General features: G+C 46.8%; 6 protein-coding genes and 1 long non-coding RNA gene across 7 annotated transcripts; 6 read left to right on the forward strand and 1 right to left on the reverse strand.

The window, feature by feature from the left end:
• Nucleotides 1-34,278: 34,278 nt before the first annotated feature.
• LOC119404653 (uncharacterized) lies at nt 34,279-42,203 on the forward strand. The gene is made up of 4 exons (XM_037671242.2): nt 34,279-34,503; nt 35,960-36,067; nt 39,528-39,703; nt 41,804-42,203. Exons 1-4 carry the CDS (start codon nt 34,416-34,418, stop codon nt 41,882-41,884), a joined length of 453 nt encoding a protein of 150 aa, XP_037527170.1. The 5' UTR covers nt 34,279-34,415; the 3' UTR covers nt 41,885-42,203.
• Nucleotides 42,204-44,873: 2,670 nt separating this feature from the next.
• On the forward strand, nt 44,874-48,881 carry LOC119404084 (uncharacterized). Its single transcript, XM_037670690.2, has 4 exons — nt 44,874-45,046; nt 46,334-46,444; nt 48,184-48,362; nt 48,781-48,881. The coding sequence occupies exons 1-4, from the start codon at nt 44,956-44,958 to the stop codon at nt 48,859-48,861; spliced, it is 462 nt and encodes a 153-aa protein (XP_037526618.1). The 5' UTR covers nt 44,874-44,955; the 3' UTR covers nt 48,862-48,881.
• Nucleotides 48,882-50,602: 1,721 nt separating this feature from the next.
• Nucleotides 50,603-56,813, reverse strand: LOC125759742 (uncharacterized). The gene is made up of 3 exons (XR_007417378.1): nt 56,449-56,813; nt 55,012-55,048; nt 50,603-50,663 (listed from the first exon to the last, which is right to left on the reverse strand). It is a non-coding gene; the product is annotated as an uncharacterized LOC125759742 (long non-coding RNA).
• A 2,904-nt stretch (nt 56,814-59,717) lies between these two features.
• LOC119405369 (mucin-7-like) lies at nt 59,718-60,967 on the forward strand. Its single transcript, XM_037672207.1, has 2 exons — nt 59,718-59,722; nt 60,379-60,967. Exons 1-2 carry the CDS (start codon nt 59,718-59,720, stop codon nt 60,965-60,967), a joined length of 594 nt encoding a protein of 197 aa, XP_037528135.1.
• A 9,340-nt stretch (nt 60,968-70,307) lies between these two features.
• On the forward strand, nt 70,308-105,950 carry LOC119405370 (gastric triacylglycerol lipase-like). The gene is made up of 9 exons (XM_049419366.1): nt 70,308-70,344; nt 84,334-84,380; nt 85,260-85,494; nt 86,747-86,864; nt 94,504-94,654; nt 95,876-95,971; nt 100,063-100,173; nt 103,577-103,645; nt 105,611-105,950. The coding sequence occupies exons 1-9, from the start codon at nt 70,308-70,310 to the stop codon at nt 105,914-105,916; spliced, it is 1,170 nt and encodes a 389-aa protein (XP_049275323.1). The 3' UTR covers nt 105,917-105,950.
• A 15,360-nt stretch (nt 105,951-121,310) lies between these two features.
• LOC119404087 (nucleoredoxin-like protein 2) lies at nt 121,311-124,653 on the forward strand. The gene is made up of 3 exons (XM_037670691.2): nt 121,311-121,525; nt 122,759-122,862; nt 124,448-124,653. Exons 1-3 carry the CDS (start codon nt 121,337-121,339, stop codon nt 124,590-124,592), a joined length of 438 nt encoding a protein of 145 aa, XP_037526619.1. The 5' UTR covers nt 121,311-121,336; the 3' UTR covers nt 124,593-124,653.
• Nucleotides 124,654-128,240: 3,587 nt separating this feature from the next.
• On the forward strand, nt 128,241-132,190 carry LOC119405371 (nucleoredoxin-like protein 2). Its single transcript, XM_037672209.2, has 3 exons — nt 128,241-128,439; nt 131,130-131,233; nt 132,029-132,190. The coding sequence occupies exons 1-3, from the start codon at nt 128,251-128,253 to the stop codon at nt 132,171-132,173; spliced, it is 438 nt and encodes a 145-aa protein (XP_037528137.1). The 5' UTR covers nt 128,241-128,250; the 3' UTR covers nt 132,174-132,190.
• The last annotated feature ends 11,989 nt before the right edge of the window (nt 132,191-144,179 follow it).

Here is a 144,179-nt window from a genome sequence, read left to right on the forward strand (position 1 = left end):
GAATTTGTCATTGTGCAAATCGGTATCGATGTCTTCCTCGAAACCTACGTCAAATCCCCTGCGGATATGACCCATATATGAGATATGGGAAGGCATTATTTCAAAAGGCGACGTTAGGTGATATTTTGTCCCATTCCCCCTAGCCCCCCACTCTAACTTACTTCACTGTCCCGGCCCTCGTTGGACTAAATTACGGGACAGCGGCCCTCTAGCCGCGATGAGTTCGAGACCCCTGGTGTAGACGGTAGCAGAGAAGCAGTTGAGGTGCTGGAAGTAATGCTTCGTAGGCTGAAAGATTCCAGAATCGCTCGAGCACATTGTCGAATTCACGGACATGCTTTTACAAAGGTAGGTTGGGCCTTCCATAATTACTGGCAGTTACCGATCAGGGGCGCCGCCAGCGGAGGGGCAGCTACCCCCCTAATTATTACTGCCTGCCCCCCTTTGCAAACCCCCCCCCCCCCCCAATGCAAACATAAGGAACTCGGTAGCGGGTACCCTCCGATAAAAAAAGTCCTCGCACCGCCTATTACCGTAAGTGTTTCCTTCTCATAAACGAAAAAAACTTTTGAAGTAACGCTGAGATATTGCATTTCCCTGATTATTGAGAATTTCGGACGCATTTTTTGAAACACCCGTATGCGTACCGGCTGTTTTCAATACATGTGTACAAAAGCCTCAAAAGTCAGGGAAAGTGCAATATTTGTATAGATAGATGATAGATATATAGATAGATAGTGATAGATAGATAGATAGATAGATAGATAGATAGATAGATAGATAGATAGATAGATAGATAGATAGATAGATAGATAGATAGATAGATAGATAGATAGATAATAGATAGATAGATAGATAGATAGATAGATAGATAGATAGATAGATAGATAGATAGAATTAGATAGATAGATAGATAGATAGATAGATAGATAGATAGATAGATAGAATAGATAATAGATAGATAGATAGATAGATGATAGATAGATAGATAGATAGATAGATAGATAGATAGACGAGAAACCATACTGAACGCGGGAATCTTTTCGGAGTCTAAATGTAGTAACATTTGTTTAGGCCATTTCTGTCACCTTAGGGACAAAAATAAAAGAAAACTGCGTAAAGCATTTAAAATTTCCGCCACTGCACCCAAATGCAACACCCTACAAGAGGTTGCTTCTCAACAACACAGACCGTGGGAAAATCTTTTTTGTCCCTTTATTCTGTCATCTTCGGACGAAAAATAAAAGAAAACCGCGTAAAAACACCCTTGCAGCGACGGAGTTATACCCGTATTTTTGCTCCTGCAAGTGTCAGAAACGACCAAAAATTTTTTCCCACGGTCTCTGTTGTTGGGAAGCCAATCTCTTGTAGTGTGTTGCATTGTGGTTAGAGTGGCGGGAAATTTAAAATGCCTTACACGGTTTTCTTTTATTTTTCGTCCGAAGGTGAGAGAAATGGGCTAAAAAGTTTGCCACGGTGTGTGCTGTTAGTAAGACACCATTGAAGACACCAAGAAGTGGGCGAAATGCTTGAGCATCAGCTTCGAAGGCCGAGTGTACCGGGTTCGAATCCCAGCGCCTTGGGAAATCTCGCTTTTTGTTTGTCACTTTCGTTGCCTTTTGACGAAACTGATCTGTCCATCATATATGAGCAGAATATTCACCGCAGCGGTTGCGAAATACTTGAGCGCCTGCTTCCAATGCGGTAGGTCCCGGGTTCGATTCCCAGGGCCGGCCGAACCCACCGGTCCTTTCTAAAGGGTAGAGAAGTACCCCACCTGGCGTTCGGTGATATGGCGTACGACCTCGAGATGTGGCCCGATGAGGTTGTCGGAAGTCCTCTGGCCGTTTCTTACCCCACCACAGGCATGGTTTATAAGTGGAGCATCCGCTGTGTCTGTGGGAGGCAGAGCAATCTGCCGCCGGGCACCTACCGGTAAAATAGGTACAAGCGCGGCTTCAGCCTGGTGCTCGGCAGTTCGAAGCTTTAGTCGCTTGGGGAGGACGACCAAATTGGTTGGCATGGGACCCGCCTAGGCCTTGTCCCATGCCACCGAAACGGAAGTCCTCTTTTGCTAAAAAAAATCTCCTTTTTTTTTCAAAATAAGCATAACTGTAATATGTCAAGGCCGTCGGTCCCATCACGACTGCCTACCTACCTTGTTGTGTGGCGGCGATAATTATCTGCCTCTGACACCTGCGGACAATGTCGCGTTTCCCCTATGCGGTTGTAAGTAGACGTGCGGCCAGACGCCTTCCCAGTAATTCATTGGGCGACCATTCAACATGACCAGCCACGAACAACCAACCGCAAGTTCTTTGCATTCGCCAGCACCTCAGAAAACCCGAAGTGTAACCAATCGGCACTGGGATTCGAACCCGGCACCTCCAGTACTCGAAGCTGATGCTCAAGCACTTCGCCACAGCTGCTGTTATGTTTTCGCTGACTAATTTTTAGAGCGTACTTCCCCGAAGTGCTATGTCTATAGCTTTTGAAAACACATTTCGTGCTACTTTTTGGCCAAGATGGTGAGCCTTTAGCCTTTGGAAATCTTGTATTTTCGATATTTTTAATTCGCCAGATTTCCTAAAAACTCATCTCGTGCGAATTTTTGGCCAAAATGGTGAGCCTATAGCCTTTGGAAGTCTTGTATTTTTCGATATTTTATTAATTCGTCAGAATTCCTTAAAATTCATTTCGTGCGAATTTCTGGCCAAAATGTATATTTTGGAAATCTTGTACTTTCAAACCAACAACCCCACCACTGCAAGAGGTTGGCTTGATTACGACGAAGACCGTGGGAAACCTTTCTTGGACATTTCTGGCCCTTTCAAGCGAAAAAAAAAAGAAAACTGCGAAATGCATTTTAATTTCCCGCCGCACTAACCACAATGCAACACACTACAAGAGGTTGGCTTCCCAACAACACTGACCGTGGGAAAATTTTTTCGGTCGTTTCTGACACTTGGAGGACCAAAAATACGGGTATAGCTCCGTCGCTGCAAGGTGTGACGTCAGAAAAAAGTTTGGCCTTATCGCGGCTGATAAGGGCCTTAACTTTTTCGAGTGCTTTTTGATGGCTATTGCTGTGAAGCAAACGCATCAGGGAACTTTCAACTTGGAAGCTCGCTGTTTGTGGTGATATGGTGCATCCGTTTAGGTCTCACCAAGTCAAAACACCAAGAACGGAGGCATGTAGAGGTTCGCTTGATTAAAAGAACTGTGCTCATTATTACATATATTCATTACGCCGACGACTTCCTTGTACGTCTTTCCATTTAATGCGTAGTAGGGCCGTCTAAGCATGAAAACCGGCACCACTTGGAGGTCGTTTTAGTTGGGGTATATTGCCGATAGCAATATATGGGCTTTTTTTACGCTGACCAAAAACGTGTCGTTTTAATGGTCAGCGTAAAAAAAGCCCATATATACTTGCTATCGGCTATATATACCCCAACCAAAACGACCTCCAAGTGGTGCCGGTTTCTCATGCTTAGACGGCCGTACTACGCATTAAATGGAAACGACGTACAAGGAAATCCTCGGCGTAATGAATATATGCAATAATGAGCACAGTTCTTTTAATCAAGCGAACCTCTACATGCCTCCTTTGTTGGTGTTTTTGGCTTTTTGAGACCTAAACGGATGCACCATATCCCACAAACAGTGAGCTTCCGAGCTGAAAGTTCCCCTGATGCGTTGGCTTCACAGCAATAGGCATCGAAAAGCACTCGAAAAAGTTGAGGCCCTTATCAGCGCCGATAAGACCAAACTTTTTTTTCTGACGTCACACCTTGCAGCGACGGAGCTATACCCGTATTTTTGCTCTTGCAAGTGTCAGAAACGACCAAAATTTTTTTCCCACGGTCTGTGTTCTTGGGAAGCCAACCACTTGTAGTGTGTTGCATTGTTGTGGTGGCGGGAAATTTAAAATGCATTTCGCAGTATTCTTTTTTTTTCGCTTCAAAGGGCCAGAAATGTCCAAAAAAGTTTCCCGCGGTCTTCGCCGTAATCAAGCCAACCTCTTGCAGTGGTGGGGTTTGGTTTGAAATACAAGATTTCCAAAAGATAAATTTTGGCCAGAAATTCGCACGAAATGAATTTTATGGAATCTGACGAATTAATAAAATATCGAAAAACACAAGATTTTCAAAGGCTATAGGCTCACCATTTTGGCCAAAAAGTAGCACGAAATGGATTTTCAAAAGCTATAGACATAGCACTTCGGGAAGTACGCTCTAAAATTAGTCAGCGAAAGCCTTACAGTCGCTGTGGCGAAGTGCTTGAGCGTCAGCTTCGAGTACTGGAGGTGCCGGGTTCGAATCCAGTGCCGATTGGTTACACTTCGGGTTTTTCTGAGGTGCTGGCGAATGCAAAGAACTTGCGGTTGGTTGTTCGTGGCTGGTCATGTTGAATGGTCGCCCAATGAATTACTGGGAAGGCGTCTGGCCGCACGTTTACAACCGCATAGGGGAAACGCGACATTGTCCGCAGGTGTCAGGCAGATAATTATCGCCGCCACACACAAGGTAGGTAGGCAGTCGTGATGGGACCGACGGCCTTGACATATATACAGTTATGCTTTTATTTTGAAAAAAAAAGGAGATTTTTTTTTAGCAAAAGAGGACTTCCGTTTCGGTGGCATGGGACAAGGCCTAGGCGGGTCCCATGCCAACCAATTTGGTCGTCCTCCCCAAGCGACTAAAGCTTCGAACTGCCGAGCACCAGGCTGAAGCCGCGCTTGTACCTATTTTACCGGTAGGTGCCCGGCGGCAGATTGCTCTGCCTCCCACAGACACAGCGGATGCTCCACTTATAAACCATGCCTGTGGTGGGTAAGAAACGGCCAGAGGACTTCCGACAACCTCATCGGGCCACATCTCGAGGTCGTACGCCCATATCACCGAACGCCAGGTGGGGTACTTCTCTACCCTTTAGAAAGGACCGTGGGTTTCCGGCCGGCCCTGGGAATCGAACCCGGGACCTACCGCATTGGAAGCAGGCGCTCAAGTATTTCGCAACCGCTGCGGTGAATATTCTGCTCATATAGATCAGCAGATCATTTCGTCAAAAGGTAACGAAAGTAAAAAACAAAAAAGCGAGATCTCACAAGGCGCTGGGATTCGAACCCAGTACCCTCTGCATTCGAAGCTGGTGGTCAAGCATTTCGCCACTTCTTGGTGTCTTCAATGGTGTCTTACTAACAGCACAGACCGTGGCAAACTTTTTAGCCCATTTCTCTGGCCTTCGGACGAAAAATAAAAAAAAACGTGTAAAGGCTTTTAAATTTCCCGCCACTCTAACCACAATGCAACACACTACAAGAGGTTGGCTTCCCAACAACACAGACCGTGGGAAAAATTTTTCGGTCGTTTCTGACACTTGCGGGACCAAAATACGGGTATAGCTCCGTCGCTGCAAGGTGTGACGTCAGAAAAAAAGTTTGGTCTTATCGGCGCTGATACGGCCTCAACTTTTTCGAGTGCTTTTCGATGCCTATTGCTGTGAAGCCAACGCATCAGGGGAACTTTCAGCTCGGAATCCCACTGTTTGTGGTGATATGGTGCATCCGTTTAGGTCTCGAAAAGCCAAAAACACCAAGAACGGAGGCATGTAGAGGTTCGCTTGAATAAAGAACTGTGCTCATTATTGCATATATTCATTACGCGCGAGGACTTCCTTGTACGTCGTTTCCATTTAATGCGTAGTAGGGCCGTCTAAGCATGAGAAACCGGCACGACTTGGAGGTCGTTTTGGTTGGGGTATATATAGCCGATAGCAAGTATATATGGGCTTTTTTTACGCTGACCAAAAAACGTGTCGTTTTAATGGTCAGCGTAAAAAAAGCCCATATATACTTGCTATCGGCTATATATCCCCAACCAAACGACCTCCAAGTGGTGCCGGTTTCTCATGCTTAGACGGCCCTACTACGCATTAAATGGAAACGACGTACAAGAAAGTCCTCGCGTAATATATGCAATAATGAGCACAGTTCTTTTATTCAAGCGAACCTCTACATGCCTCTTTTGTTGGTGTTTTTGGCTTTTCGAGACCTAAACGGATGCACCATATCACCACAAACAGCGAGCTTCCGAGCTGAAAGTTCCCCTGATGCGTTGGCTTCACAGCAATAGGCATCGAGAAGCACTGGAAAAAGTTGAGGCCCTTATCAGCGCCGATAAGACCCAACTTTTTTCTGACGTCACACCTTGCAGCGACGGAGTTATACCCGTATTTTTGCTCCTGCAAGTGTCAGAAACGACCAAAAATTTTTTCCCACGGTCTCTGTTGTTGGGAAGCCAATCTCTTGTAGTGTGTTGCATTGTGGTTAGAGTGGCGGGAAATTTAAAATGCCTTACACGGTTTTCTTTTATTTTTCGTCCGAAGGTGAGAGAAATGGGCTAAAAAGTTTGCCACGGTGTGTGCTGTTAGTAAGACACCATTGAAGACACCAAGAAGTGGCGAAATGCTTGAGCATCAGCTTCGAAGGCCGAGTGTACCGGGTTCGAATCCCAGCGCCTTGGGAAATCTCGCTTTTTGTTTGTCACTTTCGTTGCCTTTTGACGAAACTGATCTGTCCATCATATATGAGCAGGGTATTCACCGCAGCGGTTGCGTAATAATTGAGCGTCTGCTTCCAATGCGGTAGGTCCCGGGTTCGATTCCCAGGGCCGACCGGAAACCCACCGGTCCTTTCCAAAGGGTAGAGAAGTACCCCACCTGGCGTTCGGTGATATGGGCGTACGATCTCGAAATGTGGCCCGATGAGGTTGTCGGAAGTCCTCTGGCCGTTTCTTATCCCACCACAGGCATGGTTTATAAGTGGAGCATCCGCTGTGTCTGTGGGAGGCAGAGCAATCTGCCGCCGGGCACCTACCGGTAAAATAGGCACAAGCGCGGCTTCAGCCTGGTGCTCGGCAGTTCGAAGCTTTAGTCGCTTGGGGGGACGACCAAATTGGTTGGCATGGACCCACCTAGGCCTTGTCCCATGCCACCGAAACGGAAGTCCTCTTTTGCTAAAAAAATCTCCTTTTTTTTTCAAAATAAAAGCGTAACTATATATGTCAAGGCCGTCGGTCCCATCACGACTGCCTACCTACCTTGTGAGTGGCGGCGATAATTATCTGCCTCTGACACCTGCGGACAATGTCGCGTTTCCCCTATGCGGTTGTAAGTAGACGTGCGGCCAGACGCCTTCCCAGTAATTCATTGGGGACCATTCAACATGATCAGCCACGAACAACCAACCGCAAGTTCTTTGCATTCGCCAGCACCTCAGAAAAACCCGAAGTGTAACCAATCGGCACTGGGATTCGAACCCGGCACCTCCAGTACTCGAAGCTGATGCTCAGCACTTCGCCACAGCTGCTGTTATGTTTTCGCTGACTAATTTTTAGAGCGTACTTCCCCGAATGCTATGTATATAGCTTTTGAAAACACATTTCGTGCTACTTTTTGGCCAAGATGGTGAGCCTTTAGCCTTTGGAAATCTTGTATTTTTCGATATTTTATTAATTCGCCAGATTTCCTAAACTCATCTCGTGCGAATTTTTGGCCAAATGGTGAGCCTATAGCCTTTGGAAGTCTTGTATTTTCGATATTTTATTAATTCGTCAGAATTCCTTAAAATTCATTTCGTGCGAATTTCTGGCCAAAATGTATATTTTGGAAATCTTGTACTTTCAAACCAACAACCCCACCACTGCAAGAGGTTGGCTTGATTACGACGAAGACCGTGGGAAACCTTTCTTGGACATTTCTGGCCCTTTCAAGCGAAAAAAAAAGAAAACTGCGAAATGCATTTTAAATTTCCCGCCGCACTAACCACAATGCACACACTACAAGAGGTTGGCTTCCCAACAACACTGACCGTGGGAAAATTTTTTCGGTCGTTTCTGACACTTGGAGGACCAAAAACGGGTATAGCTCCGTCGCTGCAAGGTGACGTCAGAAAAAGTTTGGCCTTATCGCGGCTGATAAGGCCTTAACTTTTTCGAGTGCTTTTTGATGGCTATTGCTGTGAAGCAAACGCATCAGGGAACTTTCAACTTGGAAGCTCGCTGTTTGTGGTGATATGGTGCATCCGTTTAGGTCTCACCAAGTCAAAAACACCAAGAACGGAGGCATGTAGAGGTTCGCTTGATTAAAAGAACTGTGCTCATTATTACATATATTCATTACGCCGACGACTTCCTTGTACGTCTTTCCATTTAATGCTAGTAGGGCCGTCTAAGCATGAGAAACCGGCACCACTTGGAGGTCGTTTTAGTTGGGGTATATTGCCGATAGCAAGTATTATGGGCTTTTTTTACGCTGACCAAAAAACGTGTCGTTTTAATTGGTCAGCGTAAAAAAGCCCATATATACTTGCTATCGGCTATATATACCCCAACCAAAACGACCTCCAAGTGGTGCCGGTTTCTCATGCTTAGACGGCCGTACTACGCATTAATGGAAACGACGTACAAGGAATCCTCGGCGTAATGAATATATGCATAATGAGCACAGTTCTTTTAATCAAGCGAACCTCTACATGCCTCCTTTGTTGGTGTTTTTGGCTTTTTGAGACCTAAACGGATGCACCATATCACCACAAACAGTGAGTTCCGAGCTGAAAGTTCCCCTGATGCGTTGGCTTCACAGCATATAGGCATCGAAAGCACTCGAAAAAGTTGAGGCCCTTATCAGCGCCGATAAGACCAAACTTTTTTTTCTGACGTCACACCTTGCAGCGACGGAGCTATACCCGTATTTTTGCTCTTGCAAGTGTCAAAACGACCAAAATTTTTTTCCCACGGTCTGTGTTCTTGGGAAGCCAACCACTTGTAGTGTTGCATTGTGGGTGTGGTGGCGGGAAATTTAAAATGCATTTCGCAGTATTCTTTTTTTTTTTCGCTTCAAAGGGCCAGAAATGTCCAAAAAAGTTTTCCCGCGGTCTTCGCCGTAATCAAGCCAACCTCTTGCAGTGGTGGGGTTGATGGTTTGAAAACAAGATTTCCAAAAGATAAATTTTGGCCAGAAATTCGCACGAAATGAATTTTATGGAAATCTGACGAATTAATAAAATATCGAAAAACCAAGATTTTCAAAGGCTATAGGCTCACCATTTTGGCCAAAAAGTAGCACGAAATGGATTTTCAAAAGCTATAGACATAGCACTTCGGGAAGTACGCTCTAAAATTAGTCAGCGAAAGCCTTACAGTCGCTGTGGCGAAGTGCTTGAGCGTCAGCTTCGAGTACTGGAGGTGCCGGTTCGAATCCCAGTGCCGATTGGTTACACTTCGGGTTTTTCTGAGGTGCTGGCGAATGCAAAGAACTTGCGGTTGGTTGTTCGTGGCTGTCATGTTGAATGGTCGCCCAATGAATTACTGGGAAGGCGTCTGGCCGCACGTTTACAACCGCATAGGGGAAACGCGACATTGTCCGCAGGTGTCAGAGGCAGATAATTATCGCCGCCACACACAAGGTAGGTAGGCAGTCGTGATGGGACCGACGGCCTTGACATATACAGTTATGCTTTTATTTTGAAAAAAAAGGAGATTTTTTTTAGCAAAAGAGGACTTCCGTTTCGGTGGCATGGACAGGCCTAGGCGGGTCCCATGCCAACCAATTTGGTCGTCCTCCCCAAGCGACTAAAGCTTCGAACTGCCGGCACCAGGCTGAAGCCGCGCTTGTACCTATTTTACCGTAGGTGCCCGGCGGCAGATTGCTCTGCCTCCCACAGACACAGCGGATGCTCCACTTATAAACCATGCCTGTGGTGGGGTAAGAAACGGCCAGAGGACTTCCGACAACCTCATCGGGCCACATCTCGAGGTCGTACGCCCATATCACCGAACGCCAGGTGGGGTACTTCTCTACCCTTTAGAAAGGACCGGTGGGTTTCCGGCCGGCCCTGGGAATCGAACCCGGGACCTACCGCATTGGAAGCAGGCGCTCAAGTATTTCGCAACCGCTGCGGTGAATATTCTGCTCATATATGATCAGATCAGTTTCGTCAAAAGGTAACGAAAGTAAAAAACAAAAAAGCGAGATCTCACAAGGCGCTGGGATTCGAACCCAGTACCCTCTGCATTCGAAGCTGGTGGTCAAGCATTTCGCCACTTCTTGGTGTCTTCAATGGTGTCTTACTAACAGCACAGACCGTGGCAAACTTTTTAGCCCATTTCTCTGGCCTTCGGACGAAAATAAAAAAAAAGTGTAAAGGCTTTTAAATTTCCCGCCACTCTAACCACAATGCAACACACTACAAGAGGTTGGCTTCCCAACAACACAGACCGTGGGAAAATTTTTCGGTCGTTTCTGACACTTGCGGGACCAAAAATACGGGTATAGCTCCGTCGCTGCAAGGTGACGTTAGAAAAAAAGTTTGGTCTTATCGGCGCTGATACGGGCCTCAACTTTTTCGAGTGCTTTTCGATGCCTATTGCTGTGAAGCCAACGCATCAGGGGAACTTCAGCTCGGAATCCCACTGTTTGTGGTGATGTGGTGCATCCGTTTAGGTCTCAAAAGCCAAAAACACCAAGAACGGAGGCATGTAGAGGTTCGCTTGATTAAAAGAACTGTGCTCATTATTGCATAATTCATTACGCCGAGGACTTCCTTGTACGTCGTTTCCATTTAATGCGTAGTACGGCCGTCTAAGCATGAGAAACCGGCACCACTTGGAGGTCGTTTTGGTTGGGGTATATATTGCCGATAGCAAGTATATATGGGCTTTTTTTACGCTGACCATTAAAACGACACGTTTTTTGGTCAGCGTAAAAAAAGCCCATATATACTTGCTATCGGCAATATATACCCCAACCAAAACGACCTCCAGTGGTGCCGGTTTCTCATGCTTAGACGGCCCTACTACGCATTAAATGGAACGACGTACAAGAAAGTCCTCGGGCGTAATGAAATAGCAATAATGAGCACAGTTCTTTTATTCAAGCGAACCTCTACATGTCTCCTTTGTTGGTGTTTTTGGCTTTTCGAGACCTAAACGAATGCACCATATCACCACAAACATGAGCTTCCGAGCTGAAAGTTCCCCTGATGCGTTGGCTTCACAGCAATAGGCATCGAAAAGCACTCGAAAAAGTTGAGGCCCTTATCAGCCCCGATAAGACCAACTTTTTTCTGACGTCACATCTTGCAGCGACGGAGCTATACCCGTATTTTTGCTCCTCCAAGTGTCAGAAACGACCAAAATTTTTTCCCTACGGTCTGTGTTGTTGGGAAGCCAACCTCTTGTAGTGTGTTGCATTGTGGTTAGTGTGGCGGGAAATTTAAAATGCCTTACGCGGTTTTCTTTTATTTTTCGTCCGAAGTTGCCACGGTCTGTGCTGTTTGTAGACACCATTGAAGACACCAAGTGGCGAAATGCTTGACCCAGCTTCGAAGGCATAGGGTACTGGTTCGAATCCAGCGCCTTGGGATCTCGCTTTTTTTGTTTTTCACTTTCGTTGCCTTTTGACGAAACTGATCTGTCCATCTTAGATGAGCAGGGTATTCACCGCAGCGTTTGCGTAATATTGAGCGTTCGGCTTCCATGCGTAGTCCGGGTTCGATACCCAGGGCCGGCCGGAAACCCACCGGTCTTTTCCAAAGGCAGAGAAGTACCCCACCTGGCGTTCGTGATATGGTCGTACATCTCGAAATGTGCCCGATGAGGTTGTCGTAAGTCCTCTGGCCGTTTCTTATCCCACACACATGGTTTATAGTAGCATCCGCTGTGTCTGTGGGAGGCAGAGCAATCTGCCGCCGGCACTTACCGGTAAAATAGGCACAAGCGGCGGCTTCAGCCTGGTGCTCGGCATTCGAAGCTTTAGTCGCTTGGGGAGACCCAATTGGTTGGGCATGGACCCCCATAGGCCTGTCCCATGCCACCGAAACGGAAGTCCTCTTTTGCAAAAAAACTCCTTTTTTTTTCAAAAAAAAGCATAACTAATATATATGTCAAGACCTACCTTGTGGCTGGCGGCGATAATTACCTGCCTCCGACACCAGCTTAGTATGTCGCGTTTTCACCTACGCTGTTGTCGCCAGACGCTTGCCAGTAACTCACTATGCGACCATTCGTCCGGCTGTCAACAACAACCAACCGAAGTTCTTTGCATTCGCCGGCACCTCAGAAAAACCCGTAGTGTCACCATTCGGCACTGGGGTTCGAACCCGTACCTTCCATACTCAAAGCTGATGCTCAAGCACTTCGCCACTGCTGCTGTTACGATTCCCTGACTAATTCTAGAGCTTACTTTCCTGAGTAATATGTCTATAGCTTTCGGATACCCTGAGCTTCTCTATTTTTTAGCTTTGCTTCATATTTGGTCAAGTTGAAGTCATGATCATTTCAATAGCCTGTGGGGCCCAGAATTTGTGATTTCCTAAAAATTATTTCGTGCGAATTTCCGGCCAAAATGGTGAGCCCATAGCCTTTGAAATCTTGTATTTTCCGATATTTATTAATTCGTCAGATTTCCTAAAAACTTATTTCGTGCAAATTTCTAGCCAAAATGGTAAGCCTACAGCCTTTGGCAATCTTGTATTTTCGATATTTATTAATTGGTCAGATTTCTGCAAAAGTAATTTCGTGCGAATTTCTGGCCAAAATGGTAAGCCTTTGGAAATCTTGTATTTTTCGATATTCATTAATTCATCAGATTTCCTAAAAATTGTTTCGTGCGAACTTCTGGCCAAAATGGAAGCCTACATATAGCCTTGGAAATATATTTTTCGATATTTTATTAATTGGTCGGAATTCTACAAAATTAATTTCGTGCGAATTTTTGGCCATAATGTAAGCCTTTCCAAAAGCTCCTGAGCTAAACGTTCCCCTTGTGCGTTGGCCTCGCGGCAATAGACTTCGAAAAGCAGTGAAAAAGTTGAGGCTCTTATCAGCACCGATAAGACGGAACTTTGTCTGACGTCACACCTTGCAGCGATGGAGCTATGTGCGTCCCTTTAGTGTCAGAAACGGGCTTCCGAGCTAAACGTTCTCCTTGTGCGTTGGCTTCACGGCAATAGACGTTGAAAAGCAGTGAAAAAAGTTGAGGCTCTTATCAGCACCGATAAGACGAAACTTTTGTCTGACGTCACACCTTGCAGCGATGGAGCTATGTGCGTAGTGTTCGTCCCTCAAGTGTCAGATACGACCCCAAAAAATGCCGGCCTAAGTTGTTGGCAAGCCAACCTCATGCTGTGTTGACTCCAAGTTGGTATGCGGAGCGGATGTTGTGGCGGCAAATTTGAAAAGCATTACGCTATTTCTTCTTCAAGTCCAGAAGGAGCATAGCTCGGCGAGAGGAAAAGGCGCTATTTCTGCATCCCTGAATGGGATTGTGTCTCAGCGTCTGCAGGGGAACGGGGAGAGGGAAATAAAGATGGAGAGAGGAGAGAAGAAGAAGAAGGAGAGTGGCGTCCAAGGCTGAGGACATGGCGGGCGGCTTCTACAGCCGGTTGTCCAGTCCAGTGTCCCCAAGCGAAGAACCGTAATGAAGACCTGGGTGTGTCGGTTTGCAAGGAACAGAAGGTCCCTCTGCGTAGCTGCGGTCAGGAGGCGGAGAGCGGCGATCGAGGGGGCTCGTTGAGCTGGAAACGCGAGGAATAGTCACACGAGGTGCTCGTCGCCCCGCATGCAATTGCAGGCAGGTTGTGAGGCTCTGCTGAGGCGATGACGCCAAGCCGCATGCCAGGAGCAGCCGACCTGTAGACGCGGGAGGAAGGACTGCACCCTCTTCGAGAGACCCTGGTCAGGCAGCCGGGTCGGTGGTTCCTGTCTGGCTACACGCTCGTCTGGGTGGCAACTTAGCAGTAGCCGCCTCAAGGTGACCCTCGAATAGTCAGAAGCAACTACAGCATGACAGACAGCTGCGGGTGCGCTTTTTTTTGCCAGTACGTCTGCCTGCTCATTCCCTAGACTCCGACGTGAGGTGGGACAGATGCAGGAACACACGGACGTCACTGGCAATGAGGGCACGCAGCTTGGTGGCGAAGAGTTGGCTCCGATAGCTGCCCGTGCCGGTTTCACACGGCCAGCAGCGCGGCTCCGACCTGTGTAGTTGGTGGTGGTCCAAAAAAACCCTCATCACGCACAGCTAGCGCGCGTACACCAAAGAAATAATAAATAAAACAAATAAATTTTTTTACGGGGCTTGGGTTTGAGTACGGGTCTCCGCGGTCCGAAGGCGAGTGCCTTCAACACAAAGTCACGCGCCTATGCATGCCCAATGTGAACTGAACTGAAGCACGCGAATGCGTTCTACTGACGATGCAAAGACAAACGGGAAGCAGGCACCTGATGTGGCCGCTTCATTGCAATATTCGTGTTGGCGGACTAAAAGCGATCTGCTGCGCAACGCTTAAGGCCGATATCAGGAATTGCCCACTTCAGGAAAATTCCGACTTTGAGAAAACTGAAACTGTTTCCATGCTCGCGTGACGGTCCTTTCGTTGGGCCGTTCAACAGGCTGACGAACGCTGGAAGAACATAAAAGACGCCACGCAAGCAGCGTTGTGCGGACGGCCGCTAACTGTAAAGAAAAAGAAAGAAAGAAAGAAGGAAAGAAAGAAAGAAAGAAAAGAAGAAAGAAAGAAAAAAGAAGAAAGAAAGAAAGAAAGAAAGAAAGAAAGAAAGAAAGAAAGAAAGAAGAAAGAAAGAAAGAAATCAGTACGTCAGACACGCCCACGCCATTGCCCCGATTGAGGAGGGTTCCTGATGTGTTTTTTGTAGCGTTAGCTACACTTGCCTAGCCGGAGCCGATTTCGCGTGGAGGGTCATGAGCGGTGCTGCGCATGCGCGAGGATCAGTGATGTCACACAGCTGGGTCACCGGAGCTGGCATCTAATGCGCTCTCCGACACCGCCGCGCGCGGCTCGCTGCTGCTGGTCTGCGCGTTCGGGAGGAGTGGCGTCGTAGGTGCGGCAGACCGCTGGCGCTTGCGCGCGCGCAGACTCTGCCATCGCCGCGCGCGGCTCGCCGCTGTTGGTCTGCGCCGCATTTGAGAGTAGTGGCGTCGTAGCCATAGACACGTGGCGCCGGCTCGCCCGCAGCTATTTGCCTTCGCTGGCAGTCCCCGTCTGACACTGCGCTGGGGCTGCTTGATAGCGCCTCTAACTGGCGTTTGCAAGTGGTAACGCCATGGAGAAGGAGAGCGCAAATGCTGCTCGACGGCGCAGAAGAGCCAGAAGCTTATCTCATCGGATCCCGAAGTAGTTGCCTGGAAATTAGCGGTTCAGCGTACGAAGAATGAACAGAAGAAGGCTAATAATCCTAGACAATCTGGAAAGCTAAGAATAATCAGCTGAACCTTTGCTTACACTACGTATATCCTGGCATAGCCGAGCTAAGCCACAAAATTTTTTTTCTTGTTTTCGCTTTCTTTTTTTTGCACGAAGATGCCAGAAACGGGCCAAAAGATTTCCCACGGCCTGTGTTGTTGGGAGCCAACCTCTTACGTCGTTAAGTGTCGACTCGCGATAGTCGCACATCATAAAGTAGATAGTTCTAGGTGTTACGTCAGATAAATGTTAGGCCTTATCGTGGGTGATAAGGACCTGAACTTTTTCGAGTGCTTTTCATGTTTTATTGGAGTGAAGCCAACTTATCAGGGTACTTTAAGCTGCCAGGTAAAGCTGTTTCCCTCCTTCAGGTGGGGGGAGGGACGCAGCTGCACCTGGCCTCTTGCTTCCTTGACACATACTGTGCTAAGATAAATTCTCTTTTAGCAAGCCTGCGACGGTGAAATCGTATGCGCTGCTCTCGGGACGTGTTACTTGAAATCTCGCCCGCAGATAAGGTCTATGTCGGTTTCATCTGCTGGAATTGCTCTATTTAAAGAAAAACAAAATTCAACTCGGTTGCTATGAAAGCAAGAAAAAAGGTTATATAAAGTGACTCGAATCAGTTGAACCTGCATGCGTATTAGAGATATTGAGTTACTTTTTTAGGCGAACAAAAATTAAGTTTCGAATGATGTCACGAGTTCTACAAAAATCATCATTTGCGAGGATGGTGTCCGTTAAATGGACCAACATAATTTGAGTAAGAACTCCACCTTTGAATGTGTTCCTCCTTGTTTTTGTGGTGGGCCAGCTTTTACACTTACCTTTAAATGAATGGCCAACTTCAGCGATGAAGAAAACAGAGCTAGGGGACATGTCCTTTATTGTTAACAGTTAACTATACTTACGTATTCGTGGATAACGAAGTACTTACTGTGCACTGCTCCCGATTGTTTACTAACGAACAGGAGACTAAGAGCCATCGTCAGAAGAGTCGTCTAAGTAGCGTCATCACAAACCACGGGCGTAGCCAGAAATCTTTTTTGGGGGGCACCTCCTTGATCTGAAGTGGGTGTCGGGCAGACAGATGTGATGGAGTGTAATTTGAGCTCTGTATGCCATAGCAAAAAAAAATTTCGGCGGGGGTGGGGGGGGGGGGGGGGGGGGCCCGGGCCCGGTGTGCCCCCCCACCGCCCTGGCTACGCCGCTGTCACAACCAACCAGGCTGTTCTTTCTCAAGACGGTGGCTGTGAAAGTCGGGGTGCCTTTTCTTCTCTCTTGTTCACCTTTCCTGACGAGGCCCTCCTGCCGTGGTATTGAAGCTCTCTATTCAAGCTTCAGCTCTGAGACATTACTGCCTTGCATCGTAAGAAAGTGTTTTGGGGAGATCGAGTTCGGTGCTTGCAGCAAACAGCGGTTAGTGCAGGGCTCGTCGGTTTCAGGCTTATCCTTCCGTCACAAGCTGCAAAGACTGGAAGTGAATTTCTGAATACTTTCCCACTCTTGTGAACACACATAATTTTAGAGAAGATGGAGAGGTCACCGTCTCGACATAGTCGGAGTACCTCTGTCCCCATATGAAGAACAGCACGGACACTCTACCACTTCACGACCACTGCAGTTAGCACAAAAGCAGGGAGCTGGGGCTTCAATTTGTATATTTGTATGTGTGCGTTTTTTTTGTTCAAACACACATACACGTACATACAAATCCAAGAAGTCGGAACACCATATGAGACCCTGCTAAACCCCTGCTATTCATCTCGAGAGCTGTTTTCTCACTGCTCTTTACCTTCCCTTCGCACTCCTCACCACGATGCTACGCCATTCCTCCTTATATGGGCTGCAGAAATTAGTGTGTGACCGGGCTAGTTGGTTTGCTTCTTTCCTCATCTCACGCCGCTGCCTTCTCTGATGCAAAAATAGTTCTTAAATACCGCACGAATGATTTACTCTAGTTGTAGCCTGACCGCTTATACGTTTTCAAAAGGCCCTTTGAGGGACGCTTTAACTACCTAGATCTTGGTAAATGATACAGTGCAGAAAATAGTATGAGGGATATAAAGTGGCGCGAACAGACAAGGATATACGTCGCCTACTAGCTGCACCATCGTGTATCATGAAACGCATTGCCATTCTCTTCAAATTAGGTTTCGTATACATGACAGTTCAAACATTCTAGACCAACTATACTTGCCGACAAAGATGCTCCCAATATGTGTTTCATAGCGAACCCAGCCCTTTTTCAACGAGTGTCTCGGGCTACACTGTCCTCGAATAATTTTTGTGCAATGCCACCGGAACTCAGTAAAGTAGCAAGTCCCAGATACAGTTTTCCCATATGTGCGAATCAGATCAGCAGTAAGTGAATTTGATAACGTATTTCCTAACAATGCTACACTAATGCCGGTTGTTATCTAAACAAATTGTTCGAAGACCACCTCACAGTCTACAGCAGTGGTTCTCAGCCATGGATGTTTCAGGACCCTTTTGCACTGGTGGAAGTGATGAGGAACCCCTTGCAGTGTAGAGAGAGAGAAAGAAAAAAAGGGGGGGGGGGTCATAAATTAACACAACATGCATCGTGAAATAGGTGCCTTTCGTTTCTCCCTGGTTAAGAATCGTCAAACTACAGTGCCACGCCAATTCGATCGCAACAGCTTGTCAATAAGTTATGCGGTCTGCAGCCATTCAACCCGTTTCTAGCCATGTTTGCTCTTCAAATGTGCACGCCTGCAAAAAGCATGCTCGAGTAATATGTCGTACAAATATGCAACAAAAGCTTTACAGCCATCTATCGAAAGGGGAAACATAAATCACCTCCACCACAATGCAAATTGTTAAGCGGCGAAGCATACAAAAAGTCAGAAGGAACCGTTTTTAAATGCGAAGCATTTCTTGGCGAACCTTTGGCAGTTGAGCGTTACTATCTATCTATCTATCTATCTATCTATCTATCTATCTATCTATCTATCTATCTATCTATCTATCTATCTATCTATCTACTATCTATCTATCTATCTATCTATCTATCTATCTATCTATCTATCTATCTATCTATCTATCTATCTATCTATCTATCTATCTATCTATCTATCTATCTATCTATCTATCTATCTATCTATCTATCTATCTATCTATCTATCCGCCTACGTCTGGGTGCTCTCATGATCGCCTCTTTAACTTGGTGTAGACCAAAATTGGCATGGGGCATGGGAGGATCTGAAGAATATGGCTGTCGGGTCACGACATAAATAACTTGAAATTCCTGTCGTCTACGTCGTTAAACCCTTTCCTCCAGACACGTGTGGCACATGCCCGTTTACCACGGGCCGCGGTGTACGGGTATGCGCCACATGTGATTGACAGTTTATATCCACCCAGGAACCGCGAGAACGGACATTGGTAATTTAAATGCGAGAGCGTTAAGAAAAGGTGACATCAGCCGCGTTGACCCGACGTATGGAAAGAATAAAAATTAGGATCCCAGCTGCAATCGAACCCAAGCATTCTGCGTGGCAATCAGGTATTGTACCACAGAGTCACGCCAGGTCTATAAACTGGTTTGGAAAAACAGCCTCTACAGGCGTAATGTCGGTGCAACGTCAATTGTGGTTGTGGTGCTGGCTGTCTAATTTTACAAGAACGCAATAAACACTAGATATGTACTCCTGCGATACAGGCGTCATATCAGGTTGATATCTGTGGTTCCAGTGTTGGCTCCGCTTTTACAGCAGTCTAAAAACATTACATTTGTATTCCTATGATTCAGCAAGCTATATTGAAGCATTGCTCGGCCATGGAGGAATACTTTAACGAAAGTTACGTGTGATATTCACACGACTGCACCATAAAGTGCACTTAGTTTCGATAATACTGACGTATGTACTCTAACGTGACGGTTGACATTACGTCACACCAAAAGTTACCCTTAAACGCCAGTGTTGTCGACATGCCTGGTAAGCCCACGAAGTGTACACAGCTACTAAACTTAGAAAAACACGTCGATCCATCGTAATTCTTGGCTCAAAGACATAAAATACAGCATAGAAGTAACTCGTTGACTGCTTCAGCATGAAACCGATTCCCATAACGCTTGGGATCTCGTGGGTCCGAGGAGGGGTTTTTCGGACCGCAAAATGGCTTCGCGGAGCCCTGGCGTCCGCGGACTCCCATTTGAGAACCAACTGGTCTACAGATAGATTCCCATCCAATGTACGGATGCTTCCATTATTATGGAGTGGGCATTTATACGACAACCTTAAGCTGCTGGATTCACTTCGACTGCCTGAATTCACACCAACGTTCTAGGTAGAAGTAATTAGACTAATTCTATCATTGTGAACTCCTTACGTAAATTTCTTCAGTGGTTATATTGAGTGATTGTCTGTGCTGCTTTGACAGTACCAAAGTCCGTTTGGTTTGAGTGCCAGGCCACAGCGGATTAATGCTAAACGAGGCGGCATCTTCAGGCCCAGGCCCGGAAGTTCTAAGACCCGATTACAAAAATTTTGTATTCAAGAAGAACATGCCGTATCCTCCGTTCTAAACGGTACAGATATCTCTTCAGCGTCCTAGGTTCCTTTGGCACAGCACATTGTGTTGCACAAGAAATATTGACGTTTCATTAACTGCGCAACAGAACACCATCACTGTAGATTTTTATTCGCATCGGTCTGGTTTTGATCTTTCCTCTGAACGTTGCCATTGTAATCAACCGGAAACCGCAGAACACTCCTTTATAGAATGTCGCCAGTATGAAAACCAAAAGAAAATACTCGTACAAACTCCTTCTTCGAAAACTGGGGCTTCACTTTACCGCGGATCGGTGCTACTCTCCCTGGGGCCGTCAGCGGCACTGAATCACTACAACATTAACATATCTGACGCCATATTTAACTTTATGGCGAATCAAAGAGGCTGCCGTGCTAACATTATAAGATCCCTTTTTTATTTCCTTTTCATTTTAAAGAAAAATTTAACAGTTCCTACTTCTAATATAATATGCAGAATTCGTAAAATACTAGTTACAAGAAATCGGAGTCATTTTTATTAACATGCCACCAAAAAAAAAAAAAGAACACCCACACTCAAATGTTTCAGTTTGTTTATCGCTTGTTTGCGAACTATTTTTTCTAGCATTCTTTTCTTCGCAACTTCTATTGACGCACGACTGATGCCCAATACATGTAGCGGCTTGAGTCATTCGGCCAGGACAATTTGGACCCCTTCACAAAAGCAAAGTTTGAAAAATGAGAGAGAATACAGAAAAAGGCCCTAAGATTCACTTACAACTTATATGGTCGCAGCTATATCAGCGAATTATTTAGAAAATGCAATTTCCCACCAGTGACTAAAAGAAACCGCGTGACTAAAATTGTGAATACAGGGAACTAACGGCTTTTATATTAACTGTCAAAAACGGCCGTTCCAAGTTCTAAAACTCTTCTAAAAGTATTCGATATTCGACTCGATTTCCTTCCGGTACTATTTGATTCGAATTTGATCCCAAAAATCTTTATTCCCTGATTGTGCTTTGTAGTAAAGTTCAGATTTGAAGACAGCGCTAGTCTTCGTGGCGCTTGTCCTTTGCTTATCCTGCGCTTGTCCTGTGTGTATTTATGCTTCGTCCCCGTGTCTTTCGCGCTTTATAAGCATGAACAGATTACAACCAGGCCAGATAGCGTCTATGACACTGTCTATGAACGACGGTGCTTCTTCGTCGGCACAGGCAGCAGCAAGCCCACCAGGTCGATCAAGGCGTGAAGTGTTAGTAACCGATAAGTCGAGTGTTCTTGCAGCTGTCTACCACTTTCCTTTATTGGCGCACTAAAAATCAACTCTAAAGATTATCCATAAGTTTCGCACATTCACTCCATCATTTCACACACTCGCTCACGGCACGTAAGTGTGTCAGCAGCAGACATCGTACAATCCTTCTTCACAGATACCTTGACCCCGACGATGTCAACGACTAGGTCAAGGACAGGTGCGAGTGGCCAGAAATATGGCAACTGAACATTGTTTATATCTCGTTGAGGCGAATGCGTGGGGTCTTCGCCAGGCGTGCAACTACGAGGCACTGGAACCGCACACCCAGCCAGACGTGCACTCTGGCTGGGTGGGTCAGTTGCTGGCGCACGACGTGACCAAAGAAGTCGTGCTGGTGAAGGGGCATGTGACACCGTCACAAGCCGTGAACAGTAGGCCCCAGTGCGCGCGGGTTTCCGCATGGTGAAGTACTGCACATGCGTAGCCGGACACGGCAGAGTTTGCAGCCGTGTCGGCGCTGTGGTATGAAAGATATAAAGTACGAATCCGCAACATTAATTCTCATGAGTTACTAAGTGGGTCATCATCGGCTTGCGTACCTTTCTTTCGTATCCAGGATGCAACATGGGTGTTTTCTTGCCGCCAACGAAATGCTGGGAACGGAGGGGCGTGACGATGGCGACACATGGAAGTTCTTCTTATTTACTGAAGCCACCCACTGCTGCTGCAGTTCAGGCGATGAAGGAAAACGATGCAGCGCGAACATGCCACCTTGCACTCACTGCGTGGCGCACACGATTGCATTTATCTTCAGCTGCTTGTTCGTTCACCCGTACACGACATAGTGAGGGCCAGATGACTTGCTATGCGAATGCAGAAAATTTCCTGCGTAACGGAGACAGGCGCGTATCACACTCACACAACAACGTACCGAAGCAACACAAACACAACAATGCCACAGCCCAAAGCACGATGGCAACACTGAGAGCATACTCTTGACCCCTTCAGCTCACTGGTTCGAGGGTTCTCCTGTCCAGGATTTTCATCGCTTTTGTAGAGGGCGCTACACGCCACGCTTTTTATATATTGTGTAGTTGAGTAACGGTGCACGCGCTATTCGTTTGGTTAGCACTGCTCTGAGTCAGGTGCGTATGCGCGGCAAGCAGCCGTCAGCACTCAGTAGTGTGATCAAGGAACGCGTACGGCACCCGAAACGTCTCTGCGTTTTCACCTTGACTTGGTCAGTGACCGTATCTTGATCCTCAGCACCCTTCCTCTTACATGGGTCTCAACAATTGGGTCTGAAAGAGCGGGGACGCTCCCTGTAATGGCGGAAAAGCCTGACGCCGCGTTTTCTGGAGTACCTGGAGTGCCGTCACCAGCGACCTTCGCTCACCCAAGCGCAGGTTCGCACAGAGCTAGGGTTGAAGCTCGGGTACGGACCCTTCTTTATTGCGTGGGCGCTAAAGCTGGACCCATGCTAGCGTCTTTGAACTTGTCGGCCGAGGAAGTTCAGTCGTATACAGCGCTGAAACAAGAAAGTTGATCTAGTATTTCGTGCACCCATAAAAGAAGATCACGAGAGTTTTCACAAGCGGACGCATGGTAAAACATGGTAAAAGAATGCAATACGGCGCAGCGTCCATCGAGGACAGGCTGGTTCGAGACCGATTGATCATTGGTTTGTAGGACAGTGTGTGTGTGTGTTTAAGCAGCGCGGAGAGTTGGGCTAGTTGGTACGAGTTCATTCTGGTCGAACTGCGCAAAGGACGGGACACGAAGAAAAGCAAGACAAACGAGCGCAGACTAACAACTGAGTTTATTGAACGATGAAACCAGCCTTTTTAACAGCCTCAGACCATATGACGCGTCCCCCTAGGGGCTAACACAGGAACCGCTAAAAGCCATGAAAATAGCAGGTTAAGGAATTATCAATGAAACAGCTGAAAAGCTATCATTAATAAACTCAGTTGTTAGTCTGCGCTCGTTTGTCTTGCTTTTCTTCGTGTCCCGTCCTTTGCGCAGTTCGACCAGAATGTGTGTGTGTGTGTGTCTATATATCGCGGCGCGCGCGCGTGCCGCGATACATAGAGACTTTTGCTCCAGACAACGTCATATTTCAGCGACTGAGCAAACAAGCGTACGCAGCTCGAGCTAGTTTGTCACCAACCATGAACTAATATAGACGGAACATGACTAGCCGAAAGATGACAAAGATAAAACACACTCGGGGTGTGTATAACGAATGACAAATTATTATCTTGGCGACACCGGAACAGCCCCAGACGCGTCAATAACATTTGACTTTGCCGGCGAGAGGCCATGGACGCAGGTCCAGCTAGAATACACCGTCTGTTGCATCGCCATTCGCGCAGTGTCAACCATTGTTCCTTGCACGCTGTTGTGTTTACATGGTCAACCCGCTTCACGCTTTGTCGACCGAGGGGTTAGGAAAACTGTAGCTGCCTTATGTCTAGTGCACTTAGATACCGGGTGAAAGGCTTTCTTTAGATCATCCCATTGTTTTCCCAGCGCACATCTTATCTCTCGCATGCGGTTCTGACCCAGAACGCCATTTGTGCTAGATTGATGTGTACCAAAACAAAGCAGATTTGCAAATTCAATGGCTGTTTTCTAAGTTTTTCTCTTACCTATGCAGTAGTGAAGCCCGAAGACCATGGGTGCATACTTTTTTTTTTCTTTACAAGTACGGAGTTTGGAATGAAGTTGTATATCTCACATATACCTGTACATTTGACCGCGGGTGCACTAGATAAAGAGCAATTTTATTGATATCCCCGGAGATTTTAGCCTGGTTTATCGCATGGCTTGCAACTCCAGGTGTCGGGTGATGAGTATGATATATACAATAAACACATATACACACAAATAATATGTGCAGTCACAAACACACATATATATACACAAAATAGTCATTCATAAAGTTTCGTTAAGGCGAGTACTTAAAAACACCAACGGCGCTTTTTGTGTTGCGCATCGCACAGGCGCTGCTTCGTCTCGGGCCGAGAAGGTGCCGCAGCGCCAAGCTCAAGCCACGTTGCAAGTGAAGTGCTGCCTTGATTTCGCGCCGAAATCTCCGCGCATGACGTCACGGATTTAAAAGCGTATTTTTCGTATTTTGGAGACATTCGCTCAACGAAATTTCCTGAAACTTGGTATGTTAAGTCTATGGCCACCTTAGAGGACAATGCACTTCATATTTACTGATCGGGAACCACGCACGAACAAGCAGACGCCGTCAAAACCTATGACGTCTCGGTGTTTGGCGGGGGAATATAGAGGTGGCGTCGCCACCTACATTTGTTTTTGGTTTTTTTTTTTTTGCGTGTTTTCTCTCTTACCGAGAGTCTTCTCGCGGAAAACGTGGTGTTTTTGGTATCGTAAATGAGTCATTTACTAATACGAGAAAAATCGTTTTTCTCTTTAATGTCCCTTTAAGTCTTCCCGAGTCTTACATGTGGTGCACGTAGGAGAGTCCGACTGGTTAATCTTGTGCTTAAAGTAGTTCGCATAGGCAACGTCGAGTCTCAGCCGGTCGATGCATGTTTCTTCTTACCTGCTTAGTCCTTGTGGCATATAAAAGCGACTCGACGGGTCTAATCTGTTGTCAATCGACCCTTTGTAAAATTTGTAGTGAACGCTAGCGTGGTGAACGATAACGTGGTTTTCAATCAAGTGGTTAGAAAACAACGAGCGGTTCCCGGCAGTGCAGTGGCTAACCGAAAACTGAAGGTCACGCCTTTGCTCCAGACTCTCAGTATGAACTTGCAGTTTGGCACAGCCCTCAGATTGCTGCAGCTAGGCGACTCTTGACGACCACAATCGAGGAATACCACCCATTGCTTTTTTTTTTTTGTATACGCGATGGACAATGAAATGTCCACAGAACAGTATATTAAAAGGACTGTCTACCGCTCGGAAATTTTTTTTCTGATTGTGGTGAAAATGAGGAGATCGTTCGTCACATCGGCGGCAACGAGCATGCTTTTGCCCCATAAAAAAGGAATTATATTTTTAATTTGTTGTTGAAAATCATGAAAGAATGACCTCTAGCGTCACTCAACAGCGATGTGGTCAATCTACTGGCAAGACAAGAAATCCTCGCAGGTAGACTCATTTTGCTTAAAAACAAACATGTATAACTTGAAATTGTATTTTACGCACTTGAGGCAGCTTGCGGTTGCGTCAGAGAGTGATTTTTTTTTTTTTTTTTTCTCACGCATCCGATAAAGAGCCCGGTGGCGCTGCTTGCGGCGCCGTCTTCGATTTTGTCTGCTTGAACTCACGCGCTATGCCATGCGGCTCTCCGCACTGGTCGTACTGTGCCTCTGTATTGTTGTTACGATGTCTCACGTGTGCTGCACTGTGAAGGCGTTCATTTATTGTCTCTTTTTGATGAATCGACTTGGCTTGGATTGCGGCAGCAGTGCTAAAATAAACGCATAGACTGCGATTACAGCAAAACAGGTGTTCTGTAATCGTATAATAAGGCTTCATTTAACCGCTAGCGCGCTGAAAACGACTGTTACATTCATTACAAAAGTGTTCAGCGAAAATAAAGTAATCCTACAGAAATCACATGTGCTTTCGGATTTAATTTTTACCGGCACTACAATTGTCATCGCGTCCACCAAATAGTGTTGTGGGCATGTTTCACGCCAATGGAAGAAAACCTAACGCAGATCGAAAAATTCTGTTTTAAAATTTTCTGCTCGCTTTCCAGAGAAACCCCGCTACAAGGTTGGACACTTCAGACGGCACGCTTTCCAATGCGGTACCAAACAGAAAAGCGATGAAGGACGGTAGACAGTCCCTTTAAGCAATAGCGCAAGTAGGCTATCCTGCAAAGCTTGTTTCCAACCAAAGCTTATAAACTTATATTACAAGAGAGCTGTTATGCTCGAGGCTGGACGTGTGTCGACGATAGAACATTATCATCATTATGAAACAGAGGAATAGAGTGTAAAAGAAAAATAGAGAGAAAGAAAGGGAAGAAAGAGAGAAAAGAATCGAAAGACAATGAAAGAAATAGAACAAAGAGAGAAAGAGATAAAAAGAAACAGACACAAAAATAGAGAGAAAAAAGAAAGATAGCAAGCATAGAATAGCAAGGGCTGGGCAAGAGAGAGGTGAGAGGGTAAAAGCCTAGCCAAGCCAGGACCAGCTTGGTGCCCACTATATGTGCTGTGACCCAGCCTTGTGCGACTTAGTGCACGCTGCGCCAATTTTTCACGTTAAGAAGCGGAGCAGAAAATTCTGCGGCCGTGTCGTTTCATATTCCGTGCAATGCAAGAATTCGCGGAACAGATGAATAGAGTTTGTAGGGGCGGCAAGTTCTCCAAGGACAAAAAGAATTAAGAAGCCATAAAACTGATAGCTGGGCGAGTTGGTATGAATTCATGTTTGAAACTTTTTTAGCGCGCACAAAAGACGAGGACACAGAAAGAAGGTCCAAACGAGCGCTTACTCATTTATTTTTTGAAAGGGATTAAACATATAAGCACAAATAATCATCACAAAGCATACGCGTAGCAAGTCATGAGGCATATTAGCAGAATGCAACAAGTTAACCACAGTTCAAAAAAGTCATTTCTTTATCAGTAAGCGCCACCGATGGTTGACTGATACACGTTTTCCCACATCTACTTTTATGGAAAGCTTCCGTGACTTCACGTGTAAGTTTATCACTATGAGCGAACAAAATGTCCGTGTCACTGGAAACAGGATTACAATTACAGGACATGACTTACAATGATTGGACAAGTGCGAAAAGGTTTCTTTCCCCAGAGAACTTTTATGTTCTTTTAGACGTGTATTGATGCAGCGACTTGTTTGTCCTATATACATATTTCCACAAGTTAGCGGTGTCCGATAAACAACCCCTTTTCTGCACCTTATGAACTTAGAGCCTTCTTTCAGCCCACAAGTAAACATTTTCTCCTTTAAGTTATACTTTTTGCAACTGCCTGGCACAACTGTTGCACTATTATAGGAGCGCTCAAAACAACATCAATGTTATACCTGCTGCCAACATTCTTCAAGGCATGAGAAAAATGATGAACGTAGGGCACAACTGCAGAGCGCTTTTTGACCCTTTTCAGACTGTTCCTTGAAGATGAATGCACACCCTTTACTCTGCGTATCAGTTTTTCAACCGCTCTGGTGATAACCAGTTCTGGGAAACACGCTGAAGTTAACCAACCTACTTGTTTAGAAAAATTATCTTTCATTCAGTGCAGCAGGACTTCACTATAGCGCCTTTGAGACACGGCACTGTTATTCCGTTTTTTACGATTTTTGAATGCCCCGTCTTGTAGTGGAGTAAGGGTTTTTCTGATCTAAGGCTGTACATCCAGCACACGTGGTTGGGTGAAATGCGCAATGATAGGTCTAGAAACTGTAGTTGTTCGTCTTTTGCTACCTCATGCGTGCACTTGAGACCCAGGCCACATTCACGAAACGCTTTTAATACATTCGCCGTGTCAAGCACATAATCAGCCCCATCAAATATAACCAAAAAATCATCAACAAAACGGAAGATTCTTTTTGCCAGACCGTGTTCATCACGATGAATTTTCTGGTCCACTCGTGCTAGAAAAATATTACTTAGTAAAGGAGCTACCCGACAAAAGTAGAATTCAGGCAAAAGAGCAGTATTTCCATAAAAATTTCCACTGAAATTCTGCATTCGTTCCTAAACTTGATTTAATCATTATCTTCATTGTCTTTTTTGAAATGTGGTTAACTTGTAGCATTCTGCTAATATGTCTCATGACTTGCTCCTCGCATGCTTTGTGATGATTATTTGTGCTTATATATTTAGTCCCTTTCAAAAAATAAACCAGTTGTGAGCAAACGCTCGTTTGTACCTTCTTTCTGTGTCCTCGTCTTTTGTGCGCGCTAAAAAAGTTTCAAACATAAATTGAGAAGCCACTGCACTCTTTGAAGATGCACGACCAGCGAAGCAGTTTAGCACATGACAGAGGTGACAACCACAGCCGTTCACACGCCCCGTAACGAAATCCGAAATGTCTGACCAGAAAGTAACGCTTGAATTTAGCGTGTGCCCCCTTTAGTTTAGTGTGTGCTCCCCTGATCTGTATAGCTGCATTGTTATCGGTAGGTCTAGGGATCGGCTCACACGGGAGATAAAAGAAGCCGAAGCTATAAAAGAATTAGGACACTTGTGTGTAAGCTCGTCATCGATTTCCTTCTCGGAAAAGGAGATGACCTTCCTTGGTTTAAGAACACGTGCAAGATGAGTTGTGCTTTCTCGCGGATGTATAAAATGGGTGTGATTGGCATGAAATAAACAGTTGGAAGTTTAGCGCCTACCCATCTCTACGTCTGTGTCCTGTCCCTTTCTTTTATGTGCCGCGCTAATACACGCTACGTTCATGGATGACCAACTCGCCCGATCAGCAACCCTTCCGGGCCCCCTTTAAAGTTTTCCACTTTAGCAGCATGCGTCTTTTTGCCGCGACATGCGTCGTATTGTCTTATGTGTGACACACACGTTGGTGTTTGACGCTCGTGTGTAACCTACATTTTTAGTGGACCAGTGGTGAGTAGTGGGTTTAGCGAAATTTCTGTGGCCCGTACGTTTCTGCTCGCTAACAAACAAAGTAGTCTGGCCATATGCAGCTTCTTTGTAAAAGAGAAAGTACAGCTGTCTGAGAACGCGCTGCCCGCAATAGATGCAGGAACCAACAGAAGTGGGTGTGGTCCATAGGGTGACATTTTTGGTGAAGGGGTGTACGAAGGAGTGATATACACATAGTGAAGCGCAACGATTGCACGGACGGAGAATGGCTACAGCACATGCGCCATCCCTATTGTTCCTATTGTGTTCGTTGCGCTTTACTAGCAGTATACATGTCACACAGGGGCGTAGGCAGGCATTTTTTTTTTTTTTTCGTGTGGCGCGCGCGCCCAGTACGCCCGTATGCACGCGCGATTGTATGATCGTGTGTGTGTTTGCATGTGTGCGCTTATGTATACACATACAAAATACAAAAGAAATTTTGGGTGGCGGTAACGGTTGGGGGGGGGATTGAAATTTTTGCATCACACCCTTGGCTAAGCCACTGATGTCAAAATAACAAGGTCAAGTTTCAATCAGCTCTTCACAAGTACTTCTTATTGGGTACGTAGAACCGCTGGGAATATCGAGGCGTGCAATCAGACGAAATTCATACTACACTCTAGAAACAGTCGCGCCCACAACAATTGGCGCCAGCTTTCCTTGCTCTGACGCAGCGCCCGGTAATATACTTCGGAGTCCCAAACGGCACGCGCGCTATCAGCGTGGCAGAGCATTTGTGAAAGGAAAGCAGTGAGCGCCGAGCTTTCGAAACAGGACACGATAGAGAATCATATGACGATTCCCGTAGTCTGACAAAGAGTAACTGTGTTGATCACTTTAAAGGGAAGCTGAAGCAGTTAAAAAAATACCTTGGTGTGTGTAATCGCAGTTCGACCCCTGCTGAGCTTGAAAACCGATGTGATAGTTCTCAAAAGTAAATGCAAATAGCATTTTTTGGCAAAAAACAGCTGCTCCGGCCGCAGGGCTTCTTCAGATGCTGAGCGAACGCGGTGATGTAATCTTCTTCATGGCTCGTCATCTGCAACAGCAGCACTGTTAGAGCGTGGCATCCGCGGTTAGCTCCCTTAACGGCACGGACGGAGCTAGGTGATGTTGCAGCAGGCAGGGTTAGCCTGGCCTACATGTCCGGCAACTGTTCCGCCGGAGCATCTCCTGAATTGTAGGGGTCTGTCACCACGTTATGCACAGCCCAGTGTCTCGCAAAAAGGCCATCAAAAATCGCTGCTCGCTCATCCTCGCAACATCTTCAAATGTCCGGTGTCTATGACAACCCCTTTGCAAGCTGCGGACCATGGCTGCTCTTTCCCTATCAAACTGCGGGCAAAGCCAAATAAAACGTTCGATGTCACCGAGGTGAGCGCAAGAGGCACAAAACGGGAAAGCGCATCGCCCAGTCTTGAATGACCAAGCCGGGGTGTATGCGGAGTCTGTTCTTATCCGGTATAGCAGCTTCCCTTGTTCTCGAGAAAGTCCGTGGATTATACATGCTTGATGTGGAAACTTATGGATCGCCCTGATAATAATAATAATAATAATAATATCTGGGGTTTAACGTCCCAAAACCAGGATATGATTATGAGAGACGCCGTAGTGGAGGGCTCCGGAAATTTCGACCACCTGGGGTTCTTTAACGTGCACCTAAATCTAAGTACACGGGCCTCGAACATTTCCGCCTCCATCGAAAATGCAGCCGCCGCGGCCGGAATTCAATCCCGCGACCTTCGGGTCAGCAGTCGAGCGCCATAACCACTAGACCACCGTGGTGGGGCAGTGGGTCGCCCTGAAGTGATTGCGTACTACATCTTTGTTGTTCTGGTAATCCTTGGGAGCTCTTACTTTTGGAACACATGTTCGCGCTTCGCGTGCAAGGGATCCAGCCTTTTCATTGCCTTCAATTCCAACGTGGGGTGGTATCCACTGAAACTTTACATTAAAGCTCTTACCGATCAGGTGTTTACTGAGCGCCAGGGATTGTCTTCTGAACTTTTGTTGAGGTAGGCCGCGATCACGGATCACGGAGCTAGTCACAGAGGCCACGGTTGGAGATACGAGACGCTTGTTCAAATTGCGCTCGCCTATCGTCGTTATGGCAGATATTGTAATCCAGCTACAGAACTTTCAGCCTCTTTCGCTGTTTACAGACAAACGCATGCCCTGGACGACTTCCGGTTTTATCCACCGACGAAGCCTACTAGCAGTGGCAGGGAAGAAAAGCCTTGGCGAGTAGCCCACAGATTTTCAACACTTTTCTCTCCATGTTTCGCCAAATATTTCAAATAAGTATTTTTCTAAGCTCTACAAAACATTATAAGAGCTAACCCTGAATTTAACGTCTTCCTTTACTCAGAAAATGTAAAACGAGGCTTTCGTTACTCCGACACAACAGAAACACACGCTTTTTCGCTTCAGTGTCAGAGACCGATAAATTAAGTGACCAGAAGTTTTTTTGGGCAGCTATTAATGCATTCTTGAAACCGTCTATACTTACTTGAGCCACGTGTACACAAATAGCGTTCTTAGGACCAGTGAGCAGCGGGAACCTTCCGTCGGTGTACAGCGCGGCTCCGCCAAAATTACCGAAGATGACGTAGTTCGTTTCCACGCCCACACTTTCACCGCGCTCGCGTGGGCGTAGCAAGACAGACTTTTCTTTCGCGTATTTTAAAGCTCCTGCTGCAACTACCACGAAAAAAAATATGGCATCGTCGACAATAACGTCGGTCCTTGTTACCACGAAGTTTTACCGCATTCTAAAACCACTTCAGCTCCCCTTTAAGGCAAACAGGGGTAGTTGGGGCGTCTTTCTCGAAAACTGCTTGCTCGCTACTTTACTATCAAGAGTGCCATGTGACTCAGCAGAACTTGTTGCTGGGCTAGTTGGTACATAACTTCGAAGAGAACCTTGACGACTAAGCACCATCAGCTTTTCTTGTGCTTCTTCTTTCTGCTGTTGGTGCTTAGGCGTCTAGGTTTTTCTCCAAGTGCCACGATAGCCATAGGCGTGCGCACAGAGGAGGTGAGGAAGGGGGGGGGGGGGGCAAGAGGGGCGGCCGCACTCCTTATCATCTACAGGGGGGGGCCTCAATTGTGAACCATACCTTTACTTAGCCGGACCTTTCCACGTTATTTTTAATATGCGCTGTTATGTGCACGCATGTTTTTTTTACAATACTGGCGGCCGCTGACCCCTCATCTTGCATTCCAAGAACCGTCAGGGCCATTAAAAAAATTTTTTTAGCGAGCGGCAGTGGTACAGTTTACTTCCCACTTTTACCGCCGGAAAGCCGGGGACCAATGGCAAGCCTTTGTGAGAAGCACGTCATCGCTTAATTTTCAGTTTTTGCATCGTTTGCGGAGCTTCGATAGCGGAGCTCGTTTTCTTTCTCACTCGAACGACGGAGGAGGGGGTGCAGCGGCGAGACTGGGATCCCCTAATGGAGAACCCCGCGCATGCATACGCCGATAGCCGCACTCCGCTCGTAACCAGGAAGTGCCGGGCGTGCGGCGATAACGCAAGGAAAGCATGCAGAAAGACGACCCAAACGCACCCTTTCAAAAATTAGGTCCACTTGTACTGTACACGTTTTTCGGTGCGCTTCAACCTAATTTTTGAAAGATAAACAAACCAACTAGCCCGACTCGCCATCCTGCTCCGAACACGCCCTTTTTGTCCTAGAGTGTAGAGTGTGCAGCACTTTCTAAAAAGCGTGCAATACTCGCATCCGGTACTACGATAGGCGCGCAGCACGTCTGTTCACTGACGGGTGAGTCAGCCGAGTTGCGACACGAAAATCAACGATAAAACAAAGCGGACGTCATTCGACACGAGTCAGCATCGTTGTTCGCCTAACAGACACGCATCTCTCCATACACCTACCCTCGCTTGTGCATGCGCATAATCTGCGCGCGACACGCATGCACAACCAGTCAAAGCCATGCGTCGACAATACAGCTTTCCGCTATTCCTGAAATGGCACGTGCCCTGGCAACGGCAGAGAGCGGGGCCATTCCGTCCCTAAACGCAAATTAAAGTACGCCAGCCGCTCAGTTTTCATTACTCAAACGGATACACGGAATATAGCACGTCCTGATGCAAATCAATAGCTTTCTTTTCCCCGTTGTTTGCTAGCTGCTCGCACCGCACGCTGCTGCAGAGAAAAGCTGCAAATAAAAGCTTTATAGCCAAGCCACTTCACGTCCTGCTCTACCTTTGAACGAAACTACTACATTCAGCGTCATGAGAAGCTGCAGTATTACAGAAACTATAGACCACTTAAGCGCTACAAAACTAGTCTAGCTTTCCGTTAGAAATCTCCGCACGAAAGAGTAAAATTTATGGAATATCGTAAATTGTCAGCCACCTATTGCGTCTACATGCGTATATAATACGGATCAGTAGCGTAGCCAAAATTTTTTTTCGAAGGGGGGAAGAGGGGCTCAACCATACTTTATGTATGTTCGCGCGCATAGGCGTGCGCACAGGGGGGGCAGGGGGGCGCCCCCCCCTAATCACCTAAGAAGGGGGGGGGGCGAAATCTGCCCAATGCAATGACTTAGTAGGGTGGGGGGGGCGCTGCGATGAACCTTTGCCCCCCCCCCCCTGATGGGGAACCCTGCGCACGCCTATGTTCGAGCGTGCGAATGCATATACGCATCCGAAATTGAAAAATTACGGGAGGAGGGGGGAGCTACACCATCCCCGGTGTGTAGCCATTGCGATCAACCATCTTTGGAAAGTATGTCACACGGTTCATCTTGTACGATGAAGTGGTCATTGTTGCATAAGTACATTCTAAATGGATGTGAAACGTTACATAAATTAATTCCTTTACCATGTGCGATTAGGACTGCCGCGCACTGCCAGTCAAGCCGAACCCATGGCTTTGGCAGGCCTCCGTTTATGTATATTTTAATGATTATTCGGAGAATTGTATTATTATTATTATTATTATTATTATTATTATTATTATTATTATTATTATTATTATTATTATTATTATTATTATTATTATTATTATTTCAAGCTTTCACTCACAGGCTCACACCTAGATATGTGGTAACAGAAAAGCAGTTTTACTCAGAAACCGCTGAAATGATTTAGATTAGATTTTTCGTATTTAGAAGAAAACAAAATTTAATTGTAGTGCTTTAGCAGGCAATCTTTTTATTTAGGTTGTTAAATATTTAAACAATATTGATGCAAGATCTCACAATATTACGTACCATGTTCATATTTCTGTATCTCAGCAAAAAAAATATCTCAATTCGTTAAACTTGGCAAATAAGTACAGCTAAGCCTCTACTGACTAATCTTTATTTGAATATACTGCAGCCCGTCGGTGATATCGCGGGAATGGTGTAGAAATGAAGTCAGCAATTTAACACGTGTACTTCGTACACAAACTAAAAGAAGAATCCAATAAAAATCTGATCTCTTCCAACGGCATACAGATTTAATTTTTTCCTTTTCAACCACGACAAACTTGGTCAAAATTGTCGAGCAAGACGAATTCTCCGTCGGTATGTATTCAGATAGGCGCTCCCGGTAGGGGTATCTTTTACTGGGAGAGAGCGTTTGATAGAGACAGGCAGCCGCTTCATGGGACGATGCACGGGAAAGCGACAGCGTGCAGCTGCGCCCCCGTTCGACTATCGGCGATAAGCCCAGGTATATGAGAGCGCGCCGGCCTCTTCTGCCAGGTTTTGTCTCACATACGGACGCCGGTAGACGACGAACTGTTCAGGATGCGTCGCTACTCAATCACATTCCTGCCTCTTCTACTAATGAGTGCCTGCGGAGCGCAGAAGCTCCTCACACTGGAAGAATGCAAAGGTATGTCCACTACGTTTCACTCGCTTTAATTTTTTTTTTCATTTATATTACCCTCAATAGCACAAAGCTTTACAGAAGCCAGTGGGGTACATAAAATAAGAAACAAAAGCGAACAAAATAGCATCAATTTAATAACAAGTACAATATATATGAAGATACTATGTTAGGTTAATACAACTGAATTGCAATGCAGGTACTATGAGAAATACAGAGCAAACAAAATTTAAAAAAATGTATATGCAATATGCATTTTAAGCGTCATCAAGTAAATAATTGTACAAGGTGGAACAAAACAAGTCATGATCTGAAACGGAAATGATGTCGGGGGGAAGGTGGTTCCGGTCTTTGGACGTGCGTGGGACAAAGGAATGATAGAAAGTGTTAGTGCGGCAGCTCGTGACGGGTACCACATGGTCTGAACGAGCTGAGCGCTGAGATGGGGTCGTAACTAATTCAGCTTTCAAAACTAGATGTTTGAATGTCTTATGAAAAAGCATGAGACGAGATGCTTTGCGACGTGATCCAAGTGACTGCAAGAAAAGGGTGCGTCTCATTGACGTGACACTGCTAGTACGATGGTAGTTATATAATATGAAGCGTGCTGCGTTATTCTGTACCATCCATTACCGTCATGGACCAATGCTCGGATTAAGCAGTCCCGCTGTTAAGGGTGTTGCAGGGCCCCTTTAAGAACGCTCTGCTAGGTGCCTTGCCTGGTAGTTGCCCTCTGAAGAAGAGGCCTAATTGGCCTCGACACGTTAGGCCAGTTTTCAATAAAACGAAAAACTAAACTTGGCTGGAAAATCTTTTTTCGTACTACAAATTACACATTCAAAATGTCGAAATTCAAGCTGTAGGATGTTACGGTACGCGGTACACAAGCGTACGCCGCCCTTCTAAATATTGATATAAGTTGTCCGGGATGTAAGCAGATTTAGTTTCAGGCAAACTCCGCGCTATAATGCTTGTAAAACGCAGAAATTCTCTCTTCGAGAACCCTCAAATTCATCCGAATAAGATGTTTAATCAAACCAATAAATGATGAGTGTTCAGAGCTCATTAGGCCAAAATATGCAGCAACTAAATATCGGCGTTTTGTTAAGCAATGAAAGTTACACTAAGAGTGGATACATTCCTCCGACTGCATCTGACAGTGATAGGTGAAAACAAACATATAGATCTGGTAAACTACACTGAGTGCAAAATTACGGATGCAAAAGCGCGCGACATTTAGTTTTAATATCTCTCTTTGTGACGTACTCCTTTTGTTGAATAGATAGCGCAGAAACGAACGAAGGAAAAAAGGACGACGGTATACGGGCGCTCGTCCCGTCGTCTTCTTGTCCTGCGTTCGTTTCTGCGCTATGTATTCTGCTTAAGCGATGAGCAACCAACAAGTCCGAACCTTACCCCTTTCGATATCCTTTTGTTTTACTTTTTAACATTTTTTTCGCAGATGAAAAGAGCCCTGGCTTCAAGAACGTCACCATTTCTCCTTGCGACAAAGATCCATGCGTGATCAAGACTGGCGACAAATACAACGTCACTTTTTACGCGGAAGCGAGTGAGTATCGCTGAACACATGGAAGGCAGGAGAGCCGTCAATGTGTATATATATCATAGATAAGGAAGTTTGAATGTCTTATGAATAGAATAGCGACCTACAGGTATCCACGGCTATTCTTACTAAATAATCGACTCCTTTGTGGGCTTGTTCGTGTGGAATTGTAAGGCCTGCATTGGCACGTGTAAGTGAGAACAAAACGATTAAAGAGGACAAAGTGCCATTTTCTTAATCGTTCGCGCCAATTTACTCGCGCTGCCCAAGAGCTCTTCATACAACATGAATATCTGCAGGGTTCAACAATACTGCCGAAACCTAACCAGTTTAATATAGCGCACAAGCATGAAAATATGTGTACAAGAAATTGTAGTTACATTGGTAGCTGTTTGCAAGGTATCAAGCTCTATGGTGCAACACAGGACATTTTAGAGATACTTTTTAAACAAATGCAAAGAAACAAGTCATGTAACGCAAGGTTGTTTTAAATTCAAATTATACTAGAAACCTCGAAATACACTGATCATATTTGGTGCGCATTTTCAGTGATACAAGACGCTGTCTAGTGCGATACTTATATTTGTCAATTGCTGACACAGCTCCACAGTAGTTTCAATTTTTGGTGAACAAGCTCCAGCTTAAAAATTCGGCAGATCCCACGTACCGTGGGAGTCGATGTTATGCGAAGCACGCGGCGGCAAGGTGACCGTGGCGTAATTGTTTTTACTGGCGAAACGTCACAAAATGACGCTAAAGATTTATATAAATTTTATTCGCACACGTATACGTTGAAGAGCCGCATATGTGTTATATAATCAGTTGTTTACAGTTGGGTAACGCTGCCAACGGCAACGTGAGTATTTCCAACACCAGAAGCGGTAAGCTGATATGAAGTGCTTATACTTGTCCCATAGATGAAGAACACACGCACGTTTCACAAACTTTTGTGAAAGCTTGTGCGAGAACAAGGTCATCAACACCGGTATCAGTGCGCACGAGCAGCTGGTCATGACTTGTTATCGGATCCGGTCATGATCGCGGTGACGAGGGGTCCATGTGTAATGAAGTATGAGGTGTAGTACAGTTGTTGGAATTCGTGGATGCCTCGGCCATTTCGTCGACATATTGTCTGTCGATAGAGCTGGCGACATGTCGGAACCTGAAGTCATCTTTTGCGTTGGTGAGGTATAGGCCATCGAGGCTGGTAGGCCTGGATAGTGCTACGTAGACCAACATCAGTGGATGGCGCTTGTCGTATTCGTAGACTACCTGGGCGTATGTGGCCTACTAGTCTAGTCTACAAAGCGGTTGTCAGTCAGTCTGCCATCATGCTCAGTCATCATGAGGCCATCGCCCAGCCTCGCAAGAGATGAAGAAGACACTGCGTCGTTCTCGCGGACTAAGTGCACGTTACGGTGCGCTGATGTGAATATCATACGGAACTTTCGTTAATGTATCCATCCGGGGTCGAGCAATGCTTCGATATAGCTTGCTGCTTCATAAGAATACAAATGTATGTTTATTAGTGCTATAAAACAGAGTCAACACTGGAACCACGGACGTTAATCTGATATGACGCCTGTATCGTAGGAGTACAGATCGTAGGAATATCATGTAGTGTTTATTGCTTGCTTGCAAAATCAGAAAGCAAGCATCGCAACCACAATTGACGTTGCACCGATTATTACGCCTGCATAGGCTGTTTTTCCAAAGCAGTTTAGAGCCATGGCGTGGCTCTGTGGTAGAATACCTGATTGCCACGCAGACTGCTTGGGTTCGATTCCTGCTGGGATCCCAGTTTTCAATCTTTCCATTTGTCGGGTCAACGCTAACGATGTCGGTTTTTATTAACGCTCTCGCATTTAAGTTACCAATGTCTGTTCTCGCCGTTCCTGATTAGATATAAACTGTCAATCACCTGTGGCGCATACCCGTACACCGGGGCCCGTGGTAAACGGGTATGTGCCACACGTGTCTGGAGGAAAGGGTTTGACGACGTACAGGACAGGATTTTCACGTTTTTCATGTCATGACTAGACAGTCAAATTCGCCAAATCCTCTTACCCTCCCACGCCAATTTTGGTCTACACCAAGTTAAAGAGGCGATCATGAGAGCACCCAGACGTAGGCGGATAGATAGATAGATAGATACGTAGATAGAAACGCTCAAAGTGCCAGAGGTTCGCTAAGAAATGCTTCGCATTTAAAAGAAAATGTAGTTCGAATCCTGCGCTAATCCCGTTTTGAGCAGCGAATGGTGATTATGGTGTCAGGGGCGTAGCCAGAAATCTTTTTCGGGGGGAGGGGGGGGAGGTTCTACAATACTTCATGTATGTTCGTGCGTGCGTTTGTATGTGCGCGTGTATATATACGCAAGCAAAACTGAAAAATTTGGGGGGGGTTTGAACCCCCCCCCCCCCTGGCTAAGCCCCTGAATAGTGTAGTTCTAAATCCTGCGCTTATACACGTGTGACTTGCATGTAGCAACTAATTTACGCTTATTTCCTTATTGACTGTTAATTTCACACTGAGCATTGTGTCATTTTGGTGGGATTGTGGGTTTACAGTTGGCAGGCGCCTTGTCAGGCTCTTATGTCTTTTCGCCGGTCCCCTAGGCAAATTGTACCTTTTTTTTCTGCTTTTTGCCTGAAATAAACTATAAACGTCTATAAATGCAGCTCCACTACCGTCAAACCTGAGGAAGTGCGTAACACGGGCAGCCAGCGATTCCCGTTGCGCTATTGTTAAGTCTCTGTTAGTCGCCGGGGCGCCGGAGAAGCGCAGGCGGGAGGAGCAATAGCGCGCTCGGGGAGGCCCTCTTTACGCGGTTTGGGTGTAAGCCGCATGTTTCCGAAGCGTTATTAGCAACTTTAAGTTAATTATTGCGATTACTTCCGGGTTATTTATGTTAGTTATATCATTTTAGACCTTGTTCGTTAATTTTACCTCGGTTTTGAGCATTTCTAGCCTTGTTTTAGGCCTGTATTGACCACTTGATTTTGGTGGTGATCACGCCACATGCGATCTATGGAGGCGACAAGCCGGGCCCCTAAAGTGCCACGCACTTTACATCGGCGTTATATGTCATGTTGCAAGTGATGCTTCGTACGTACGTCGAGTGTTCTGAATAGACCTACTGAGTCTGAAGCTACCGGGGAGTGTGTTACTACACACAGAAATAAAACTTAAGTTCTGGGGCCTGAACCAACCATACTCTGATTTCGATTAACATGCACGTCGTAGTGGGGCGTTCCGTATTAATTTTGATTACACAGGATGGCTAAATGCTAAGTATTCACCGTCGTTTTCCTGCAATCTCAACACGATGCCTGAGTTTTCTATCACTTTTTTTTCGCCTTCTATTTGTCAGTGGCCGCGACTTCTTCAGTGTCTGCTCATGTTTCGAACAACTATATTGTACGTCTGTACAGAACATTTATATAATCGCGCCATGACGACGCAGCTGACGACGCAGACTACCTGATGGTGACCACGCTGGACCAGCAGCACACCGACACGACCAACGTTCAGTCTGCGCACTCGATAAGCTGTCACTTCCTCGACATTCCTTGCAACGTGACCAAGGGAGAGGTGTTCCGAGGATCGGTGACACTCAGAATACTCAGTGCATTCGTTCCCGTAAGTCTCTGGTCGCATTACTGAGGAGCTCTGTTTGATAAAGGGTGAAGCTAAGAACATAGGAAGGAAATGTTCTCATCATAAAATAAGATAAGAAGTGCAAAAACGGACAAAAAAGGAGAGAACAAGACAACACAAACGCCGACTGTCAAATGAAAGTGCGCACTGCGACGGAAAAGAACGTAGACACGAAAGCTCATCTGCGCATGCGCCGGCATGGTAGCGCCACCAGTCAGTCCGGCGCACATGGGAATCTAGGCAACTTAGATAAAGCCTGAGCGTGTTATCTGCTTAGAACCCCCCGTGTGGCGAATTGGCAGGTGGCGCTACCACGCCGGCGCAAGATCATATGAGTTTTGTGCCCACTTCTCGTTCTCTTCTCTTGTATGACCTTACCTCATGATGAATACTTACCAACCGATAGCGTAGCCAGAAATTTTTACCGGTGGGGGTGGGGGGGGGGGGGGGGGGGGGGTTCAACTATATGCTTGTTCGTGCGTGTGTTTGCATGTGTGCGTTTATATTAACACATGACAATTTGAAAATTTTCGGGGGGGGGGGGGGGCACGCCAGTGTTCAGCTTTCTGCTGTTCTTTCTCTTAACGTTGGTGTTCAGTACCGTCGAATCGCTCACAACTGCTGTTCACTCCAAAGGCATGGAATACCAGCGAGACTTGTTTAATGCAAGCTGTTCACCCGCACATTTCCTCGTGGTCTCCAATATACAAATCAACCATATTGTGCGTGGGCGGCCACGTTTTCCCTTACTTTCTGTTTGGCCAGAATTAATGTTCGCTCCAGTGAACTGGTAGTTCGGGTGATACGACCACAATGAGTAAGCTTTAGTTTCAATACCATCGCTGCCAAAGAACCTTCGGAACTGATCCCTCATATGGCCGAGATATTTGTTCATTTGGCAGTACATGGTATCATCAAAATGACTACGAATGCCTTCAAGAACTGGAGCACGCAACTGTTATCCACCCATAACTGTTCGCCGTGCGGAGTCCACCGCTAAATTTTTACATATGCTTTCGCAGACCTCGCATACATTACCCATGCGTTGCCCAGCATCTATGCCAAGAACAAGTGTCTAAAGCTCAGGAGCGGACCTCTGTGGACCTAAGTGACTAACAGTGGTGTCAATATGCGCTCTCGGATAAGTGACACTCTTTGCTTTGACTAGGCGTCAAACCGGACGCGCGTCTGGTTAACCTCCCCGCCTTTCTCGTTCCCGTCTTCATAACCACCATGGCTCATAACAATATAGCTTTCTTTATTTCCTATATCTACGACTCTCACCCATAAATCACCACGACAATAAACAGAACGTTGACCAGACTAATCTAAGTATTGAGCCGACACCTTTGTCCTTCATAATATTTGCGACTTTCTAAAATCAACGAACTTGTGAAAAGGTTTACGTACTTCCTGTCTCAAATTACTGCATGAGCGAAATCTCTAATTGAATCCTTGCTTTCTTGGTTGTTTTTAAGATAACTCGCAAGCAGTATAGCAGGCCGGACGTTCGTCTGGTTAACCACACTACCTTAAACAATTTTGGTCTCTATTTCTCTTTCTTTTCGGTCTCATTCGACATCAATTGTTTATACGTGCTTTTGTTTTCTTAATGCGATAGCATAACAGGCGTACATCACTCACTTTGTACGCAACCGTCTGATATAAAAGTTGGGCCAATACTGAAGGCATGCAACAGCGTCTCATAGCACTCGCTGTCACGAGGTAAGAATACAAGAAAATGGTACGTCGTATTCTCAATGCAACTCATCTATATGAGTAATTTACAGAGAAAAAAAAGGCAAAGTCCATGTTATTTCTAGTTTTACGTTGTTACTTAACTGTATGAACGCAAAGTGCATGAAAACCGTGCCAGCACTGCGTGTCGTCTGCATATCTTAAGCGATAATCAGTTATTCTGTGAAGGAAGCAAAGCTAGCTTTTTTTTTTATTGAATCTTATGAGCATAATACGCCAACTTGAATAAAATCTTATTAGTGAGATTTTTCGACCGTATTTTCATTTATCATAGAACCACCCGTGAGTTACTATCTCTGTCTTTTGTTTTTTTTTTTTCATCAGGGCAACGTGACCTATGAGCTTGAAGTAGGCAACGACAAGGCAACTTTCGCATGCGGAGTCACCAAGCTGATCGTCGAATGAACGTGCTGAAGACGAGTCGCTCGGCAAAGAAAAAAAAAAAAAACACGCAAAATGAGTCTGCCGTGCTTACAGGAATTGGCTGCTGCAAGACTTTTTTTTTCCGCAGGACGAGCTGCCGCTGCTTTCCTCCATCATGTTGTGACGGTAGAATCAGCGACCCGAAACCATCGCGTACTTCTAATGCTCTGTCCTCTATCTAGCAACAGAAATTTTCGCTATATGTAAACAATTTATTAAACGCATCGCAGTATGCACTCGTTTATGTAACCTTGCTTGGCGTCGCAATTCTGAAGTAATAAATACAGCAGAATTGAATATATTGAGGCCTACAAGCTTTTTTTTTTCTTATACAAAGAGATTGTTGGAAAACTGAAAACCAATGTTACTGACTCTGCATTACGGAACGAAGTTTATACAACAGAATAAATCGTGGAGATGGAGTTGCGCATTTTTTCGTGCATGAATTTTCCATCAGACAGAGCTAACAAATACTGACCGACACTAAACGGCCCTCTCTTGCCTGCGTAAATAGAGCGTTTTATCAAGTTACTACGGAAATCCTTTCTCGCTCGTTACGCATTTGCCGCTCCTAGTTCCAGTGAAGGCACTCCACAAATGCTTTCTTCAAAAATTACTTTGGTGTTGTCGTGCCTCATTGTTGCCTCTCAGCCTACACATTGTTAACGAGGGACCTGTCCTTCGGGGGACACACTGTCACTAGGAGGGGCTAAAGCACAACGAGCGAGAAAGGAGAAACGGTACGGTATTACCGTAACTTGCTAAAAGACTAACACCGTACCGTATTTCTGTACGGTATCACCGTAACTTGCTAAAACGCACTATTGCCATGGTCACGCAGACAGCGCTGCGGCACACATCGGAAAGAACTGACGCACGTGGCACAGCTGCTCGTGTCGGGAACAAAAACAAAAAAAGAAAGCGAGAGGATGACGTCACACGATGTGTATGTGACAAAATATATTTGCCGAGGAATCCACTCCTACACCAGCACAAGTCTCTACGTGACGCACCTGCGCACCGCGGTATTCGCGCAAGCACATGGACAGACCTTTTACTTTTTTTTCTCGTTTACGTAACATCAGTGCAAGTGATATATAATGGACTTTTTTTTAAAGCAATACAGAATTAGAGTTGTCTGTATCAGATAGCGTAATTGTTGTCGTTGAGCCCGACTATATTACTCTAAGCGGCACCCATTACATGCGCGAGAAATCCAAACACATAATAAGCTCCACTTGCTCGACTGTCCCAAGCACATCAAACTGACTCGAACAGGAACTCCACTTTTTGGGCTCAGAGCGAACGCTCTCATCAGCGAAAATACTAGACTGATGCACATCACGGATAAGTCACAGGGCAATGAAGGTGCTTCAACGTTTTCTTTCTAAAATTTTTTTTATGACAATAATATTTGTGATGAGTATTGAGCGAAGTACATCGAAAGTGTGCACCGCGCTTGTATCTGTGCTCTGTTAAAGCGAGGACCTTTGAACTCAATAAATGTAGGACTGTATATTTGTATTTATATTATTTTCTGTCTCCTAATTTCTTTTTAATTTTTTTCATTTTTTATTTTAATAACAAAGTGCAAAGGGGTAGCCATCGCCAAGCAATGGCGACAACTCCTTTACTTAGGGATTTTCAACATAACACAAGCAATAAGGTTTTCGTTCGCAAGCTTTGCGACTAACTACATGGGTGTTCTATAGCTACTTCCGCGTTGATTGCCTGAAACGGTGTTTTCTTAAAAAAGAAACTTAACTTGAACAACAGTGCATTTCTAACGCAGGAATTTCATAGCGCACATGTCGAAATCCGCGCCGCACTCAGATTGCCTTTTATGTGGACATGCTTTGCAAACTCGGCGACTTAAATTAATCACTCGAACTATGTATCCCAAAGTAATTGTTTCCTATAGTAATCCTAGAGTAACTGTCCTATGTATCTTAAGGTAATTATGTAACCTAAAGTAAGTTAAAAGCTAACTAAATAATTTATGGTGTTCAGTCGATTGTTTTTTGTACAGGTAATGTACGCCGCGTGGAGTGGTCAAGCTCAATAACTACATTAAGGTATTTGCGAGAACTGTTTCCAAAAATTCTGCGCTGTTTAGATACATCGTATAATTATACCAAGAACGCTGAAGATTCGCATATTGTGGTAGACGATTGCCGACCATATCTCAGCAAGAATGAAAATAAAATCACTGGCTAGAATTAACGGAGATGAGTTATAGGAACGCTGGCGTTCGCAGCTTCTCAGTCTTTAGTTTTATTGATTACAGCATATAATTACCGGCTTAAAGAATCTCGAATTCAGATTGACAAAATTAGTAGACACTTTTTGGCTCACGACAAGTGCTTTTCGTTATGGGTACTTATTTCTCCGCTTTCCGATTGTTTATGCATTGGAGACGATGTGAAACCGCGCTTATACTTTCATGACAGAGATATCCTATAATCCCCTTTTCGCTATAATTATGTTTGTCATAGTACCTCCAGTCATATCTGCGGGCTTTCATCATTTCGTTATAGCGTATCAATGTTAAAACACACACGAGAAAGACACCACAGTGTAGATTCTTTTTTAATAGGTGAGTAAACCTTCCGGGGCATTTTTTTAATGTACCCTGATAAAGGATACTTGAAAAAATACCACGCCCCGGGTATATCTCAACCTTTAGCAGAGCGACAACTGTTCTAGCTTTCGGTGTGTATTTCTGACTGCACTTTGTATCACGCAGTTCGGTGCAAAAGGTAACCTTGAACTGTTGTAACAGAGGCTCTGCGGCAAGGAAAACAAAATACCCGCCGCCACTATTGAAGTCGTACACAATAGTTTGAAAGAGCGCTTCCATGTACCTTCGCTTACTCACCGATCGTACGGTTGAATGGAAACAGCGGCTGTGTCCACACCGACAGCCAGCGGAGATGACGACAATACCACGGACTCGCTGGCCATCGCAACCGAGTTCGTAGCGGGAGGCCCCGCCACACAGGCTCGTCTCAGTCGAAGACGGGTCTGCAGCGTCGTGAACACGGACGATTAGGATGCATCGCGTAGGGGAGTCGTTATGGGCACTGCTGCTGTTCGTCGCTGCTTGCGCGGCGCAGAACCTGGTTTCTATGGAGGCATGTTCTCGTAAGTACGTTGGTTATTCCTTGCACATGTGTTCGGCAGTTATCGGGGCACTAAAGAGAAAAAGAACGTTTTTTCTCGTATTACTAATTACTCTGTCACGATACCATTTTAAAACGTCACGCTTGTTGCGATAAGACGCTCGGTGAGCGAGAAAACGTATAAAAGAAAAAAAGAAAGAGTTCCGGCGGCGTCGCCACCTCGAAGTTCCCGCACCAGTCGCCATGACGTCACAGATTTTGACGTCGTTTACTAGGGCCCACATAGTCTCTAATCGTTAAAAATTAAGTACATCGTCTTCATTTTTTGCCTCCATTGTCTCCAGAGACTTAACGCACTCGGAAAAGTGTGGCAGGGCCCCTCGAATATACCAAGATATGGCTTCCCACTAGTAACGATGATCTTGCTTCATTTGCATGGGTTGAGCGGTTGTGTCCTACCAGCATGGCTAAGTTTAATGTGCACGCGATAACGAAACCAAAGTGGGCGTTAAAGGTAAAGCTGCCTTTTAACCTTTGTTCGCATTCATTGAATTTAAGGAACGAAAGCTGCTGAAGTGTCTTTTATTATTGTTAAACACTTCATATAATGGCTTCTCGACGAATGCAGCTTTTGAGAAAAATAAGTATGGCGCGAGAAGGACAGGGACTGATAAACACAGGCGCCAGCCACGTCCCTTCGTGTCTTCACTTCGCCCCCGTACTTTTTGCGCCATACCTATTTTTCTCAAGTAATGAACCAACTAGCTCAGCGACAAGCCCTGTTGAAGCATTCCGCTGTTGCCGAACGCTGCCCTTTTCCTTCAATGGACGTCATTGCGTTCTTATCATTCCAAAATGCTAGTATCGATCGCCGACTGTTCCCAAAGTGATAACACCTCAGAGGCCGCACTTTTTTTGTGCTACATCACTTCATGCTTGAAGTGAAGTAGCACTTAAATGAAGTAGCTCACGATGTGAAGCAGCACTTTTCGTGCTACTTCGTGACAAAAATACGACACAAAAGAAACAAAGAACGACTTACACGACAACCGCTGTCAACTCGTTTTCTTCCTTTCGTGTCTGTGCGCTGCTTCGCAAGTTCAGATTATCTCTCATCAACTTGCTCATATTTGGACTTTACGATGTCATCAACCCGTTTGTAGCATGAAGCGACATGGAAATACACTGGCACGACTATAAGCAGGATGCCACATAATCGAATTTTTCCGTCTCACGAACCTTCCTCCACCTTGCGGGCTTCCGCTGAACTAATATGTCACACTTCACTCCTTGGTGCCTTCCTGCTTAGGAGGGAAAGGCGTTCCTGGATTCCAGAACTTCACCATCTCTCCTTGCGACAGTGAGCCGTGTGTGATCACGAGAGGAGAAACCTACAACGTCACCTTCTTCGCACAAGCCAGTGAGTGTTGAGCACTGCAGATTTTATGAATTAAGAATAAAGATGTCTGTGAACCATTTTATCAACACTATGCAAGGAAGAACAGACTGTATAAGGCTGGTTGCAGCGAATCAGCGATTCAGCGATTAAAAGCCGTCTGCATGTGTTTTTTTTTTTAATGGAAGCTCGCTCGCTCGTTGTGCGCTGCTAATCATAGCAGTCTACCGAACTGGCTATGTAGAATATAAATATATAATGAACTTTTTCTAATACTCTAAGTATGCTTGCACTGTCGCACTACCAAGGCTCTACACACAGACACCAGCACAACAACACGAAACAAACAGGTATCTGGCGCTCAATTGACGTAGCATAAGGTTAATGTTCGTTTTGTGTTTTCGTACTAGCGTCCCTGTGCGTGCGATCATAGTGGCGTCACCACGTGCCACACAACCGAGGCATAGTAACTAGTCTCAGCCGAAGCACCACATAGTATCTCACAGTCCAGCCATCGTATCAGATATCGCTGATACATGGATTTGTCGTTATTTAACCTGACTGGTGAATGAAAATAAGGTGACGTGTCATTCAGCTTTTGATTCCTATCAAGTGCAAGCTTTTTGGACGCCTCTAACAGGTAGGCCTACATCCCTTGCAGAGTGTCAAATTTTTCAAAGCACCCATGTTAACCTTCAGCGCTAGACATGGGTGCGATATTTTTGTGTAATAGATCAAGACGATCGACGTTTGCATAATTAGATCACTTCTGTGATTTCTTTTTTTTATTATTATGGCTACTTTCGTAGTTGCACCTTTCTTTTATTTATTTTTATTTTTGCGTTGTCAATATGCTTATTAAAAAGTGGAAATGTATACGATATGCTAATACAAGTAACTTATTCATTTCTTTAGTGTACTTGGTATTACGAAACAGTGAAAACATGTCATATTTCACGCAGTAAAATTTTGTCATAGTCCAAACTGCCTTGTAAAAGCTTATTTGGCCTAGTCAACTTATCGATAACTGCTTTTAGCCAATGAACCTATCCAGTATCTGCTCTTTCCTGGGAAATAAAATGACGTGATTTGAATTCACCACCCAGATTCTAGCGACAGCAGTAGTCAAAGAAGAAAGGGTTAATTTACCCTCAGGACCAGAAGGCGTTACAGAATGGATCAGGATTTGTGCACTGAAAACTTGTCTAAAAATAATTTCATTGTGAGCATTGGGCACCCAAGAACTCTGAATAAAGGTAACTAAGTAGTTCAAGTAGTACATAGCTAAATGCCAAGAGCCTTCAAATTAAAAAATTTAACCGCGCATCCAAGCCATATTATATATATATATATATATATATATATATATATATATATATATATATATATATAATGACGTCTTGGTTGAAGCGACGTTTATTAGACTCAAGGCCTCGGAAGAGAATGGGCCGAGCGCGCACACACCCGATGATGATGATTATGATAATGCACAGATGAGAAAGAAGCACACAACTAGTGCCCACAATATATATATATATATATATATATATATAGTCGAAGTGTACTGCGACGGTGGTTCAATGACAGCAGTGCCAAAATTTTCTCTAGAATATTCCGTATAAAGCTGTACTGTGCACTCTTGACAAAACATCGGTGGGCTCAGTCATGCAATCAACTTCAAGTGATTTTTTTAAATAAAAGAACACAAGGAAAAAGCCCACTGAAACACACCCTATACGTTGAACTCACGTTGACACTCGCAGCCGCCGACGCAAATGTCGTCATGCTAAGTACCAGCGTCCATCAGCAATCCAACGCCAGCTTGGTCCAGATTGGTCAGACGGTCAGCTGCCACTTCCGGGACTTCCCCTGCAACGTGACAAAGGGAGGGCTCTTCCGCGCAAGTTACAACTTCCGCCTCGGCTTCGGCACTTTCGCTCCTGTAAGTGTAAGCTTCAAAGCTCAATCCTCGCCCGTTCACAAACGAATGTGCTACATAGAATGATAGGTCATTCTGCATAAGTGAAACTTCGAAAAGGAAAGAAAAGCGATATTTGATTGTGCCGGGTGTCCTCATTATTCTTAAGTCACAATCACATACACTTAGGTAACACAATAAACAGAACATCGACCTAAATTATGTTTTAGATATTTTCGAGAAATCCATTTTGATTGGCGTTCTCTTTATTGTGTTTCTATTCATAATTTAAGACTAAAGGGGATGTTGTACAATTACCGATTTCACATTAAAAAAGCTTTCATTTTTATTCGAACATATTTGAGGGAAAGTTGTCGAATCTAAGTTCGGTAACCAAAGGGAGACCTTATATATATATATATATACTTTTTTTCATTGCCAGGAGGAGGCTACCTACTGGGTTCAAGTCGGCACCTACCAGGCTGTGTTCGCGTGCGGTTGGGCCAAGCTTATCGTCGAGTGAATGAAAATGTCACGAGTTATGATGCCTTTGCTATCTGGTTAATATCTTATTTAATAATTTTGTAAAGTACTACCAGTATTCGAAACTACCATTACCAGTGCTACCACTATTAAACTACCAGTACTACCATTATTCGAAAGCCGCTAATTTTGCTAGGTTGATCTTACTGATCAATATCACGCCACTGGTCACTGCTGCCTATTACCTATCTATGTACGTGAATAATCAAAGTCCCATCGATTTGTTGGTTAAATAAAAGCCTTATTTCTCAGTTACACAGAAAAACGATGATTTAAGCCTTATTTTCCGGAGACAGAAAAACGATTATTTATACAACGTATATCCGTGTTCGTTTATTTACTTAAGGTGAACAGATTATATATATTATCCAGAGCCATAAAGATGAACATTTATAGAAGACTGTTTGAAACCCATAGGAAGGTGGGTGACATATAGGCGATCCTCCGCAGCTGGTTTGTGAAATTAAAATCAGATGGCGCCACCAGCAGTGGCCTTTGATTTCCTGGAACGTGGCCTCGGGCAGCGCTGCTCAATATGTCTTCATCCGCACCGTGTCGTCTGTCCGGCATCTCCATAGCGTCTGCGCGCACGCGAGTAAAAGCGAGCAGACGGCGGTCAACATGGCGGCATCCGTCCATGCGGGTTCCTTCCACCTCGAATTCATCCCGTCGTCGTCGTGCGCTGTATGGCCCGTGAGTTCGAAACCTACGCTTGTATTTGCTTCATATTTGCGTCCTGGAGCTTCGAGAGGAATGTAGTCGTCGGTATTTTGCGGCGTTTCCAAAATTCATTCTCATATTCTCGGAGACAAGGCTTAGCAGGCATGGCAAAATAAACATCTGATCTCAATAATAAAGACAAAACATACCTAACGCTGTTTACGCACTTTATTGCGCAGAATTTTAGGCCCCCATACAAGTGCTGGCGCTCTTTGGCCATCAGTGGCCCTTGCGCCATAAAGCACCATTTATCATCATACCTGATGATGTCTCCAGTGTGAGATAGCCGATTTCACAATTTATTTATTTATTGCTGTCAGGACCATGGGAAAGTAGCGAGCGCGAGTTAGGATCGAAGCGGGCGGTCGCATCCGCATGGTTGCTGCCACGTTGATTTGTAACCACAGTTACTGGCGGTTATTAAACAACAATTAAAGGCATACGACATAAATGCGAAGTACAATAAACATCGCGTTTCGCTGTGGCGTAGTACGTGGCAAACAAACGCAAACGTCTCAACGTTATCACCTTTGAGGCGATTACATGTAAAACTATGTTTCGCTGCGCAAGCGCGTGACTTGCTTACACTCTGCTGCAACCAGCTTGTGTGGTACGGCCACGGCCGCTTCACTGGCCCAAGGCTAGTCACGATCACGTGACCAAACATGGCCGCACCCGCGGGTCACTGCGGAAAATCGTCAATAACCTCACTTTTTTTCCAAAGTTATATATCTCATTGCGCCGCATTAGCTTGTTTTCAACTCCTGTAGGGAACATGGTGCTCGAGCTCTATCTGCTAAATTTTTTTATAAGAAAAAGGTTGGAACTGTGCGATACGGCGTAACGTTATTTGCTGACAGTCGCATCTAACAAACTATGAACACTGCGAACAATCAGAATTCGCTGCATCATCGGACAGATCGGAGGCAGACAGACACAGCGGCTCCCCGCAGAAAAAAAATAAATAAAAAGGTTTGCCTTTCAGAAATCGCTCGACTTACGTTCTGCATAGGCCTTACGAGTTTTTCCGGGTGGATACAGACACTTGGACCGCCATTCTTCCTACAAAGGTAAAACGGAGAAGTTGATCTCGAATAAAACTGTGCTCTTTGTCGAAATGGACGATTGATGCAGCACTTACGAACTGACGTTTTCCTCTCAACAGTCATTTGAGCGTTTATGTATTCCACGTAAGTGAATTATTTTTACCTGGAAGATGGAGATGTTCTGCAGCGAACACTAAAAGAAAAACTGAAACTTCGAAATTAATTTTATCACTCTCAGGTACCAAAATTTTTACGGCCGGGTTAAATAGCTTCGCTGTTAAAACAGAAGATAACAACGTACTATCGCGCTCAGTATGAGCTACAAAACACGAGCGTCTGGCCGAGCGCACTGCAAGGTTGTAGAGTGGCGCCGATCGTGACAAGTTTTCGTGTTATCAGGTTTGACTGTTCCTGCGAGCGCGCATCGCCTCCACTTCCTTTCACCATCGCCCTCGTTTTATATTGTTACGGGGAGAATATATTTACAATACATATACAGGGAATAAACTCAGCGGCTGGCAAGATGGCGCCCAGCTTGCAGGGTCTGTCAACGTCGTCCTCTTTCTTGTCTTCTTCGTTGTCCTTTTCAGCCCGTTACATTATTTCCCGGCGGCTGAAGCACCGACCCGGTGCTCATCAGGAGGCAGTCGAGTGATAGGGCTTGAGCCGCGTAACATGAACTACGTCAGTGCGAGGGTGAACGATGGTGGGGTCACTAGGGGCGATTTCGTAGGTAACGTCGGTCACCTGGCGTAAGATGCGGTAAGGGCCTGAATAGCGTGGGAGTAACTTCTCGGAAAGTCCCAGGCCGCGCGTGGGGGACCAAAGCAGAACCAGATTGCCGGGCGCGTAGTGGACGTCACGATGGTGGGCGTCATATACACGCCTCTGGTTTTCCTGGGAGTCCGCTGGTCGGCGTCGAGCAACATCGCGCGCCTCTTGGGCCTTCGTTATTGCCTCCCGAGCGTACTCCGACGTATAACTCAGTTTGGACGGCAGGAGTGTGTCGAAAGGTAGCGTAGGGTCGCGGCCGAACAAAAGGAAAAATGGGGAGAGCCCAGCGGTATCGTGTCGAGAAGAATTATAGGCAAAGGTGACAAACGGTAACGTAGTGTCCCAGTCGCGATGATCAGCGGAGACATACATGGATAGCATGTCAGTAAGAGTTCGATTGAGGCGCTCGGTTAGGCCGTTGGTCTGCGGATGATAAGCAGTTGAAAGCTTTTGTTTGGTGGCGCAGGAGCGTAGGAGGTCATCAACCACTTTCGAAAGGAAGTAGCTGCCTCGGTCGGTGAGGAGCTGCCGAGGGGCGCCGTGGTGTAAGATGACGTCCTCGAGGAGAAAGTCGGCAACGTCAGTTGCACAGCTGGTTGGAAGAGCCCGTGTGATCGCGTATCGGGTTGCATAATCAGTTGCTACTGCAATCCACCTATTGCCCGCAGTGGACGTAGGAAAAGGGCCAAGGAGATCAACACCCACACGGTAGAATGGCTCTGATGGTATGTCGAGCGGCTGAAGGCGTCCGGCAGGATAGGTAGTAGGTGTTTTCCGTCTTTGACAAAGATCACAGGCAGCAATACAACGGGAGACGTCGCGGTACAGTCCAGGCCAGAAGAAGCGCCGGCGAACTCTGTCATAAGTCCGTGAAACGCCGAGGTGACCGGCTGTCGGCATATCAGCTTGAAACAATATCAGCTTGAAAAATGATAACTTCGAGGATGAAGCAAGCGAGTGGGGGCGATGCGCACTGGCAGGAAAACACCAAACTCTCTCCCAATCACGCGAAAATGTGCCACGATCGGCGCCACTGCAGGCCTTGCAGTGGGCTCGGCAACGCGCTTGCGTGGTGTAGCTCATAGGGCGCGATAGTGCCTGTTGTAAGTAAATGTAGGTGCAGAGATAGAGAATATACGTCAAAGAAACATTTCATGTAATTAAGGAACGCAAACAGTGCAACTAGGTAAATGCAAAACAAACTCGTGTGAGAGACGAAGTACCTCATTTACCGCCGGCCTGTGCTGCCTCACCAAAGTGGTCTACTTTAGTCGCGTTTGCTAATTCCACAGGCAAGCAGCTCCAATCGCGACTTGTTCTTGGCATAAATGTAGCGACGATATGCCTGTTCTGGCACGGCACATGCCAATCTCGTGGCAATAATTTCAATAAGAAATGGACCATGTCTGATCCAGATAGTAAGCTTCTAGTTCCCCCCCCCCCCCTGTGCACAAGGCCCCTCCATGCATGAATACTGCCACGTGCGCTTCCTTTGTTATTCTTATCTAACTAGTTCGTTGCACGCGTAGTAGCTGCCTTGCGCAATCCGCGCCCTAATGTCTGGGTACCTTCCAAATTCTGGAACTAATACGGCCACCAGCGATAAGCCTCGGATGTTAGATGCTGCATGTATAAATGCCGACGCGTCTTACAGCAGATCACATTATCGACGGTAGACGCTCTGTTCGCCGCTATCAGTGTACAGCGTGCATTGCTTGCTGTAGTTTGAGGTTCCGTTTCGCTTACCGGCCACAAGCTCGGCCAAATAAAGAGTTTCATCTTGAACACGCAGACTACTGCCTTCGTCAACGTCACGACCCCGTGACAATACTTAGAGTATTCTTGAATCCACAGGGAGACGTCCAGACGAGCTCGCGGCCTCCGCAATCAGTTCCGGCAGAACGCCGTTGAGCAACGGAGTGCTGCCGGAGCTGATCGCTAAGGGCACGATATACGTGTGGTGTCACCACGAGTCGCCAGCGTCTCGACGCTACATAAACAACGTTCGAAAATATTGCACGCCTCGGCTTTCACACCCTTTATTTTTAGTTTTTGTTTCTTGATCCCCTTTTTGTTCACTTCATGGTTTCTTACTTGTAATGGGCCTTCGGCGTGATTTATGGCCCACTACAAGTCTTCATATATCTCCACTTTGTTTTATTCTTCTATTCTGTACTCCATTTCATGCGACGCTGGGTCGTGCTCCCTTATGGTTTGCAAAAGGTAGCGCGACTTTCTTTTTCTCGACAATAACCACATGCACTTGTAGTGGGTTCCAACATCTTATTCTGATGACTGACTAACCGAATGCACTGGAAGTGAGCGGGGCTGACCTTCGTCACAGCAGACGCGCTCTAGGCGATACGACGTCCCTCGTATCTGTCGCCTGCTCACGTCTTTGTTCACTGAAGTCGCCAGCCGTACGGCTTCTCGCAATGCGACCCGACCCGGTCATGGACTTGGTCCTCCTGGCCGCCATCATGCTGGGAGCGATCGTACTGTTCGTGATCCTTTGGCTGCTGGTGCGCAAGTACAGCATCGCTCCGCTCGCGGAGCCGCCTAGGGGCGAGTACGCGCTGAGTGACGGCGCCCCGTCGCAGAGGCGATCCAGCAAGACGTCACTGCAGCGTGCCAGCGTCATGCCGTGCGTTGCCACGGGGCGCGCCGTCGCACCGGCGCTCGACTCAGAAGCTCGTCCCGGAGCAAAAACTCAATGTACGACGTCTCTTCCATCAAATGACGACAATCGTCAGGAAGTAGAGTACGGTAAGGCGGTGGCTGCGGTCGCCCTTAAGCAAGGCGACCTCGCGACGGGGACGGCGAAGTCCCGGAACTCGGGGCCTGAACGCCGAGACGACGACACCGACGCCCAGAACAAGCCAAAGGCTTCGTCCCGATGGGTCGTCGCCAACGTAGGGGATAACGAGGCTACAAAGCAGCCTTCGAAAGCGAAGAGCCTGGCGGAGGACATAGGCGTTGCACCCACTGGCGTAGGTAAACCATCCTTAACTGTTATTTAACAAAGAAGTACACGCTAGCTTGTAATTCGTGCATTATAGCCGTGAGAAAGAAACAAGGAACACACACAGACAGGACAAGCGGCAATTCCGGTCTTTCTGTCAGCGCTTGTCCTTACTGCCTGCGTCTCTTGCTGCATCACGGCAGCGCGAAAGAAACAAGTGTGGAGGAACATACACGAGAAGTGCTACTCGACTAACTGTCGAATTTAGAGCAATCTCAAAAAATTGGAATAAGTTGGCGCACGCAGACTGACGACTGTTCGTATTTATTCGCTTTATGTGGCAAAAGATCTGTGGGGTGTTCGGCGTTTCTACTGCGTGCTTCCGAGTCTGCTTTCTATGGTCGTTCCTATATGAAAGCCGTTATAATGAATTGACCATGATGGTTGAGTTTGCTTATATTCATTAACTCGTCGAAATGGTCGGTGTTCATTATACTAGCAATATCTATAGTTTGTTATCGATAACTTGTTTCTTATGTTAGGACCGTTATTATAAGAGCGGCGCATATCCAGTGGCATATGCCTAGTTGGACGTTGAGCACCCCGTAAATCAGGGTGCGTAGCTTACCTTTGAAGCGTGTATGGCCCATTCTTGGTCCTTATCCCTGCACATGTGAAACAACGTTTCACATAAATATTATGGATATGAAAAAACCAGGAATTCTCCCGCAGGAAATTGAGTAGTAAAATGAGCATTTATGAAGAAGTTTAATGCGAAAGAGTAAGTTTTGTGTATTCGCCTATGCACTGCCAGAAACGATTGTTGGCAACGTTGGTTTTAAACATACCGTAGGGGAGCAGCGCGAAAGACAAGGGCATAAAAGTCCCTCATACAACCACACGTACACATACGTATACGCTATAGCACGTAGATAGAGGTAATATACAGACGAGGGCCCATAGTCAGAGACTGAATTATCGCTAACAAACGGCACAGGCAAAGACAAGCGCAAGCATGTCTCTATGTGTTGTCTCTTGTTTCCGCCAGTTCACCGCTTCAGTCGTCCTATGCAGTGAGAGAGCAACTCAAAATCGCACAGCATTGCGTTGCTGTTGAAGAACAATTGTGTAAGACGGAGAATTGTTCTGACGGTGATTCTTTTCTGAAGTATCATAAGTTCGATGTAGGTTCGGCAGATAAAGCGCTAAATTCCAGTGAATTCAAAGTACATGCGAATCAAAAGTTTTATTTCGCTCGCGACCAAGCTGGTCGCGCAACTGCTGCAAGTAGCCCATGCGCAAAGCGATTGACCGAGAGTATAGTAAAAAAAACAAAAACAAAAAAGGCTGCGTTTTTTCGGAAAGCGACCGCGATGGCGGTGCGATTAGACGAGAGCGATACCAACTGCGAGGCATTTCGGTGTGCCGACGTGTAGGAATCGCTATAGCCGGTGTTAAACCGTGTGAAGATCGCTCGCCTTGAGTCGCTGCTTCGTTGCCAATCGCAATCGGTCGCGCAAACGCTACCATTCGCCAATGAGAATGAACACTTCAAGGGACACTAAAGTGAAACATTAAAGTACTTTAGACCGCCGAATTATTCTTTCATGACTATATTGTCATTAATTTCGTCATCATAGGTTAGTTATTAAAGGAGGAAATGAACGTCAAAGCTTCATCTTTGAATTTCGCGCCTGAACTTCAGCAAGTGAACGTCAGTGTAACGTCAATAATTTCAAAGTCTCTTTGCGTATATAGTGTGGCCACGTTGTTTCAGTTATATTTTCTGAAACTTGCTATGTTAAGACTGTGTCCCTTGGATCACATTGTAAATCATTTTTAGCGACAGACGATTACGTAAAGCCCTTGCAGTCGCCGTCGAAATATGTGACGTCATGGCGAGCAAGTGTGGGAACTTCAAGGCGGCGTCGCCAGCTGTATTTTCTTTTCGCGCGTTTTCTCGCTTACTGAGCGTCTTCTCACGGCAAAAGTTGTTCTTCCGGTATTGTGAAATTGTAATCTGCTACTACGAGAAAAATCGTTTTTTATCTTTTGTGTCCCTTACGTCCTGTTGCCATCGGTGTCTGTGCAGTGCAGAAGTGTTCGGGCGAAGAGGATCCCGGAACGGACGGCGTCAGGAGGACGTCTGAAGGCCAGGCAGCGCGGGAGGAGACCAGCGTCGTGACGTCGATGGAGCGGACGACCACCAGGGACCAGCGACATCACAAGAAGTCCAAGAAGCAGCAGCAGCGCAATGGCGGCGGCAGCGACGGAGGTGGGAGCGCGAGCGCCACGATCCCGGAAGTCGGGTGCGACGCCGACACGACGACCACGAAACGAAAGCGCAAGTCGCGACGCAGAAAGGATTCCAGGTGCGTTATCACATTAATCAATTAATACACCACGTTTAATACGCCTGACCTCAGTCACTAATACAGCGCATGTGTGTCGCCATCTCGTCCTTGTATTTCCGCGCTGTCACCTATTAAAGGGGTATGCCCATATGCCTCATCACACGGGAAAAGTGACCGTCGGCGTAGTCGTCGTCAGCTCGAATGGCACCAAAAATCACCACCACCATGATTGTTCCTCTGGGAGGACACGAAGGTGAAAGCCATCTGATGTGGTCATCGTCATCGAATATGGTGATGATGACGACCACACCGAATGGATTTCGCCTTCGAGCCGTCTTAGGTGAATCCATACGGGACCCTGTGATTTTTCACAGTAATACCGATCAAAGAATACGTCTGACTTCTGCAGACTTCGGTTTATTTCGTACAAGGGCTGTATTTATCATGAGCCTTACTCGCAAATGTCCTAGGGAGCAGACTCCGTTAAGCCTAATAGATTGCTTTTTGTCAACTTTGTCAGTACCCACGTAGTGTCATTGATACCCAAATAAATTGATTGCTAGCTTGGTATATTTATTGATGAGAAAGCTATAGCTCGAGCTTTGATACAAATTTACTGCTTAGGTAAAATATATTTCGAGGGAATGTGTACTGTCTTATTCATTTTGTCTCATAAATGTACTTGGGTGTAGTTTACCTGTTCATCATCTATCATATATCACCTATCGTTATCTAGTTGTATTTGTAAACTTGGGTTTCTTTCTGAGGCTTCCGAATATTGCAACAATTTCTAAAAAAAAAAAGAATCGAGAACATAAACGAGTCATCATTGAGTCACTAGATATTTAAGCCCTCTATTTCATTTTGAAGAAATCTCAATAGAATTGCTGCAATGTTGCCGTCGTTGAATAGCAAAACTATTTTTCCGCTCTCATCTATTAAGGCATATGCTTCTAAACTAGAGCTGCTTCTTATGGGAACTCTTTAGAAACAGGCGCTGCAGTAAAAGTTAATTGAAACCTTGTAGCACTTGTTGCTATGCTAGTCAGTTCATACTATATTAACGACCAAAAATATAACCGGCACTTAGAGTAAATTGACAGAAAATCCCAATTCTTAAAGGGGCCCTGCAACACTTTTTCAACGTGGTCAGAAAACGCTGTCCATCGGTAGTCGAGGCTCCCAAGAACACGCGAGCCAAACATTATAGCGCAGCACGCGGCCTGGAATTTACCATTAATTCACAACGTCGGTTAGAAATCGTTCTCTCGACAAGTGATTCCATATACCCAAACGACCGCGCCATACACCCAATTTCACGGCCACTGGCTGATTTGGGCATCGTGAGCGGCATAGATACCGCGGCTGCCGCGGGAGGCCGCCACGTGCCCGCTCGTGATCACACTGAAAGTTAGCCGCGCGTTCGAAGAAAAAAAAAAGTGCTCAAAGTCATGACGCGCGTGCGTGACGTACCTTCCTTCCCCCGTGCCATCCCTCCCTCCCTGCTTAGCTTCAAGCGCGCTCGTCGGGACGAAAGAAGAGAGAAAGCAATTGCGGCGTGCGACAAATATCTCTAACTCCGCTTGTCAGAGGCGTAGCCAGAAATTTTTTTCGGGGGGGGGGGGGGGGTTCAACCATACTTTATGTATGTTCGTGCGTGCGTTTGTATGTGTGCGTGTATATATACGCAAGCCAAACTGAAAAATTTCGGGGGGGGGGGTTGAATCCCCCATCCCCCCCCCCCTTGGCTACGTACGCCCCTGCCGCTTGTACAGGACAGATTTTAAAATTTTTTGAGGCAATAAATTCCTCTAATAAAAAACCATTTGATGGTTACTTGGAAAAGCGTTACAGGGCCACTTTAAAACCTGTTCGTGTTTTCGTCTGTCCATTCTACAGATACAGATCTTATGAGCAAATATACAAGCTTATATACGCACATTAGCCATCTATACCCTTATGATGTGCGGCGTGTTTTCCTTTGTGCTCCTCACACTCCATATTTCTAGGTGGTGAATACGAAAGCGATTTTTATTCGCACGGTGTTGGCACTTAAAGGGACACTAAAGGCAAATAATAATTTATGTCAGAGTGACAATGTATGACAACGTCTAAAACGGTAATATTATCAAAAGCAGTGCCCTACTTAGCGAGAAATTAAGCTAAATGTATCACACGATGAGCGCCACGAGCGGGAAATTTTGGAAAAGATCTCGATGACGCGAGAGAGTCAGACTACAATTAATCGCTCGTAATCAAACTAGCTGCAATAAAAAAAGAACCTTCCGTGGATCAAGAGACGTAATAAAATGCTGCTTGTTCGTTTCTGTTTGATTTATGGAAAAAAGAACCTCTTCGGCGTTGCCATGGGGAACGCCGCGCGTGGTTCAAATGTTCCATTTTCGCCTAACTGCGCTTCGCCCGGCACTTTGCTTCGCTCACGCGGTCGCGTCTCAGTGGTAGTTTCGGTATCGCGTACTGCCGCGTGTGTTTTGCGCGCTCGTGAAAGTCGCTCTGACAGAAAGTTAAACAAAATGCCGCATGCACGTGATGTTGCCGGATGCCCGAATGGTGCACGCCGCCGCGCAAGTAAAGGCGGGCAACGTTGGGCACGGAAACAGTGACGTGACAAAGACCACTTTCAGGCGGGTGATTTGAAGTGCGCTAACGCGATGCGGACCACTAAAACGTGATTTTATTTCAATATAAGCACTTCCTTGGCACAAAAGTAGCACTGCGAGGTTTCTGTACCGCTATTTCAACAATCAACGTCGACTTAATATTTGTCTTTAGTGTCCCTTTAAGGGATATAACCGAAGCTTATAACGCTCTGTAGACTTTCTGGTGGTGGCATGAAGCGTACACAGTATATTTTTGACAATGACTACTTTACCTTTGAGAAACTAACGCGAAAAAAAAATTCAGCCATTTCTACGCCGTGAAGACCATCAGACAGCGAAGCTGAAAAGCGCCTGAGTGCATGTGGTTAGCTAGCGAGATTACGATCTGCCGCTGGAATTGAAATACGCGCGCTCTCACTTTTCGAGCATCATCATCATTTCACTCCACCCTTTGGTCACGTGGCCTGCGTGATGCCTACTACTGCTGCTGTTACTACGACGACGACGGCACAAGGTAGACTGATATCCATAGGCGAGCACAGGGTTCCCCTTCAGGGAGGGCGAAGGTTCATCGCAAGTCTCTCTAAACACACTGTTGCGGAGGTGTGGAAGTGTTGTCTCGTACCACGAAGCTTGCCGAAGGTGTGCCCAACAGTCTTGCCGACCAGATGATGAGCACGTGATTTCGTCGGCTTGCTCAACTGAGAAGCCCGTGTAGCAATTGCAACCGCGTTCGCGTTAAATGCGGTTAATCCTGTAAACGACGGTTAAGCATAACCGCAGTTAAAGCTGTCGGTGTGACAGAGGTCTAAGACAGCTTCGCTGAGAAAAAAAGACGCAGACGATGAAGGCGGGGAATCGGAAGATACAAGCAAACCACCGGCTTTTCTTACTTTCGTCTCTGCTTTTCTTTTGCGCGATACTTTCGTAAAGATGAACGTATGCCAGCTTGCCCATCTTTCCGTGCTTCTAAAGGACTACTTACTGTAGCGAACTAACCAGGTCATGCACGCGCTGCAGGCATACCACCGGGGCCGAGGGCTTCGTAAGCAGCGGGTTGTCATCCGCAGAAGAAGAGCGCTCGCAAGGAGGCGCGTTCGTTCCGAAGTCACACTCGAGTAGCCGTCGTCTCTCAACCAAGTCCAGGACGTCTCGCAAGTCCGCCATCAGCGACGACGCCAGGTCGGACGCCGCGGCATCCCCACCGGCGGGATGGGCCACCAGTCATGCTCCCGCAGAGAACATCGCTGCAGCGGCAGCGACCGCTGCAACCGCCGCCACTGGCGACGACGACATCTTCCTGCCCGAACTGCCGGAGATGGGCGGCAAGGACGCACAACCGCCGACCCCTCCGCACCCAAACATGGACGTCTTCTCCCGGGAGCATTCTTCCATGATCGCGGTCGCCGAACCTGTGGGCGCAGCGCTGACGCCCGTCGGCGCCTCTGGTCAGATCACGCCTGACGTGATGCACTCTCCGACCGGGGCTTGTAAGGCGCCCGCTCCGATGAAGCCGAACCTGGACGTTTCCTCGCGCGAGCGCTCGCCCTGCGTGCCTGCCTCGCCACACAAGGCTCCTCCGCTGCCGCCGCCACAAGACGAGACGTGACTCGTCCATTACATACATACACGACGCAAACATTATATACGCGATGAGAGCTAGCATATCTACAATGTGCGAAGATTTGGCGGGTGGTTCAGACTATACCGTCACGCCCCTAATTGACTGGCTGCGTGAAATGTGAAGGAATAATTACGACCGTACTGTTTTTTTTTCATTCACATTTTTTTCCGATAAACTCCATAAAAGATGATATCGTTTACCAATTTACGTCGTATCGAATAACAAACGAATTTGAACACGCCAGATATAAATTCCTATATTCCATTTTTAGTCATCATGATTTTCCTCTCTCTCTTTGTTGTTGCACGATGTTGCACTAGCAAGTTCACTCTTTAACGACGCTGAGTTGCTTTAAGATAAAAAGCTGCTCATATGTACAACGAATGTTGATTGCATTTTCCATGCTTGCGTGACATGCGCGTACATGTTATTTTAAAATTTCAATACTGATGTTCGTTTAAGTAAAAGCATAGAATGATAGCAAAGAGATGCATCGATTAAAGGTAAGCCTTCTTGTGCGGCGACGCTCTTGTGTCTCGTGATTTGACAACTACTGAGTTCATCTGTCGAAACTTTCCTGTAACGCCACGGGTTGTTGGAACTCGAATGCTGCACTCGGATGGTTCCTACAGCTCTCAGACTGATTGGAATCACGTGTAAGCCATGATAAATCAGGTCCACAGAAAGCGTGCTGCAGGTGAACGCACAGCCATTTGCCAGAGCCATCGAAGGCCGGAAACATTTCAGCGCTTCATTTGTAAACACAAACAAGGTGACGGTAAAGCCGTGTACTAAGACAAGGATCACAAGCGTTGACTTTTTACTCTTCTTAGTATGTGTTCTCGTGCGCTATTATCTGCAACCATGATATCTTACTAGAGGCCGGATTTTTAGGCATTAAAAAAGCTCGTTTTAGGCGCCAAAAATAGGCAGGAAAACCAACGTTTTAGGCTTCCAATATCGTAAACATAGGCACAATAAACAATCACATAAATGCAAATAACTTCAAACGAAGACGTGCGCGACCTTTACCTACGACAGGAAAACAAAAATATTATAAAGATGGCACAAGGGAGCCAACAGTTGAACATAGCCGTGCAATTGAGCTTTGTCCCGCACGGTTCGCAGAACACCGTCTCTCCCGTGTTCTGCAGGGTGAGTCAAGTGTCCGCTGTCGAATCAACACACTCGTGGGTATCTCTGCGGCATGACTGAGAAGGCCAGAGCAGGAGCAGACAGCCAGATCGCACGAACATACATAACGTATGGTTGAACATCCCCTCCCCCCCCCCCCCCCCAAAAAAAAAAAAAAAAAATCTGGCTACGCTACTGCAGTTACCACCTTAAAAAGTAAATTACAAACAAACTAAAATCTGTGTGCACATCACATTTTTCTTTGTTTTTTTCTTGGTCTTCACTCTCATTTGCGCTGACGGTTCTCCGCGGTTTCGCATTCGCCAACCGCTCGCGCCATGTAGCGCGGCGGCGGTCCCACTTCACTGCTTTCTATAGCGGTTCTTTCCGGGAGTTGGTTGAACTATGGCACTAGGTTGAACTCCATAGTTCGCAACAGTCAATTTTACACAGTAACATGAATAACGGTCTCAAACAGCACCCGGGAGCGTAACTTGAGGCTAAATAGCGTTCATATAAGCGCCAATTTCGGAAATAGTCCTTTATAGGCACTTGTAAGCATTTAGGCACGAACGCCAAAAATAGGCATTTATAGGCACTATAAAAACACTATAAAAGCCCTTCTTAACCTCTAATTCATGCTCGTATATCAAAATGGCGCGAGAGGAGCGCTAGGAACACAATAGGCATTTGCCTAAAATCCGGTCTCTAGGTCTTACCAACACGTCCAACTTGCCGCATGCACATGTAAAATAACACGCTGAGACCCCTGAACGCTAACATCGCCCACGACTAAATGCCGCGTCAACAACCACAGCGACCGCGCACGCGGCTGGAACTGAAACGGATCTCGGTCACAACCGTAGGTTGAAGGTGATAGCACCTCCGAGATCCCCGCACTATATGGGGCATAGAGATTCTCTATATGACATGAGGCAAAGTGCTCTAGGAGAAGCAGCCGAATCTGCCCCGAACACCAAGCGGGATTTAGTCGTACTTTCTCGCTTTTTAAGCTATAATTGCACCCTGTGCAGCTGTTGAGCACAGCCCGATGAATCTGCTTACTGACTTGAGCCAGCCCAGCAAAATCACTTGTTTCATATTCTGTCGACGAAAATGAACTGGGTAGGTATAGCTTTGTGCAAAGACGCTACACCGAATAACTACGCGCCTGTGATGAGATAACCTCCATGTGTGCGGAAATCAAATAAAAATTACCGTAATCGCCGCCGATAAATCACCTTGCCCCCAATGGCTGCGACACGAGGCATGATCCCACGTGTTCCACATGTAAGGAACAGTGGGCAGCCATGCGAGAGGGGCCGACAGACTATCGCGGGGAGTGTTTGTGCACGCGGCGTGCGCCCCATCTAGACCAAGGTTAGGCGCCGGAGGTTTTGCTGTAATTTTGCCTTACCGTTCAAGTTTGTTTTAACTACCAAATGTTATTATAGTTCCCCAGCAGTCTCTGACGGCGTTCGTTGGGGCAGACAGCCACGAACGCCTTCAAAATACAGAGGAGCATGTCTCACGGATTGAAACAAGACAGTTTAGGGCTAAGTAATGCACATACTTTCGCTTCCACCGTCTTCAGTACGGGTAATATCAGCGTGATTTCAACTCTAACCCGTAGATGAGCGCCAACACTATCTTTAGAGACCATATTCGTCGCGACATGACGTGGTTATCTCGAGCAATGGCGCATCCGAGTGGTTACACTAAAAAATAATTGATATCGCGTTTCAATTCGTGAGTACTGTACAAGTACTGTCGGCCGCAAAAGCTTGCGGGATCTGCAGCGCGTGGCGGAGCGACGGAAATCTGCATTGCTGCGTCACCTGTCTTGACGGGGCGTGGTGTTGAGGCTATCGGCCGCGGCCTCCACGATTAGATCCGGAAACGGTGCGTTGTATAAACGCCCGGTTGCTAATCGCCGAATCTAGTAAGGACATTTTAGACATTTTAGTATAGTTTAGGATAGGATAGTAGACATTTTAGGATAGCTTGAAACGGCCAATTTTCGCTCACAGTCGTTCGTTTCCTTACGGCACGGTTGAGGCACGTACCGAGAACCGAAGTCAGGCTAGCAATTGAGAAGGCGATGCGCACGCGGCTCGATTACGCTATCGCGTTCTACTCTTGAAGGCGAAGCTCAAGCGTTCTCCAAGTTTTTATTTAAAGACTTCACTTACAGGAGATGTTATCTAGAACTTCCCACGAAAGAGATTGCGGGGGGACGTCAGAGCACCCCCCCCCGGTAACTCACGCCTCTGATGAATAAATATTGAGCTGGCGTATGAACGCTAGCGCCTTAAAATATGCGCGAGTAGTAGACGTCAGCAGGCCCGCAGCCAGGGTACGGGCTAGGAGCCCGGGTCCATCACCCCCCGCCCCAAATTTTGATGAAGGGGGTTGTTTTACCGAAAATAAGTAAAGAAAATAGGTGGTTTTCTCAAATAGTCAAGGCCTTCAGCAAGTTCCCCCCCCCCCCCCCCCCCCCCATCGAAAAAAATATCCTGGCTACGGGCCTGCACGTGAGCCCACATAAGGCTGATAGTAATGCTGAAGATCAGTGGATAGGACAGTACGTCGGCAAAAAAAAGTGGAGCTCACTCAGAGTCATTCAAGAAAAAAATTCGGCAGATCCCACGCACAGTGGGAATCGATGTAATGCGAAGCAGCCAGCAAAGAGCTGCATACACCGCCTTGTTTGTCTTTGAGCCAAATGAAATCATTCATGCCATGGCATGTAGTCCACCATATATCGCATGTTTTCCATGCACGCATGCATGCACAATGTAGTCTACACCATGCCAATGAAACGCATATTCTGGTATATAAATGCCTGACCTGTCGTTTATGTTCATCACGCACTCGTGTCATGCCATACCAATTTTGGCATATATCACGTTAACAAAACGGCCGGAAGCGCACCATGACAGTGGCATGTAAATCATACCGTACATGACATCCATAACATGATTCGCATGTTAAGACCTCTCACTTATGTTCGTCATACAGTCACATCGCGCAATACCAAGTTTGGTGTATATCAAAGGAGCGAAATGGCCGCTAGTGCACCATGAGTAGAGCATGTAAATCATGCCATACATGACATGAATATTATGGTTTTTCATGTTACCACCTGTCACTAATGTTCATCATACAGTCTCTTCGCGCATACCAGTTTTGGTGTATATCAAGCTATCGAAACGGCCGCGAATGCACCATGAGCGTGGCATGTAAGTCATGACATACATGGCATGCATGTCACAGTTTTCATGTTATCACCTGTTATTCATGTTTTTCATACAGTCACATCGCGCAATACCAATTTTGGTGCATATCAATCTAGCGAAACGGCCACGAGTGCGCCATGAGCATGGCATGTAAATCATGTCGTACATTTCATGCATGTCATGATTATCATGTTACCACCTTTCATTTACGTTCGTCACACAGTGGCGTCGCGCAATACCAATTTTGGTGTATACCAAGCTAGCGAAACGGCCGGGAATGCACAATGAGCGCGGCATGTAAATCATGACATACATAACCTGCATGTCATGATTTCCATGTTACCACCTCTCATTTACGTTCGTCATGCAGTCGCGTCGCGCAATACCAATTTTGGTGTATGTCAAGCAAGCGAAACGGCACGAGTGCGTCATGAGCATGACATGTAAATCATGTCGTGCATGTCATGATTTTCATGTTACCACGTCTCATTTACCTTCGTCATACAGTCGCTTCGCGCAATACCAATTTTGGTGTACATCGAGCTAGCGAAGCGGCCGCGAATGCATCATGAGCGTGGCAATTAAGTCATGACATACATGACATGCATGTCATGGTTTTCATCTTACCAACTGTCATTCATGTTCTTCATACAGTCACATCGGGCAATACCAATTTTGGTGTATATCAATCTACTGAAACTGCCGTTAGCGTATAATGAGCGTGGCATGTAAATCAGGTCGTACATGACTTGCATGTCATGATTTTCATGCTACCACGTCTCACTTACGTTCGTCATACTGTCGTGTCGCGTAACACCAATTTTGGTGTATATCACGCAAGCGAAACGGACGCAAATGCACCATGAGCATGGCATGTAAATCATGACATACATGTCATGGATGTCATGGTTTTCATGCTACCACCTGTTATTAATGTTCTTCAAAAAGTCACATTGCACACTACCAATTTTGGTGTATATCAATCTAGCGAAACGGCCGCGAGTGCGCCATGAGCATGGCATGTAAATCATGTCATACATGACATGCATATCATGATTTTCATGTTACCACGTGTCAGTAATGTTCGTAATACAGAAATGTCTCGTCATACCAGTTTTCGTATGTATCCCTTCATTTAAACGGCCGCGAGCGCCCCGAGACCATGTCATGTAAATCATGCTGCACATGACATGCGCGTCATGATTTGCATGTTAGGACCTGTCATTATGTTCGTCATGAACTCTTGTCACGCCGTACCAATTTTGGTATATATGAAATTAACGGAACGGCCGCAAGAGCCCAAAGGCCGTGGAATGTAAATCATGCTGTTCATGACATACGTGTCATGATTTTCATGATATGACCTGTCATTTATGTTCGTGATAAGGCCATGTTATGACACACCAATTTTGGTACACATCCGATTAACGGAACGGCCAGGGAGCCCAAAGGCCGTGTAATGTAAATCATGCTGTTCATGACATGCGTGTCATGATTTTCATGATATGACCGTCATTTATGTTCGTAATAAGGCCATGTTATGACACACCAATTTTGGTATACATCCGATTAACGAAACGGCCAGGAGAGCACAAAGTCGTAGGCGGCTAGATAGATAGATAGATAGATAGATAGATAGATAGATAGATAGATAGATAGATAGATAGATAGATAGATAGATAGATAGATAGATAGATAGATAGATAGATAGATAGATAGATAGATAGATAGATAGATAGATAGATATATAGATAGATAGATAGATAGATAGATAGATAGATAGATACGCTCAAAGTCGCAGAAGTTCGCTAAGAAATGCTTCGCATTTCATATATTTTGCGCTTAGGACTCACTCGGAGTCAGACTCACCAAAATTTCCCTTAACCGAACTCACTTGGACTCAAGCTCGCCAAGATATTACTCACCCGCACTCACTCAGACTCACGGCTCGATCCGAGAATGAGTCGCTTCACGAGTGAGTTTGCCGACTTATGCGTAGAAGTAAACAAAACGCATTGCACTTCAATTTTCTGAGTGCCAAAGATGTGCAAAATAAATAATATTACTATTAATCGTACAAAGGCGAGTACCAGTGTACCGATGGCCTGCGGGAGATATGCATACCTGACAACTATCCCAATTTTTCCCGGGAGAGTCCCGTTTTCTGACCAGTCCTCCCGACTGATTCTACGGGCGCGGCCATTATTCTCCCGATAAACAGCCACCCGAAATGAAAATAGCACTTGACAACGGTTCTAAAAACTTCCTCGCCTTGAGGAACCAGAACAGCTTCCTGTAGGAGCCTGCTCAAATCAGCCAATGGTCGTGAATATGGGTATATGACGCAGTCATTTGAGTATATGGCCTCAAGAAGAGGGAGAGATCTCTGGCTGACTGAGAATTAATTGTAAATTCCAGACCGCGTGCTGCGCTATAATGTTTGGCTCGCGTGTTCTCAGGAGCTTCGACTGCCGATCGGCAGCGTTTTTTGACCATGCTGAAAAAAGTGTTGCAGGGCCCCTTTAAGCCGAGCATTGATCCATAGCGCGTGAAAAGAAATGATCCTTATCACGAACCGGCACGCGCTCTCTTCATCCTCTTCTTCCTCGTCTCCTGCCTCGCTCCCAGAACACGTGCGCCGATTTCTGCGGCATGGCCTGCAATAACTCTGATGGGTGAAGGCGGCCTTGCATCTTCAACGGGGATCGTGCTTAGAGTTGCGATATGTTCTGGGCCCATGGCAAAGCAGCACCTGTGCGATACGTGCCACGAAAGCGCTGTTGACTTTCTAGCGGGCCACGAGCCTGAACGACACTTCGTAAACTTCTGTGGCTGTATGTGTTATGCGTTTATCACTGTATATATCATAATAGTCACCCAGCACCCAAACATCTCCAGCTTTTCATTAAAATGTTTATCTCTCTCTCTCTCTGATGTGTGAGAGAACGAGCACAGAAAGAAAGAAAGAAAGAAAGAAAGAAAGAAAGAAAGAAAGAAAGAAAGAAAGAAAGAAAGAAAGAAAGAAAGAAAGAAATTCTTGGCGAAAAAAAGTTCTTGACGAGCCGGCATTCGACTGCGCGTACCCACGATCCGAAGTCGAGCATCGTAACCAATCTGCTATCCGGCACGCTAGCAAAGCGTAACATAGCCTTGTATAGTGTAGTATATTAAGGGGGTGGGAAAGGGAAGTGAAGGTGAGGATGAGAGATGTGAGAGTGAGGAGAAGGGGAGAGTGTAAAGCATAGCATACAAAGAAAGAGAAAGAGGGAAATAGAGAGAAATAAAGATAAGAAAAACAGAATGAGAAAGCAAAACAGAAAAAGAGGGAAAGTGAAAGAGAGAGAAATAAGTAGACAGAAAGAGATAGAAAGAAAAAGGAAGCGAGAAATAGAGAGAGAGAGAGAAAGAAAGGGAAGAATGAGAAAGAACGTTAGAATGAGCGAGAAATAGAAAGAAATATATGTAGAAAGAAGGAAAGAAATACAAATAAACAGACAAAAAAGACGTAGCAAGAGTAGGAAAAGAAAGAGAAATAAAGAAAGAGAAAACCGAATAGAAACAAAGAAGGCTGCCCAGCTCCGCAATTCCTTCAGGCTTGGCATCACTAGTGCGAAGCTACCTTAAGTTTATTTTTTTAAGGGCGGAGCACCTCAGGGGCCCGGGTTGTCGTGGTCTCGTGTAGCTTGGCGTAACGCTGGCAAAACCACGTATAAAAATAGAAAAAAAAGGAAGCGAGCGATAAATAGAAAAAAAAAGAAAGCGAAAAATATAGGAAGAAAATTAAAAATAGAAATAAGGAGAGAGAGATAGACAGACAAAACTAGAAAAGAGAGAAAGAAAGAGGTGGAAAGAAAGAGAAGACCGAATAGAAACAAAGACGGCTGTCCAGCTCCGCACTTTCTTCAGGCTTGGCACCCCTAACGCGAACTGCCATAATTTTTTACTTTTCAAAGGCGAAAGCCTTACATACCCCATCAAGCGCGAAAATTGACCGTCGGCGTCGACGTTCCGCGGCGTCACAGTCAACACGAGTGATGAAAAAAATCATCATCACGTGATGACGTCACAGATCGCCAAAATTCGTGACCGACCCTATGACATCAAGACGTCACTATGGCATCCCAAGCAGTGACGTCAAGTGATGCCGCCATCACATGACACCGTCGCTTGGTCAAAGGTAATAATAATAATAATATCTGGGGTTTAACGTCCCAAAACCACGATATGATTATGAGAGACGCCGTAGTGGAGGGCTCCGGAAATTTCGACCACCTGGGGTTTTTTAACGTGCACCTAAATCTAAGTACACGGGCCTCAAACATTTTCGCCTCCATCGAAAATGCAGCCGCCGCGGCCGGGATTCGATCCCGCGACCTTCGTGTCAGCAGTCGAGCGCCATAACCACTAGACCACCGTGGCGGGGCGCTTGGTCAAAGGTGGGCCGACCTCTGAGGCAGGGCAAAACCAGGTGAAGTTCAAAAAGCTTGCCATGCTTCCGATCCTGGAGGCAGAGCAAAATCACGTTAGGTGCAGAAAGCTCTCATACCGGGGCGGAGGAGGATCAATACATCGACTGAGAAGAAAAAGAAGATGGCTTTCGCCTTCGAGTGGTCTAAGGCGAATGCATGAGGGACCCTGTGAGTTCTTCCTCTTTTCTTCTCTCTCTCTTTTTTTACTCTTGTCATTTTTTATAACATCTCTTTTCTATCACCTTTCATTCCCCTTATCCCTCTCCCTAGCACAGGGTAGCCAGCCGGTCAGAGAGCTGGCTAACCTCACTGCCCTTCCGTTTATTTCTTCCTCCTCAATCTATACGGCGAGCTGAGAGGCGTCATTATGTTCCTCTCGATCTCGTGATCCGTACCACACTCGTGAGCCGTATATCTATATTATTAAGCAAGCGCAAACTCTCAGACGGTGTGAAGATGAATGAGCGCTGTTGGCTGCGGGCAATGTTTGCCCAGCTGCCCGGAGACCTTGGCCGAATTCGTGAGCTTGACGCGAAACCGGATCGTTGCGATCGTAGACGCCAGCAGCTATGGTTGCCGGGAATCTTACCGCGACGTTCCACACTGTTCACGTCAAGAGGCTGGCATTCCTCAGCTGTTGTGCGTAAGTCGCCCCTAGCCTTGGAAACAATACAGGGCGGTTCTTTTGGAACTGACCTATTTTGCTGGGCTGTAGTTTTGTTATCAGATTTTGATGCAGTTTGCGGGTAAATATTCAGGAAGGATGGAATTTTAATGGTATGGTATGAAGAACATTACTATGGTCCTGAAGAATCAGTCTGTGACTGATGAGGGCCGCTCCCACGTCGGGACAGAAGCCGAGCCCTTCTAGACAGCCCTATGATGGTCAGCCAGCACGTCACTGTGCAGCATCCTCTGTCACCACTTGAGAACCAACACCGGCCAGCGCCAGAGCACGTGTTATAAATCGAGCTAATCGCATACTTACTACAATAGACTGAAATCCCGCAGTCCGGATTAATTTTATACATGACGACCGGATTAGGGAACATCCGTGTCTGCAGAAGCCTTAATGTGACCGCCTATGGCCTATTTAATGGCCCGTCCCGTTTTTTGATGTGCAAAGCCAAAAAAAAGAATAAATAAGAAATAACGAAAGCCGAATTATTTCCACGAGTTTGTGGCCTCCGAGGTCGCCAGATATATCGCCGCCAGATTTCTTCTCACGGGGTTTTCTGAAGGGTCGTGTCTACCGCGATAAACCACGTACACCGGACGAACTAAAGACCAAATTGCAAATGTCACTGCCGTTGCGGAGTGCTGCAGCCGGTATGGAGTGGCGAGTTCGGTTACGCCTACGCCAGGAGGGTGGTCATTTTCAACACCTGTCGTAGGGTAAGTGATTATGTATAACCTTTATAACCTTTACAAAACTTTACTAGTCATGTTTGGTATGCCGCATGGCAATCAGAGTTTTTCACAACGTTTTATAAGCCAAAGCCATCCCTCCTTTATAGTATTTCGCGGTTTTCGTTATTTCTTATTCATTCTTTTTTTGGCGTTGCACATCAAAAAACGGTACGGGCCATTAAATCTGCCTCCTTCCTGAATGTTTTGACGCAAACTACATTAAAATTGGATACTTTGTAACAAAACTACAACCAAATGAAACAGGTCAGTTCTAAAAGAGAGAGAGAGAAATGTTTTAAGGAAAAGCTGGAGATATTGGCCTGGCTATTCTCCTGACATGCGACTCCGGGTGCTGGGTGATGATTATGATACACACACACACACACACACACACACACACACACACACACACACACACACACACACACACACACACACACACACACACACACACACACACACACACACACACACACACACACACACACACACACACACACACACGCACACACACACAGCGACTACACTGCTTACAAGGTTTCGTTCAGGCTCGCGGCCCGCAAGAAAGTCAGCAGCGCTTTCGTTGCGCGTAACGCACAGGTGCTGCTTTGCCATGGGCCCAGAATATGTCTAAGTTCAAAGCACGAGTCCCGTTGAAGGTGCAAGGCCGCCTTCAGAGATCGTCTCTCTGATGCGTATCGCCTGCATTCACACAGAACGTGTTTCAGGTCTTCTGGGACGTTACATTGAACGCACAATGGTTTGTTCTGATAAGCTTGAACGAGCAACGCGAACAGTATATAGTGTTTATTCTGAAACTAACGCGGTCACCAACGATAAGCCTAGAATATTCGATGCCACATGTATAAATACTGACGCACCTTACCGCTGATCGGATTACTCGACGGCCGACGACTGTTCTCGTAGCTATCAGTGCACAGCGTGTACCGCTTGTATTCCGAGTTTTCATATCCCGGGCACAAGTTAGCCTAAATAAAAAGTTCCGTATTTCCCAGTCTTGCTGTAGCCTTCTTCACCATCACAACTACGTGACAAGACGCATGTGAAATGCAGGAATGCTGTTAATATAAAGGCAGTGTAATAATCGACTTCGAGCTTATTAAGCTTAAAACGCTACTAAACCGGAACACTGAATCGTATCATACTTGGTCATCCTTTTAATACTGTACTTCCGTTTTGCACGTAGTAATTTATTTATTTATTTATTTATTTACTTTTACATACTGCCAGTCCCAATGGAGACTACTGCAGGAGGGCAAGCAAAAGATACAAAAGATACACTTGCATAAAAAATTCAGTTTCACCGCAAGGGCGAAGCAATGAATGCGATAGCAACAAATTGTAGTGTTATACGAAGTGAGGCTGGCAGCTAACTGTTTTGTATCTGATCTCGCGTAACTACAAAACGCTGGTGTAAGAGAATACGGCTGCTCCAGGGAGAGATGCTCTACGCATAGTCACGTCGTGTTGAGAGCGCAGCACGTAGAAGGGTATACCAGCCGCCCGCTGCGATGGCTGTCAAGATAGTGCGCGCGCCAGCGATCGCGACCACGCCCTTAGATTCAAAGTTCAAAGTCCCCCCCCCCCCTCGCGTCTTTGTTCATGCTCGTTAAAGATGGGTGGGGCGTTTCCTGTCTGCTTCGACGGCAGGCCTCCCGAGCGGGGTGATGTTATCGCATGCACCCTTCGAGCGACGGAAACGGGACGGCTCGTTTCATCTCCGCTTCGGCCGCGTTCGTCGCCCCCGCTCGCGCGCTTTTAGCCGCGGTCCCTGCCGGCGGAAAGTTATCTTTTCGTCCACTTTACTTTCTTGAAATTTACATCCTAATTACCGCAAATAACATACCCTATACTTTCCCTGGCATTATTGTCTGTTAGTTCTCATTAATATTCTGTTTAACAAAGAAAAACGAGCCCTTAAAAAAAAAGTCATCTTCTTTCCTTCAATCATATTGAAAAAGCACTCAAGAATTATACTAGTAAATGAGAAAATGAAAACATCAACCCTACTACATGGGAGGCACGAATATGGTCATCAAGTAATATTAAAAAGTATTGAAATCGTTACTACTCGTTATACAGCCAGGTAGTCTATTCCATTCTCTGGCTGTGGGAAGAAAGAATACTTGAAGTTAGAGTTGAAATGGTATTCCTGTGGTGTTAATGGATGTTTGTGGCGTGACTGTCTGGTTTCAGAAATGGATACGAACCTAGAGCTCTCGATGTTTAGCTGTTTATGAATAAGTTGGAAAATCATTTTTTGGCGTGCGCGTTTAGCGTGATTTCGTAATGTTAGTAGCCCAGCTCTTGCAATTAATTCAGTGGGTGAATCGAGCAAACTATTTGTTGTAGATAAATGTAACAGCCTTTCTTTGTACGCCTTCTAGCTTTTTAATTAAGTTATTCGTGGCCGGGAACCAGGCTAAGTTATCGTATTCTAGTATAGGTCGAATGAAGGTTTTATAGGCTGAGTTTTGTTTCAGGTGGTGCGGATCAGAGTCGTCTTTTAAGAAAAAATAATATTTTTAAGGCAGACGATGTAACAAGCGCCTCACATCTAAGGTCACTAGAAATCACTAGTCCAAGATACTTTTGCTGTTTTAGGAAAGTTAGTTGCGTGCACGATCAATAGTATAGGCAAAATATGATATGTTTTGTTTACGGGTTATTCTTAGCAAGGCTGATTTTTTTACCTTCAAGGTCACCTTCCACTTCGCGCACCGATCTGACACTGGTAATAGGACATTGTTGAGAACAATATGATCTGACGGAGAATTGATTTCTTTATAAATGATTCAATCGTCGGCGAAAAGCTTTATGTTAGTTCCCATTGATTGGGGCTAGTCGTTAATAAAAATAAGGAATAAAATAGGAGCTAAGGCGCTGCCCTGCGGTACACCTGATGTAACTTCTGTTAGTTCCGATCTTTGCCGATTTATTTTCACGAACTGTGTCCGCTTGGTTAGGTATGCATTAATCCAGTTTGAGATTGGTCATTTACCTATTATCACCTGCAATTTTTTATTAGCTTCTGATGCGAAACCCAGGTAAATGCTTGTAAAAAATCAAGTGAGATAAGGTCGATCTGCTTTTGATGGTCGATGGTTGATGACATTTCATGTATTAATTCGGTTAGTTGTGTAACGGTGGAAAGACGTTTACGAAATCCACGCTGAGATGGTGATAAAATGTGCTCGTTTTCAAGGTAAGTAGTTCTATATTTAAGAATAATGTTTTCAAGTATTTTACATACTGCGCTTGTTAAGAATATCGGACGATAATTAGCGACGCCAGCTTCACTACCGATTTGTAAATTGGTATGACTTGTGCCGTCTTCCAGTCATTGGGCAGTGAACATTTTTTAGGGATATGTTAAAGATAATAAACTGATATTTGGTTATCATTCGGCGTAACGGGTGAGAAACTCATTCGGTATATTGTCAGGCCCTGGTTGTTTCTTTATCTGCTTTTTGCAAAAGGTCAAAGATAGCTGCTTCGTTTATGCGGAGTGGTTCAATGGGGTTGATGCGGTGAATTTCTAGAGCTGGTGGGATGTTGTTGTCTGCAGTAAAAACTGGGTGAAAGTAGATATTCAACAAGTTAGCTCTGTATCTACTTTCTTCTGGGGCCATTGTACTAGCTTTTTTATCTTTTGGATTTAGGCAGTTCCTAAAGTTTTCAGGTGCATCATTTAGAAAATTAGGTAACGTGTAAGAAAAGTAGTGATTTTTGGCTGCTTTAATTTGAGACTTCATTGAACTATGATGGCTTCCGTAATGTTCCTACTAATTATGGGATTCAGTGTTTGTTTTGAAGACGTTCTGAGGCGCTTTACTGTACGTTTTGCATGAATAATGTCACGATTTATCCATGGATTGGACTGTGTTTCTTTCTTGGTTTTAGTAGGTATGTAGTGAGAAAAGCAATGCGATACTTCTTTAAATTTCTGCCACAACGATTCGATATCGACATCCGGGTGACCGGCAAGCTGCTCAAAGGAACTAAATTCAAGTGATAAGTGGTCCACTACACTAATGTCATCAGAGTTGTTGAAATCGAGAAAGGACACAATTGAATTTGAATGCCTTATAATTTCACGAAGGGGAATCGAACATGATACTATCTTGTGATCTGATCTGCCGTCTGTTAGCTCAATGATGGCCTTATCTGTGGGAAAATGGTCACTAATAAAAACTAGGTCATGTATATTTCAAGAACACCCCTGTACACGAGTGGGCTCTAACAATTTGAGAGAGATTAAATGTTAGCATAGTATGAATAATAATGTCGGACAAAGGTGACTGATGGTTCATAGTGAGCCAGTCGATACCGGGGAGGTTAAAATCCCCAACCAGTATAAGCCTACTTGCAAGAGCGTGAACGTGCAGGTATTGATACAGGAAATGCAATGCATCTAAGTGTGAAGAGGGACTTCGATAAATGCAACCAATTACCATTGGACAGAAAGTTAAGTGCATTTTACAAAAAAAAAAAAACTGCTTCCACCCCTTCGACATCGGGGAGTGACGTGGAAGCGATATCTTTTCTTATTACGATGGCCACACCTCCCCCACGTGTAGTTCTGTCTTTACGTAAGATTACGTAGTTGGGCGGCGATATCTCCAAGTCTCTGATGTCACTCGACAGCCACGTTTCGGTGAGTGCGACAAATTCGGGATCTGTGCTGAGTAAAAATGATTCTAGCCAGGTTGTCGTTTGAAGAATGCGGCGAACATTTATGTTTGCGAACTTTACTTGGAGCGTGTCAGAGTGTTGCATGAACGCAAAACGCGCGCTCGGGATTCTTTGTCGTTTTGCTGAGGGTTGCGCTTAATAGGCCGAATGCAACTAGGAACCTCATCCTATCCAAATAGTTCGTTGAAGAGTTTTAACTTGTCAAACACAAGATTTACCTTTTCAGCTGCTAGTTTCTTTGCCTTATATACTTGCCACAGTTTCTTTCTGATGTCGCGCACACGGGGAGTGAAATCTTCTCCCATCGCGATCTTTGATCCCTTTTTTTATAGCAGTTCTTCAGTATAGTAGTATTTTCCCGGAAATCTAGAAGCTTTAGCATTATCGACCGTGTGTTAATGGCAGCAGGTCTTCCTAGTCTATGAATCCGTTCGATAGCCACGAGTTCTAATTCAAGTGCCTTCTTTATTACATCTTCGTTGACCATTTCAACAAGGTCCCTGTCATTTTCTTTGCTATTCTCTGGAATTTCATAAAGTATTAGATTAGACCGTCGCGAGCGGTATTCAAGGTCGTCTACTCTGGCTTTCATGGCTGAAAGGGATTGCTGTAATTTGTTTACCGTGGTCACACATGACGAAACCTTCTGATCAAGGGCTGCTACTTTTTCCAGTTTAGATTCGGTGGCAGTGAACCGGTCATCTTAATTTCCTTGACATAATCAGCAATTTGTTGAATCCGTTTGAAGAGGAAGGTTAGGTCAGGTCAAGGCCCAGGGTTAGTCTCAACGTCCCCACAATGTAACAGTAATTTCTCAACGTAAAACAGCGTTTTAGACAACAATAAGCAAAGCAGCCCTGGGCACTGCAGCACAACAAAGGTTATTTGAGCGAAAACATCAAAACTTTCGCCGTAGCGTTTGCTCACCTGGACGATGAAAACAAAAGGATTTGACGTCATGCCAGCGATGCTGCCGTGCCCTATGGCGTGTGGATGGTTGCGATCCGGTTTTATACTCCAGCGAAATGCCTGCAGCGCCGTCACTGCGCCGTCGAGGCCCGCCAGAGCACCAACTGCTGTCGATGAAGGAGGCATAGTCCAGATATTGTTGAGGTGCGCATGTGCTGTTGACACGTAGACAGGCAGGAGGCAAGTCTGCTGTATGGCGTTGACCGCAGTTTTCCAGCCGGGTGCATCGCGCACTGCCGGCATCAGCAGAAAGGTAGCGACAAAGCTGGACGATAAAAACAAAAGGATTAGATGTCATGCCTGTGATACTGCCGTGCCCTATTTGTTCATTATTAGAAACCAGAAAGAAGGAAAAAATTGTCTTTTTGTTACTGGCTGTTGTAGCTCAGTGACAAGTTTGCTCACTAGCTCTCTTAGGATACAATGTACTCAATACGCCCGAGTAGATTACCTTGAGGAAACTTTAATTTAGCTGGTTCACAATGTAAATAAATAAATTAACTAATTAATATTTCACCCTTTTCATAACATGCTTTTGTTCTAGTTGGCTACGAATTTGGCAGTAATACTAAATGGCATGGCTACTTGGGCTGCCTTTAGCTTGTGTTCTGGCTCAATTTCAAGTCCGCCCAACGGAAACCCCGCTTCAGTGCCTTGTTCCACATTGATTTCATTTGAGGACGGGTGACTTATCTGTGAACTGTACAGTTCCGAGCAGAAGTCTGCTACCATCATCATGTCATTGAAATTGTAATAATAATAATATCTGGGGTTTAACGTCCCAAAACCACGATATGATTGTGAGGGACACCGTAGTGGAGGGCCCCGGAAATTTCGACCACCTGGGGTTCTTTAACGTGCACATAAATCCAAGTACACGGGCCTCAAACATTTTCGCCTCCATCGAAAATGCAGCCGCCGCGGCCAGGATTTGATCCCGCGACCTTCGGGTCAGCAGCCGAGCGCCATAATCACTAAACCACCGTGGCGGGGCGTCATTGAAATTTTAAATAACTTTGCCCTGCTTATCGTTTAGTACGTGTATTTTGATCCTTCCTATTCATGTCTACCAGTTCATGAAAATAATCCACACGGCGTCGGCTGAATTTAGCTACACGATCTACATGACCTTTTAGGGCCGAAGCACCTTAGGGTCTCGGCGTGTCGGCGTGCATCGTCGTCTGCTGTTGGGACGGTCAATTTGCTTGAGCGCAAGAGACGGCGCAAGAGACGGCTCGCCGTGTGGCGAGAGAGAGCGAATGGCGCGCGTTCACTATGGAAACGCTCTTTCTGCGATGAACGCTGAACTACCAGCTCGCAAGGAACGAGAACGCGCCCTCTCCCGCGAGAGGCAACACTGACGCAGGCAGCGTAGAGTGCCTCGAGGTCCTCCTCGCCCGGTGGGCGAGGAGGACATCGAGGCACTCTAAGGCAGCGTCTGCTAGCGAGTTTATTTATTGAAAAAAAAAAAAAAGCCGACCTCTCGCGCTGCACACCGTTCACCGGCCACCCCGTATATATAGGCACTGGATCTTGACCTGCAATGTAGTGCCAGTGGGAGATTTCTCTTGTGCGTAGTTGAACAATAAAGATTCGCAGCGTGCATGTTAACTAAAAGCGGACTGCGGGTCTCTGTGTCTAATCTTTCGTCTGTCTCTCATTGCCCACTGGGTGATCCCGGTGGGGAAATCCCGGTGATTTTGCTGTGGGAAACAACAGCGCACACTGCATGCTTCGCCCCTCCACAGGTTTCATGTTAGTGGAGCTGAAACACCCTTCCCTACTTGCATCGCCCCTGCCCAATTTCTCTTGTTTTTTACTGAAAGGAAAAAAAAGAATGTGATCACTCTAAATGGTGGCGAACACATTCTATTTTTTACAGCAACAATGTAAAAATATTGTGAGATACGGAGACAACAGCCCAGGCTCTAAAAATCCGGAGCATACACTCGTAGACAAGCAAGTATGTAAAGATAACCGGCAAGAACACTACTCTTAGCCCCAACATCGGCATGCAAAGGTGCAAGCATGTACACGAGGTTATGATCTTGTCTGAGATCAGTAGACGAAGAAAGAGAGAGAGAAACGTTTTAATTAAATGATGGAGATGTTAGCATGGCTGTTCGCCTGACATGCTACTCCAGGTGCTGGGTGATGATTATGATATATACACTGATAAACACTTAACAACACATACAGCCACATGTGACTATGGGTCACATGTACTTCGAAATACATGTGACCCATAGACCCATGTACGAAGTAATGCCGGCACTCATTCCAAAAAACATGGCTGATCCCTCCGTCATAGGAATCGGTATAACACGAAAGTGAAACGTGTCTTCACAGAAGTAGTGCTCATTGTGTAGTGATATATGAGAGCTTGTACAGTGTCTATTCGTGTTTGGCAGCTATAGCACCGTTTGACGTGGATGCACCCATGTTGACAGCATGTCTCTATCGCGACGACTAACGCCCATGATCATGATTAAACCGTTGTGGTAGCTGACGGTGTGAACATATATTTGGACACAGCGAATCGTGAATCCCACGTAAGGATGATATCAACAAGCTCATAATCAACACTGGTATACCCGGTATGCACTTCTTCAAAGCATCGTCAATTAAGGAGAGAAACGGCACGGTGTGCACTTTCTAGTAATGGGTAGCCGACGACTGTGCTCATGCATACATAACACACACTGCGCTTCAGCAACACGGGGGGTAGAGGTTCGTAGCCTGAGCCGCAAACGCGTGCGTCCCGCTGGCCTCTGTCTCGCAGGCGCTGCTCTCGCTCCACCAAGGCACGACATTCGCCTGTCGAAATCGCGTCCTTTCTGCAACGCATATTGCAGCAGTTTTGTTAGCCGGTGCTCTCGCAATTGAAGCAGTCGGCGGCGGAGAAATCCCGTTGGTTCACGTGGAAGCTGCACTACTCCGATGAGCCGACGCACGCTAACACGAAGCCAAAGGCAAAGAACGTAACTGCGTCAAGGGTGCCTCGGCGACGCCAGCGCGGCCATTCTACCTCTCTGGTATCGAGACGCTTTAACCATGACCTCAGATATCGCGTGCAATCTCGGAGTAAGCGCTGGTAAGTGTCGATCGTGAAGCATTACTTCTTTTCACATCTCACAGACGGCGGCACCGCCCCGCTCCGCCCGCCGCGAAAGAGAATGTGTGACAGAACAAGGAGGCGTTGGAAAGATATAAGGCGCGTTCGCCTGCGTTCGCGCCATGTCTCGCAACTCCCGATTTAGATTAGTCGGTAGGGCGTCGGGCGCGTGCCGTCGCGGCCGCAACGTCGTTGGTTCGATTCCCAGTGTGGTATCTTTTTCTTGGTTTTTTTCTTTCTCACCCGTTGGCGTCCATTTTATCAACGTCATATCCGCGACGGATGTACTTGGTGGACCCCGGCATAAAACACTTTCGTGTTAAAAAAGACAAACAGTAAAGAGAAACGCGATATAGCTTTGACATTTCTCGTAACCGAAATTGAACCCTACGATGGTTCTTGACTGACAGAGCAAGTTATAAATATTATAGCAGGCCCTCTGATTCACGTGCAGGAATGCTGTGCTCGTGTTCCTGGTGGGCAGCACGCTGCCCTTTTGGAGGACGAGAGGCGCCCGTGCTCTAATGCTGCCAAAGGACGCTGACGCCGACAAAAGCATCGTGTGTAGCATGCCATTTCTTTCGATAGGACAGTTGACTCTAGCAACGCTGTCTAGGGTCAACATCCGAGACCGGCTCAGTCTGGTCAGGAGAGCGCGATGGGCGGTCGCAGCTCAGGGGATCATGGACTGAAGACTCCACCCACGCCCAGGACCTGGCCCCAGGATGCCGCGCTTTTACAGCGGAGCTGTTAAGCTTTTCATTGTGACGTTAGTCATTGACAGAAAACTATCATCATCATAAACCGGCACGCGCTCTCTTCGTCGTCTTCTTGTGCTTTGCTCCCAGAAAACGTGCACCGATTTGTCCGGCGTGGCATGGAATAACTCTGATGGTTCAGAGAGAGAGAGGAAGAGAGGGCTAGAAATAAAGGGAAAGAAAGAAATTCTTGGCGAGGCGGGATTCGAACTCGCGTATCCGCAATCCGAACGCGTGCGTCGATCGTAACCACCCGGCTACCGGGGCACGCTAGCAGAGCATAGCTCTGTATAGTATAGTATAGTATAGTATAGTATAGTATAGTATAGTATACTGTATAGTTTAGTATAGTATAGTATAGTGTAGTGTAGTGTAGTATAGTATAGTATAGTATAGTATAGTATAGTATAGTATAGTATAGTATAGTATAGTATAGCAAGGGGTTGGGAATGGGAAGTGAGGATGAGGAGGAAGGAAAGGAGGAGGAGAGTAAAGCATAGGATAGAAAAAAGAAATAGAAGGAAATAGAAAGGAAGAGAAGAAAGGCAGGAAGAGAAAGAAAGAGAGAGTCAACGAAAGAGAGAGAAAGAAATAAAGAGAAAAGGGAGAAAGATATAGAAAGAAAGAGGAAGCGTGAAATAGAGAGAGAGAGGGAGGGAGAAAGAAAGGCAAGAAAGAGAGAAAGAAATATATCAAGAAAGAATGAAAAACAAAAATAAACAGAGGCAAAAAAGACAGAAAATAACAGAGAGACGAGCGAAAAAAGAAAGAAAGAAAGAAAAGAAAAAAGAAATAGAAAAATTCATCGACCATTACGATACTACCTAATGCGAATTCTGAGCGCACTTTCATGTAGGGGCAACGCCAACTGTGCTTGAAGTTTTCGCTATCACCAGTTGTAGCAATGTAACATTCGTTGCATATTGTGACGGAGGCGAGATGTAGATTTATTAGATATTTATACCAGTGAATTGGCAGCCAAAACAATATGGCTGATGAGCCCCACGCGCGAGCACTTCACGTTTACTCATCGTTTTTATCTTCGGGGAGCACCGCACTAGTTCATGCCCATGTGGCACCGTAATATTGCCGCAGAAACTGCTAGCGCTCGAGTGCTACGCACACCACTCTGTGTATTGCAGGCGTCGCGAACCAAGCGAAACGCCGACAGCCTTATTACGACAAGCATAGGCGTGCGCAGGGTTCGCCTTCAGGGGGGGGGGCGAAGTTTCGTCGCAGCGCCCCCCCCCCTCCCAATTATGTCAATGTATGGCGCTGACATTACGCCCCCCCCCCCCCCTCCGTGTCGCAGCGCCTCCCCTATTATGTCAATGTGTGGGGCTGACTTTGCGCCCCCCTCTTAGGTGAATAGGGGGGCGGCTGCCCCCCTGCCCCCCTGTGCGCACGCCTATGACGACAGGCGAAGCCAGCCGCAGTGCACGTGCCAGCCCTGCACACGCACGAGCTCCGACCGAGGGGCCAGTGCGCGTGACGGAGGAAGAAAGCGAGGTTAGAGGCCAGTGGCTCATGATATCGACACACTCCGTGTTCGCTCTGTTTCGTCTTTGTTCGCTCTATCGGTTACGCCACCGACGCCAACAGCTACGCCGCTCAACGCAGGAACGGGCGCCAAAGAGCTGCACTCTAAAATCTTGTGTAGTGATCGGTGCAGTTCTAAATCTTGCGCTAAACGCAACACGACTACTGTGAAACCTTCGGAAGTGCGTAGAACGGGCACCCCGCGATTCCCGTTTGTTGAGCTCCCACTGCTCCGTTTACCAAGCTGCCAATGACGTCAGTGTTTGAGTTAGGCACGTATGGTTTCCCCATCACCGAGTATAATCTTGTTAGGGAGATTCGCAGAGTGCGGCATGCGCACTACTTTATGCTGCGCTTTATCGACTTCCTGCTTATTACGGCCGTTGAGATACGTGTCGCCCGCAGCGAGTTCCGTGAGGTTGTTTTGCCCCTTCAGATGCAGCGACGAAGCGCCGGAGAAGCGCCGGTGGGAGGAGCAATCGCGCACTTGGTGAGGCGGTGGCGCCCTCTCTTGCGCGGCGCGGGTGTCAGCCGCATGTTTCTGAAGCATTTTGGGCGATATTAAGTTAATTATTACGATTACTTCTTAGTTATTTCTGTTAATTATAATATTTTACACCTTGTTCATTCTTTAACCTGGTTTTGAGAATGGCTAGCATTGTTTCAGGCCTGTATTGAGCGCTTGATTGTGAGCGTGATCACGCCACATAAGATGTATATGGACGGCAAGCCGGGCCCCTGAAGTGCTACGCAGTAAAAATAAAAAGAAACATGAAGGCCGTCCCGCTCCGCACTTCCTTCAGGCTTGGCACCCTTAGTGCGAAGCTGCCCTATATTTCTTCTTTGTGAATCCCTCAGGATTTTCGTGGTTATGGTTGTTGATTCTGCTATCTTACAGATAGGTCATAGGGAAAGTCAAGTCTGAACTCAATATTTATAATGATTGCTGGGGTTTTACGTCCCAGAACCCCGATATAATTATGAAAGACGCTGCAGTGGAGGGCTGCGGAAATTTCCACCACCTGGGGTTCTTCAAGTGCACCTAAATCTAAGTACACGGGCCTCCAGCATTTCGTCTCCATCGAAATGCGGCCACCGCGGCCGAGATTCTGTCCTGTGACTTTCGGGTCAGCAGTCGAGCACCACAACCGCTAACCACTTCGGCGGGTAAGCCTGAACTCGGCGCCCAACTGACGAGTCGAACCTTGTACTCCAACACAACAACCTAATTCTTTAAAGGGCTCCTGAACAACCCCCCTTGCTTGGGAAAAAGCACATACCGCGGAAAGCAGACGCTGCTGTGAACACCTTAGCCAAATCTCGCAGTCGTGCGCCGCAAGGAGAGCTTACAAGCGCAGTGTGAAGTTGAGCCTTTCTCAAGCGCCTTCTCTTCATACAGAGAGCAGTCCTGACTCACCCCGGATAATAATATATAGTTGTTGGGGTTTTACGTCCCAAAACCACGGTGTGATTATGAAAAACGCCGTAGCGGAGGGCTCCGGAAATTTTGACCATCTGGTGTTCTATAACGTGCCCCTAAATCCAAATACACGGGCCTCTAGCATTTCACCTTCATCGAAATGCGGCCACCGCGGCCGAGATTCGATCCTGCGACTTTCGGGTCAGCAGTCGAGCACCGTAACCACTAGACCACCACGGCGGGTACTCTCCCCGGAGTTGCCGTCGCCAGCTCTATTTCGTAACACAGCAGATTGTTGCTATTGGCCGATAGTTGACATGAATCAAGAATGGCATTTGGATCAGATGCGCTTCTTGCCACGCGATGTCGCCAAGTGCTGACGCCGCGCTCTATAATCTGCTAACATTACACAGTAGTCACATTAGCGCACTCCGGAATCACACTGGGATTGAGCGAACGCGTTTCATGACGCGCGCTGACGTAGGTCGACCCTTGAACTGCTCAGGGTAAGAAGCTGCGTGAACCTTGGACTGCGAAACTTAGCACCTTCAAGCAGCCATCGGTTACAACTCATTTGTGCAGCCATCTTCCGCGAGGAAGATTTCTACGGCACGGGGCTGCGATGCTTGGTGAGAAGCGAGCGTTGCTGCTCAAGGAACTGAGCTTTTACATTCTCTGTAATGACAAATGGCTCGATTGCGTGGTAGCCTTGGCGACCACGTTCAACCTTACAAAACACAGAACTAGCTATGCGGGAGATTAACCAGGGGAACGAAGGGAATTAAAGAGGCCCGAAGTTGCGGGCTCGCTTGCCGCATACGCTTATAACCCGGAACACATATAACCGATTATCGTCAATTCAACCGTTGTGTAAATTAATTTATTTGTGAATAAATGATTCCCATCTTCCTTTCCCTCCCCCTCACTTACCTTTCTCGCTCCCTTGCAATATTATACTATGCAAGGCTATGCTATGCTTTGCTCTCTCCCCTAACCATTCCCCTCCTCCTCACCCTCACTTTTCTTTCCCGCCCCTTGCTGCATCGTATACGTGGCTATGCAATGCTTTACCCTCTCCCACACCCTCACATCACTCCTTCTCACCCTTACTTCACTTTCCCACCCCCTGGCTATACTATACTACGCATGGCTATGATATGCTAGGAGCTGCTTGGCACATACCCGCTTTTCGTGGCCCATATCCACCGAGTTTTGTGTCTACGCTACGCGAACATACCTCGAGCTTAACTGTTAAAAATTAATTACATGCAGCTTTTGCAATTTGCAAATGTAATTTGTATATTTTGTCTTTTCAGCAGCAACTGTTGCTGCCTACAAAAGCAATTCCTTGTCGAAACTTTGCCTCCTGCGTCACTCACCTTTTCTCTTTCTGCGAGCTTCTTCCTTATTCGCACAGAAGCACAGAAAAGCACAGGAAAGCACGAAACAATAATCGTTTTCTTAGGCAACATTCAACTGCAACCTTTGTTGGTCACGCCTTTGCGCAGGAAGAGCTGATCCAAGTCCGGGGCTACCCCGTAGAATCCCGAGAAGTAGTGACCGAGGACGGATACGTACTCGGCATCTACAGGATACCGCGAGGGAGGCTGGAGACCGAAGAGACCACAACTGGTTCGCCTTACCTTGACTGTGACGGCGCCAGCAGACCCCCCCTGCTTCTCGTGCACGGTCTTTTGGGCTCGGCCGTCACGTGGGTGACCAATTACGCAGACCAGAGCCTCGGTAAGATAACCACTATGTATTATGGGGCAAAAATCAAAGCTCTTGATCAGCTTTGAAGCACTTCAAGAAAAGTTCGTGGGAAGATGAAAGCTTGAAGCGATGAGATTTTGTCGAAAAGTAATGTAGCTGAAGCCAGCGTTTCCAGAAGGCTGCTTGTTTTCGCCAGGACCAGACAAACACTGGTCCACTTGGCGAAACAGGGGTTCCAGTGACATTCCTTTTTCAAAGATTCATCATCAATTGATAGGTCTTGTAGTATTTAAGGCCTTAGATTCCTCATCAAACGCGAAAATTGACCGTTGGCGTCGGCGTCAACACGAGTGACACAAAATATCATCACGTGATTATGTCACCATATGACGTCATCGTGATGTTACAGATTGCCAAAATTACTATGATGTATCTGTATCTGTGTGTGGATGACTATAATGTCTCTGCCTCATTACAATAACTACTTCGCGCACGCGTTCTTTTTTTTATGTGTCAACACTTCCTGCGACGATGTAGGCGACACACATGTATTGTGTGTTCCATGCGAGCCATATGCACATTGCGTAAAGATTCAGAAACTCTTCATATCTGTTTTGTTAACATTAGGAATGTATTGTTTCTAAGTTTCCGTCTTAGTGTTCTGCTAGAACTAGTGCTGAAACTGTCAGCACCTGGAAAAACTATTAAACGTAAATTAAAACATTTTCTTTTACTCCAAAGCTGATCTGGTACCCTATGCACGAGATTCAAACCTTCAAATCGATTTCCGAAAGCAACGCTATATTAAGAGGGTATACAACCATGGTTGTAGCTGAGAGTCATATATGAATATGTAGTCTCGCGCAGTGGCTACTAGTAATCCACGACCTGCCCCACAGTCGGCTCCTGAAAGCATATAAAGGTCATTACCGAGGCTCCCCATCTGCTTCTTTTTCTCTTTTTGCTATTATGTACTTTGCGTGATTAAGTGATAACATACAGATTATGTGGCTACCTGGGGAGGCCCAAGTGTATCGGCGGCGTGTGTGCTGCTTGAAGAATGGGTTACACATAAAGAGACTGTTCGCAGAACAAAAGTTGGAAATGTGACTGCGGATTCATTGCGGTCACCCAATACAAATTTTTCTGTGATACCTGGAGCTTTTTTCATTGCCAACACCTTGCGTTGAGGTCGCCTAGGATACATGGCGTATCTTTTTCTTCGGTGATTGATCTACAACCACTGTCCAAGTAGTGACTGAGAGGAGTCGCGTTACCGCAGGATACGTGCTCGCCGATGCTGGCTACGACGTCTGGCTCGGCAATCTGCGCGGAAGCACACTCGCCCGCAAGCACGTAAAGCTCAACCCGGACAGTAACATCAGTTTCTGGGATTTCACGTGAGTTCAGACTTGGGTTATTATGTGCAGGTCACAACAAGTGTCGCAGCCACGGCGCATTCAATGCTCTCCTTTGTGTTTTAAAGGGACACTAAAGAGGAAAAAGATTTTTCTCACTTTGTAAATTACTCTTTCAAAATTCTAAAATCAGCACGCTTGCCGCGAGAAGACCGTTGGTAGGCAAGAAAACGCGCAAAAAGAAAATGCGAGTGGCGACGGAACCTTGAAATTCCCGCACTAGACGACGTGACGTCATAGATTTTAACGGTGTCTAGTAGGTCCTACCTAGTTCCCAATCAGTAAAAATGCAGTACATTGTCCTCTGAGGGGCCCATAGCCTTAATATACCAAGTTTCAGGAAATTTCGTTCGACCAATGTCGCCAGTATACGAGAAATACACTTTCAAATCCGTGACGTCATGCGCGGTTATCACGGCGCGAAACTTAAAAATGAAACTTTGGCCTTGATTCTCTCCTCTATTCGTAAACTCACGGTGGTGAAATTAACGACATAAGAGTTCTCGTAGTACAATTTATCGATCTAAACCGATTTGTTGTTTCACTTTAGTGTACATGACTCATCAAACACGAAAATTGACCGTCAGCTTCCCTCGGCGTCGGCGTCAGCACGAATGATAAAAAAAATCATCATGACGTGATGACGTCTCCATATGACGTCATGACGTCACAGGTCACCATAATGTGTGACGTCGGCATGATGTCACATAACCTGACGTCACATGATGACGTTATCACAAGACATCGTCGCTTGGTCAAAGGTGCGCCGATCACGGAGGCAGTGCAAAACCACGTTAGGTGCAGAAAGCTATTGGAGGGGGACAGGGAAGGAGGATCAATACATCGACTGTGAAGAAAAAGAAGATGCATGGCTTTCGCCTTCGAGTCGTGTTAGGCGAATGGCTATAAGGGACCGTCGTGAGTTTTTTTAGATCACTGGTCAGCAAATTAGCTCATAAGTCGACTCGCAGCGCATTACCTTTAATTTTTATGCGGGAAGCCTTGGACACCGAGAAAAACGCTTATCTGCTCCAGTGCAAGAGCTTCCCAACCGGAGATATACTTCGGAGCCAACCGTAATTCTGATCATCGTAAGCCAGGGTGCTGCAGATAGTTTTCTCAGCATTTTTCTTGCGCTCAATCAATCTGAATAAAATTGCCACTGCACTTCCTTCCATATTCGAGCAAGACAACAATGCTGCCATCTTGGACCATCTCCCTGAAGGGAACCCTGATGGGATACGAAGCAGCAGCGGTGCGCACGGCGTTGACCCGGCTGAAACGGGCGTCGACGCGGGTGCTGGAAGAACGGTTTGAAGCGAAACTCGGAGTAGCGTTTACTCGAGTAAACGTTTGTTTGAAACGCAAAGACACGGGAGGCGGGTTGGGTTTCGTGTAAGTTTCATTAAAGCGTTTGGCAAGACTTCGTAGTCGTTGTCCCTTCAGAGTCGAGACACGGGCGCTGGACCGGAGCAGGCGCGCGTTTCGCCTTGACTACCACGGGTGAAGCGAGAGAGAAGTGACACGTTCAGAGGTGTTGCGAGCGGGCGGAGCAGCCGGCAGCTGCGGGCGCTACGGCGAGCTTGCTGCGGGTGAGGGAGAGAGTGACGTCAGCGCGCATCTGCGAGGGAAGCGTGCGAGGGGAGCGTGACGTCAACGCAAAGCTGTGGCGTGACCTACTTGGCAACGATCCAACACCTACGGCGAGGGGAACGCGTTGCGGCGCATTCGTACGGACGCACGTAACGTACGGCATTACACACGTGAGTCAAAGAGCTGCTTCGCATCTAAAAAAGTCAAAGCCAGTTCCACTCCAAGTGAAAGCTGTACGAACTGCGGAGCATTGATTTGGCCCTGTTTCCTTTTTGTTTTTCTTGTATTTATCTGCCCTTTTCTGTTCTTTTAGTGTGATTATGTGATATTTCATGCCCTTTTCTGCTCCTTTCGGTTCTTCTAGTGTGATTATTAGGGGTGTGCGAATATTCGAGTTTCGAATTCTAATCGAATAATATCTAATCGAATAATTCGATTCGAATTCGAATACCTGGTATTCGAAGTTTCGAATAATTCGGCAGGATGAATACCTAAGACGCAACAAAGACCAATGATGCAACTTGGTTAGGGTGGGTGGCTGAAACTAACGTTAACGTCGTTACAGTAGGCCTTTCGTTGAAACTTTCGTCGATATCCTGGTTCAAAATGACGCAGGAGAAAAAAAAACGCATGAGAAAATTGTCAAGCCCTTATCAACTTCGCTTCCGAAACGGAGGCGTGGGTTTTCCTGCGTACTTCGGTCGCGTATGCCGCAACCGCTGCAAAACGTCCCGATTTCGGCCCACGAAACCCTCGGTGCTGGCTTCACATGTGAAAATTGGTTGACGCTGTACAGTCGCCACGGCTGCACCGCATCACTAGTTCCGAAACTTCCATCGTTCCGGCGCGCAGTTTAAACGCTGCTGTGAACGGGCGCCCCAAGATTTTTGGGCCCGGAGGACTCATGACGATGAAGCACAATATTACCGTTGTCAGATGAGCCGCATTGCGCGACCATACGGGAAAAAAGAATGGCTACCGTACCCCCCTATGTTAGCCGTTAGGAGGTTAGGACATTAGGAGTGCCGCTGCTGACTGGAACGGTGGCTCTTCTATCAACATGCCTGCGCGCCCATAAGAGCTGAAAAAATAAACCCTCCCGAACAAGCGCGTAATAAAGATGTCACCACGCCGTAGCGTCCCTCATTTCTCCTTTGTATTGCCGTAAGTGGTGGTACACGTTTCGTGTAAATATACACTATTCGATATTCGATATTTTTGGCCACTATTCGACACTATTCGATTCGAATTCGATTCGAGATGAAATTTCACTATTCGCACACCCCTAGTGATTATGTGATATTTTATACCCTTTTCTGCTCTTTTCTTGTGATTATTTTATTTGTTTTGTGGTTATCTATCTTGTGTTTTATGATCTCCTTTATACTGTTTTTCTACTGTTTGCTGCTCCGAGCGTGGTGCGTCTACTCCCGGCGCCGCCTTTTCGCCTCCACATCTCTCTTCCGTAGATATGTGTCCAACTACAGACGCAGACGTTTCGCTGTCGATTCGCTGGCTCGGACAGACTAATTATATCGCTTCGGCGACGCTGGCGCTCACGGGCAAGCAAGCGCTGGCGTTCCAAAGGTGCAGCCTGCTCGGCTTATGTGTATCAAACGTGGGACCCGCGTGACAACGACGTGAGACATGAGACGACGACAGGGCGGACCCTTAAACTACTCCACGGTTTAAAAAAATCACTCACGTGAATGTTCAATACACACGACGGTTGCTAATGTTTCTCGACGTCGCCACCTCAAGCCTACTTTTCTAGGCCATCGTGGCTGCGTAGGCGGTCACTGCAAAATGAATTTTGATTAACGCAAGCAAATGAAAACAAAACGAGAAAGAAGCGCCCCGCTCCATGTCTCCTTTTCCTTTCATTTATTCGCGCTATTTTACGTATCTACCAATTTTCTTGCTTCTTTAATTACTAAAATGGTTGATTTTATGCCAATAACAGATTCAATGATAAGCAGTCGCATCTAAAGCTAACGAAAAATGCCACTAATAATACCAAGGAAAAAAAACACAAATATCCAAGCGAAAAATTAACAGTACAGTCATACGTTTAAAGAGTAACGTTTTCCAACGCTAAAGAACAAAAATAACCCAAAATTGATGCGTAAGTAAGCACCGATAAACGCATGCCTGGCACCTTTAAACGATCTGAAAACGCTCGCCGCCATCACATCAGCAACATATACTTAATCCATACAGGCAAGCGTTAATCCGACTCCTCTTTCAATGCACTTTTAAATGCGAAGCATTTCTTAGCGAACTTCTGCGACTATGAGCGTATCTATTTATCTATCTATCTATCTATCTAGCCGCCTACGACTTTGTGCTCTCCTGGTCGCTTGGTTCATCGAATGTGCACCAAAATTGGTATGGCGTAACATGACTGTATGACGAACATAAATGACAAGTCATAACATGAAAATCATGACACGCATGTCATGTACAGCATGACTTACGTGCCACGCTCATGGGGCGCTGGCGGCGGTTTCGCTAGATTTATATACACCAAAATTGGTATCTTGCGACGTGACTGTGTAATGAACATAAATAACACGAGTTAACATGAAAATCATGACACGCATGTCATGTACAGCATGACTTACGTGCCACGCTCATGGAGCGCTGGCGGCAGTTTCGCTAGCTTGATCTACCCCGAAATTGGTATTGCGCGACGTGACTGTGTGACGAACATAAAAACACGAGTTAACATGACAATCATGACACGCATGTCATGTACAGCATGACTTACGTGCCACGCTCATGGGGCGCTGGCGGCGGTTTCGCTAGATTTATATACACCAAAATTGGTATCTTGCGACGTGACTGTGTAACGAACACAAATAACACGAGTTAACATGAAAATCATGACACGCATGTCATGTACAGCATGACTTACGTGCCACGCTCATGGAGCGCTGGCGGCCGTTTCGCTAGCTTGATCTACCACGAAATTGGTATTGCGCGACGTGACTGTGTGACGAACATAAAAACACGAGTTAACATGACAATCATGACACGCATGTCATGTACAGCATGACTTACGTGCCACGCTCATGGGGCGCTGGCGGCGGTTTCGCTAGATTTATATACACCAAAATTGGTATCTTGCGACGTGACTGTGTAACGAACACAAATAACACGAGTTAACATGAAAATCATGACACGCATGTCATGTACAGCATGACTTACGTGCCACGCTCATGGAGCGCTGGCGGCCGTTTCGCTAGCTTGATCTACCACGAAATTGGTATTGCGCGACGTGACTGTGTGACGAACATAAAAACACGAGTTAACATGACAATCATGACTCGCATGACATGCACAGCATGACTTACGTGCCACGCTCATGGGGCGCTGGCGGCGGTTTCGCTAGATTTATATACACCAAAATTGGTATCTTGCGACGTGACTGTGTAACGAACACAAATAACACGAGTTAACATGAAAATCATGACACGCATGTCATGTACAGCATGACTTACGTGCCACGCTCATGGAGCGCTGGCGGCCGTTTCGCTAGCTTGATCTACCACGAAATTGGTATTGCGCGACGTGACTGTGTGACGAACATAAAAACACGAGTTAACATGACAATCATGACACGCATGTCATGTACAGCATGACTTACGTGCCACGCTCATGGGGCGCTGGCGGCGGTTTCGCTAGATTTATATACACCAAAATTGGTATCTTGCGACGTGACTGTGTAACGAACACAAATAACACGAGTTAACATGAAAATCATGACACGCATGTCATGTACAGCATGACTTACGTGCCACGCTCATGGAGCGCTGGCGGCCGTTTCGCTAGCTTGATCTACCACGAAATTGGTATTGCGCGACGTGACTGTGTGACGAACATAAAAACACGAGTTAACATGACAATCATGACTCGCATGACATGCACAGCATGACTTACGTGCCACGCTCATGGGGCGCTGGCGGCGGTTTCGCTAGATTTATATACACCAAAATTGATATCTTGTGACGTGACTGTGTGACGAACATAAAAACACGAGTTAACATGACAATCATGACTCGCATGACATGCACAGCATGACTTACGTGCCACGCTCATGGGGCGCTGGCGGCGGCTTCGCTAGCTTGATCTACCCCGAAATTGGTATTGCGCGACGTGACTGTGTAACGAACATAAATAACACGAGTTAACATAAAAATCATGACACGCATGTCATGTACAGCATGACTTACGTGCCACGCTCATGGAGCGCTGGCGGCCATTTCGCTAGCTTGCTCTACCCCGAAATTGGTATTGCGCGACGTGACTGTGTGGCGAACATAAAAACACGAGTTAACATGAAAATCATGACACGCATGTCACGTACAGCATGACTTACGTGCCACGCTCATGGGGCGCTGGAGGCCGTTTCGCTAGCTTGATGTACCCCGAAATTGGTATTGCGCGACGTGACTATGTGACGAACAGAATAACACGAGTTAACATGAAAATAATGACACGCATGCCATGTACAGCATGACTTCCGTGCCACGATCATGGCGCGCTGGCGGCCGTTTCGCTAGCTTGATCTACCCGGGAATTGGTTTTGCGCGACGTGACTGTGTGACGAACATAAAAACACGAGTTAACATGAAAATCATGACACGCATGTCATGTACAACATGACTTACGTGCCACGCTCATGGGGTGCTGGCGGCCGTTTCGCTAGCTTGATATACACCAAAATTGGTATCTTGCGACGTGACCGTGTGAGGAACATAAATAACACGAGTTAACATGAAAGTCATGACACGTATGTCATGTACAGCATGACTTGCGTGCCACGCTCATGGGGCGCTGGCGGCCGTTTCTCTAATTTGATCGACCCCGAAGTTGGTATTGCGCGACGTTACTGTGTGACGAACATAAATAATAGGAGTTAACATAAAAACCATGACACGCATTTTCCTCAATGACATACAAGACGATGTATGCAGCTCTTTGCTGGCTGCTTCGCATTGCATCGATTCCCACAATGCGTGGGATCTGCCGGCTTTTTTTGTTTCACACATGCTCCGTAATTCGATTAAGTTCGTGTTGCGGAGGGGATCGGAGGGCAAACAAGGCAGCCGATATCCTAACGCACATTGTGAGGGAAAATGGAGCTGGGAAAGCCACGTATTGTACATGTCAGATAACATGTGATCGTTCAAATGACGGAGTAGATGCCAATGGACGAAGGGAACGTTTGGGCGTGTTGGTTCATCATTCTTCAGAAACCATAGCGCAAAAAAAGAACACGGGACAAGAAAGAGACCAGGACAAGCGCTATGGATGATCAAGCCGAGAACAATGGATGAGCAGCCGAGAACGGCCGAGAATTAGTTGGTAGAACAAAAAAAGTTTGCAGGCACAACATGAAATCAGCTAGCGCCATTCGCGGGGTCCATTGGAAATCATTGGGAAAGGTCGTAACCCTGCGTTGGGCTTCAAAACAGACTGATAATGATGATGAAGTTTATGTACGAGGGTTCTTAGGCGGGCTAGTTGGTTCATGAATATTATGGCAGTACAGCGCCATATTGAGAAAACTTTGATTTTATTTCCAACCAAAATCACGTAAACACTGGCGTCGTGCGTATCGAGCGATCCACTCAAAACATCAGTCGTTCCCTTGGAACCCTCTCCCCGGTGTATGCGCACGGACTGCGCTCCGCGGCAAAGCGCGGGATCATTGACCACCGCGCGAGTGCCTACAAGACGCTGCTGCAACGTCGCCACGGTCCCCCTTGATGAGGGAACCAAGCCGGGTCCGAAACGCCGGGTTTTTACGTGTCTACGTGATTTTGGTTGGAGATAAAATAAAACTTTTCTCAGTTTACATAACAACCAGACAGACATCTGTCTAATGTTTACCTTCAAGCGCCACATTGTCATTCCGATAGACAGCGCTGTGTCCCGTCTGCTCACTGTCCCGTATTTTGCGCTTTTGCCATAATGTAGATAGATTATGTGTTCAGCCATGATCTCACCTGTGTGAACTCAGGTTCGATCAGATGATCGAATACGATGTCCCTGCCATGATCGACTACGTGCTCCGAGAGACGGGCAACTCCAGACTCGGCTACATCGGCCACTCCCAGGGGACGCTCATCATGTTCGGCTTACTGTCGTCGGTGCCCGCCTACAATGATAAGGTACGGTAATATCATCAGTATTCACAATGTATTCCGAGAACGGTGAATTGGCCAATAATCCCTACAGAGCAAAATACGAAGGGAAGACACGAAGAGACACCTCAGCTTTATTAATGGGACAAGCGTCTTGTGTCATCGCGCTGTAAGTCTACTTGTATGGGGGAAAGGGGGGACGGAGGGGGGGGGGGTCAGTAACATGAGCGTTGTATAGGGCATGAGACGATCTTGCAGTTTACAGCCAACACGAGTTATTTATTTCTGTTATCTCTCAGCGACGGTTATTACAACCAGTGGTGTGACGCCACTGGCTATTGTAACAATAGCCGGAATCAAATTACAAATTAATGAAAATTAAAAAAAAAGAACTTTGAACAATCAGCCACCAGCTTTCCTTTGACTGTTGCGTCGTGCTCGTGCTGATGCTTTGTGCTGATGTGACTAACAAGCGTCTTCTTTTCTCTTTTCTCTTTGCTTTTTTGTTTTCTTTTTCCCCCTATAGCTCCACCTGAATTCAGCCGCTCCGGCCACCCGTCGAGTATGCGACCTTACGTTTAGTTGTTGAACGCCATATTTACTGACTTACAGCGGTAGGGGAATATCCGTCAACAACGCAAAAGCACTAGAAAAATGTCATGGGCAAATTTCCCTCTTTGAGAATGTTCACTCTGATAAGATAAGAAAGAGAAATTGGTTATAAATGACGTCGTAGCGCTGGAAAGACAGGATGCGAAAGACGACGGGACGGTGGGTTGTTTAATGAGTATTGGAAGGTTTGCTTGGCGATACGCCTAGCATGCTATTCCAGCTGTGTACGATGAAGTATGCGCTGTGCGCGACAGATACAGAACATACACAAAACAAACCGCAGCACTAAATAAACTGTTTCGATAAGTCCATGTTTCTGAAAACTTCAACCATGCTCTCGTTAATCTAAGTGCACAAAATGCACAGGCAGTATTTGTTCACGATAATAAAAACATGTCATCGTTCAAGATATGACTATCTTTGATGAATGATCGGTCCGAACATTAAGGCTCTTCTTTCTAGGTTAAGTAGTCTGGAAAATCAGATTTAGTGTGCTATGCGTTCCCGAATACTACATACAGGGTACAATGAAGGCGCGATTCGTCTGAAGTTACATAATGTGCACAGTATATTGTATTAGTGACACTAAACTTGTTTCAAACTGGCTTGACGCTGACGTCATGCACTATTGCGCAGGTGGGACTCTTCGTGGCGCTGGCCCCGGTGGCCACACCAGTTCACGCGATTTTCATTGCAAGGCAGCAGTTGTTAGCGCTGTCCGAGAGACCATCGGTGAGTATCTTCAGAACTATACTTGTATTTGGATTAATTAGTTCAGCGTTCTAATTTAGTAGAACGAACGAGCCAAAAAAATTCGAGCAGTTCAACTGACTTAAAGGGACTGACAACTGGACAGAACGTGTGACTAATCACACGTTCCTGGCGGAAATGAAAAGACTGTGAATTATAATTACAGATTCAAGCATCCTTTTCGCGATCTGAGCAGGATTTGTATGTTTACATCGGGCTTAAAAGTCACAAGAAACTGGTACGTCGAGCAGCCTCGCGCAAGAGCCTTGAAGCTGGATTATAAATTCCTTCACTTCGCTAACCTTGCTGTACGTAGTCTGTTGCTTTCATGCGCACCAACATTTAGTGCTCAAAATTAGAGTTATAAATTCGAGTGCATTATAGCTAAATACGCCGTTTAGAAGTTATTTAGAATTTATTTGCTTTATTCGGGACGTAGATTAAGTGATGAATATATAAATGCCATAATTTTCAAGCTGACTAGAGGAAGCGATTGTTCCGATTGGGAGAGCACCGATAATTAGCGCGTTGAAACAGAGCCATCAACAAGCAAAGGCCTCTTCAATAATGCTACTGCTGGTGATGAAAGCATTCATTTTGAACGTAACCATGAACGCACTGGTAATGACGATCAACGACGATGAAGATGATAGGAACACGCTGAAGTAGAGCTGTGGGCAAACAAATGGCCCTTGAATGGTGGTGGTGGTGAACATGAGGATTAACGCGCTGATGATGGCGACAATGAACGGTTATGATGGAAGTGTTGAATCAGAGCCGTTAGCAAGCGGCCACGTGAACGTTTATGATGACGATGATGATGATTTTAATAATGAACGCGTTGAGCTGATGATGAAAGCGTTGATTATGGTAAGAAGTAGCGATGATGATAATTATTATTGCATCGAAACAGGGCAGTTGGCAGGCAAACTTCCCATGCATGTACGATATAGAAGGGTGATGGAATCAGTGTCACTGGTGTTCCCAGCGTCCACATATGTGGACACTTGTTTTCTTCCAGAACTAATGCTACAATTTCCAGGTTTTTGGATTATTCTTACTTTCGTATGTATTGTAATTGCATATACGTAAAAAATATTTGCTTGCGCAACTGGATTGGCCGTGGGATACAAAGGGTTAAACAGGGAATGTAGCTCAAGTCAACGTTTCGACACTGCTGCCTTGAACAAGACACGTCCACTTGTCGAAACGTTGGCTCTAGTGACATTCCCTGTTTAACCCTTTGTATCCCACGGCCAATCCAGTTGCGCAAGCAAATATTTTTTGCTAACGTATTTCCGTCGCGGAAATACGTTAGCAAAATGAACGCCATCAGATGGCAAAGAAAAAAAACTATACGAAAAGTTCCGTTGACAAGAGTCGAACCCATGACCTCTCGGTCCGCGACGACGGCTGGCGGACATTTAGACCACTGAGCTACCGCCAAACACATAACGATAGCTACATGAACACGCCTTTTATATTTCACACTTTCCTCTCACAGTGCTCTGGGATGGGATGGGATGGGATGGGATGGGATGGGATGGGATGGATGGATGGATGGATGGATGGATGGATGGATGGATGGATGGATGGGATGGATGGGATGGATGGGATGGATGGATGGATGGATGGATGGATGGATGGACGGACGGACGGACGGACGGACGGACGGACGGACGGACGGACGGACGGACGGACGGACGGACGGACGGATGGATGGATGGATGGATGGATGGATGGATGGATGGATGGATGGATGGATGGATGGATGGATGGATGGATGCTATGATCGTCCCCTTTATAACCGCGCGGTGCATATGTGACCAGGCTCGAAAAACAAAAACAAAAAAACGCACCTTTGCTACGACCGTCCCATTCGGCGCGTTTCCAATAGAAGTGTAATTTCTTCAACGCTTTAACACCCCGCGATGTGGCGGCTTTAGCCCAAGCCTCGCTCACAGCATCCACCCATATCAAAATATAGCTCTCCGACGCTCGCCTGGCTGTCGCCCCGCGTTCCCCGCTCGCTCTGTGAGAACTGACGGCCAGGCTAGATGGAAGACACGACGCGCGTAGCGTTTCTCTTCGCGTTTCACGACGCTTTGAAGGAGTGCATATCGAGTATCAGTGTTTATTACGTGCTTTTTGATGCCATCTTTGCGCGGGATTCGCCCCATATGCGGTGCCCACGTATATGTTAAGAACTTCAGCTACCGCAAGGGTGAAATCATGATCATGGGCATTAGCCGTCGGTACGGAGATGTGCCTCTAAGCGCCTGGGCATGTCCCACAGCGACACACCCCATCAATCACAGCAAGAATACTAAATTTAAGATTACCACGCCCGAGCAGTGGGAGGCTATGCTGCTCAGCGCGTGCCCGGATGACCAACTCTGGGCATTCCGGCTGGCCGAAGACGCCGCCAAGACCCAAGGTCTGGCCGCCGCCTGAGGAAGGGGGGCTCCGGTAGGGGCTAGTCTCTTGGCCTCCACCTCCCTTGACCCCAGCAAGGACAAAAATAATCTCTCTCTCTCTCTCTCTCTCTCTCTCTCTCTCTCTCTCTCTCTCTCTCTCTCTCTCTCTCTCTCTAGGCGTCAACGTGAGTGCGTCCACATCAAGCGGTGTCATATCAGTCAAACGACAGTAGACATTGTACAAGCTCTCACATACTAATGAACTATAAACAATCAACTACTTCTGTGACGACACGTTTCACTTTCTTGTTATATCGATTCCTATGACGGAGGGATCAGCCATCATTTTTTTTTCTCCGGATCTGAAGTGAATGTTAGACAACTTAACTTGCGTGCTATATTAATGACATCATTTATTTGATGTCGTTTCCCTCACAGAAATAACGTGAATAATTTACCGACGTGACGTCGGTAAATTCTTGGTGACGTCCGGCAGGAAACAATTTCGTTGTAAAAATAATGTCCCTCTGGAGAGCTCCTGGAAACAGGGGCGTAGCCAGAAATTTTTTTCGGGGGGGGTTCAACCATACTTTATGTATGTTCGTGCGTGCGTTTGTATGTGTGCGTGTATGTATACGCAAGCAAAACTGAAAAATTTCGGGGGGGTTTGAACCCCCCAACCCCCCCCCCCCCCCCCTTGGCTACGCCCCTGCCTGGAAACCATTCTTTGAATGCAATATCGCTGAGGCAAGTACAGAGAAGCATGAATCGTCGGGATTCAACAAAAGCCACCTGAACTCTTAAAAAATATGTAGTGGCATTTTGTAACTTTTTAGGTAGATCATTGGGAGAGGCCTTCGTCCTGAAGTAGACGTAAAGTAAACTGATAATTATGATGATGATTAGGTAGTAAATGCGTGTCACAACATTGACTACATATGTAGTAAGTGCAGGTAGTAACCGCCAAGTTGGTAACGTTACAGCCATGACGAGTTACAGAAGCACAGTTGGTCGAAATCATACCGCTGTCCTCCACTAATGGCGTGACCTAAAACTCCAAAATTTATTAATGCGTAGGCATTCTTTGGTTAGTATACGCATGCCTCGGTCTGTTCGCAATGCACCGCGCTATACGCGTTACGTTAAGTGGGCCGACTTTGGGTATAATGATTAGCGGTGAACGGTAACGGGTGCCCTGGCCATACTACCAGCACCTGGCCTACCGCACTTGCTCGCGTAATAGCGGCAGTGGTCAGCACCAGAGTTCTACAATCATACCAGTTGCGAAAATCCTCATAGACTCCATATATTCAAACGCGCCATTGGCCAAAATCACGGATGTTTGTTGAGCCCATTGTATAAATAAATAAATAAATAAATAAATAAATAAATAAATAAATAAATAAATAAATAAATAACTTGCTAATGTCGACTACTGTTCGCTGTATGTCTGAAACTGTTGTCGGCTTGTGCTGGCGAATGATGGTTACTGTCAGCTAATGTTGCCACATGTTGATTAGTTTATGCAATTGAAGATATTGTTTACGCACTAGATCGCAGTAGGAGTCCGTGCTTAAATGAATTTTTTATCTCTATGCACGGGACGGAACGAAGATCCGCAGCGCGGTGCTTAAGATGGGGGAAATATTGGGGCAGAAACCCCTGTGGAAGAAGATCGCAGACAAGCCCTGTCGCATGCAGGAGTCGCTGTATCTCTGCGAGTCCGTGTGGAGCACCATCTTTGGACCGTCCGTCATGTTCAACGTGGTAAGCGGAAATTAATAATTTCTAGGGCATTACGTGCCAAAACTACGATATGATTACGAAGCACGTCGTACTGAGGGGGGGGCAGGGGGTTCCCGATAATTTTGACCACCAGGGGTTCTTTAAAGAGACCGACAGCTGGCCAGAACGTGTGAATTGACGGAGGTGGAAATGAAAATACCATGATTCAAGCATCCTTTTCGCGATGTGAAATGTGTTTCCTCTCTTCTATCCCCTCCTGTCGTGTGCGCTGTTAAGCACTCTTTATCATGATCACCATTACCACTTGACCACCGCGGCGGGTCGGAGCGAGCAAAGGTAGACAGCGCAAACGCTTATTCTATAATTATTTTTTCTGCGCTGGCTCGTTCTCGAGCTTCGAGCTAAAAATAAGCAACGCGTGGAGCACTCGATCTTGCTACAGAACACACTGTTTTTGTGAAAAACTCTAATGAAGCACTTTAAAGTATCTGTATTGCTGTAAAGTTGGCTCTTATGCAAGGATTGCAGCCGTGGCTTGCTAGTGATCGCTGTTTCGTTCCTAAACGCCGCAGAGCCGCCTTCATGTCTACTTGCGCCAGGTACCCGCCGGTACATCGTGGAAGAACCTGCTGCACTTCGCTCAGGCAAGAATACACAATTTCGCCGCGTGTGCTGGGGGGAAGAACACTGTCATAAACGGGAAAGGCAAAGGTGACACAAGATCTCTTCGGTTTGACTGCCCTATGTGTCTCATGGGTTCAACTTAAATTGAGGACGACGCAGCGAGTCATGGAAAGGAAAATGATAGGTGTAACCTTAGGGGACAGGAAGAGAGCAGAATGGGTCAGGGAACAAAAAGGACATCATAGTCGAAATCGAGAAGAAGAAATGGGCGTGGGCAGGGCATGTAGCGCGCAGACAAGATAACCGCTGGTCATTAAGAGTAACATACTGGATTCCAAGAGAAGGCAAGGGCGCGAGGGGGAGGCAGAAAGCTAGGTGGGCGGATGAGATTAATTAAGAAGTTTGCGGGGATACGTAGCTCCAGCAAGCACAGGACAGGGTTGATTGGTGAAACATGGGAGAGGCCTTTGCCCTGCAGTGGGCGCACTCAGGCTGATGATGATGACGATGATGATGTGTTTCATGCGTGATCTTGGACTAAAAGCCGAGGGTGACTCCACGACAGATCGAACCTGCATGTAGGCTCGATGTTTTTGTTTTGTCTCGTCTTTTTATATGTCATGTAGGCATATTGAAAGTGCACAAAACCGAAAACTTTAGTCTAAAAGAGAAAAAAAACATGGCTGATCCCTCCGCCATAGGAATCGGTATAACACGAAAGCGAAACATGTTTTCACAGAAGTAGTGCTTATTGTGTAGTGATATATGAAAGCTCGTGCAATGTCTATTCGTGTTTGGCAGCTATATCACCGTTTGACATGTATGCACCCATGTTGACGCCTAGTGGCATGTCTCCGTCGCGACGACTAATGCCCATGATCATGATTAAAGCGTTGTGGTAGCTGAAGTTGTAAACATATACTTGGACTCAGCGAATCGCGAATTCCGCGCAAAGATTACATTAACAAGCTCATAATCAACACTGGTACCCGATATGCATTTCTTCAAAACGTCGTCAATTAAGGAGAGAAACGGCAGGGTGTGCGCTTTCTAGTAATGGGTAACCGATGCCTGTGCTCATGCATACACTACCACACTGCTCTTCAGCAACACGGGAGGCAGAGGTTCGTAGCTTGAACCGCAAACGCGTGCGTCCCACTGGCCTCTGTCTCGCACACCAAGGCACGGCATTTGCCCGTCGAAATCGTGTCCTTTCTGCAACACGTATTGCAGCAGTTTTGTTAGTCGGTGCTTTCGCAATCGAAGCAGTCAGCGGCGGAGAAATCCCTTTGGTGCATGTGGAAGCTGCACTACTTCGATGAGCTGGCGCACGCTAACACGAAGCGAAAGGCAAAGAACGTAACTGCGTCTAGGGTGCCTCGGCGATGCCAGCGCGGCCAGTGTCCCTCGCTGGTATCGAGACGCTTTAACCATGACCTGCGATATCGCGTGCAATCTCGCAGTAAGCGCTGGTAAGTGTCGATCGAGACGCATTACTTCTTTTCACCTCTCACAGACGGCGGCACCGCCCCGCTCCGTCCTGCCCCGCCCGCCTACCTACACTGCCAACAGAGAGCACCATGCGAGAGAGAATGTGTGAAAGATATAAGGCGCGTTCGTGAAGTGTCCAGCTCGGCCAAGGTAGCTTAGTCGGTTGAGCGTCGGGCGCTTACAGTGGCGTAGCCAGGGGGTGGCAAACCGGGCCCATGCCCCTCCCCCGAAATTTTTCCCCATAGAATACAGAGCAAAAAATGACGCTCGACCAAACTTATCTGCGCAGACCCCATGTCGGATCAAAAAGGTGCCCCCCCCCCCCCCCCCCCAAAAAAAATACTGCCTACGCCACTGGGCGCTTACCGTCACGGCCGCAAGGTCGTGGGTTCGATTCCCAGCGCCGGACCTTTTTCTTGTTTTTTTTTCTTTCTCATCCGTTGGCGTCCATTTTATCAACGTCATATCCGTAACGGAAGTACTTGGTGGACCCCGGCATAAAACACTTTCGTGTTAAAAAAAACATTCCTAATGCGCCCCCTCCCCCCAAAAATTGCAAAGGTTTCGAGGTCCGCAGATGCCGCACTGCACTTACTCGACAGGAACTCGTGCGTCATCGTGCACGACACTCTCGACAGCAGGTTCAAAAAGTGCAGTCAAATCGAATAGACCGTGATACAGGGTGCTTCGGTTAACTTGCGCCTATAGTATTACAAACACGTGCCCTAAGCGTGTCGAATTGACCGAGTCTTGTTGTGAGCCGTACGCAGCACGTCAGGGCATTTTCTCGTATCCACCAAGCTGGATAATTAACAATTATTGCTTAATTAACTTCTTAATAACTATAGCGAAAAACCTTCAAGGCAAAAGTTGTAGGATTTGTTCTGAAACCTCGGGATATTTCATGCATGCTAAGATAACCGTCAATCCGGTTAGCTGCGCAATTAACAAAGATTCCTTAATTAACCTTTAAAATAGTAACTCTAACAAAAAATATTCAATAGGAAAGTTGTAACGTTTGTTCAGCAACGTCGGATTATTTCATCTGTGTTAAGATAGCTGTCCTGCTAACATTTCTCCAGCTTTTCTTTAGAGTACGCGAAATTAAGTATACTTGGCGCAAGTTAGCTGAAACACCCTATAGAATGAACTATTATCTACTAACATAGCCTCTGCAAAAAAGACTAACTGCACGACGTTATAGATTAGGCTCGCAAAAGCATTAACGTAAACTGGGAACGTCAACAACCTTCGAGCGCTGGATGGTCAGAATTTAATTTATTTATCTTTTTCATTGACCACTGTGCAGCTTGTCAAAACTGGCCGTTTCTGCAAGTACGACTACGGCGCAGCGAAGAACAAGGAAATCTACCGTCAGGTAAGCATCAATTCGACCCCTAATTTTTTATTGTCAAATAATAATTCTGATCAGAAATATTCTTATTAAACAAAGGGACAAATTAGGCTCTTTTCTATATTTTCAATATTTTATCTTAGTTACCCGATTCTTAGCAGTGTCCCAGTCCCTCAGGGTGGGTGTGAGCCAAATTTTAAGGTTCTACATCTACATCAGACATCAGTAGCGGTGTAACGGCTTTCTCTATAGCTGGCGTTGGAACTGGCCGGGTGTGCGCTCTTGAGCTCGAGGACGCGGGTTCGGTTCTCGGCCGTGGCGGCAGCATTTCAATAGGAAGGCCAAATGAAAGAACCCCTGTGTGCCTTGATTTAGGTGTACATTAAAGAACCCCGGGCAGTCAAAAGTAACCCGGAGTCCCTCACTCCGTCGTGCCTCATAACCCCATCATCGTTTTCGCCCGTAAAATCCAGAACTACATGTTTAACAGCTTTCCCGTCGCTTCAGTGGAAGTATTATTAAGGCAACCACCTGAAGTAACTCATCATGCAATGACCTTGAGCGTGACCTGGTAAAAACATAAAACACGTTGAGCCAGAGGGAAGCAACGATTCCGAGGGTCTCTTACACTATCTTTAAGACAACTCGAATGCGAAGCGTGGCTCGTAGCCCGCGGGTTGCGCATTCATTTCGTCTTTGCGGCCTTCGCGTGACTAAGCCTACTGACGGCTACGTAGTAACGCGGAAGGGGCGCGCGATGGAAGACGTTGAGTCAGGGCCTAGTGGATTGTGTGGTAATAATAATTGCTAGGGTTTTACGTCCCAAAACCACGATATGATTATGAGGCACGCCGTAGTGGAGGGCTCCAGAAATTTCGACCACCTGGGGTTCTTTAACGTGCACATAAATCTAAGTACACGGGCCTCAAGCATTTTCGCTTCTATCGGAAATGCGGCCGCCGCGGCTGGGATTCGATTCCGGGACCTTCGGGTCAGCAGTCGAGCACCGTAATCACTAGACCACCGTGGCGGGTTGGATTGTGTGGTAGGCCGAATAGGTATGTAATGCCAGAGAATGCTCAACAAGCATGAAATGAGGCACGACAAGTCAAACGGCTCGTCGAATTCTGATGTGACGTTTCAGTCTTTAATGCATCGTCATTAAGGCCGTCGCCTTCAAGTCTTCTTAGCAATGGTGACCCTTAGAATTTTCTAAAGTGTCTTACCATTTGTACGTTCTGTTGTTAGACTTGGCGAGTAGCACGCCTTTAAGTCTACCCTTAGGTAAATGGTACTCGTGAAACTTTCAGTTACATTTCTCTCGGTCCTTCTCTTCTTTGAGAAGCGATGTTACGAACCATCGTTCTGTGATCGATAGACTCTTTCACTGCCTAGAGCTGTCCTGTTCATCACCGACACACACGATGCCCGAAGCCATACTTACACTATTTGCGGCACTCTGCAGTGTGTTCTTAAGTCAGTCATTTAAACCAGACCCTTCTTTGGCTAAGGCTAGCCCACTAGTCAACGTGTACTAGATGGTTCAGTTCCAACTCGATTGTTACGCATATAATGCGAAACATATTCGATAAAGTAAGCCGGAATTGATTTGAACCACTCTTTTCGAAATGCATAAAAATACTAGAGTTCAAGCGGTAAAGGAGAAAACTTCTAGCGACGTAAATAAAGGCATAAAGACAAAGTATACTACGGCATTGCCGATAGTGAAAAAAAAAAAAAAGAAAAGAATTCTACTAGGAATTCGATCAAAACATCACTGAGGTTTTCGCAAGCGAGTGGCCCACTTCAAAGCCCATAATTCTTTCGTTCATCACCTCCTCTGTTTGCTTTTATTTCCATGCCTGTTTTATTTCTACGCTATACTTTGTCTATTCGCCCTATGCTGAACGGTAGCAAACATAGGCGTGCGCGCACGCTTCCCGATTTGGGGGTGGGCAAGTCTCACCCTTTACGCCCTTTTAATCGCAGACTGCGCCCCCTTGCTATCCCCTGGAGGAAATCCGTGCTCCCGTCGCCATATTCTGGGGACACGGGGACACGCTCTCCAGGCCGCAGGACGTCGACCGAATCCGCAACCGCATCTCCAGCATCGTCGTCGACGAGCGCGTCGGGTCTGGCCCGTTCAACCACGTCGACTTCATCTACGGAGTCCACGTCAAGCGTGTCCTCTACGACAGGATGATACAAGTCATCGGACAGTTCTACAGCACGTGCCTAACTCGTTCCACTTCTGAGTCGACAACTGCGACACCGCACGAAAATGCCAAATCCTGATGTCGGATCGCAAACACAGCCCAGTCGCATCGAGAAGTCGTTGAAAGGACGAATACCAATAGGGCACTACAATTAGTAGCGTTTGATGTCGGGCTAATTGGTTGAATTGACTGGCACATATGCTCGGGCAGGGACGAAGCGCTTGTCCGCGTCCTGTGTTCTTCGTCCCTGTCCGAGCATTTGCGCCAGTCGATTGAACTACAGGCACTAGAGTTCCTTGAGCAAGTTGGTGATACGAGTTTAAAAGTTTAAAATAGCGCAGAACAACGCAGACGAAAAAGAACAGACCTATAGTACTCCGTTTCATATTTAGCGCGCGACGCTGTCGAAACTATAGTCGATTACAACCTAAGAATCATACACGCTCCGCCCCCAAAACTGCGCGCGCCTGCCATTAATTTGTGCAAGAGAATTGTGCTTGGTGGTTGCCGTTCTAACCACAAGTACTTTTATCGCGGTTGATGTGAACACTACGCATATTATGCCTTAAAAATTCGGCGTTCCTTGTTAAAATTGTATACGTTTGACTGATCAATGAAGTCGGAACCGTTGCTGAAAATTGCCAGGAGGGTCAAGTTTTTGACCGGAAACTAGCGACGCACACGAATATGTGTCTGTTTGAGAAAGTCGCCTATCTGAAATGTGCGAGAGGTGCTTGACGTCACGGAAACGAGTAATGTAACTGGATGGGGCATTTATGCAAGTTTTCTCTGGGTGGGACAGCGACGGTTGTGGGCGGAGCTTACATTTATTTTATATTGTAACCGGCTGCAGCAGTAACTTGCAGTAACTTTCTCCGCATCAAATATTAGTTCGGTGTTCTTACAAATTAAAACGTCGTTCAGAAAACCATATGTTCCAGCCTGCTGTCTCAGACCAAAGGAACATGAAAAAAAAAAAAAAAAAACTCGTTATTTTATGCGATATTGCGAGCGCGTGCTTGACTATTACGTTTCTGATACCTTCAACTTGTTATTGCCAGCCAGGTTCAGCCTTCCAAGCACTTGAGGCTCTGGCTGGCCTGCAACTTGAACTGCATTGGAAATGAAGTATGCGTGTGTATGTGCTGAAATACGTGAAATTGTTCTTTAGTCGAGCATTAAATCAAAAAAGGTTCGAGGTTTCAAAGTAAACGAACTGTATTATACGGCTGTTAATCCGTTATTTATATTCACACGGTTTGTGGTTGCTTTCGCTTTTCACTTTTCATACGCAGACCGTCGCGGCACCTCATATGCAGGCTCGCGCGACCACGAGCGAGTTTTCAAGCACGGAAGCTGACAACAAAATGCGTGGTGCTGTACAATAAATAGCCGAGCTTCCAGCGTAGGTTCCACTAAACGCTGCGCATGAATTTTTTTTTTAATTGGGTCGGCAGGTTAAATAGAACGCCGACGATAAGGTCAGTAGGTTTCAGGCTGTTTTTCCTGAGGTGTCTTGACGTATGAAAGGGATAATTGACAACCACCTGTTTGTAGCATGAAGCCACCAGGAAAAAAAATACGGATTTCCCTTTCATAAATTTTATCCCTTTCATAATCCTTTGGCCACCTTGCGGGATTCCGCAGAACTCGTTTGCAATATTCCGTATCCATGTGTTTCGACATGTCGACTAATTCGCCCTCGCGTTGGCAATTGCAGGCTTCCTGTTTATCACAATTGGTAGAGCCACCGCCCCGGAAAGGCGTTGGTCCCGGGTTCGATCCCCTGACCAGGACGAATTTTTCTTCAACTATAGGGATTTCCATTAAGGGCGGGTCGATGTTGAAGTGGAATAAAATAACCTTTGCGTGAGATATTAACGAAATCCATTTTTTATTTGAAAGGCCCATGTGTGCTATTATGTATAGAATATAACATCGTTCAAACGTCCGCCGCAGTTTTTCACGCTGGCACGGACCCGAGTAGTACCATTTTCAATGACTCTGCCACATAGATCCGGCTGAATTTTAGCGATGGCCTGAGTTATGTTGACTTTAAGGGCATCGGTCAATTGCGGCTTATTGGTATGGACCTGTGACTTCAGAAAACTCCAGAATGAAGAGGTCTAGCTGCGTCAAATAGCACGACCTTGGTGGGCAGTTCAGGTGACCTCTGCGAGAGTCTCCAAACCCTCAAATGGTTCATGCATAATGTCCACCGTTACGCCCGCTGTGTGGCACGTAGCGCCGTCCTGCATGAACCACATGCCGTCTATGTCTATATCGTTCAATTTCGGTCCAAAGAAATCGGTTATCATTTTCCGTAGCGCTCGCCATTTTCGTAGCGCTCACCATTGACGGTGATGGCCGCACCAACGTAGTTCTCAAAAAAGTATTGACCTATGGTGGCACCGGCCCAAAATCCGCACCAAACAGTAAGTTTTTGCGGATGAATTGCCGCCTGGTGAACCTCCTCTGATGATGATATATGATGTTTATTGGCGCGAGGGCCATTTGAAGTGAACCTCGTCTGGGCTGGCGTCGTCCCATACACGGCAATTCTGCTTGTTAACATCGCCATTTATCCAAAAATGCGCCTCGTCGCTAAACAAGATTTCTCAGCTCGACGTTTGCAAGAACGGTCATTTTAAAAATAAAATTTCATCATTTGGACGTGCTGCTCAATCGTGTAACTTACCATGGTGATTTGGCATCACTGACTGAACAATATAAACAGATTAGACAGACGCCACCGAAACAACATGGCCGCCACAGACTGCCAACATCGACCTGCCCTTAATGGAAAACCCTATCGAAGCTTTCCTTCCTGAGGAATCTGTATGGATTTCCTGGTGGCTTCGTGCAACAAACGGATGGTTGCCTATTTTCCCTTGCTTAACCCTTCCGCCACCTTGCGGAAGCCAGCGTGAAACGCGAAGTGAGCGGGGTCCTGGGTCGCGAATACATTGAAATTTTATTTTGTGACTACTGCGACGTGACACCACAGCGATGATCGTTTCATTCATAAAGCAAGTCATTCTCATGACTGACAGAAGCGGAACACACGTCTATAAGAATTAAAATTTTAAATTCTGGCGTATTGCGTACGTGCCAGCGCCACGAACTCTTCAACGTTCATGCAAATGTGGGTTATCGCTTTTAGCAGTTCATACACGTAATAACACTTAATTCTAGCACGTTCATGTCCCACTCATCCATACGCGATAAACATCGCATGATAATTTCAATTTACCGACATTATGTCTACAGGGAAACATTTCTTCAATTTTACGGTGCAGAGATTCGGAATCAAATGTCACAACAGAAAACTGCCAGAATCTCCAATTACCTTCCGAGCTATGGTGTCTAAATAAAACATTTCCGAGTTGCCTACCAGAGTGCTTGAACAAAATTGCTCTGTTTTTTTTTTTTTTTTGCTTGAATGTCAAGAACAACGAGTAAGTGTATTTTGAATGAGACATTATGTGCCTGACGTTGGCTTTTCTTATTGTTTACATTTCGTTAAGTTCCTTCCTGGGACCTACCTGTCGCTCCAGTTTTTCTTGAACTGGCAACTAGCTTATCAGCTGCAGCGGTGTTTTTTAATGCTATGTACAATTTTTCTTATCTAGAATTGACAAAGATGACTGACTGATTGCTTTATTGATTGACTGCCTCCATATCTTAGCAGAACTCGTTGCTGGGCATGTTGGTACAGGTGCTCACAAGATAATCCGGAACGCCGGACAGGCAGCCAGTGACTTAGTGCGCCGCTGGAAAAATAGTGCCATGTTCTGCACGTGCGCGGTCTTCCTAGCAACCAAGTCTCGCTCCCTATACGCCTTGTGCACCGCCTATAGAGGCGCCACTGATAGCCACCTAGCGGGTGCTGCCGACAGTACGTGCGGGAAGCCGAGCAGACGACAGCGCTTTGCGCAGCTTTGCTGTGAGGAGATGAATGAAGTTCGCGGCTGCTATTTCACCTTCGTGCGGGTGCCTGCAGGAAAGGCGCGGGCCTTTGCGAAAGTGGACTTGTGCACGATGTTTGTCACAAACGAGCGCTTTTAACTAAGCGCACGTCGCCGATTTCGAACGACGGCATGAAAGCCTGGTGCCGACGGTTCGTGCGCGACAGAGCGCGCGCATCGAAAAAACAAGTATAGAAAGGCGCCGGGAGCGCGCCCCTTACCCTCTCCGCAGAAGACGCCACCGACACAGCCAACGAACGCGAAAGATCGGGATATTCGACAAAGCAAAGCAGAGCCAGCGGCGCCGTCTGATTCCGCAGACGAATTGGTGAGAGGATCTCGCCCTTTCCCTAGCTTTCGCTGTGCTACGCACAGACGAATCATACGCACCTTCCCGAACCCAGGCGCGAGCCGATACAGGCAATGCAAGCGCGCGGCGGCGGAGAGTCAGTCAGTGAGGAGTTAGTCGGCGAAGTTATGTTGTTCTAGTGATAGCATCGTTCGCTCGACCGCAGCAGACGTGTTGTTTGATGATCTGGTGCTGTGAGTAAAGTATCAAGAGATGACAGTGACAAGTTTTGAAGAGGGTCGCCGAGAAGACATGTGATGACCGACTGCGGAGGAGAACGAACGTCCGCGTGGAGTGAATCGTCATGCCGGTGAATATCAAAGGTGCGTCGCGCAGACCAGCGTAACAAGACCCAGCTATGAGGTGCAGCTCGTGGTGAACATCAGCTTTGTTTTGTTTACAAAGGTGACGTCTCAATCACTTCTTGTTCTTTCTGAAGTCAACCATTGCTGCATTTCTGTTTCTGTAAATAATAAATATAGAACTTAGCTTGTAATAGCGCGGTACATGTACCGCGCTAGTACGAGCTAAGTTCCTGGATGACCAACTCACCCGAACTACAACACTTCTGAAATATAGAACGTTTGAGCGAAGTGCCCTGCACGGCGGTCGAACCGAACCAACGCATGCTCAGGCTGATAACTTTGGTCGTCTACCAGTGTCAACATGATCGAGTGCATCCAGCGAGCACCGATATGGCAGAACGAAAGCATTAGAACAAGAAGAGACGTGTTAACCCGCGCAATGACGAAGCGGCTCGTCTTTGCCAACGAACAGCGGCGATCCATTGCTTCCGTCGCTCTTGCTCAGGAGGCCTTGCGGTAAGTGAGTAAAACCGTGTTCCGGGCGCGTTTTTGTAGGTGTTTGAGCACTCCACTCCACAGCAATTCTTATTCGACATCCCTTGAAGTTTCGGCCACCAAACATACGACGAACGTTGCGTATTTCACTACGGAAACGTGAACAACGCGGAAACACACGTACAACGACGTAGGAAACCACGGCGGCCGTCTGCTTGCTTTCCCGAGAGCAATGACTGAGTTCGCCGCCTATGGCGCTTCCGTCGGCGCGCACTAGGCGTATAGTCCATCTAGACTAGCATTGTCTTGCGCCAAAAGGCTTGGTTATGCGCACCTTAGCGCTGTGACAAGGGCTGCTTGGCGGATGAGAGCAATGACGCGCTGTGTGTGCGCGCGCGTTGGATCAGAGATTGTGTGCGTGCATTCGTATGCTTGGACGCCTTCTATATTTTGTTACGATAAGCGTCAGTTATCTTTTCCATAGGGCTTGCCAGACTGATATGGTGCGTGACTGTGACACCACTAAGAGGCACCTAATGCTAGCCTTTTGGCGAAAGGTAACGTCGTTCTAGGTGCACTAGGGCACGAGGCTTGCTCGCTAGGGATAACGCGCACGCGCAGATCATGGCTGTACATTTCCGTCGTTGTGCTCCGCCGGCGAGCGAACGCCTGTCCGGCGTTCCGAATTATTTTGTGAGTACCTGTACCGAGTAAGATAGTCGTGCTACAAAAAAATTAATGAAAAAATCCAGTACCAAAAGCCAGGTTGACTTTTCATGACCAGATTTAGGGACATGTGCACGGAGGGCCATGTCCCTCCGTGCACATGTCCGTGAATATGGAGCGTTCGTGAATATGGAGAAAACTAGGATTTGGTTAATGGGGAACGAAACATTCTAGATCTGCTGCTATTAGTTGGAACAGTGCACCGCTCGGGCACCTTGTGCCTTTGCATCGAATGCGGAACATTGGACTGCACTGCTCGTCAGCAATCACGCTTGTCAAGCACGCCTCGCAAGCATGGATGGGGTGAGGAGAACTTTCTGTGTGCGCCTGTGCGCAGGTATGCAATGTCTTCCTTGTCACAAAGGTTATTTACTTGTGTCAGGTACTAAACTGCTCGTGAGATAAAGATCAAGCTGTGCATAGAGTATTCGCCACTTTCGTGTGGGGGTACCAATGGGAACCAACGCGCAGGGATAATTTGTTTCTCCCTTCACTATCTGCTGGGATATTGCATTTGTTTGTACACTAACTTATGCCTCGGTTTCTTTTTTACAAATTGGTAGATCGTTCACACTTTTACATCACGCCTACCCTTGGCTCTGGTTAACTAAAGGCGGACCTAGAGAATGCGTTGTGGCCTTCGACTTCAAAAAAACATGCACTCAGGCCTACATGACTAATTTGAGCATGATATTACAGTACTAGCAATTAAGGGCGTAGCAAAATACGCTCCTCCCCAATGCCCTTTTTGTTTTATTGTTAAATTCAAGGCTCTGACTTACTAATGTTTGAAGTTTGAAAAACAGCGCGTAGACGAAAAAGTGCTCTATTTTCGGAAAAAGACGTAATTCCATTGCCATTCCATTCCGGGGTCGCGAAAATGTGGAATGATTCCGGAGTCAATCCAATTCCGGAGTGGCCTCTCCACAACACTGGTTGCAACCGACTCTAGAAAATGCAGCACGATGCCGCCGCGACGAACTTGCTTGGGTGGATCGGCAGTGGAGCATGCGATCCTGCTGTCGCCTTCTCGAGCGATCATTCTCGCGAGATTTCGCGTTATCATGCGTTACTCATAATTCACGAGTGACCGCGTGGTCTCGGCAATGCTCGAGGAAACAGTGGCCGCCGATGTGTTCCGCGTAGAATGACCGAGACACACCATATTTCCCGACGCCGAATCACGTGGGATAAACCAAATGAGTCTTTGCGCTTGCGCTGCAGTTCCAGTGCGGCAAGGTCCCAGGCGAAACTGCCTCTCCTTCACACTCACCTTGTCATCGGAGATTTGGTGGTAAACAGAATCGGATAAAAAAGAAACAAATCCTGTTAACTTGCGTTCCAAATTTACGATATGATTATGAGGCATGCTATAATGCGAGATTACCGATTAATATTGACCAGTTGTTGTTACTTAACTTGCAAGTAAATAGAAGTAGACGCGCCATTTTTTTTTAAGACGTTGAACCGTTCGGTTCGTACACAAAAACTCGGCGCAGCTGTATGAGGGCTAAGCGAAGAGAGAGAGGAAGCATAGCGTAGCATAGCAAGGCAATAGCCAAGTCGGGAGAGGGGGCAAGTGTAAAGCGAGAGGGAAAGCGTTAGTGATGCAGAACTATCGATGGTACTATCGATACTATCGATAGCTGAGTCACTATCGAACTATCGATAGTAAAAAATACTATCGATAGCATATCGATAGTCAAAAATTCGATGGTACTATCGATAGTATAAAATCAACAGCACGAACTCATTGCAGAATAAACTTGGTCCCCCGCGTGCGTGGTACATGGTGGAGCCGGAGGAGCAGGCTGAAGGGCAAGAAAGTTGACATGCTTGTGTTCTTCACCACAGTGCTTTGCTGACACATGATCATAGAGTCAAACTGTTCAGCTCTAGCGGAAAGGAAGGCGTTACATTTGGTCGAACTGCGCGGCTTCAAATTTATATTGCATTTTATGATTCCAAATTAAAAAAAATAACAAGAACGGAGTTTGTTAGTTGTAAGGTGTAACTGGTTGTGTTTGGATGTGAATTTATTGATGGACATATTCCGCCAAAAGTTGCTCATAAATTAAGCGAAGCTGATAGTAGGCTATCGCAAATATTTTGGCAATGTGGCCAGCCAGCAACAACATCATTATTCCCACCACTATCGATAGTATTGTCACGTGGTTGTGACGGTGAACAATGCTGCAGCAAGACTGGGAAATACGGAGCCCAGAAAATCAAAACTCAAAATACAAGCGATACACGCTGCGCACTGATAGCGGCGAGAACAGTCGTCGGCCGTCGAGTAATCTGATCATCGGTGGAACGCGTCGTCTTTTATACATCAGTCACTGAACCTTCCAGCGTTATCGCTGGTGCTCGCTAAGCTCTCGAATAAATTTGACTATTCGCGTCCGGCGCGTTATCTTAACAGAATAATCTCAAACAATCGTGAAGCTTCTCAAACATTACGGCGCGGTCAAACGGTGCTAGGAGTCTTTGTGGGTGAAACCCGAATACATGAAAACAAAGCAATAAACACGCGTGGCAGTAATGTCGCCAGTAATATTAACGATGGTTCTACCGATTGCACTATCGATAGTTTCTCGATAGTAGTACTATCGATAGTTTCTTTACACTATCGATAGTTTCATGAAAACTATCGACACTATCGATAGTCAATTTACCGATAGTTCTGCATCACTAGAAAGCGTACCATAAGCCTAGTATAGCAAGGGTGAAGGAAAGGATAGGGGAGGGTAAAGCAGAGTAAAGCAATGGAGTGTCACGGCAAGGAATGAGTGAGGCGAGGGAGAGGAGAAACATATTGCCTAGCTTTGATCCTGCTTTGCTAAACCGTGCTCTTCGTCTAGCTTTGCACAGCTTTGCTGAGCCTTCCCCTCAGCTCTGCTGGTCATTGGCGCCACGCCTAATTTTTTTTCTTTTGCCCCCATCGAAATGCTGTCGCTGCGGGCTGAAGCGGAAAAGCTGTGTTGTACTTACGCAGTAATCGGACAAAAGAAACTCGGCTAACATGTGCCTACTTTCGATATTATCCCCCATATGCGATGACCACTGCTAGTAGTACTGCATACGATGCTCCCCTTTAGTGAGCCACGTACAGTGACCACCCGTGTAGTGAATATCAGTGACGGTATCTATAGTCGCTGCGCTGCTACGAAATATTCGGCGTGTAATTTAAAACCATTATGCTAGGCAAAATCTCGTCCAGAGAATGAAGGTGAACAGCTTGCTGTCAGTGCCACTGACGAACGGCCCCGCCACGGTAGCGGCAAGCCTGCCGTAACGGCGAGCCTGTGTCCGGCGCCGTGGAACGTCGGCAGCGCAAGATGTGCCCAAAGCATGTCCAAAGTCAACAGCAAGCTAACCTAACGGCAAGCTTCGCCGAAGCGACAGTCACGTGACACGTTCTGACATTGCACACTCGTTGCACGAACGTCACGCGAGACGGTGAGCGTGCGCAGAGAAAACAGAAAACCACGGAGCGAACACAGAGCTATGGACTGTGCTAATCACACTGCGCGACGGGGCGGCTCCGTCGGTGTAGCCATGGCAACCACTTCTCTGTCGCTGATTGGCTCCGTCGCTATGCGGTTGCCGGAGAACGCCGCGAAAGTCCCTGTAGAGTGTAGTCCCGTGGGTCTAGAACCATTCTATATTCTATGCCAGTGGTTCTCAAATCGGGGTCCGCGAATGCATTTTTACAGCGAAAGCTGTTATGAGATCACAACAAGGGCCGTTTTTGGCGCCGTAGTTGTCCGCCGCCGCCGGTGTCCGTAACTACTATCGCGCAAAATAAAAAATCGAAATAAGAAAGAATATCCAGGATGGAACGAGGTTCGAACCTGGGCCCTCTGCGTGGGAGCCCAGTATTCTACCTCAGAGCCATGCCGCTTTTTTTTTTCTTTATTGCCTGCGTGCATTGCTTGAAACTGCTTTGCAAAAAGACCCTATACAAGCTTGATATCGGGAAGGAACCACATTAACATATGTAATGTAGTGTGGTAGAAGAGTAAAATAACAACCAAGCGTCACACAACGCGAATTCTCTAACCAGGCGCCTCAAAATGCGAATTGCGCAACGAGTGGGTTGTTGAATGCTTCCAACCCATTACAAAGGGCTCTGCCACAATTCTTCATCGTCATCATCCACAGCATCAACAAAGTACACATAATGCCTTACATGTGTTAAGCGCGTACCACGGTTCTCCGCAGATTGACAAAAAATTGCATAGTGGCTGCTTCCCCACTTCACAAAAATTATGATGATTTATAGCGTAGTGGATTCCTCGCAAGTGCGCTTCTATTGGTTGCCAAGGAAGCCCATAAAGCTCCCATGATGATGATGATGATGATGATGCAAACTTTATTTGGGTCCAGAGAAGACGCAGGGGAAAGCTCCCATGATCCATTTCCTCAGAGTCTCAATAAAGTTAATTCCCCCTCTCTCTCTCTTTCTCATGTTAACGTATGTTATAAAGCGTGGTGGGAGAGCAAAATAATGACCGGGCGCCACACAATACGAATTACGTAACTAGTGGATCGTTTAAGGCTTCCAACCCATTACAAAGGACTCAGCCATAATTCTTCATCGTCATCAACCGTAGTATCAAGAAAGTACACATAATGCCTTACAGACGGTACCACGCTTCCCCGCAGAATGACGAATAATGCCGTGGTGGGTGCTTCCCAACGTCATAAAAATTATTTGCGGCGTAGTGGGTACGTTGCTAGTGTACCTGTATTAGTAGCCACAAGGGAGTTTATAACGGGCTCTAGAAATGCTCCGCTTCGAGCTTTCGCTGTGACTGTGCTGCGCTTTCCGCGCAGGCCTGGCGTGTTTTTGGGGTGTCCGCGAAACCCATCCTCGAAAAAAAGAAAAAATAAGAACACGTTTTTTGGAGGCACACTATGTTGCGAAACAGCGGTCCCTTCTTATTTTTGGTTTGCTTCTCCGCATAACAATTTTGAATTGAGGCGGAGCTGACTTATGTTCCCCCTTCTCTATGAGGTATAGCTGTAAACAGGGTTGCCAGGTTTGGCTACTTTGCGCCAATTCGGCTGCATTTTTCAGGCCGGTGGTGGCAGAAAAGATGTCTTGGCTACTCGGCAACTTTCTGGCTACTTTCCTGTTCACTCGATTTGAACCAAATTATCGATATCTTGTGACGTCGCAGACACTGGCGTTCGAGTACATGGCGGCCAAGGCGTGTTTCCAGCTCCCAAAATTGAATTTGGGTTATGAATTACACAACAGAAAATACTTTTGGATGCGTAGCTGGGACTCGGGGGAAGAAGTGTTGCATGAGGCCCCATTTCGCAGACTACGCTATTTTTGAACGTGAATTTACACTGTAATTGGAAGTGAACAGGAAAATCGAAAGCGCTCCGCGTCCAGGATGCTCTGGACTCATCGGCATTATAAATCGGATACCCGACGAACTATGTGCGTTACTTTTTAAAATTAGGTACAGAGTGCGACTCGGCAATATGTTTGTTTCCTCATCAATATGGCACATACCCACTCCGGAGCATTCGCCAAGATTTCGTCATCTGAACAGTTTTGATGGTAATTCGAATAATGCTTAATGATTTTTACATAACAAATGAAAATAAAAGCATATATAAAAGACAAACAGCAATTATGGCGCGATTGCGCAATCAGACCAGACAGCTGCATTAACCTGACCAGACATATATTTAGTGCAGATATACTCCATTTTAATGCATAATTTATTTATTACTTTACCAATATATATGTAAAATGTAGAGATCAAAATGGTATACGTTTAGTAGCCTGTATAAAATTACAGACAGCATCAAAGGCACCCCTGTGACAATATCACAGAACCGAAGCACGGAAATTGAATACGATTTCTGACGTTAAATTTAACCCTATCTTAGAAAGCGTAATAGCGACGTCTTTTTCTGAGTAATGCATATCGGCGACATGAAAAAAATAATGTTTAATGGTTTCTGTTTCTATGAAGAAATGACATACGGGCGATATCGCCAGACCATGGCCCCGTGTAAATGTAGGTTTAATAGTGTTATCGCGGAGGCCAGGGTCTAAATGCATTACTTGACTTTACCACTCTCAGAAGGCGACAGCACCCCGCCGCCCAAGAGCACTGTGAGAGTAAAGTGCAAGATATAAAAGGCGCGTTTGTAAAGCATCCGTATTGTGTGACCGTGGCGCAGTGGATAGCGTGCCCGGTATCTATTGCTGCGGACCGAGAGGTCGTGGGTTCGACTCCACTTAACCGAACGTTTTTTCTTTTCTATCTGATCATGTTGATTGTTTCGACGTCATTTCCGTGACGGAAATACGTCACTGAAGTCTTGGTAGACCCCAGCATAAAACACCTTCTGTTAAAAGGAAAAGAAAGTGCTCAATATCATGACGCGCGCTGACGAAGGGACGCATGTTCTTGCCCCCTTGTCATCGCACTCCCTGCGTAGCTTTCAGCGCGCTCGCCAATACGAAATGAGAGAGAGAGACATAACTTTATTTTTGTCCTTGCTGGGGTCAAGAGAAAGCACAATCTTGGTTTGGCATAGACAGTGGCGAGTCGACAGGCGCCCGTTCTATAGCTTGTGTATTATGTCCACGTATAACTTGTGCCGCAAATTCCTTCGAATAAGGCGATGTACGGCAGTCAGAAAAACCAGAAGAAAAAAACTGAATTAAGCCATGGACGCACAACTTGAATGCGCATCACTTGCACTGACTACGGACACTACCTCACAACGTCTTGCTGCAATTCAGGCAACGTTGTCTCGTACGTTCGTGGCATTCTTTTCCATTGTTTTGATATGTTTTTCTTCATTGCATGAAGCTTATCCTCCCCGCTTCTTCCACGAAGGCTATCAACCAGTCTTGATTTCTGGGAGCCGGTCTTGTCGGCTTCTTTTTTTTTTCTTTCACTCTTTCAAGTTATTGCTGATGACCTAGCACCTTGTATACTAATACATACGGTAATTTACTACTGTGCACATCTTGTTACGAGGTCTCTCTGACAGTTGTCTCACCGGGAGGTCTAGTCGTTTATTCTTACCTGTGTTTCGTGTCGCAGGAATAAATAAGTAAATAAATAAATAAATAAATAAATAAATAAATAAATAAATAAATAAATAAATAAATAAATCTATTCAAAATGTCTGCGCAGTTGTAGGCAAGTTTTCAATAAATCGGGACAACTTTATTGACAAATTCTTTAACCTTAACCTTATATTTTCAATAACACCGACTAATGAGCTAGTTGGTACTACACGCCTTATGTTTTAGTGTCAATAAACACGGGGACAAAAAAGAAGACAGGAAAGAAGCACTGCGCCCTCGTACCTTCGCTTGTGTTCTCGTGTTTCTTTGCGCTAAAACATAAATTACATTCCCACTGATAAATAAAAAATTTATCGTTAGTGGTAAAATTCGCATTACATCGACGGTGCAATTCAACCAATTCTTTGCCCCCCTAAATGTGCGTCAACCATTCTTGGAGGCAACAACAAGGCAGATCATATGTCGAAGAGAACGTGGAAGAAGATCGACGCCATCGCAAGCTGCGCTTCGTAGTGCTCAACCAGCTGTTGACTGTTCATCGATTCTTTGAGCAGGTCGGTCGCCTTTATTTTGGCAACGAAGGCTCGTTTCCTATCTCTTCTAGGATGAAGAGTGGATTAGTAACAACACCGACGGAAGGAACACGGGTACTGACAGGAAATACCTGTGTACCTGTGCTGTTTACGTCGCTGTAGGGTACAAGTTCAGGGGAAGATGGAATCGTGAAGAGATGAAAAATCCTCGGAACACGGGTTCGCTGGAGCCAACGTTCCGACAAGCGTACTCGTCTTCTTCAAGGCTGCAACTGCCTGCCTTTGGGCGTGCACGTTCGTGTTTCGTATATTCTTTTGTTTGGGTTAGAGAAGAGGGTACGATACATGCACAGGCAGTTGTAGCCTTCAAGAAGGTAAGTCCGCCTGTCGGAACGTTGACTCCAGCGGCCCCTTGTTCCAAGGATTTTTCATCTTTTCGTCGGTGTAGTTATTCATAGGCAATTCTCCGCTCTTCATCCCAGAAACATCGCACCAACTAGCCCAACAGTTCACGAATTGTCGTCTGACACTTTAATAATAATGATAATTTCTGGGTTCTACGTGCCGAAACCACAGTGTGATTATAAGGCATGGCGTAACGGAGGGCTCCGGATTGATTTTGGCCATCTGAGGATGTTTAACGTTTACTTAAATGTAAGTACGCGAGTGTTCTTGCATTTCGCCTCTATCGAAACGCATTCACTGTGGCTGGCAGTCGAACCCGCGTCCTCCAGCTTAGCAGCGTGATCGCCTTATACTTCACATCCAGGCCTTAAGTAAAGGATCATTGATCAAGCAGCTTCCAAATGTGCATATACTTTGTGTGAGTGTTCTTGGACACATGAGACCATGTCTGACCATTGACGCGCTGTCTATACAGTCCTCTGCACGGACATGGAATGAAAGCCATACATTCGTTTCGGAAACCACCAAATTAGTTTTCTCCATCCGCCACACATGACGTTCCTTCGTACTCTGCGCTATAGAACCGAAGGGCCATTAAATAAACATCGACTATTAGTATGGCGTAGCAAACTGTGACTCTCATGGTAATAGTCTCTGTTAACATGTTGTCATTCATCCCAACGCAGTGATGTCACCGGCGGTAGTAGACACGCGCACATATATATTGAGCTAAGTAGGACGTTCTTGCAGGCTAGTTAGTTCATACTTTTGAGTGCGGTGAAAACTGCGCGAAAAAACAGCGAGGACAGGTGGAAGGAACGAGCAATACACCACGGGCTCGTTCCTTCCGCCTGTCCTCGTTTTTTTTTTTTTTCGCGACGCTTTAACCTCACTGAAAAATATTCAGCTGACCAGTTTAAATGGCTTACGGGATATCGTCCCTATACTTTTTGTACGTTGAGTTGTGTGGTATAGGGGAGGTGGCACTGGCGGCAGCATGGCGAAGTGATGGGCGACAGTTAAGCTGTACCCCAACAAGCCGCAGCCTCAAGTGCAGAACGCCGGGCCAAAAGAACAACCTTGAAGCTAAGTAGCGCGACCAGGCGCGTCTTCCTTCTTTTTTTTTTACCAAGAAATCACATGACCAGCCACCTTATCCTTTATTGTATGGAGTGACGTCACGGTGGCATAGATACACACGGTAGCCTGAAGCGACGCCAAGTATTTGCAAAACGAAACCGATACATGACAAAACGGGTATCTTTAACCTTCGTGCTTTGCGCACAAGGTAGACAGGCGTTTGTTGAAGAACTACATTATAATAATAATTGTTGGGGTTTAACGTCCCAAAACCACGACATGATTGAGAGACGCCGTGGTGGAGGGCTTCGGAAATTTCGACCACCTGCGGTTCTTCAACGTGCACCTCAATCTAAGCACCCTACGGGCCTCTAGCATTTTGTCTCCATCTAAATGCAGCAGCCGTGGCCGGGATTCGAACCCGTGACCTTTGGGTCAGCAGTCACGCACCCTAACCGCTAGACCACCGTGGCGGGTATACCGAACTCATTCGAGTGCCGTCTTCAATCTCCTTCCTTGCAGGGCAGCTTCCCCCGTCTCGGTCGCCATCGAAGTGCGTGACGATGGATCTGTTCCGAGGCAAAACCTTGCTCAAGAAAGACGGCACCACCATGTCGGCCGACGGCGCGCTGCGCAACAAGCGGCTCATCTGCATCTACTTCGCGGCGCAGTGGTGCCCGCCGTGCCGCGTCTTCACGCCGCTGTTGGCCCGTGCCTACCGCAAGGCCAAGGACGAAGGGCTGCCCATCGAGGTATGTCCTTGGTCCCTCGCAAGAACGTAATTCGCTCACTGAACGTACGGAACTATAGGTGTGCTTCTGTTCGGCCTTTTGAGTCTCGGGTTTTCCACATGAAGACGCAACTTAGCTTTGAAGAAATGAAAAATTCGTGAACACGGGGAGTCGCTGGAGCCGACGTTTCGACAAGCGTACTTGTCTTCTTCAAGGCTGCAACTGCAGGCTTGAAGGTTGCAGCCTTGAAGAAGACCGCCTGTCGAAACGTCGGCTCCAGCGACCCCCCGTGTTTCGTCCCTTCAAGCTTCCATCTTCCCCTGAACTTCTGCCTTTTAGTTTTAACTTGCATTCGAATATTTCCGATCAATGGCGACTTAATTTGGCAGAAAGCGTTGATTGTAATCGTAAGCATTGGTTAACGAAAATAGCTTTAGCAAGGAGAATATAATGCAAAATAGACGTATGTTTAACACGTGCACTGTCACGTTTGACTAGATGTGCGAAGTGCTACTTTGTATAAAAGTTGCAATAATCAGTTTCCTTCATCTCAATAGAAGGCCACCGACATTCGTAACCAGCTGTAACAAATATTTTAGTTCATTTCGCGATGCAATGCAACACCTATAAAATATCAGTATCAGTAATTAATCAGCCTCATGCGGCCTAAATATTGGTGATACGGTTAGGCAATATCTTGAGAGAACGGCAGCATGGGCTAGTTCGTGATTTGTAATCGACATACTTGCACAGCGCTACGTGAACGAGGACGCATGCTGTGTTGGTGTGTTGTGTCCTTTCATACGTCCTCGTTCACGTAGCGCTGTGCAATATGTCGATAGGCAATATCTTTGGCGATGTCTTAACCGTGTTTTCCGTCAAATATAGAAATACAGAAATCCTAGGAATGCTTAATTGAAGTTCGTGACTTAAAAGGTTGATGTGACATGCTGCAGGGTAAAGGGACCCTACAGTGAAACACCCAAATTCTTAATCACTCCAGAACCGATAGAGTGAAATTAGATTAACACATTGACCCTTATTTTCGCTTCTAATAACGAACCTATGGTGGCCTAATTGACGACAACAGGTTTGTCTGTCTCTACGAAGTGATTTGCTATTTTCCTCTAGTGTCCCTTTAAACAGCCGATGTTGTTATGCAGGGCGCTCACGTATCAAGCGGTACTCATAAAACAATGTAAGTGACGATATGTGGCACGAAAGGAAATGACGATGCGTTCTCTCAATATGCAGGTAGTGTTTGTGTCGTCGGACCGAAACGTTAACGACATGACCGCTTACGTGAAGAGCGACCACGAAGACTGGCCTTCGCTTCCTTACGGAGACGCGCTGCAGGCGTGAGTTGAGAGTTTCAGTTAAGATTTTTTTTGTTAGAATCTTTCTCGATCACCACTGCCATCGAGTGCTGCAATATTAACCTTGCCAGCCTGTCCAACACCTTTATTCCTGTTTCTATACAACCGATTGGTTCTGGAAACGATGGTTCAGACAACCTCTGTAGCTCATTGTGTTTCGATATGTCGGTTCACACCTGTACTTTGGATAACCTGTAGGGCAAGAGTGTATGTGTTCATCACAAAGCATTTCGGGACAGGTGCAAGTGGCGTCATCCTCAAAGGGGTTTCCGGTTGGGATTGTTGGTTCTGCATTAAAACGAGTAGTGTTGCGCATAAGATGGTACAAAGGAAAGAACACGATGACACACGACACACAAAGAATGCAAACTATGAAACTATCAACAGTTCATTGACGAGAGTAAAGGGATCCCTTTATACATGTTTCCGTGTACATTTCTCTACATCTCGCTGCTTCAGGTGTGCGCGCAGTGGCAGAAGGGGGGGGGGGGGTGCGTCAGTTAGAAAGGGGTATGCAAGTGAACCGTGCGTCATCGTTCCCTGTCAGCGTAGCCGGGAGTGTGGCCTCCGCGATTAGCTCCGGCAGTGCGTTGGCGGAGCTAACCGCTGAGGCCACGGCGGGAGCGGCGTGGCAGCGACGGTCATAAAAGGCGGCGCGCACTCGCCGGTATAATCAACGGTGGTTTCAAGGGCTGAGCAAGCCGAGATAACTTGGTCGCCTCTGCGCGCCGAATGTCGGCCGAAAGTTATCTCGAAGGCAAATCGATGCGTTTTCTTGCACTTCGCAACACGCCGGCGTTGCGCAAGCTCACGCGGTCATCTAGTGGGATGTTCTCTTGTTTCTTTTTGCCCGCATGACACCACGCTCGTAAATTTAATAGGAAAGCGAATGTTTACTGCAAGACACATGGCCAACAAAGCTACGAACCTTATTTGGTACAGCTGCGTAATGCAATCATATTGCTGTCAGTTATGAAAGGGATAATTGACAACCACCCATCGTGGCACGAAGCCACAAGTAAATCCTTACGGATTTCTCAGAAAGGAAATAAAAAAATTCGTCCTGGTGCGGGGATCGATCCCGGGACCAACGCCTTTCCGGCGCCGTCGCTGTACCAATCGAGCTAACCAGAATGCTAGTAATTGGCAGCTCGAGGGCGAATTAGTCAACAACTCGAAGCACATGGATACAGAATATTGCAAATGAGTTCTGCAACAAAACGGTGGTTGCCATGGAGTTATCCCCTTCATAACCCTTCCACCTCCTTGCGGGATTCCACGGAACTCGTTTGCAATATTGCTATCAGTGCTTCGCATTTCGGGCGAAACTGACATTTCTTAGAGCCTAACGAATAGAGGATGGTTAGTTGGTTGTTTTGTGGGGTTTAACGTTCCAAAGCGACTCGGGCTATAAGAGACACCGTAGTGAAGGGCTCCGGATAACTTCGACCACCTGGGGTTCTTCAACGTGCACTGACATCGCGCAGTACACCAACTAATGGAAGAACTCTTCGGGGTACAAGATTGTGAGTACCTTAGCGAGCTGGTTCATTTACCTTATCTGCAGCGGTCTCAGGGCCCGGTACAAGGTGGCCGGCATACCTACGCTGGTGGTGGTCAAGGCGGACGGGGCGCTCGTGAGCGCCAACGGCAGGCCCGACGTCCAGACCAAGGGCTCCAGGGCGTTCAAGGACTGGCTAAGCTGCATATGAACCTGCAAAGGAGCCCAACGGAAGGCGTCGTGACAAATAACCACTTGTGTTTTGATAGAAACGAGTAGTATATCGCTAAAAAACAACGGCATACGGTGGGCAAATTTATTCGCGAGATCGATAATGACAGAATTCCAATTTTCTGGACAAGTCATGCACACAATGATTGTCCACTGGCAAGACAGACGGTGTACCAAAACAGAATGACAGTACATATATATTTCTACAATAAATATATAACCAGTATGACACACATACACTGAACACCCAAATCCCCCCAAACTGTCTGCACGAAATGACAAGGTAATTACGGCAGTCGCACGGGATTGCATGGCCTGTTATGCTCATTAACGTATAGTAGGCGTGGAGACGCATTCCAGCGCCGGTTCCGCCATAGAAGTCACGTGAGTGAGTGACCTTTCCCTATTAGGAAATTAAAAGAATAGAAGAGAACCAACGTGTGGAGCGGGCGTCCGCACATCTGCGACCTCCATTTATACCAACCGACGAAGTTGGCTGCATCGACGCCAGACACAAACGCATACTCTCTCCATGGGAAGGCAGGATTACGTACAATAAGAGTATATCATTGCAGTAGTCAAATGGCAGAGCGTCCGCCTCTAGTGTGAGGGGTTCTGGGTTCAATTCCCAATTCTGCCGGGCACCCACCAGTTCTTCCAAAGGCGAGGGATGTAACTCCTTTAAGAGTCACGATTTGGGTGAGTTGGTACAGGTTGAACTCCGACCTGGCGCTCTGTGGTGTGGATACTCGTATCTCGAGAAGCTGGCTTCTCCTTTCCGCTCTCTTCCATCTTTCCCTCCCCTTTTCCCTTCCCCCATGACGCTGCGCCGAGCTTCCTTACGGATCGTAGAAATAAGCATATTTCGTCACTACAAACCACAATCATAAGGAGAGTTCCGGAACGACGTTTAATCTCTTCGTTATTGGAGCGACTATAGTTGCATGAAGTATCCACAGTTGATTTCATGCATTCGCGCACAACGAGTGGTTATCCAGAAATTACCAACGATTACGACGCTCCCTAGCGCAAAACTTGAGCGCAACTGTACGCGTGTTTTTATTTTGCACGTTCTTTGGCGGCGGCGGCGATGAGCTTCTCGTTTGGCTAGAACTACAGGGTCCTCTTGGAGGCGGCGGCGATAAGCTTCTGCTTCGGCGACGCAGCCTGCGAATACTATGACGCCGTCTCGTAGTCTCTTGCGGTACTCTGCTATCCTCCTCACCCTTTCGTCATCCTTTCCGCATTCGCTTTCATCATTCGTTGCGTTCATTTTCTCGGTTACTACGACGGACGAGGCACGCCGACGCCCATCGCAGAAACGGGCGCCTAAGAGCTGCGCTCTAAAAGCGGGTGGTGGAACTCTAACGCACGTAGGAATCCACGTGAATGAGGAGCATGTGTCACTCATTCGTACATGTACTACCGAAAAAGAAGTTTTCAAAGTGGTAAAAAATACTGGAAGAACAACATGCAAATAAGTAAATCGAACCAGATAAAAGTCATATGGTGGTAGATCGGTAGTTTAACCAGGTTCAGCCCGGTTGGCAACTATGCGCTGGGGAGGAGATGAGGAGGAGGTGATAGATCGGGCTTTGCACTTGATGTTGCGGTGGGTCGACAGGCCTGCCACTCCAGTCATGGGTGAAGCCATCGGGTCATCCCGGGTCCCCTCCGGGCGTGAGCTCTTCAGACATCAATAAAGTTCTTGTCATATGTCATGTCATGCACAACACTAGCACAAGAAAGAAATAAAAATGGAAACTTCAAAGAAATAAAATTACATAATAATATCCCAATAAGCTCAGCAATTATCGGCGTGTGGGGAATAAAATCTAATATGACTAGAAAAGCACATTTGTTGGCCCAGACGCGCACTGTTGGCATAGAAAGAAGAAGAAGAAACGTACGGCCGCCTCTGGTACTACTTCCTGCCAGATCAGGTCAGTATTCTTAATATGACGCAGATTATTGTGTACGAATGGTGTATAACATGTTTTAACATACATTATTATGTATTATATAGTGACTGGCGCTTAATTTCACGTCATACGCGGACCGTAAAGGACTTTATTCAGGGAGGTTAGGGCACAATCTGTGGGCAAATGATCTCTCATCGCAGGAAAGCGTCAGATCCTATAACAACAAAAGAAATAGATACTGTGGATCTGTGGCCGTATGCGTCAGCCGCAAAGCTATAGTGTCCACTCTAGTTGCATGCGAGTGCTTACATAGCGGCGTCCGACAGCGGCAACCACGGACCTTTAGCATTATGCTTGTATGCGCCGAAGTTTTGGTCTCTCTATGCATGAATTGGTGCGCTGAACATATGTAGTTCACGTCTCCCATCAAAGCCACTGAACTTGAGATACCAAGAATGAAAGAAAGCATAGCAATTGCCATAATGCATAAAACATATGCCCAACAATTAAGCACCCGTGGTATGAAATATTGCTCGTCAGAATAAAGTCTCCGATCACCATTTTCTTATAGCGTATCTGGTGTTTCCAGTTGATTGACTTATTTGATTTTTTGTTTATCGCAACACATGTGATGGAAGGCGAAGGCGAAAACCGTTCAAGGATGACTTCAGAGAGTCCTTCACCCCCGTATTGGCAAATATAGCAGCAGAGGCATTCTGTTTACCTCGTCGTACGCTTTGACAAACCATCGTTATAAACACATCATCGTCATGCACTTTGACGAAACCATAAAATCAATAAAACACATCTTTAGTTGTTTCCCTAACAAAACGTCATGCATTAACATACCGTCACATCTGCACATTACACCAGCACAACACTTTATTTCAGCTTTCGCATTGTAATAGTGGCATTTTAATAGTGGCATTTTAACAATTAAATGCCGATCACAGAAAGCTCTAGAGGTCAATTTTAGGCTAGGTAGAACCCATACAGGTCAGACAAATTTACTTCGTAAATATCGATTCGTTTTAACGTGATGGCGTTAAAGAGCTCGTTTCGCAGAAATTCCGGTGTTCGCGACGTCGGCGTCTTTGGCTGTGAGCGAAAAGTCTGCGTTGTCAGTGATTGAAAATTCGAGGTAGCTGCAAAGAAAGAAATAAAAAAATCTTCGGTTCGAGAGAGATCCGCGATTCGAACCTGCGACCCCTCATTCCGTGACGCGATGCCTTTAGCCGCTCGGCCACCAAGCGTACATTCTCTAGCCGACTAACGGCGAGCTATTTATATACACCATTTAGCCTTGGTGATACGCACATCTCGGAGGTTCTTCAGCGGCTTGGCAGAAAACCCGCTAGCTGGCGCAAAGGGCCCATGGGCGCACTTTCCGTGTTCTGTCGCTCCGCATGCATGGATATAGGAGCCGGCGCTCGTCCGCACTTGTGACTTTCCTTGCGGCCCGGTTTAGGTGTCGACCGAGAAGCGAAGCCGGGCTAGCGATTGGGAAGGCGATACGAACACGGTCCTATTACGCTGTCGCGTTCTACTCTTGAAAACGAAACTCACGCGTCCTCCAAACTTTTAGTGCTTTTTTTGCAAAAGAGTTGCATAACTAAACCATCTACACCCATTTAGGTGCTCTTCTCGACCTTTATATACATATAGGTGGCCTTCCCTTTCCGCGTCACCTCTCTGATGCGTCCGTGAGCGTCGCCGATGAACTCACTGCGGGGCAAGACCCTGGTCAGGAAGGACGGCACGACCATCACTGCTGAGGCCGCGCTGCGCAACAAGCGCCTCATCTGCCTCTACTTCGCGGCCGAGTGGTGCCCTCCCTGTGCTACCTTCACGCCGATACTGGCCGCCGCCTACCGCGAGGCTAAGGACGAAGGACTGCCCATCGAGGTACGAAGAGCGGGTTGTTATAATGCGAAAGGAAGAAAAAAATTCTAGGCGTGGCTTTACTATCGCTAATAAGGTCTGATAAGGCTTACTATCGCAATGAGCGATGGAAAGCGGAGCTGAGGGAAAGCCTCAGCTACGAAAGTCCTATACGCCGCTTTACTATATGCTCTACTCTCTTCCTCACCCTTCCCCTCGCTTCCCTTTCTCGTTAACCTCCCTCCTCCTCCTCATCGCCTCACTAATTCCTTGCCTTGACACTCCATTGCTTTTTCCTTGCAAATTGCACTTTTTCTTTGCGCCTGTGGCGAGTTATTTAGAGCATGTGGCTTCGGTAACAGAAGACCACACTTCAAATCTCGCCGTCAGAACGGCGAGATTTGTTTCAGATGATTTATTTCAGACGAAATAAAACGGCATTATAAGTGTCCCGCGCGCAAGCGGGCATGGTCAGACGCTTGAAGCATTTTGAAAAAAAAACGTTGATAGAGTTTTGCCGAGTCACTGTTGCTATTCGCATTGGCCGTGATAATTGACACCAGCCGCACCTTTCTGCCTGCCTGCAAACCTGCCTCCCTGCCCTCTTTTCTTTATCATGAACCTAATTTGGCGAAATTATGGACATACTTTCGAAAGGAAGTGGCAGCGCACGTATAGTGGCAGCCATCTAGCGGTTCACTTTACTAAAGCGTAAAAATTTCGTCCCGTATTCTTAAGGCTCATTCACACCTGTGACTAGCACCTGTCACGCTACCATTTGCGACTGCCGACCAAAAAGCGACTCTACGCGACCGATGTTCACACCTGCGTGCGACTCATACCCGTCGACACACAGAATCCACGTCTGCTCGCATTTGGTATTGCCCCGCAATATGAGCTGACGCCATGTTCTTGTGCATCTGATTGGTTCTGAGGTTTGCGATTGCAGTCACGTGACTGAAAAATCGAGCATTGAGCGTCTGAGCCAAAGCAGTCGCTTTAAGACCAAAGCGACCATTTGCGACTAACTTTGTCGCGCGACCGGTGCTAGTCGCAGGTGTGAACGAGCCTTTTGAGCGCTCACGTGTTCAGGCAAGCGCTTCGGTCGTTGCACATAAGTTTTGTGAATACAGACCCTTCCAAAAACAAGAGTGAGCTATCAACCTACTAGCCCAGCTTTTTACCCTACTGAAGCAATCAACAAGTGACTTGACGTTGACGCTCTTCACATGAGTGGACGATTGGGCAAACTGATGATTCATGATCTTGGTATACACTGCGCGGACGAAAACAGTGACGATCAGAAGACAGAGACAAGCGCAGACAAGTGACTATAAAGTAGTGGACTGGTCAGGCAAAGACAAGACAAGGTGGGTTATCGTATTTGCCAGCAGAAGCCATAAAAGATTGAACCGAATTTTTTAGGTTTTCGGGTGTCACGTGCAAACATCACAGTACTAGGACACGTACTTGTTTCGAGGCATGCCTCCGTTGGGGAATCCGGATTAATTTTGACCGCCTGAGTTCCTTAACGCGCGCATAAATTTAGGAAGCGTGGGTGCTCTTGAGAACTTCTTCTTGGCCTAGTTGGTATTTGCAAAAGTCCAGAATATTACGCATCGCTAACATTGCTCGGCTCGTTCTTGAAGGAACAAAACTCTTTTGAAGACAGTCAATTCCGTCGAGCAGACACTTCTCTTGGTCCTCCTGGGCCGCCTTTCTTGACACTTGCCGGTTGAATGCCGCCATTTCGTGAACGGGAACGCGGGGCTCAACACTGTACTTCGGTTCTTTAGCAGGCGGAGCAGACATTTCTTCAGGCATAGGTGTGCGCACAGGGGGCGCAGGGGGGGGGGGGGGGGGGGGGGGGGGGCGCCCCCCCGATCACCTAAGAGGGGGGGGCGCAAAATATGCCCCACACCAGGCACGTAGCCAGGATTTTTTTTCGGGGGGGGCCCAAGGCCTAATTGTTCGAAAGAAAGTCTTTCCATGGCAAAAATAAAACAAAAGTTGCCCGGGAATGTAGAAGGCCGGAAAAATTTCGGGGGGGGCCCGGGCCCCCCGGGCCCCCCCCCCTTGCCTACGTGCCTGCCCCACACATTGACCCCACTAGTCACTTAAGAGGGGGGGAGGGGCGCAAAACCTGCCTCGTACATTGACTTAGTAGGGGGGAGGACGCTGCGATGAACATTCGCCCCCTCTAATGGGGAACCCTGCGCACGCCTATGTCTTCAGGGATGTTGGTGTCTGTCAACACCAACGCTTCATTTCCAGCTTTGCTTCCTTTGCTCTTCTTGCGGTCCTTCAGAAGTAAGCCAAGGCTAAGACGCCACCAGTACTCCGTCATTTGCTGGGCCAATCGTCTGGAACATTTCAACTTATGTTCCGCAATCCAAGGAGGATCCTTTGCGTAGTGGACTACCCGTAGCCAGTCGTTGAGCAGACGAACTTGCCACCACAATTCAGAGCGAAGTATTTTGTAGATACGTTTAGCATGGCGCATCGAGGGGGCCACATGGCCAAAAAGCGAGCTAACTTCGAGAAGAATAAGACCCTCCTTGAGGCAGAAACCAACATGTGTGTGTGTTTTTTACTAGCGGCAGTATGTCATACAGTGGGTGCTCTTGCATTGCGCCCCTACAGAAATCTGCCTCCGCGACTGGCATTCGAACTCTCGTCCTCGCGTTTAGCAGGAATCGAATTTCTTGGCGCAGGTAGTGTTCGTGTCGTCAGACCGAAGCGAGGACGAAATGATCGCCTTCGTGAAAAGTAGCCACGAAAACTGGCCTGCGCTTCCCTACGGTGACCCGCTGCAGTTGTGAGTATACATCGAATTTACTTCGGCGGACATGTGGTTAAAAAGAGGCTCTTGTCAAAAGAAAAAAATAAATCTTGAAGGACGCTTGAGCTTCGCTTTCAAGAATAGAACGCGATAGCGTAATCGGACCGTGTTCGTATCGCCTTCCCAATCGCTAGCCTGGCTTCGCTTCTCGGTGGACACCTAAACCGCAAGAATAGCCAAAGTGTGGACGATGGTTACTTGGAAATGTGTTGCAGGGCCCCTTTATATGTACAGTCGCGCTCAATATGACTTGCAACACGCGAGCGCGTGGCCTCGTGAGTTCAAAGATTGTCCATGGCTTCCACTTGCTTTTATTTCCACAACTAAATAATATTTATTCTGGATCATCGCCAAGTGAGAGTACTGCATTTAGTTGTGAAAATAAGGGCTATAATGGAAGCTGTGGGGGATCTTGGATCTTGTGAGGCCACGCTCTCCCATGTTGCAAGCCATACTGAGCGCGACTGTACTGCCATATTTTTGAAACAGACCCTGAACAACTTTATGAACTTGTATTTATTAACACCCAGCAAAGCTGCAACTACTTCCATGAAATATTTATTAACACCCAATAAAGCTGCAAGTATACTTCCACGAAAACACGCGTTTCACTTTCGTCTATGGCCGATTTCTATTCAAGTGGGATCAAATTATTGTTGTTGTTGTAGTTGTTGTTGTTGTTGTTGTTGTATAGACACCATTTAGTTGAAACAGCAGGTAGTCTCCTACTGCACCTCGCACTTGAATTATTTCCGTCTGTATCTCTGACAGCACTCTCAAGGCCCGGTACAAGATCTCCGGCATACCAACGCTGGTGGTACTCAATGCCAGAGGCGGCCTAGTGTGCACGAACGGCAGGTCCAATATCGTGGCCATGTCACACGAGGCGTTCAAGGAATGGCTCTCTATCGCATGAAGGACGCGCCAGCAAGAGCTCCACGTCAGAGAAACACTGCCTGTCTTGTTTCGCGAGAGCATCGAACGCACCGTTTAAGAAAACGTACCGTCGATTGTCACATTCTAATCGTGCGTAGTAATTCGCAGAAAGAAAAGCTATGGTGTTTTTATTGTGACAGTTGTTTGTTGTGAAGGGTGTGAATTTGGGCACGTTGGTAGGACATTGAAAATGTAAGGAAAGCGCAACAGGCAAGGTCTAGCGAAGAACACACACAGTGCAGTTGGTTTATGCGCCGGTTGGTTAATGAAGTTTAACATTCCAAAGCGATCAGCCGATGAGAGACGCCGTAGTGGAGAGGTGCGGATAGTTTCGACACAGTACAAGGGCGCCTATAGCAGTCTGCCTCCATCGAAATGCGATCCCCGCTGCCGGGATCGAACCCAGGTCTTTCGGGTCAGCAGCCGAGCATCGTAACTACTGGGCCACAACGGCGGCGCTTTAGACCTTTAGTATAAGTTCGATTGCTGCGCTGGTAGACTTTGCACATAAGTTTTAATAAGTGGAACGCTCTTCCAAATACGTTTAGCTTCAGGGGAGAAGCCAGGGGGGTTGTATCACCCCCGAAAATTATATATATATATATATATATATATATATATATATATATATATAAGACATTTGTTTCACGATCACGTATAGGGGATTATAGCGTGTTAACCAATGCCCATGACTGCTTGCTGTTTTTGCAAGCTCATTCTTTTGCTAGATTAATACGGTACCAGACTGCCTCGTTACCTCGGCGCCTGGGTCCTCGGAATCCAGGACCTCGGCTACCAACATGCAGATAAAAACACGAGCAATCCTACCCACAGAGACAAGGTCCAGCACGTGACATGCCACCCTCGCAGCGCGAGGGGCTTCCTTCGCGGCTGAGAGGCTCGCATGCACGCAAGAGTCTCCACCACCCCATTCCCCTCTCCTTGTTCTTTTCTCTTTTTTTTTTTGCCGGATCGTTCAATAAAGTTGTTCACTCACTCACTCACTCGTCAGACATTCTCTAGATTTTAGCCGTAGCGCCCGAGACACCGTATGTCCCAGGTCTTTCTTGAAATATGCAGTGCGCAGCATTTTATAACTTGAAGTGCCTACACGATTTTCGTTCAGGAACTGCGGACCTTGCGTAGCAAATGTGTCGTCATCATCCATGAAACCACGCGAACGCATTTTCAATTTACCCGCGAGTGTATGTTCGCGTTTGTTCTAGGAAGAAAAGACAGATGGCAGCACGCGCGCCGCTGTTCTCTTGTATTGGGAGACGCTCAACTCCCGTTATGAAAAAATCACTTTCTTGAAACGCGTGTCGCTGTGTTAGAAGTAGAATACACACATTTAGCTATACCGGTGTGGCTTTTAGAATACTTCCGAAAATTCTTAAAGATGGGGTTGGTGAGCAGGAAAAAAAAAAAAAGCTCTTCAAAAGTAAAATACTAGGAGCGGCGGACGTCTATAAACGTTGAAAGCGCAATAACTAGTAGTTATTTACCTAGGCTTCACTAATGAACTATTTCGTCAATTACTCTGTGGCACATATTGCACCCATGAACATCTCCTAAAGGAGTGCCCTCATGTATGCCCTCCTCCCTTGATATTACTTTCGGCGACAAGGTAAAAAAAAAAGTTAATTCTTTCAACTTGGTATGTGGTCGCAGTTTTCAATTGCCAACTTTCAATTCCACAGGTGGGCTTTACTGAAATTCATTATTCTGCAAAAAATTAGCAGCGTCAGCCTTTTGGTAATATGCAAGTTAATGAATTCTAATGGCGACGGGCTTCAAGTCTGCCGCATGAGGGCAGATTATCTCACTGTTTAGGGTATTAGGTGTATTGTTCCGATTTTTTAATCACTTGCCGAGCCGAATTTATTGTGTCTGTCGCTGTGGTAAAACGAACTCTGCCAAAACTGCTTCTTTCGTCCTCATTATACAATTAAACCGATTCTAACGCATCTCCTAGTAGGCGAAGCCTTTCTTTCTGACCTATTCCGAATGGTTTCATGCTGCGCAATGGCGAGGCCAAGAGTGTCGCAGTCAAAAGGCGAGCAGCCGAGGTTATTTGCGAAAAAGAAAATCAGCGGTTTATGCGCAGGACTGCCTTTGTGAGGATGATGAGGCAACCAACACGCAATGCAAGGCCATGGCTTGCGGCGGGCAAGATTCGCCGTTCTCGTCTCTCGTGATGTGTCTCTGCTGTTGAACGTTTCGTTGTGCTCGTTCGCAATTCACAGTGCTGTAATGCGAATGGGCAGCTCACAGGGCACGCAATGCATGACAGAGGGACGAGATCTCTCGCCGGCAGAGAGCAGCAAAAGTCCCAAATCGCAGAGCACCACGTTTGCGTAAGTGCTTTGTTTGCACGCGCGCAGGGCGCAAAGATGGGTTTCTGACGCTTGTAAACAGGGAACCGTACTGAAGACAGCAGGCGCACCCTTGTGAGCCAAGGGAAATAGCGCACTCTGCAACGTGCCTGTCGCGGCAGTGAGCGAAATGCGAAGGCAGTGCGCTCGCAGCCGTGGGTGGACTGAATACGAAAACAAGCGAAAGCGGTGGATCTTCCGAGAACGACGCCAAGTTTTTGTCGTCATTATTTTATTCAGTTGTCTTCCACGCCACACAACACCCGGTTCACAAACAAAAGCAGAAACCAACAGCAGCAGCAGAGAAGACCTCGAATCGCATGCATCTGTCACTCATTCTTTCAGCGGCGCCAGGCGCAGTGAATACAACGCAGCGCCTTTCTCGTGAAGCAAGTGCCGCCGGAGAGACGATGACAGGCATGCAGCGTCGCACTGAAGGCGTGCGAAGTCAGAGTCTCGAAGGCAAGCGAGGCCAACGTGTTTTGCAGGCGCGCGCCAACCGCTTCCACTCGCCCACGGGGGTAAAATAAAACGCACGCCAGACGCGGTGCTCGCGCGCGAGGCACGCTAGTCGGCACCACGCCTGCGACTCCGCGACACCTCTGCCCTGAGGTCTGTAGAGAGTTTGACCACCCACGTCGCATAGCTTGCAGGGCATAACTCGACACCAAACGGGCATACACGTGAACATACACCCAAGAACCGGAAAGTGGAAGTGTATTCAATGCGAAACATTTCTTGGCGAACCAAATGCACTTTTACTGTTTCTATCTATCTACCTATTTATCTCGTTATCTAGCCACCTACGTTTGGGTGTTCGCGTTGTCGTTTCCTCAACTTAGCATACACCAGAATCCGCGTTTTTCACGATGCCACAGCGCACGCGCCCTTCCCCTAGCGTTAAAGTCACGAAACGCCTCTTGATCTCGGAGGCTTTCATTCTGGCGATACCAGTTGTACCGGCCCCTACCAAAACTCTACCAAAACAGCAGAGGGCAGCACAGGAAAATTTAAAAGTCGGATTGACAAAGGAGGGCATGAATGACAGGTCATAACATGAAGAAACCATATAATCCTTTATGTATTTGCCAAAGATGGCTGGAAGGCGAAAGCCATCTTTTTCTTCTCAGTCGATTTCATCGAATCACCTCCCCCCTCCTTCTGAAAGCTTTCCGCACCCAACCTGGTTTTGCACAGCCTCCAGGATCGGAGGAATTGGAAACTTTGTGCACCTCACGGGGTTTTGCAGTGCTTCCGTAATCTCCCATCGTTGACCAAGCGACGATGTCATGTGATGACATCATCAAGCGACGTCATGTGATGTGACGTCATGACGACGTCACACATTTTGACGGCCTGTGACGTCATGATGACGCCATAGGGTGACTGCTGTTGACGTCGACAGTCACTTTTCGCGTTTGATAAGGCATCTAAGGCTTTCGCCCCAATAACATGACATGTCTGTCAAGTATATCGCGGATCCCTATCCCCCCCTCCCCCGCCACGTGAGGCGCATACCCATATAATACGGCCAGGGGAATGCAGGTATGCGCTACACGTGTTGGTACGTTAAAGGGGCCCTGCAACACTTTTCGAGCATGCTCAAAAAGCGCTGCCGATCGGTAGTCGAGGCTCCCGAGAACACGCGAGCCAAATATTATAGCGATGCGCACGGCCTGGAATTTACAATAAATTCTCAAAGTCAGCTGAAAATCGCTCCCTCTTCTCTCGACAAATGATGTATTAGTCCGCAAAATATGACGCAATTGTCGGCAGTTCCACCATTGGCTGATGTTATAATCACGATAACACCCTCATTTTTACTTTCGTTGTTAATTTTTAGTTCAATAAGTAGATAATATGTATGTTTATATTATGTTATCGCGTTAAAAACACCGAACAAACATTAATATTAGTACTTCCGGTCTCACCGACAGCTCGTCTGCTCGTAGTTGCGTGGTTCCGTTTTCTTCGCCATGCGCAGTGCCGAAAACATGAATATTTCTGTGCTTTTGACCATCGCCGGTTGCCGTTGAGAGTGGCAGCCGTTCGAGTGTTGCCTCGTCAGCTGAGAACTGCATCGTCGGCACGTTCTCACGACCGACCGAGGCGCGGGCGCAGCGTGTCTCCGATAACAATGCTGGCGTCCGGTAATGGCGGCGCTTCGGGGTCGTCTGCCAGTGCCGTCTTACGAGGCGGTGTATCGGAGTATGGGCCGAAACCGATCTCAGCTGTCATTCGTTCCAAACGAGCGCGCACGTTTGCTTCCATGGTTGGCAGAGCGATGAAAACACTACGGCGTTCGAGGTGCACACCCAACATTACCAAACCGACGCGCAGTTTTCAAGCACGCGCAATACACAGCGCGATCGACTCCGCTCGACGAGAACGACGCAAGCCGACCGGAAGTGGCGGCACAGACCACGTGGTTGCGCCGAGACGCCAGAGAGAAAAAAATGAAAAAAATGCCGCCGGCGCTGACGTCGCCTCCTCGCACCTCCGCCCTCCTTCCCTCCCCTCACGCCGCGCGCAGCTTTCCGCGCGCTCGCTGCGTTGAGTTGAGAGAGAAAGCTGCGGAACGTGATCTCTATAATTTGGTAACACCACTTAGACTTGACGGATTCAAAAAATTTTTGCGGCATATGGCTCGTGAAGAGTCATACGTCAATAATGGGACTATTCCAATATAACAAAGAAAGGTGTTGCAGGGCCCCTTTAATGTTTGCAGCTTATATCAGCCCAGCAATAGCCAAAAGACACATTGCAGATTTGATAAGAACATACTTTGCGTTGATCAAACCAGAGGAAGAAATACGTTTTGTCATAGTTGCCGATTTTCATGTAAACGTCACAGAAGCCTGTAAGGATGGTGATGATGATGATGTCGCTAAAGCAGGCAAACGCGGGCAAACGTGCTTCAACGACGTGTTGGAACGGTGGTGGTGCTTGTCTAACGTCAATTGTGGTGGCGCTGTTGCCTATCCGCTCGAATAGCAATGTAATAAACATTGCATACTCGGTAAGCTATAGTATAGGGTTGCTCGGCCCCGAAGGATTAAGTCAGCGAACGCTGCTTATGATACGCCCATCAGCGGACAGTAACGGGAAGTACTCTTCGATGAAACTGACGTCCGTGGTCTAACGTGAGTACTGACGTCACGTCGGACTATGAGCTGCCCTTTAGACGTTACAGCCTAGTCGACGTGCCTGGCCAGCCCACGTCACGCAAACTACTGAATTTATACAAAGACGTCGATCCGCCTTGTATACAACGCTTGGCTCAAAGACAAGAAATATGGCACAGGCAGCTTAATTCTGGTAGATTCCACGAGCGTCGGATCTACCAGAATTAAGTTCGGCAGATCAGGTTCTGCGAAAGAGAAGAAACTCATGGTATGCTTCGGGTTGTCGATTAATTCGCCCTCTCAGCGCGATCTGCTAGCCTCCCGGTTAGCTCAGATTGACTGCCACGGACAGGACTGTGGCAGTCAATCGCTTCGGGCTGCACTGACATTGTGCACTATCATCGCTCCGGACTGTGCGATGTCAGTGCACGTTAAAGAGCTTCAGGTGGTCGAAATTAGCCGAAACCCTCCACTACGGCGCTTGTCATAGCCCGAGTCACATTGGGACGTTAAACCCCGTAACTCTTAGCACCCTACAGTTTGTTCCAATCAATGGACACTCCTTCGGACAGGCGTGGCACTCTGGTAAATCAAAAAGCTGCTTGCGTCTTTTGATTCGGGCTCTATGCATGGATGCGCTTCATTCGGGAAGTGTCGAGCAAAAGCGCCACCAAACCATTCTTTGCCTTTCATTACAAGGACGAGGAGCGACAGCGCTGTACGAGTCAGGTGGCACGCACATCCTTTGCATCCAACGCCCTCGTGGCCTACATACTGCTCGTCTCTCCGTTTCACGTTCACAGCAGGCACGTTAAAACGATTCGAAACCGTACGACGTCACCGTTCTTCGAGTAAAATTATCAACAGCCTACACTCTAAGAAGAACAAAAATCCAAGCCACTGCCATCTTAAAGGGGCCCTGCAACACCTTTCTTAGTTATATTGGAATAGTCTCATTATTGACGTATGACTCTTCACGAGTCATATGCCGCAAAAATTTTTCGAATCTGTCAAGTCTAAGTGGTGTTACCAAATTATAGAGATCACGTTCCGCAGCTTTCTCTCTCAACTCAACGCAGCGAGCGCGCGGAAAGCTGCGCGCGGCGTGAAGGGAGGGAGGGAGAGCGGAGGTGCGAGGAGGCGACGTCAGCGCCGGCGGCATTTTTTTCATTTTTTTCTCTCTGGCATCTCGGCGCAACCACGTGGTCTGTGGCGCCACTTCCGGTCGGCTCGCGCGGTCGTCGTCGAGCGGCGGAGCCCATGGCACCGTGTATCGCGCGTGCTTGAAAACTGCGAGTCGGTTTGGTAATGTTGGGTGTGCACCTCGAACTGCCGTAGTGTTTTCATCGCTCTGCCAACCATGGACGCAAACTTGCGTGCGCATTTGGAACGAATGACAGCTGAGATAGGTTTCGACCCACACTCCGATACACCGCCTCTTCGCACTGCTCGCGCTTGAATCGTATTCAACAAGGCAAAGCTGCGTGCACCCTTCTCCCAGTGGCGGTACTTCGATGCTGTTTGCTCTTCGAATGCGGGCGCACAGCGAGTGCGGGCTGACAACAAAGAACTACAGACTAGAAGAAAGGATCGTGGGGCATCGGGCCGGCGCGGACCCATCCCCCGGCTGTCTGCAGCTACCGTGAAAATGCGAATCTGCTTGGTTGCTCTGTCGCGGTTTCTCTGGAACCTGAGACTACGGGGAGGATACTTCGAGGTACGGCTCGATGACATACTGAACAGACAGCGAACGGGACTCTCGCCATACAGCGAACACAGGTATCCTAAGCTAGCCGGCGCCAGCATTGTTATCGGAGAAATGCTGCACCGCTGCCTCGGTCGGTCGTGAGAACGTGCCGACGATGCAGTTTCCAGCTGACGAGGCAACACTCGAACGGCTGCCACTCTCAACGGGAACCGGCGATGGTCAAAAGCACAGAAATATTCACGATTTCGGCACTGCACATGGTGAAGAAAACGCAACCACGCAACTACGAGCAGACGAGCTGTCGGTGAGACCGGAAGTGCTAATATTAATGTTTGTTCGGTGTTTTAAGGGCATAACACAATATAAACATACATATTATCTACTTATTGAACTCAAAATTAACAACTAAGGTAATAATGAGGGTGTTATCGTGATTAAAACATCAGCCAATGGTGGAACTGCCGACAATCGCGTCATATATTGCGGACTAATACATCATTTGTCGAGAGAAGAGGGAACGATTTTCAGCTGATTTTGAGAATTTATTGTAAATTCCAGGCCGCTCGCTTCGCTATAATATTTGGCTCGCGTGTTCTCGGGAGCCTCGACTACCGATTGGCAGCGCTTTTTGACCCTGCTCAAAAAGTGTTGCAGGGCCCCTTTAAGTGGAAGCTGTACGAACTGCGGAGCATTGATTCGAATGTGTTTCCCTTGGATTTATGCTGTGTTTATCTGCTCTTTTCTGTTCTTCTCGTGTGATTATGTGATATTTTCTATTCTTTTCTGTTATTTTCTTGTGATTATCTGATTTGTTTGCGATTATCTATTTCCTGTTCCATGGTCCCATTTATATTCTTTCTCTACTGTTTGCTGCTCCGAGCGTCTAATAACCCCCGACGCTGGCGTTTCGCCTCTGCTTCTTTCCTCCGTAGATCTGTGTCTAACTCCCGACGCTGGCGTTTCGCTGTCGCTTCGCTGGCTCTTACAGACGAATTAAGGCCTAACCACACGTACGCGCTGCAGCACGTCAGCGCGTGGCTTATAGACGCGGCGCCGCACCCTCTCCCTATGGAGAAAGAGGGTGCATGGCTACACGAAGTTGCACGCCGTCTCTCTCCATGGGGAGAGGGCGCGATGCCGAGTCTACAAGACATGCGCTGACGCGCTGCAACGCGTACGTGTGGTCAGGCCTTTAGCCCTTCGGCGACGCTGGCGTACACGGGCAAGCAAGCGCTGACGTTCCAAATGTGCAGCCTGCTCGGTTTATGTGTATCAAACATGGGATTTGTGTGAAGCCAACGCGATCCATGATACGCTGAGTGAAAACAACGCGAGACATGAGACGACGACAGGACAGTCCCTTAAACTCCTCCGCAGTTCAGGGACTACGTGTTACTCTTTTACAGCGAAAGCTGTTATGAGATCATTTCAGCGGCCGTTTTTGGCGCCGTAGTTGTCCGCCGCCGCCGCCGCCGCCGCCGGTGTCCGTAACCACTATCGCCCGAAATAAGAAAAAAAAACGAAAGAAGAACAAATTCCAGGATGGAACGAGGTTCGAACCTGGGCCTTCTTCGTGGGAGCCCAGTATTCAACCTTTGAGCCATGCCGGTTTTCTTTTTATTTATTGGTCTGAGCCATGCCGGTGCTTGAAACTGCTTTGCAAAAATACCCTATACAGGCTTCATGTCGGAAAGGAACCGCATTAACATATGCACTACAGCGTGGTAGAAGAGTAAAATAAGCACCAAGCGTCGCACAACGCGAATTCTGTAGCCAGACGCCACACAATGCGAATTCCGCAACGAGTAGGTTGTTGAATGCTTCCAACCCATTACAAAGGGCTCCGCCATAATTCTTCATCGTCATCAGGCACAGCATCAACAAAGTGCGCATAATGCCTTACACGCGTTTAGCAGGTACCACGGCTCTCCGTAGAATGACGAAAAATGGCATAGTGCCTGCTTCCCTACTTCTAAAAAATTACAATGATTTATAGCGTAGCGGGTTCCTCGCAAGTGCACTTGTATTGGTTGCCAAGGAAGCCCATAAGCGCATGATCCATTTTTTCGGGGTCTCAATAAAGTTCTTTGCCCCCCCTCTCTCTCTCTCTCCCACGTCAACGTATGTTATACAGCATGGCGGGAGAGGGAAATAGCGACCGGGCGTCACCCAATGCAAATTACATAACTGGTGGGCCGTTTAAAGCTTCCAACCCATTACAAAGAACTGAGCCATTATGCGCACTTTGTGACAAAGTGCACATAATGCCTTACAGACGTGTAGCTGGTACTTCGCTTCTCCTCAGAATGACGAATAATGGCTTAGTAGGTGCTTCCCAACTTCACAAAAATTGTGATTTATGGCGTAGTGGGTACCTTGCTAGTGTACTTGTATTAGAAGCCCCAAGAGAGCTTACAATGGGCTCTAGAAACGCCGCTCTTCCAGCTTTCGTTGTGACTGTGCTGCGGTTTCAGCGCAGGCCTGGCGTTTTTAGATGCGAAATATCTCTTGCTTAGGGGTATGTCCCGCGGCGTGGTAATCCGCATGCGGCGTAGTAGTCCGCACTCACACTACGCATGCGCAACTCTCCTCCTTCCCTCTCTCCAATAGCTGCGCGTTACTCGCTCCACTTCTCTACCAGCACCTGCTTGCGCTTCTCCTGCGTTCTCGCTTCTGCTCTCACGGTGCATACGCTACTCTCCTCCTCTAGTCTCCTCTCCTTCAAGTGGTAGAGCGCTGCGCGCGTTCAGTCCAGCGCTTGCCTCGGTTGGCTCCTCTGAAATGCGGGCTCGACATGCCGAAATTCTCTCCTGCGCAGCGCCGTGATGAGGGCCAGCGCAGGCGCGTCCCCTCCCCCTCTATCCTCTCCTACGCTGCCTCTCTCGCGCGCGCCTGTCGACCGCGTTCCCCGCACGCCCTGTGAGAATTAACGGCCAGGCTAGAGGGAAGACACGACGCGCGTAGTGTTCCTCTTCGCGTTCCACGACGCGAGGTCGGTAGCATGCCCAGCGAACGCCAACGGAACGCGATCGTGCAAGTGCTCCGGCTTCGCATCGCCTCATGGTCCCCTTTAGCGGGAGATGGTGTTTTGGAGAGTCCTCACTTGCCACAGCTCTCCCTAAAGATACTCTTCTTTTGGATATTATTATACTGTTTTCGTAGAGTCTCCAAAATACAGTTAACGTGAATCTTCAAAGAGAATTATACAGTATGTGGCGAGTGAGGACTCACCAAAAAGAGTAGTAGGTAATATTTCTTTTTTTCTTAGAGTAATCTGCGTTTCTAGGAAAAAGCCATATTGGTGATATCTCCTATTACGCAAGGCTGTCTTGCGTCGTCAAACGATTTCGTCCTGTTCTAGCAAGTGTGCTAATTTATTAATCTCATATAAAATATTGCTCCCTGCTACCTTTAAAGCATTTCTTTGCTTGTCATCAGTTGTAACCAGAGATTATTTTACCTGGTGGGCTGCCAAACTCCACTTCTGGCCGATTGTCTTTAAAATGGTACTGACGCGAAAAATTGAAAGACCAAGTCCTCAAGAGCCTAGAAAATGTAATGGTAAGCGCGAGAGCACCCTGAAAAATTAATTACAACATATTTTTAAAAGCTAGTTTCGGTTCCTGCTGTACCCTGACATCACACGATATGAGCATCTCGTCACGTGTTGCCCCGCCACGGTGGTCTTGTGGTTATGGCGCTCGACTGCTGACTCGAAGGTCGCAGGATCGAATCCCGGCCGCGGCGGCTGCATTTTCGATGGAGGCGAAAATGTTTGAGGCCCGTGTACTTAGATTTAGGTGCACGTTAAAGAACCCCAGGTGGTCCAAATTTCCGGAGCCCTCCACTACGGCGTCTCTCATAATCATATCGTGGTTTTGGGACTTTAAACCCCAGATATTATTATCTCGCCACGTGCTCGCAGAAGATATCGTGACGTTTCCACGGCCGCTCCGCTGCATGGCTCCGTTGGTGATGAACAAGCGGTCATTATGAATGTTTTTTTTTTTTTTTTGTGACGCACGCGCGGCCATATTGTATGTTTTGGTACCTACGTCATCACAACAAGCTATACTGGTGCGTGAAGTCACCAGAATTGAGACTGCAGCCTGACGTCACGCTAGTGTCGACGTCAATAGGTGCGGTATGCAAGAATTGATTTCAATATCAAGATAAAATATGTTATCAGCATTTGGTGAGCTTCAAAGTTGCTCAGAGAGGTCTCTGTATGCTGGAGATTTGTATGGCAGAGTAAACCCAGCTTCTAAATTTGGTGTCAGCGCCCCTTTGAGATACGACTCCATGCTGTTGCTGTAAATAAAACATATCTCCCTCTCTCCTGCTGAACATCGTCAACTCTGTTTTATTTCTGTAGACACGTGCTATGAAAGCCACAGCATGCAAATGAGCAGGCGGTAAGAGCTTTAGGAGACTCTGGCGGTAGCAGGCATAATGGACGTTCGCGCCGTTGTCGCTTGTGTTTGCACGCAAATATGCAATCGGCGGCAGGTCTTCGATCCCCGCCGCAGCCACGCGCCCGAGATGCGTGGCGTGCGAAAATTCTGCCGCCGAAGGACGAACGTGAACGATTCGTGGTGAACACCAGTATAAAGTGGTTGTGTATTCATGGCAACAAATTTCAGAGAGTAGAGAGCATCTCTGGCACTTTCGCACGAAAGTTGCTGGTTGTCTTTCTGGGGGGCAGCGATTCGACACTGCGGGACTGAAGAAAAAAACTCACAGGCTCCCTTACGCATTCGCCTAAGACGACTCGAAAG

Source organism: Rhipicephalus sanguineus, chromosome 9 (assembly GCF_013339695.2).
Source record: "Rhipicephalus sanguineus isolate Rsan-2018 chromosome 9, BIME_Rsan_1.4, whole genome shotgun sequence".
NCBI lineage: Eukaryota > Metazoa > Arthropoda > Arachnida > Ixodida > Ixodidae > Rhipicephalus > Rhipicephalus sanguineus.

Coding starts and splice junctions, on each gene's coding strand:
- LOC119404087 (XM_037670691.2), top strand. CDS start 121,337: ATGGATCTGTTCCGAGGCAAAACCTTGCTCAAGAAAGACGGCACCACC. Junction 121,526..122,758: donor ACGAAGGGCTGCCCATCGAG/GTATGTCCTTGG, acceptor CTCAATATGCAG/GTAGTGTTTGTGTCGTCGGA. Junction 122,863..124,447: donor TACGGAGACGCGCTGCAGGC/GTGAGTTGAGAG, acceptor CCTTATCTGCAG/CGGTCTCAGGGCCCGGTACA.
- LOC119404084 (XM_037670690.2), top strand. CDS start 44,956: ATGCATCGCGTAGGGGAGTCGTTATGGGCACTGCTGCTGTTCGTCGCT. Junction 46,445..48,183: donor CACCTTCTTCGCACAAGCCA/GTGAGTGTTGAG, acceptor TGACACTCGCAG/CCGCCGACGCAAATGTCGTC. Junction 48,363..48,780: donor GCTTCGGCACTTTCGCTCCT/GTAAGTGTAAGC, acceptor TTTCATTGCCAG/GAGGAGGCTACCTACTGGGT.
- LOC119405371 (XM_037672209.2), top strand. CDS start 128,251: ATGAACTCACTGCGGGGCAAGACCCTGGTCAGGAAGGACGGCACGACC. Junction 128,440..131,129: donor ACGAAGGACTGCCCATCGAG/GTACGAAGAGCG, acceptor TTCTTGGCGCAG/GTAGTGTTCGTGTCGTCAGA. Junction 131,234..132,028: donor TACGGTGACCCGCTGCAGTT/GTGAGTATACAT, acceptor TATCTCTGACAG/CACTCTCAAGGCCCGGTACA.
- LOC119405370 (XM_049419366.1), top strand. CDS start 70,308: ATGTTTGCCCAGCTGCCCGGAGACCTTGGCCGAATTC. Junction 70,345..84,333: donor CGGAGACCTTGGCCGAATTC/GTGAGCTTGACG, acceptor TCATTTGTGCAG/CCATCTTCCGCGAGGAAGAT. Junction 103,646..105,610: donor ACAAGGAAATCTACCGTCAG/GTAAGCATCAAT, acceptor TTTTAATCGCAG/ACTGCGCCCCCTTGCTATCC.
- LOC119404653 (XM_037671242.2), top strand. CDS start 34,416: ATGCGTCGCTACTCAATCACATTCCTGCCTCTTCTACTAATGAGTGCC. Junction 36,068..39,527: donor CACTTTTTACGCGGAAGCGA/GTGAGTATCGCT, acceptor ATGACGACGCAG/CTGACGACGCAGACTACCTG. Junction 39,704..41,803: donor TACTCAGTGCATTCGTTCCC/GTAAGTCTCTGG, acceptor TTTTTTCATCAG/GGCAACGTGACCTATGAGCT.